The sequence below is a fragment of the Hemitrygon akajei genome, chromosome 10 (genome assembly GCF_048418815.1).
Source record: "Hemitrygon akajei chromosome 10, sHemAka1.3, whole genome shotgun sequence".
NCBI lineage: Eukaryota > Metazoa > Chordata > Chondrichthyes > Myliobatiformes > Dasyatidae > Hemitrygon > Hemitrygon akajei.
In genome coordinates this window covers 40,519,942-40,637,667 of record NC_133133.1, presented here as the reverse complement: position 1 = coordinate 40,637,667, position 117,726 = coordinate 40,519,942, and the positions used below count along the sequence as shown (strand labels likewise).

The following is a 117,726-nucleotide window of genomic DNA, read 5'->3' as shown; positions in this document are numbered from 1 at the left end:
GTGAGCTGCCGACCTGCTTCGGTGCCTCTCCCCGCACTTGGGCCATATCTGAACGCTTTGACGGACAGGCTTCCGCTTAGACGTGCAATTTTGCCCACGCTCACTTCCATTCCTGACTGCAACTCAGTCGCCTCTCTGGCTGTGACAATAATGTTACTACTTCTTGAAGACCACAAGAAATAGGCGTGCAGCGTATCGAATCTGTTCACAAGACATGCTTAAGACAGATGGCCGATGGTCCCGCTTCGGTTATAGTTGCTGTATTTATATCGCCCGCTTCGGTTATAGTTGCTGTATTTATATCGCCCTTTTGCTCCCGTGAAAGACGGTTTAGCAACGCAGATGTCTTCAGACTGCCGGGGGAGAATATAGTTTGAAAGGATGAAAAACTCAGAAGGAGAACAATTTCAGAACATAATTTCTGTTCTTGGTTCGGGGCGTATCAGAGTTGCACCGAAAAGAAGCCCAATGTCCACAGGGAAAGGTAACCCTAATTAATCCGTAGAAACCACCGATCGAACTTTTCACGGTATCAGCGAAGAAAGCGCTCGACATGGATGCGGCACTGTCCTGACGGAATGCAAAGATTGTCCCAATTCTGGGCGAGTTTGCAGCTGACAGCGGCAGAACAACGGGAAACTCACAGGACTGGTAGCGGGAAGAGACTTTTCAAATGAAATGAGACTCTCCAGTCCAAGTGATCTCGGCATTTTGGGTTGGGATGGGAATGTCAGGTAGAAAGTTTTCGTCCGCTTAATCGTTGTACATTTAAAAGTAGGTGAATCTGGGTGCAGACTGCGGAATAGACTGCTATGCCCAGCACTGCCGAATTCTCATATCTGAGCTCGGACGCCAGTGGCCCCCGGAGTACTCGGTACAGCACAGCACGGTCAAGAAATTAAAATCGCAGAGAAAACCACGCGCCCACTCGCGGAAAATCAGTGAGCAGCTCAGAATGTGAAATGTGAAAACAGAGGCTCTGCTATTTTTAATGGCTGTTAAGAAGGTTTTTGACTGAACGCCGCCTCCCAGGAACAGAGCAACCAGCCTGCCTCCTGCCAGTTGTCTCTGCAGGACACTTGATGGGTCCGAGTACGTCTGGCCTGACTATCTTTGGGCAATGCGCACTCCTACCCCTCCTCCTGCCCCGCGTTGCGATTTCTCGTCATTCTTATCTCGCTTCTTAAATTTCCAGTCCGCAGAAGTTGCTTCTGGAACAGTCTGCAGCCATTTAAATACCGCAGAACCGGATCTGACTTGAAATTCCCGGGGAAAGCGCGTAAAGTGAAAGCGATTTGATGTCAGAGCTGTGTTACAACCGAGGTTGCGGACTCCGCTTCGACCCGCACAGTAACACAAGTGGTAAGTCACACACGCTACAATGATTCGGACCTAATCCGGGAGTCGCTTTGTAGCAGGGGTTCCTTTTCTCGCGGCTGTAGGCGATTTATTCTTGTTATTGAACTTTGTCGGTAACCGCCATCACATTTTTTTTAGGCCCCTCAGAAATCTAGTTTGGGACAATTCAGCTCAAAGCTTCGTGGCTGCCGTGGGCGTGAGGGAGGGGGTGGGCCAGCAGCTACCCCTGCTCCGCGATCCCCGTATGTTCCGCTCGTTCATGTTAACACTCGCCACAGTCGGCATTCATATATTCGCTGCCTCTGCGCGCTCTCAACCCCGTTAAGTCCCGGCTGGATCATGCTTTCTGTCCGGGGTTGCCAGCCGACCTTCTTTATGCCATAAACCCGTACCATTAACTGAGGGGTCAGTGGACCCCAGGTTGGGAACCCCTGCTTGTCGTACCGTGCCGTAGCATAATGGGGTTACTTGTTTATGATTTCATGCCTTTGAACGGTTGATAGCAATATACGCAGAGGTCAGTGCCGGATTTGTTTATCCTTGCAAACGTACATCGCTTGACTGATGTCATTAAAGCAAGTTATCTGGTCCTGTCCCTTTGTGGCAGCCGGCTGCACGCAAATCGCCTATCATATTTCCTCAGTACCACAATGACCGACGCTCTACTTCACTGCTGTGAACTATTTTGGGACATCAGAAGGCCCGGGGGGCTCAGTAGAACCGCAGTTGCCTTATATTTGAATACTAGCTTTTCAGGATCCATGAAGGGGGTTATGGAAACAGATTAAACAGTAGATTGTGACATTAAAAAATAAAAAATAATATCTACATAGAACATAAAATAGTACAGCACAGTACAGGCCCTTCGGCCCACAATGTTGTGCCGACATTTAAACCCTGCCTCGCATATACCCCCCCACCTTAAATTCATCCATATACCTGTCTTGTAGGTTCTTAAATTTTAGTAGTGTATCTGCCTCCACCACTGACTCAGGCAGTGCATTCCATGCACCAACCACTCTCTGAGTGAAAAACCTTCCTCTAATATCCCCCTTGAACTTTCCTCCCCTTACCTTAAAGCCATGTCCTCTTGTACTGAGCAGTGGTGCCCTGGGGAAGAGGCGCTGGCTGTCCACTCTTATCTACACAGAAATATAACTTCATATTAATTCAACCACCTATTTGTTGTTGCTTTTACAACCTAAGTAAGCCCCTTTCCTTTGCTGCATGCTATACAACCCCTTTCTAACCATAATTTCCTTATTGGTGTATGCAATTTATGTATTTCTTCCATATGACCCATAATGAATTATGTAAACAAAGAATGCTTAATCAAACAATATATTTACAATATTACTCTAATGTTACTGCAATATTAAATACACTACACACAGGATGACTCTAATCCCTTTTTCTGACTTTTGATATTATGTAGATCTAGCCTTTAGCTCTTTTTCATAACTGAAGTTTATTGTTTATAGCTGCTGACAGTGATAACAAATAAAATATAAAATTATTTCAGATTTCCAGCATCTAGTTTGTTTGATTGCCTAATGAAATTGCCTGATCCATATTGAAAATATATGAACATGAATCCCTTAGAACAGGGGTGTCAAACTCATTTTAGGTCACGGGCCGGATTGAGCAAAATGCAGCTTCATGCGGGCCGGATCAGTCGGACGCGTGCGAACGCAGCTTTCGTTGCCTCCGTTTTTTCAGCCTGCTCTCATGTGTCTCAGTCTCTGCTATAACTACAAAGTGTTTCACTTTACAAATTCCGTTTCTTATGAAGAAGACTGCCGAGCAAGACTGCCGAATAAACACTAAAAACCCTGAAAACCTGGTACCTGAATAAACTCAGCATTAGCCATATCATACGCCATAGGCGCTTCGATTACTGGGGCCAGCTTTAATAGTAATTAGATATTATCTCGCAGGCCAAAGATAATTCCACCGTGGGCCTTGCGTTTGACATATATGCCTTAGAACATTCCCACTATATTTCCTGAAAACCATCTTAACACCATGCCCTATGTCTGCGCTTACAGTATTTTAAACAGTAGCTGTTATGTCTTGTAACTCAAGAACATTAAACTAACTGAAAGGAAAACACAGGAGTGGGGAGTTGCATGTCTACTTCATTTTTTCTTTTAAGCAAAGTGTGCACGTATGATGCGTCGTAGTGACGTATGCTATTCACATACTTTTACATATAGCCCATAATGAATAAACAACAGAAATGCTTAACCAAACAATTTATTTCAATATTACTCAAATATTACTGAAATATTAAATAGATAATGATCCTCCCACCTTAGCTATAAACTCTAACTCGATATAGAATGCACCTCAACTAAGTATATTATGAAATACCACTGCTGTACAGACATCCACAGCATAATAAATTTTAAATTGACCCATTCAGGCCTGAATATTTAATCGCTGTGGAGGATTTCTTACTCTAGTGGAATAAAGTTTTTCCTGACAAGGGAGGTCACTCTGATTGGCAGGTGTGACTTATGGCTGTGAAGCAACCTCAAGTTCTGGGGCCTCCTCAATGGTGGTTGTAGGAGTTGACTCTGGGACTGCAGGAAGTGGTTATGACAGCTCTGAACACCTTTCTTCTGCATGTGTTAGCATCCTGAATGGTACATGGCAAGCTGTGTGGTCTGCTGATCTACTCCAGGCCACCAGACAAAGCTTCAAGACACTACTTTCATTTTGACCTTGCCTAGATGACCGGCATGTAGCTCCTCCAATACTTGTACCATCTCAGCTTGGATGGTACAACAACTCTCAATTACCACATGAGGCAACCTCGATCAAAGACAAGTTCGTCCCCACGCTGATAAAAATGGGGAAACTGGAGTTTCTGCTGCACATTCCAGCCAGTTAGGATTGCCCTGTAGATCTGAGACAGTGTGTGGTCTTATCTGGTTTCCCTTTGGATCATCTCTGCCATAATAGGGAGAATTTCAATTTGTGTTGGGAAGAATATGTCAGGAAAGGTGTCCTTTTTCTAAATTTTCAGGTAGTTTCTTTTCCAAGTGTAAATGGGACAATCCATCAGCACTTCCATGATTAGTTGCCCTCTTGAATTCAATCTTGTAAATGTGTCCTCCAAGAAACAGAGCTTATCTCTGCATTCATGCTGCTGCTGCTTTTGTTAGTGGAATACCCTTCTGTGGATTGCAAATGGACACCAGTGGTTGGTGATCAGAAATGAAGGTAGACTCCATACAAGTACTGGCAGAAATGCTTAACACCACAAACCAAACTCAAGGCTTCTCAGTCAATCTGTGCATAATTTTTCTCTGCAGTGGTAAGGGAACGTGAATGAAAAGCTATGGAGCGCTCACGTCCATCACTCATGACGTGACATGACTGTACCTATAGTATGCCATAAGGCAAGGCATCACAGGCATGCTTGACGGGACGATGAGGATCATAATGTGTGAGTACAGTGCCTGATGTCACCATTTTCCTTGACTTTTGAAAAGCCACTTCACACTGCTTTGTCCACTGTCATTTCTTCCTGATCTGTATTAATAAGTTCGGTGGGGAGGGGGGCGGGGGGAAGCACAGTAGCCACATTTGACAGGAACCTGTTATAGTAAATGGCAAGTCCTAAAAAGCACAGCAACTGTGACACATCCTTTGGCCTTGGGGCATCCACCACTTCTTGAATTTTCTCAGCACACTTGTGTTCTGCTTGTGCATCAATGGTGTAACCACAGTAAGTGATGCTTGGTTTAAAGAATACACATTTGTTGCATCATGCTCTGAGCTCATAGTCTTCTAATCATTTTAACACTGTCTTGAGATTTTGGAGATGTTCTTTTCATCCTTAGCTTGGGTTTGGCATTTTCATTTAACACTATTTTACCCTTGATATGTTTGCATTTTCCAATGTCTCCTTGAGCTCTTCTGTGGCATCATCCATTGCCTTTCTTAATTTGCATTCAGTTCACACTATACCTGGTGATGTCGCATGCAAATAGTGGATAAATCTCCAGTCAAGTTGTAGCTGTCTCAGCCAATCACATCCCCACAATGCTGGCACTCCTGCTTTTAACACATACAAGCCCAAAGTGGCTTGTTGCTTGTTGTATTTCACTGTTATGAATATCATTAAAAGTTCTTAGTTGGATATCTGCAGGCTTTAGTTCAGTATCTTTGAACTAGCATTCAAACGCTTTTTGTGGAATGACTAAAACAGTTGAGCCACTGTTTAATTCAATTTTAATTAATTTGCCTTTCACTTCGGGTAAGCATATGGCTTACTTATTGTTAGCTTTCAAAGTTTACCCAGTCTTGCATCACTCTCATCATTATCAGATTTTTCAACAGCAGCATGCAGATTAGTGCTCTTTTTGAAACTGCAACTTGATCTTTTATCTTTCTCTTTCCTGTGCAGTCCATTTATTTTTTTTTTCTGCCCAACATGCTCTTACTATGTGTCCTACTTTTTTGCAGTTCTGCAAGTTTCACCTTTAAATCTGCATTGGTCTGGTGTATGTGGCCCCTTGCCACAATGGTAACACAATTTGTTCAGCAAGGCAGGTTTCTGTTTAGATGTTCCAGGTTTGTTCACACTCACTTTTCATTCCTGACTGCAATGCACTTGCATCTCTGCCTTTTCCACTCATGCAGCTATTTCAACAGCCATTTTAAATGTTTCAGTTAGGAGCCATTTTTGAATGCTTCCTTGTAAGATTCCACAAACTAAATAATCTCTCAGTGCATCATTAACCCCATGACTGAACTGATAATGCTCAAACAATCTCTTCATTTCAGCCAAGTATGCTGAAATGGACTTCTCTTTCTTTTGATTCTGCTTGTGAAACTTAAAGCATTCTGCAAACAACAATGGTTTTGGTTCTAAATGTCCCTACATCACTTTTACTATATAAGCAAACCTCAGTTCAGCTGGTTTGGTTAGAGCTGTTAATCCTTGAAGCAAACTGTATGCCTTTAAGCACAATTTCCTTCAATGCAACTGGTACTCGCTTTTCATTGGCAATTTCATTTGCTTCAAAATACTGCTCAATTTGCTCAGCATACAATCTCCAGTTATCTCTTGTGCAATCAAATGTGTCACTTTTTCTGATGCAGCCAACCATTTGTGCTTCTTTAAAAAATTTATGATACTGTCACCTAGTACTCACTGTTTATGACTATTAGGACAGTATAAAGCAGGCTTATAAACTAGAACATGTCAACATTGAAGAACATGAGCTGCAATGTTAGAGAACCAGTAGGGTTATGTCTGGGAATTACAGGCCAGTGAGTCTTGCTTCAGTGATCAGAAGATTCTTGAAAAAGATTCTTTGAGATGGGATTTATGAGCATTTGGGAAAGCAAGTTTGATTACAGTTGGTTAGCATGGGTTTGTAAGGAGCAGGTTATGCTTCACGAGCCTGATTGAATTAACTGACAGGATTCAGAGCTGGACTGAGAAGAGGCAGATGAAGTTCAACCTAGAAAAGTGTGAAGAGATTCACTTTGGAAGGTCAAATTTGAAAGCAAAATACCGGGTTAATATCAGGAGGGAGGAACAGAGGGATCTTGGGGTCCATCTCCATATATCCCTCAAACTTGCCACACACATTAATAGGGTTGTTGAACATAAAATATAGAAATCTACAGCACATTACAGGCCCTTCGGCCAACAATGTTGTGCTGACCATGTAATCTACTTTAGAAACTGCCTAGAATTTCCCCAGTGCATGGCTCTCTATTTTTCTAAGCTCCATTTAACTATCTAAGAGGCTCTTAAAAGATCCTATTGTATCCGCTTCTACCACCACGACTGGCAGTGTATTCCATGCACCCACCACTCTCTGTGTGAAAATCTTACCCCTGGCATCCCCTTGGTACCTACTTCCAAACACCTTAAAACTATGCCCCCTCGTGTTAGCCATTTCAGCCCTGGGAAAAAGCCTCTGGCTATCCACACGATCAATGCCCCTCATCATCTTATACACCTCTAGCAAGTCACCTCTCATCCTTCGTCGCTCCAAGGAGAAAAGGCCAAGTTCACTCAATCTATTCTCATAAGGTACACCCTCCAATCCAGGCAACATCCTTGTAAATCTCCTCTGCACTCTCTCTATAGTATCCACATCCTTCCTGTAATGAGGTGACCAGAACTGAACACAGTACTCCAAGTGGGGTCTGACCAGGGTCTTATATAGCTGTAACATTACCTCACAGCTCTTGAACTCAGTCCCATAGTTGATGAAAGCCAACACACCATACACCTTCTGAACACTGTCAACCTGTGCAGCAGCTTTGAATGTCCTGTGGACATGGACTCCAAGATCTCGCTGATTGTCCGTGCAGCTTTGAGTGTCCTATGGACATGGACCCCAAGATTTCTCAGATGCTCCACACTGCAAAGAGTCTTACCATTAATATTATATTCTGTCTTGGAATTTGACCTACCAAACTGAACCACTTCACATGTATCTGGGTTGAAGTCCATCTGCCACTTCTCAGTCCAGTTTTGCATCCTGTCAATGTCCTGCTGTAACCTCTGACAGCCCTCCACACTATCCACAACATCCCCAACCTTTGTGTCATTAGCAAACTTACTAACCCACCCTGCTACTTCTTCATCCAGATCATTTATAAAAATCACAAAGAGGAAGGGTTCCAGAACAGATCCCTGTTGGAACATTACTAGTCACCGACCTCCATGAACCATCTATAACCACCCTTTGCCTTCTGTGGGCAAAGCAAGGTCTCTTTGGATCCCATGCCTCTTTACTTTCTGAAGGAGTCTTGCATGGGGAACCTTATCAAATGTCTTACTGAAATTTATATACACTACATCCACTGTACTACCTTCATAAATGTGTTTTGTTATATCCTCAAAGAATTCAATTGGTTTCGTAAGGCACGACCTACCCTTGACAAAGCCATGCTGACTATCCCTAATCAGATTATGTCTCTCCAAATGCTCATATCCTGTGTCCCATGATCTTCTCCAAAAACTTGCCCACCACTGAAGTCAGACTCACTGGTCTATAAATTCCTGGGTTATCTCTACTCCCTTTCTTGAACAAGGGAACAACATTTACAACCCTCCAATCGTCCGGTACTCCTCCATTCTCAATTGATGGTGCAAAGATCATCGCAAGAGGCTCATTAGAGCTGTGAGGTAATGTAGCTTTATAAAAACCCTGGTTAGACCTTGGAATATTGTGTTCTGTTCCAGTTGCCTCATTACAGGAAGGATGTTGAATCTTTAGAGAGGGTGCAGAGGAGATTTATCACAATACTGTCTGGATTAGAGACCGTGTCTTATGAGGATAGGTTCAGTGAGCTGGTACTTTTCTCTTTGGAACAAAGGAGGATGAGAGGGAACTTGATACAGTTGTACAAGCTGGTAAAAGGCTTCGATCAAGTGGACAGCCAGAGACTTTTCCCGGGATGGAAATGGCATCATTTTAAGAGGATTGGAGGAAAGCACAGGGAGGGATGTCAGAGGTAGTTTTTGTTTACACAGTGGGTGCATGGAACCTGCTGCCAGGGGTGGTGATAGAGTCAGATACATTCTGGGCATTTAAGAGTCTCTTAGAGGGGCAGATAGAAAGATGACGTGCTATGTGCAAGGGAGAGGTCGGATTGATCATAGACTAGGTTAAGAAGTCAGTACAACATCACGGTCTTGGGATCTCCTCTGTGCTGTAATGTTCTATGTTCCAATATTGTGGTTTCTGACTGTTCAAAAGAAATCCCATCATTGTTTGGTGCTCACATGGTGTACTCGTGAGGACAGGGACTTGGATTACAGTGAACAAAAGTTCATTTCTGAGCTTCCTGACCTCTGACAATTTTAAAGTACTGCAGATCAGCTGAAATGCAAGCAGACACTAGATGTACTTTAAGCTCTTTGTACCTGGTGCCCCAAGACAACCCAAGGCCTATGAAGTTCTGCCTGAACTGTTTCGATGTAGCAGCTTATTTGCTCACATCAAGCACCTATAAACTGCAACATGATCTTCTGTTTTACTGACGTTGATTAAGGAGGAAAATATCCCTGTTGCTCGTCAGAATTATCATTTGGATCTTTCACATCGGAACTAGTGAACAGGGGGAACTTTAATTAATTTCTAAATGATGGATGTTGCATCAATTAAGATTATTCCCACTTCCCTGCCCTTTTCTCACAATGCATTTTCTTCTGGCAACCCATTCCATATTTTAGTAATTGCACAACCATACCTCTATTAATCTCTCTGAATTCAAATTAAAAATTGAAATACAAATTCCACAACATAATCTCTACAGCAGGGTTTCCCAACCTGGGCTCCACAAACCCCCTGGATAATAGTAAGACTCCGTGGCATAAGAAAGGTCGGGAACCCCTGCTCCAGAGGAAACAGCTTTTCCTACTGACCATAAACACAAGAGATCCTGCAGATGCTGGAAAACCAGAGGAACGTACACAAATTCTGGAGGGACACAGCAGGCATGGCAGCAGCTGTGGAGGAAAGTAATCGATGTTTCAAGCTGAGACCCTTCATCAGGACTGGAAAGGAAGGGGGAAGAAACCAGAATAACAAGTTGGGGAGGGCAGTGGAGAATGAGTACAAGTTGACAGGTGATAGGGGAAACCAGGGGAGGGGCTAGGTGGGTGGGGGAGGGGAAATTAAGGAAGAAGCTGGGAAATGATAGGTGGAAGAGGTAAAAGGGCTGATAAAGAAGGAAATTGATAGGAGAGGACAACAGACAATGAGAAAAAGGCCAGGAGGTGATGGGCAGGTGATCTCCTCAGAGGGGTACCAAAATGAGGAATGAAAAAAGAGAAAAGTGGAGGGAGGTGGAGAGAGATTATCAAAAGTTAGACAAATAGATGTTCAAGCTATCGGGTTGGAGGTTAAGCAAATGGAATATGAGGTGTTGCTTCTCCTACATGAGTGTGGCCTCAAAGTCACAGTGGAGGATGCCTTGGAACGAAATGTCAGAATAGGAATGGGAAGTAGAATCAAAATGGGTGGCCTCTGGAAAATCTCACCTTTTGTGGCAAATGGAGCGAATATGCTCAGCAAAGCAGTCCCCCAATCTCCCTCAGGTCCCACCAATGTAGAGTAGGCTACGCCGGGAGCACCAGATCCAGGAGATGACTCAGACAAACTCACTGGCAAAGTGTTGCCTCCTGCAAGGACTGTTCACAGCCCTGAATGGTAGTGACAGAGGATGTGCAGGGACAGGTTGTCCCACTTGTAAGTTTAAGGAGGGAGATCAGTGGGGAGGACAACGGAGTCATATAGAGTGTGATCCTGTGGGAAGTGGAGAGTAATCCTGCGGAGAGTGGGAAAGGGGAGAGGTATGATCCCCATTGTAGGTGGTGGAGGTTATGGAAAATGGTGTCCTGGATACAGAGGCTCGTGGGGTGGTGGGTAGTACAAGGGGTACTCTATCCTTGTTATGGCGACAGGAAGATGGGATGTTGACAGAGACACAGGAAATGGTGAAGGCAGCGACAGAGGTAGTGGAAAGGAAGCTCTGCTCTTTGAAAAAGGGGGACATTTCATATGTTCCGGAAAGGAAAGGCAGATACAGTGGAGACAGAGGAACTAAGAGAAGAGAATAGCATTTTTACAAGTGGTAGACTGGGCAGATGAATGGACACGATAGTTGTGAGATTCAGTCGGCTTATAAAAGTTGTCAGTAGATAGTCTATCCCCAGAGATGGAGACAGAGAGATCGAGAAAAAGGAAAGAGATGTCAGAGGAGGACCAAATAAATTTGAGAGCCGAGTCAAAGTTGGAAGCAAAGTTGATGAAACTGACAAACTCAGCATGGGTGCAGGAAGCGGCTCTAATGCAGATGCCGATGTAGAGATCAACGTGGCTGCGGCAAGCAGCACTGATTTCAGTCTCTGCATGAGACGTCAGTAGTGTATTCCTCTCTGCAGAGATTACCTGACCAGCAGCACTTTGTGTGTGTTTCCTCCTTGCCTTATCAAAATCTTCCATTGTTCTAAACATATTTATTAAATGTCTTTCCATACCACTGTGGAACTACTGTTATCTGGCTTCATTTTCTCATTCCTAGCATATCCTCTGATATTTCATCCAATTAGTGCCTTGTAAAAATTTGTTTTTGCTTTGCTGCTGCATTCTTTGCCCTGTTTATAAGAAGCTGTTGGCCTTATTATGGCTATAAATCCTCTTGCATTTTCTCCTCATCCACACTATACAGTGCCTTCTTTTTAGTTGACTTCTCTCACTTTGTGGTTTTCCTTCTAAAATATATTACTTTGTACATTTCTGCATTGTTAAGTATCTCATCTCTTTATCTCAGAGGACTGCCTTTCACAGGGAAAGCAAAGCACAGTGATGTACTGTACCCAGTGTTGATATTCCAGTCTGCAGAATGCCGTAATGCAACATTTTGCTTTCTCAGCACATAAACGCTTCAATTAAGAAATCTGTTTGAAGGCCATTGCAAACCATGTCAACTTTGGTAAGAACGTGGAGATTGTCTGAAGGAAGGGCGTTTTCAGGTGTTTCAGATAAGAGTAATATGGAGTTGAATTGTCGATTGTATCTTAATTTTATGCTGGGTTAGGAACAATAGGATAAAGAGGATTACAGTTTATTTCCTCCTCCACCTCCTCCTCGTGCAGTTCCTTGGTGATTAAGAGTGACTTTCAATAAAGTTGGTGAAGAGACCTTGAGCTATCAGTAATTGCTGTCTCTTGTTCACCTTTTTTTAAAAAATATGAATTTTTCTCCAACAGATGCTTGCTGTTACCATCCTGGGGTTCCCATATTTCATGATGCACTCAAGGTAGGTTCAGAAGTACAGACTATTTCTAGACACAATTGAATATATTGCCCAAAGCTTGAAATGGGTATGGCCTCTGGGTGCAGCTTCACCATACATGTTTAAAGAAACACCCTCTACAGTAGTCCCATATCTTTCATGTATGTAGCCTTGTGATTTTGCAATCGAAACCCAGTGGTAATCTAGTGATGGTAAGGATGCGGCATAGCTGCTTCGCAACAGAGGGACAAGTGTGAGCAGTATCTGCCTTCATTCCACATCCAGGGTCAACCAGCTCTCACCTCCCTTGGTCTTTGGAGTTCCCAGTGTGATTACTCCATCGAGGACATTTATAGCAGCAGGTGCAAAAAGGAGGCTGGGAGATCATCGGGGACACCCGTCACCCCAACCGTAAACTGTTTCAGCTGCTTCCGTCTGGCAAATGGTATCGCAGCATTAAGGCCAGGACCAACAGGCTACAGGACAGTTTCTTTCTACAAGCCATTAGACTTTCAAATTCACATGTCTGTACATAGCAATGGAGTTATAACGCAAAGGTTTTTACTCCTGCACATTGTGGGATGGATGTAAGATTTAAATATATTCTAAATTCTAAAAGGGCAGATTTCACACTACTTCAGCTGAATATCATCATAATTTACTGGGAATTACATGTTCAGATGCCTCCTGAGTAATTTTTCATGTGAAGGTAGATGAATTCTTGATGGGTAGGGTGTGAAAGGGCTTGGGAAGGAATGCAGAAGTGAGCTGCAATCAGACGAGTGGCATGCTGATTAAATGGTGGAGGAGGCGCAAGGGGCTGTCGCTTATTTTTGCTTCTTATTCATGCGCTCAAAGGTGTGTAGTACAGTTGAATTAGATTATACCTCGTCATTTCCTTGTACAAGTCATTGGAGAAGGAAGTGAGTTTTTATTCTTCCCAGCTTACTGAGGTCATGTGACACGCTGCTGTCAGGAACTTACAAGGACTGCGAGGTTGAGTACCACCGATCTGTAAAGGGACTACACGTTCTTTTTAGTTCTGTGTAATGTGTGCTTGATCTGTCGACAGGAAACTCTTCAGCAACACACAAACATGCTGGAGGAACTCAGCATGTCAGGCAGCACCTATGGAAATGAAAAAATAGTTGACGTTTTGGGCCAAGACCCTTCTTCAGGACTCTTCAGACACTTTCTTCCAGATTTGAATTTAGCACTAGGGTTATCCTATGAAATATGGTTGATTTTGTCTCCATAGAACTTACTCGCACTCCAATGTTTGGAAATAGATCTTTAATCACGGGTGTAAATGGCTGCTTCAGGTTTAACTACCCATTGCAATTCCTTCCTGTTATTTAACTTCATTTAAGTCAATAGCAGCCAAAGGAATTTTTCCTGCCAAAGATTTTCCTTCCACACCAGCTTGTGTCCTGCCGCATTCCCAGCTCTCACTCTCTGATCTGTAACTCTCTGCAAGCCCTTGTGTGCCTCAGGTCTGCAGTTAGAAAGCTCAGCTACTGCACTCATACATCATTACTACAGCCCTGGGTTGAAAGGGGTTAATTCAAGCCGATAAGTAATGTAGGGAATGAAATCTAACAGGTGGCCATGAACTTGGCTGATAAGCTAACCCAAGAGTGAAATTGAAGAATACTCCATAAGAACTAAGTAAGAATAATGTAATCAAGGTTAGCTTCTGTTTGTGAGTGGCCCACAGTTTACTTAAAGCAATACACACATTTCTGAACTTGTGAATATATTACAGTTATACAATTAATCTTTTTTTAAGCATTTTCCACCTCCTCTCCTAAGCCAGAGAGAGACAAGTCTGCCCATACGTCTATGGAATGTGGGAGGAAACCAGAGCACCTGGAGGAAACTCACACCGTCATGAGGGGAGCATACAAACTCTTTACAGACAGTGGCAGGAATTGAAAGTGTAAAGTGTTTCAATAACCGCAAGCAATAGGCTAATCACACTCAACCACTGAGAAATGAACTGCCTAACCAAAAATTTGACGGTCAGCTAAAAACATTCAATATTATGGTCCAAGCACTGGGATTTTTTTGTTTGGAGAGCTGGAAGTTATGCTGTCCAACCTCAAGGGCAGCTATTTCTGGTCTGCTTATCGGAAAATGTGAGGATCTTTGTAAGGGGTCATGCAACTGAAAGACGTCCAAGACAAGAGGTTCACCTTAACGAGGCAATAATCTTATTTATCGTACCACTCTGGCATTAAGTGTTTACACTTGCCTTTAAGATCAGTTCATTCAAAACACTTCTGCCTGCTCAACTTCTCAAAGAACAGGATATCTTCCTAGTGCTTAAAATTACTGAACAAGTTGTAGCCTTGTTGCGCTTTATAGGACCCAACATAATGTAATTAATCTGCTTTCTCTGCAACACAATCATGAATATTTTAATGTAGTATGTAACTGGCAGAAAGTAAGTTGGTGAAACGGTGAGGTAAGTATAACTTACTTTCTTCTGTGAAAGAGGAAAGCTGGTAAAAAAGCCAGAGAGAGTCTTTAGCTATTATTTTCATTACCTACACATTTATACATGGCCTCCAGCATTTCCTTTCCCAGCATAGGGAAATTCAGGAATCCATTCCTTGTGAATTTACTGGGAGCAATAATATGGTGCTATAATAAATAAAAATAGAAAATGCTGGAAACACTCAGCAGGTCAGACAATAGCTGTGGAAAAACAAATGTTTCAGATTGAAGACTCTTTGACTGAACTGAGAAAGTTGGGAAACAAGTTGGTCATCACACCTGCAGAACTAATGCTCATCAGAGTGGGCAGGTCAGAACAGAAAGGGAGAATGATTATATTTTCATGTTTCACTAGGGATGGTCATGCTGCACAAAGAAGACAACAGACTTTTCTGAATTTCTGGCAATCCCGGTAGGTAGACCTTGCTGTTCTCATAAAAATATAAACTCAATTGAAGTCTGAGTTAAATATTAGCTACTTTTTAAAAAGAATTAATGGGCCACTTTTCCTTCCTCACCAAGTATGTGGACTCTGTGCAATGGGTCATGTGTCCAGCAGGGTACTGATTTTGGTAGTATCCAATTTGTTATAGCCTGGCAATGTGAAAATCTAGTAAATGCTCCACAGAATGCTGGAGGAACTCAGCGAGTCAGGCGGCATCTACGGAGGGGATAACAGTCAGCACTTCGGGCCAAGACTCTTCATCAGGACTGGAAAGGAAGGGGGAAGAAGCCAGAATAAGAAGTTGGGGGGAAGAGAAAGGAATAGAAACTTGTAGGTGATAGGTGAAACCAGTTGAGGGAGAAGTTGGGCCAGTGGGAGAAGAGGTGGGATATAAGAAAAAGAAGCTGGGAGGTGATAGGTGGAAGAGGTAAAAGGCTGAAGAAGCAGGAATCTAATAGAAGAGGAGAGTGGACCATGGAAGAAAGGGAAGGAAGAGGGGAACCAGAGGGAGGTGAAGAGAAGGGATGAGAGGGGGAACCAGAATAGTGAATGGAGAAAGAGAAAAGAAAGGATGTGGGAGAAATTACCAGAAGTTGGAGAAATCAATGTTCCTTCAATCAGATTGGCGGCTACCCGGACAGAATGTGAATAGTAGAGGGGGCCATGGACAGACTTGTCAGTATGGGAAGTTGAACTGAAATGAGTAGCCACCGGGAGATCCTGCCTTTTGCAGCAGTTAGAGTGGAGAGTAATTTCGACTCCCTTGTTTAGGTTGTTAACAAGACAGCTACCCAGTCTAATTTATTACCAACCACCCTGTGAGCTCTTATTTTATATATCAATCTAAGTGGAACCTATCAATTTTCTTTCAAAAGTCTAGATACAGTATCCTACATCCACTGTTTCCCTTTACTTACCATGCTGGTTATGAGCCCTGAAAGCTCTGTAAGACTTACAAAACACGGCTTTCCCTTCACTGAATTTTAATCATATTACATATATACAAACATTTTCTAAGGACTGTACAACAGGATTTTGATAGGTTGAGGGCCTGGTAAAAAATGGAGTTGATTAAAAGCAAAGTGTGAGGTCATTTTGGTCACATTTTGTGCTCCATGCATGGAATTCAACAAGGTAGCATGCAGGTGAAATAAGTAATAAATGTGACATGTGGCTTGTTGGCTCTTATTGCTTGGGGGTTGGAATTTAACATTTGCGAATTATTGTTACAGTGGTAAGGTCATTGTGTACTCTTTTGAATCTCTTCTGTAAGAAAGGATATAGTACTAGCATTCAAGAAGAGATCCACTAGGCTAATTCTTGGGATGAGAAGGTTGTCCTGTCAAAACCAGCCAAAAAGTGAGAACTTCCTCCTTTGGAGTTTATAAAAATGAGGGGGAATGTTACTGAAGCAGATAAGATTGTACAAGGACATAACAAAATGGACTGGAAACATAGAGGTTGTCGAGGCAATCTGCTGGAATAGCTCAGCAGATGTTGAGATGTTTCTACCAGTGGAAAAGTTTTGAATGAGGGTACATAATTACAAGAAAAGGGAATGTATTTAAAACTGAGATACAAAGACTTTTGTAATCATCCATTTCTGCTACATTTGTTGTGTTTTCTACCATGACGATGAATACAAAAAATGATTAAATACCACTCTTTTAAAAAAATTTACAACTAATAATATTTCTGCCTTTGCCTTCATGGAGTGTTATTTATTTCTGTATTTATTGTCCTCTATTGACGCCTGCTTTTTAGCATGCATGTTTAAATTTACTGCTTAGAATTGTTTTAGTTTTAGAGTGAAATGCTGACTTGCCTTGTTTAATGTAACATTGGCACTGTGCCTTAGGGGTGCGCCAAGGGGAAGCACTGCAACGTGAAGCCGCCAGAGCCCCCAAAACCAGAGGTAACATGTACCAAGGATGAAACAGATAACCTGAAGTCAGGGACTGCCACTGAGTACATCATGAAGGGTCCCAAATCAGCAGAGATGATGAAGAAAGAAAGACCAAGGTAACAGGGGTCCTCTGTCTGCGTAGTATCATCGGTTTGAAGCTCAGAGATGACCAGCACAGTTTGCAAATGCTTGCTTGACTCGTGTTGAAACTCCAACAGCCATGAATAAAGTGATATGCTGAATGGCCCAGACATAGACTCCTCAATCAGAAGATTGCAATTAATTGCCGAGCCCTATTTGGGTATACAGTATTGCTCGTGTTGGCTACTGATTTTGCACTGGATTTGTAATCAAAGTAAATGCTCAAAGTACACATATGCCACCATATACAACCCCGAGATTCCTTTTCTTGTGAGCATACTCAATAAATCTATAGAATAATAACTATATCAGAATCAATGAAACCATCCAACTTGGGCATTCAACAAACTGTGTGAATACAAAAGAAATAATAATAATAATAATAATAATAATAATAATAATAATAATAATAATAAATGAATAAGCAAGAAATACTGAACACATGAGATGAACAGTCCTTGAGAGTCAGCCTACTGGTTGTGGGAACATCTCAATGATGGGCAAGTGAAGTTATCCCCTTTGGTACAGGAGCCTCACTGTTGAGGGGTAATAACTGTTCCTGAGGCTCCTGTACCCTCTTCCTGGTGGCAGCAGTGAGAAGATAGCATATCCTGGGTGGTGGGCGTCCCTGATGATGGGCGCTGCTTTCCTGCAACAGTGTTTCATGTCAATGTGCTCAGTCATGGAGAGGGCTTTAGCCATGATAAACTGGGCTGTATTCATTATTTCTGTCGGATTTTCCATTCAAGGCCATTGGTGTGTCCACACCAGGTTGTGACGCACCAAGTCAACATACTCACCACTACACATCTATGGGAGTTTGTCACAGTTTTAGATGTCATGCTAAATCTGTGCAAACTTCCTAATTGAACTTACACGCTGGGCCCAGTACAGGTTCTCGGAAGTAATAACACTGAGGAATGTAAAGTTGCTGACCCTCTTCACTTCTGATCCTCCAATGAAGACTGGCTCACATACTCTGGTTTCCTTCTCCTGAAGTCAATAATCAGCTCCTTGGTCTTGCTGACATTCAGTAAGCGGCTGTTATGGTACGGCTCAGCCAGATTTCAATCTCCCTCCTGTATGCCATCTTCTTTCTGCTACCATCAGGTAGGAGGTACGGAGGCCTTTGGTTCCACACCACCAGGTACAGGAATTTATTGCCATATAGTCATCAGGCTACTAAACCAGCCTGGACAGCTTCAGTCTCCACTACTCTGAACTGATTCTACGACCTGCAGGCTCACACTCACATTCTCAGTATTATTTTTATTTGCATACTGGTGTTTGTCAATCTTTATCAGTTTGTGCATAGTTTCTTTAGAAAGTTCTATCGTATTTCTTTTTGTCCTGTAAACGCCTGCAAGAAAATGAATCTCGGGTAACTTACCCATACTTTGGTAATAGATTTACTTTGAGCTTTATTCAGTGCATCGATTCAAAAGACCAAATTTCCCATTAGTACAAAAGGGAACTACTGTTTGACATTAATTAAGACATCTTATTGGGGTAGTATGGAGTTCTCTCCTGTAGTTAATTTGTATAAATGGTATTATCTCTAACTGGTTGTGTCTGATGGAGCAGTTGAATTTTCCTCTGTATTGAATCCCTGTACTACCCAGGTTTGGAATTATTCACAGACTCAGAACATCTGACACAATAATTGACCTTAAAAGGTAGAGTAAGGGTGTCTCTGTATCCTTTGGTCCTACACCTGACCTGAAGCTAATTTTGGAAAGGTTGCTCTTTTCCCACTACTGAAATTCATCACTTTGAATACCCCATATTCACATGTTAAACTCATAGATCTGAGCACCTTACCCAATGTTACTCCTATTAATTGTTTCCTTACTGGTAATAGTTCCGACGAGCCAATGGTAAAACTACCTCAGAGAGTCTCCAAGTCACTGCAAGAGTCCTTGGACAAGCTCAGTGAATCAAATCAGAAAACAGATACAAAGAAAGGTAAGTACTTCGAACCAGTGATGAGAGGAGATATAATGATGGAATCTGAATTTTCAGAAGCAGACTGCCTCTCCATACCCAGGCGTAGGTTTAGTGTTATGAAATACACTTTCTTTCTTCAGCCTTTGTTATTCACAGGGGGTCAGTAAGTCAATGAGTTATAGTATGAAGGTGGATGAATATTCTAATATTTTGTTGGATTTTCTTTGGGATCAATAAAATCTTATAATTGTTCCTTCGGGAGAATAAATGGGTCCTGGGTGTTGACTAAATTATGTGTTAATTGGAAGGATTAGAATCAGAAGCCTAAAAGGCCTTTCTTCATTCATCCATTCTTTTGTTCATATTTTTATTGCAAGTTGGTGAATAATAAGTATTTTTATTCAATCAGCATATAACCAAGTTAAATAAAAGTACTGCACTGTTGACATTTATAAAATTACAAGTATTTTATAAATACTTCATAATATTTCATTAGAGTGTAAAGACCAGATCAGCCAATGGTAGAAGTATCTAGGAGCAGGGCTTTAGTATAACTACAACCAGATTTTGCTGACAAGGGATTGAACTGAACATGTACTGCCTTTTTCAGAGGATGACATCAGTAGTGGCGTTAAAGTGGGCACCTTGTGTAAAAACTCTGGCTGTAAGACGGTGAGTCACTAACCTTCTACACAACTTGAGGCCTTTTTCTCCCCTTTGGTAAGGAATTGAATCACAGAATGCCATTGAATCATTTTCACTGTTAAAGTAGAATCATTTACTAATAACCAATGAAAGGCAAAATTAGCTATGTTCAATTCTTTAATTGTAAAATATAAATTACAATCACTCACAACTTTCACCATATCTTACCTGCCAAATCACAGGCAATCAGACTAGTAATTTCCCCCAGTTTTCAGAATACTAGATATGGGGCCTCTCCCTTTTAATGTTGGTTCAAGGGTCTCTGTGCAATCTCAGTTTCTTGTGCTTTTCCAGGAAATGCCAAGGAGTTAATTCCTGTTTCCATGAATTATCCCGTCTTTTCCTTTTGTTCTCCTCCAGTGATATGGTTACATGCCAATAGTCAAAGATCTTAATCTCCATGTGACCAGGCATTATCAGTTCAATATTTCTTTATCTTAACCTAGGCCTCTATTTATCTCTTACTACCAATGTAATGGCTATCAGTGCTCCCTTCCCTCAAGTACCTGGATGTGGTTGAATATGTCTTGGAGTGGACCCATTGTTTCATATCTCACTACAATCTTCTATTCACTTCCCCATTTATTGGGGCTCTGAGAACCTAGGTTGTGCTAGAGTGAGCTAAGACAAGCTGATTCTACAATTTTGAAATGACCGTTTCTGTGCTGACAGGCATTTCAGGGGATAGAGAGCAATCAGGAATTGTGCCACTTTCATCCTGGTATACCCATCTTCCATGAAGGGTGAGTTTTTAAGCATTACGATTCTGTTTATGCCATTCACAGGAATTATCGGTCCTGCAACATCTTGAGTGTGCGTTCCTTGATCTGTAAAGTGTGAGCGTCACCAGATAGGACCACGCAGGAGGGAGTAAAAGCAGGGGTGTAGCTTCTTTCTCTTCTCATAAATATCGCAAAACAAAGGGAAAACGTGACATAATTAAGCTAATGCTCACGTTCATTCTATAACATTAAAGACAAATGCAAGTAAGTCTAAAAGCCGTCAAATCTAAAATCTAAAGCCATGTGTGATCCTCCTCTTCCCTTTGTCTGCACTTACACCTTTCAACAGAACTGGAGAACCATGACAATTTTCATCTTTCTCTCTCCCAGGGATGTCAAAACCTGGCCGTGGAGTTGTTGAGACTACATATAATAAACTCACCACAAACTGGAGATAGAGCTTAGGATCTCCCTGCACGTTGGTGTTTATCACCATGTATTGCAATAGCCAATTAAGCCAATGGCGGTTGTCTTTCCCACAGTTACTTTTCCTCCAATTAGCGTATTTGGGAGACTGTCAATGAATGAATCAAACAAGATTTGAAATCTCAAAGAACAAAACACGGAGGGATCAGAATTAAAGTGTCTAACTGGCCCTGTGGAATTTAGTACTGGTCAGAGTCAATGTGGTAAAGTGAGAGAGAATGCCAGTACTCGTTTTGGAAATAGCTCAGTACAGGGGGCCTGGTTCTACAGAGCTTATCTGTAACACTCAGCACTTTGAATACACTGTTGCACCCGTAGCTGCTTATTTTGGGGACAGCTGTGGCATAACAGGATGCCACATCTTGGAAAAGTAATAAAAAAGAAATGAAAATCGGTGAGGGTCAATGAAATGTGAGAATGAAGGAATATCAGAGAGTCACTGAGGGAAGGGTCCTCAGGATAAATCTTTGCAAGACAGGGATGAGGGTACAAGAAAAATACTGCAAGGAAGGAGGAAGAAGATTCTGGAGGGATCAGAATTCCAGTAATGCAACCTTTGATATCGGGATAAGACTCTCAGAGGGGAGGATTAGGTACTGCTGGGCAACCTCGCTGACCCATTATCAGCACTTTACAGAACAGCACGATGAAATGTGGCAAAGCACGTTATAAAACCTTAAATGGAGAATTCAGAAATGTAAATAAGCCCTAAGCCAAACAAATTTTTATCTCCTGTTTTTAAAAAAAAATATTATGACAGGTTTTCATTGCTCAAACTAAATTTTTCTGTATTTGCATAAATCTGCATAGGAATTAACTTCAAGTACAAGAATGTTCCATAAAATTTTATATCAAGGAATAAAGTTGTTCAATAGATACACTAATTCGTGAAGTTAGCAATTTTAGAGTGTTGTTTGACTTACATTTTAACAGCAATAAATAACCTTGCTGAATTTTTTCCCCCAGATTATTTGTAGGCCTGAGAGATAAATGGATTTGAAAGCATTTTTTTTTTTGTTTTAATTTCCCATAGAATGAAGTACTGGAGCTGCTGTAAGATAAAGACCACTGAATTTGATGAGTTCCTTGAACAGCCTGGCTGTGTCAGAGGCAAGCACCTCTGGACCAAAAAAGAAACTGTAAGAATCAGACCTTTGCAGCAAGATGGGCACATGCTGATTTGACAGACGGTGTTGCATGTTCAGTCTGGTCTATGGAATCATTCAAACTAGCCTGTGAATTTAGTCTGTTAATTGACACAGTATCAGTGAGCTAGTAATCAGAGAGCAAAGAACTACAGATGTGAGAAAGCTGAAATGAAGTTTCAGTGGAAGGTTATTGACTTGAAGCATCGACTCCAGTCCCCTCTTCACAGATGCTGACTGATAAGCTAACTAAAATGGCACAGTGGCATTGGTAATGGTGCTGCTGTCTCACATTGCCAGATACCTGGGTTTAGTGCTCAGTCCTGACCCTGGGTGCTGTCTCTATGGAGTTTGCACATTTTCCCTGTGATTCTGTGGGGACTTCTCCATGTGCTTCAGTTCCTGTCTCATCCCAAAAGTAGATTGTGCCTGGTCAGGTGAGTGGTAGAATAGCTGGTGTTGGAATTGAAGAGAATGTGGGGAGAATAGAAAAGGGAATGGTGCGGAATGGGTGGGAATGGTCAGCATGGACTCAGTCTGAGCTGTCTGATTCTATGTCTAATATTTGCAGCATTTTCAGTTTCTAATCCTTGTGCAAGTCCAATATAGAGGAGTTTCAGAGTGCTGAAATAGGTGATCATTGAAATATAGTCATAAGAATGGTCTTCAGCTGATTAATTTAGGAACAAGCTCTCCAAAATGCTCGGTGAGCTTACGCCAAGCAATGCATTTATCAGTGAGTCTGAAAGAAGCTGCCTCTAGAGTTCTGGCTGCAGGGGCCGGGCTCGGGATATTGATATATTATGTTACACGTTCTGTTGCTTTGTGGGTGACCCTTTCATGCAAACCAGGTAGTATTAGCTAAAATTAAACCAAATATGGAGCACCAAAATTATACATCCTCTGGCACCAACATCCATTTTGTCCACTCCTCACAGATTCTCTGCTTTTGTAAGCCTGCGACATGACTGAATGCAGATCTGACAACCACAATCCATGCCCAAGCTGCATCACATATCACAAGATGGAATCACTGCTGTTTGTTAGTTGCTTTGGAATGGTTTCAAACACCCAAGGCCAATGGGAAGAGGTGACTCCAAATAACAATGGCAGAGTCCAATTCCTGAGTATCGGAGACGATGTTGAAGTTTCTGCACCCACCTTTAACCAAAACCAACAGGTGGATGGTCCATTTTGGCTTCTTCTTGATGTCCCCACTATCTCAGTAGACCATCTACTGTTAAATTGCTCCTAACTGCACCCAATGTCAGGAAATGGCTAAGAGCCCTGAATGCAGCAGAAGTTGCAAATCTTCAGTGGAGTGCTGGGGTGTAGAACCAGCTGTGTCTTAGCCAAGCTGCTTGTCTACAATGTCAGTGTAACTATTATTAGTACAATTATAACATCAGAATCTGCCAGATAAAGTGCAAAAAAATGCCCAGAACAGAACAAATTCTATCTGGATAATTATCGCTCCATCAAATCATGGGCAAAATGATAGAAGAAATAGTGCAACCATCAACAAGCTCACCGATGCTCCGTTACGGTTTTGCCAGAATCACCTGATTCTAGTTTTCATTATGGCCTTGCTCTGCACGAGGACAAAAAGGCTGAACTCCAGAGTTGAAGTTACAGTAACAATCCTTGACATCAAGGCCACACTGACCGATGTGATCAAGAGATGTTGGTTTAACTGAAATCAGAGGAAATCCTTCCAGACGTTATTGCTGTAGCTTGAATAAACCTTTAATTGGCAGTGTTCAATCACTTCACGGCGAAACCTTGGCCCATCAATAATCTTCCCTTCATAATGAGATCGAAAGCGGGAATGTTCGCTGGCAGTGTTATCGGTTACTGTATGCAACAAGTTGAGACAGCATTCGGGTATTGGTTCATTAATGGCAAATAACATTCAGGCCAAGCCACACAATGAACTCTTCCAACAAAAGAGACTGATAACTTACTCTCTGCATCCAGTGACAGTCCCATGTTTCTGATCAAGTTCAACTTCAAGTTTATTGTCATTCAATCATACACATGTATACAGCTGAGCGAAACATCATTCCTCCGGCGACGAGATGCAAGACACAATACATACAGTCACACACAGCACACAGTGTTACAATCCAGCACATACAGTCACAAAATAATATTAACCCATGAGTGTTCAGGTATGGCCAGAAGATTGACAGGAGGACATAAAGTGTGACTGTATATGTAGGACTGTATACTGCTACTGGCACTATTACAATAAAACAAACAGCTGTATAAATATGTGAAGCAGTTCATTGCTCTGCGAGGTTTACTCCCTTCACTGCTGATCTGACTCCATGGCTGTGACCTGTAGCCATCAGGCTCTTAGACCACCATCACTCGCCTCAGTGCTGGACAGGCTCTGTGACTGTAAACTCACTTTCAGGGATGCTGTGGTTAATGTTCTGTGTGTCACAGAACTTGTTTATTTTTTAATTGCTTGCACTATTTGTTCTTTTTTCCATGCATTGGATGTTTGATGGTCCTTGTTGTGGGTATTTTTTAAAAAGGGTTCTATTCTACGTACTTCACGAAGGAACATACCTTAAATGTACTTTGGAAAAATGAAGGGTGACCAGTGCAGGACGAGAGTGCACCTGTGAGTTGGGGTGCTGGGCACTCAGCAGGCTGTTACGATGTCTAACAGCCGGGGGGAAAGAAGCTGTTATCTAGCCTGATGGTTCTGATTCTTCTGCTGAAGTCCCTTCTCCCTGAGAAGGATGGAAGGGGTCTTTGACAATGCTGGCGGTACTGTGAATACACTGCTTCTGATATAGGTCCTGAATGGCCAACACTGTTCTTTCATGATGAGTCTAAGTGACTGTAACATCCTACCAACAGCACTGTGGAACTACTCTGCCTGATTCAATAAGGATTTACTACCACCCACTCAAGGGAAATTGTGGATGGGCAACAATTATTGGCTTTTCCACTATGCCAACGTGCCAAATGAGAATTAAACTCTTGGGGTGGCACAGTAGTGTAGCCGTCAGCATGACTATCACAGCGTCGGTGACCCGGGTTCAGTTCCTCCGCTCTCACTCTGAGGAGTTTGTACATTCTCCCCATGACCACACGGGTTTCCTCCAGGTGCTCTGGATTCCTCTCACATTCCAAAGATGTACGGGTTAGGATCAGTAAGTTATGGGCTTGCTGCTTTGGCACCACGACACTTGCCGGAAGCCAACCTCGAACTCGGTTAATTGGTCACATGGGTGTGATTGGGCAGGGTGGGCTCGCTGAGCCGGCAGGGTCTGTAACTGTGCTACACCTCTAAATCTAAAATCTAAAAAAAATACCCACTCTCTATAGAGATGGAAACTGAACTGGCACTTCATAAAACAAGTATCTTTTTTGTCTCCCCCTCAACAATTCTGCTTAGAAGTCTCTACCTTTCTGTTTTAGGATAAGAAGCTGGTTGGCTGCCGATACGATTGGCATCAGACTGGCAGTACGGTCGTTCTCACAGTTTATGCAAAAACATCCAACCCAGAGCACAGCTATGTAGATGCTAACCAGACAATGGTAAGTGTGGCATCAGTGAAACCGAGGAGTTTTATAACCTCCTGAACAATTTATTTGATATTTGTTTTTCAGACAATTGGATGTAAGATTTTCAATTTAAAACATATTGTAGGGGCATTGGGTGCTGTATTAGGAGGCTCAGTGCAGTTTTTTTACTGCGGGCATATGCTCCCTTTGCTCTGTTTGTCAGAAGTAGTGCAGCTGTATCAGCTGAAGCTTAAGAGATTCAAACATCTTTAGGAACCAACTCAACACTGGTCCTGCTCGTGCATCTGCTACAGGAAGTGAAAGAATTGTGCTTCCCTGTAATACATGTCAGCTTCTTGGATCAGACTGAATAGACATTTGCTTAGAATTATACACAGAACTTGATGTGAAAGCAATTAATTTCTTATTTTAAGGCAGGTATCTACTGACTGCGAGTATCAGAATAATTATAGTTAGACCATACACGTGTATAAAGCGACTGTGTAGTCAAGTCATTATAAGTATAATTCAATAGTACAAGTGATATCAGAAAGGTGTTTTTTTTAAAATCTAGTATTCTTGGTAAGCACACGTTTAATTGGCCATGACTTTTGCATCAACATCAATGCTCATTTTACTATCTTCGCATTGAAATTCAAACTCCTAGACTATTTCTACATTTCAGAAAGGGAAACCTAATTACAATGTTGTATTTTTGTCTTTTACAGTTGACCATCCACATCATGTTTGAAAAGGACAAAGTTTTTCATAAAGTATTAAATCTATGGGGTGTAAGTACTTTCTGAGATTTTTCAGCCTTCCTGCTTGTACTATGTAGCTGAAGCAGGATGTAATCTTTCTGATACAAAGTGAAAAGAGAAAGTGGCATACAAATATTGCTTTCTAACGTCATAAATAATTGTTGCGGGCCCCCAAGAGTGATTAAATCAATAATACGAGTTTGTGGTATCGTTGGAATTCCACGTAGCCAGCAGAGGGCGCTCTCATCACAGGTGGTTTCAACGTACTGGGAAATTCTGATGACCTGGTACCTTTGTCGCCAGCAGGTTTTCCAAACTGTTAAATGTAACTCCAATAACACCCAGACACAGTTTTATTTAACGTTTAATGTGTTACATAATAGGATAATACATTCTCCAGTGAACTGAGTGAATTTAAAGGGGCTGGTAAATACACCTTCAATTACAGCCACACAAACGGCCCATTGTCCCAGCCCTCTGTCCCTGCTTCCTCGACACCAGCTCAATTTATAGACTAAAGAGTGAACTAGTACCAGGCCACGTGGACAATCTGAACCACTGGAAGACAGATTATTTGAGTTTTAACATTTGCTGAAATAACAGCGCAGAGCTAAGACAGCTCGGGGCATTCAGGAGTTTGAAGTTCAATTCCGTAAGGAGGTTTTCTATACTGTGGAATGCTCCAGTTTACTCCCGCAGTCCAGAGACACGCCGGGTAGATTAATTGGTCATTGTAACTTGTCCCGTGATTAGTTTAGGGTAAAATCAGGGTTGTGGGGTTGCTGGGGCGGCGTGGCTTGAAAGGCTGAAAGAGTCTGTCCCGAGGTGTCTCGCTAAATGAATAAAACAAAATACTTGGGAAATCCTTTCATGACAAGGAGGCAACACGGTGTGGCATTTTTGGCAGTCTCTGCTATGATATTCCTTGCGAGTGACCATCAAGCAAGGGGGAATAATCATCCAGGGAAATGAGCGATCTGAACGTGAAATGTTGCTGTTGCTGGAAAATCTCAGTAGGTCAGGCAGCATACATGGAGAAATCAGTAAGGTTTCAGGTTGATTGACTCTCACGAGAAAAGAAATGTCATGGCTCTTGTGTAGGAAAATAAGAGACTAATTCTGATGTAAATCTCCCCCCCCCCCCCCCCCTCTGAACCCCAGGTTGTAGATACAAGTAAAAGCTCGGTCACCATGGGCCCAACCAAAGTGGAAATCAGCCTTCGGAAGATGGATCCTGTGACCTGGGCCAAGCTTGAACTGCCTCCGCATGAAGTTGAGGAGAAGGAAGAAAAGAAAGAGAAGGAAGAAAAGAAAGGAGAAAGCCAAAAAGAAGAGAAAGTAAAGGAGAGTAAACCTATCGCTCGGGAGTTTAACGAAGTGTACCTGGGAGATGAGCCTCCGCCTCTAGAAGATGATGAATCTGATGATAGTTTAGGACTGTCTGATACCGAAGAAGAATTTGATTGATGTTTCATTGGATCCAACAACAAATAGCAAAGTACTGCAATTTTATACAGTTTTGCTTTTCTGATAGTGTGTATGTGATTATCTTATTATGAAACATAGTTTGCAGTGTGGAGTATCCCCTGAAAATTAAAATATTTGCAGAATGTGAAAAACAAATGCAAATAAATGATCATTCAGTGACCATATCCAGAGCATAGTTTGATTTTAAGGTTTCAAAGATGCCATGTTACTTATCTAGAATTCAGCAAAATGTTTCTCCAGCTTAGTGTCCGGAAGATTATAACTTTTGTCTTTAACCTCTACTAAAGGAAGCATTCACTGATTTCATTCCTCTCCCTAGCAATGATCTGAAACTACACCAGACTATTCAATGCCTTGGCATGATTTGTTTTTGCCTGTTTTCTGATAACTTCTGAACTGCTTCTGGTGACTTACTTATCTGCTACCAAACCAGCTATTTCATCTCCAGACTCCTGGTTCAGCTCAGCTCCTCTGAAACCACCTTTGTTACAGGGCTCTGCGGATCGGCCTCCTCTTTCCCACCATCCACATAATATCCGTCCATATGCTTTGTTTGGTATCATCACAGTTTGAAAGTTCATTGCAACACAGACAAAATCCTGGAGGAACTCAGCAGGTCAGGCAGCATCTGCGGAAATGAATAAACAGCTTCAATACCCTCACACATTCACAATGTCTTCATTCTGTGTGCTGCACTGTCATGATCTTCTCATATTATCGAACTCTCATAGAAGTGATAAAAGCAACCGAGTCATTGTTTCAGCATGTCAACAGCGAGCCCTGTCAGTAGAGGTACTGTAGCATAGTGGTGATGTTACAAGACTATTTGCCATTGTCTAAAAACATCCCATCATTCTGGAGAATTTAAATTAAATATATAAAATCTGAAGTTTAAAAGAGATGTTCTTAGTAATGGAAGGCATGAAACTTAACGGAGTTTTGTAGAAAACATATAGATCTGGTTCATCAATGTCCGTCAGGAAGAGATGTACTGTCCGGGCGTGCTCAGGTTGATCGGTGTCTGAAGTGACAATTAGAGCTGGACGATTATGCTGACATGACATAAGCAACCAACCACACTTGAGCTATCAAAATAAATGAATGGGTGAGAAACTCTGCACTGAAGGGGCTTATGGATCTGACTGTGTGGTATGGGTACTGTACGTAGGCCTCTGTTAGTCTCGATAGACCATGGGTTTGCGCCTTGGAAAGTTTCCAGGGCGCAAGCCTGGGCAGGGTTTTTTTTTATGGAAGACTGGCAGTTGCCCAAGCTGCAAGCCTCCCCTCTCCACGCCATCGATGTCCAAGGGAAGGGCATTATGGGAACTATGCCACATGAGGTATGATGCTGCAGGCCACTGGCCTGATGTTTGTTGTACTGCACAATATTTTTCAAATTGCTCCATGAGGTACATTGAGCCAGACATACCCGACTGAAGTCACAGCCCTCAGATCGGAGCTGAGGGGAGCAGAGAGCAAAAGAGGAAAGGGGTGGAATTCCTGTCCAGGATATCCACATCAACTCATCCGAATGCAGCGCATAAGAGCTATGATTCCAGATCCCGGCAGAGCAGCCGACTCACACCCTTCTTGCCCCTCTGTCACAAGAGCGCGCTTGGCCACAATGCAAAAATAAAATCCAGTGTAGATTTTGCAAACCAGTTTTGTCTATCAAAGCTCATCATCCAGTTCTTCAGATCAGTGCACATCAATAAAAAAAAACTACCTTCAAAAGGCTCACAACCCATGAAGAAATGTTCCTGGTCGTGACTCTGAATAGGTGACCCCTATATTGTAGGCATTTTGGCCATGGGATTAAATACACCAGCATCTATCTATCCTGTTAACCACCGAAATGAATCACCGATGTAAAATTCTGCTCTCACTTGCCTCAGAACTTATATCCGTGGGCTCTGGAGAGTTAGAGTTGTAGGTAGGGCAGGAGGACAGTTTGGAGCAGAGGGTACAGACAGAGCATCCATTGATCCAGGGAGCACAAGGTCAACTGGGTAGCACCATACTCGCACCCCTTCCCCGGGTGATGCTGGAATGGCATCATTCCCTGTCAAATTTCCATGGACTAACTTAAAGCCTCTTGAGACCAGTGGGTACCACAGACATAGATGCAACTGCTCCTATCATCAGCTGAGCATCATCTTTACTGGAATGCATTATGTTTTATAGACAATAGGTGCAGGAGTAGGCCATCCGGCCCTTCTGGCCAGCACCACCATTCACTGTGATCATGGCTGATCATCCACAATCAGTACCCCAAATTTACTCAGATTCCAAAGAAGGGCTGAGAACTGAATAGGGGCAACTAGCAACTTCATTCAGATTAAACCATTTCCTCCCCTAGATACCTACCAATCCTCCTCACGTTTATGTGGAAAGTGCAGCTGAAATATAAAGTTATGAAGATGAGACAATCTGCAGATGCTGGAAATCCAAGCAACACATACAAAATCAGCAGGCCTGGCAGCAGAGTAAACAGTCGACGTTTTGGGCTGAGATGAAGGGCCCTGGCCTGAAATGTCGACTGTTTTGTCGTTTCCATGGATGCTGCCTGGCCGACTGAGTTCCTCCAGCATTTTGTGTGTGCTGTTATGTTATGGAAGTCATCATTAAAACCGGAGTTTCAGGCTGTGGAACAGAAAATGAGGTATCAGAAATTGTTTTGAGGATTCAGCAGAAGGGGGTATTAACTAGACCACTCCTTATCTGATCTTGGATTCCCCGCTGGAAAAAAGCTCACCCCGTGATCAATAAATAGAGCACGTGAGAGTGCAGGAACTATAAACTGGATTTCCTCCACTCGAGCGTTCTGTCTTTAATGATCTCACGTGTTTGGCTGCGACCATTAGCGGTGAGATGGCAGGCTGAGGCTCCGCAGTCGGAGGTGGGATGGGCTATACTTCAGACATAAACTAACCTCCGCTATCGGAAGGTTTTTGAGATCGTAGAGTTTTGAAACGCCGAATATTTAAAGAGAAAGGGAGGATGGGAAGATCTTTTAAAAAAAAAATCTAAATAAGTTGAAAGTGTGTGAAGATGCGAGAGACAAAAAGGCAAAGACAGTACATAGAAGTTAGAGCTTAAAAATAAACTATCAGCCCCTTATTGATGACCCACATGGGACTCCTCCCACCATCTCCAACGATTGACGTGTCCTCTTTTCCCGAATATGCTGCTTCATCATCCCTTAAACAGATATTTTCGTCTGCAGCAAGAAAAGGAACTTCAGTTTCCAAAATACTTGAGAAAATAATTTGTGCGAGAGCAAGTATCCCAGTTGGGTTGCACTAACACTTAACAATCAGGGGCTAATAAAAACGGATAAGTGACTGCAGAATCACAAGTGCTCGGACAATTAAACCCCAAAGGCGTTGGTTGGAGATATTTCCCTTTTAATTTCTTCGGAGCGCGAGAAGTGGCGGTGGAAGATGCTTGCTTGATAGAGAGCATGCGCGGTAGCTAATAGCCAGTGAAGTTTCTTTCGGGAGTTTGAAACGGGTTCAAGTATAGAGCGTCTAAAGACAGCGAACAAGGGGGAGGAGTAGCAGGGAGATTGGCTGGAGTATCAATGGAGAAAGCTCAGAAAGAATATCTATTCAAAATATTAGTGATTGGAGATCTGGGTGTTGGAAAGACCAGCATTATTAAGCGGTACGTTCATCAGATCTTCTCGCACCACTACAGAGCCACCATCGGCGTGGACTTCGCTCTGAAAGTGTTGAATTGGGAAGAAGATACAGTGGTAAGACTACAGCTTTGGGACATTGCAGGTAAGAGTGGGTATCGTGGCTGGTTAACTGTCTATTCTCCGTGCGTGAGTCCATACCTAATCGGAGTGGGGTTTTTTTTTTGGCAGAAAATGAGTAGTTTAACAGATATTCTCCCCGAATCAAAATCTTTCCTTTTTTTGGTTGCAATCAGTGGCACAGTCTTACCGCAAGCTAAAACATAGCGTAAGTCATAGTGGCTTGGAACAAGAGTTTGTTGCTTAATCTCTGTACTTTGAGATTAGTCAGAAAGTTGGTGACTGAGATTGGAAGTCGTGATATTCCAGGACTTGTTTATCCATTCTCGCCCTTCCAGCTGACGGCAGGAGCGATGGGTGATTATTTCTGAAGCCGCTTTCTCGACAAATAGCGACATCGAATTTGCAGCTACCCGCGAAAATTCACATCTTTATTTCAGCGTCCGCCGTTTTTCTGCCCCCTCAGGCTGCGAATTAAGACATAGGGAGTAGGCGGTAATTAAATTTAATTTGCTGTCCCGTGGACAGGACATACCTGAGCGATTTTCCACACAGCCAGGTGTTGATATCAGTACGGCTTGGTTAGAGGCGTGGCGAGTTTTGGAGCGCATGCCTTCAGTGTCTGATTTGATAACTAAATGGCATTCTCAAGCTGTTTGTCGAAGTCGTGTACATTTATGATATACTTCAAGTTGATCATATAAGCTTGCATATATTACGTAATGCATTGGCGCCTATGGTCGAGAGGACCTTGCTAGGCTCGAACACTCAGCGGCCCAGGCTGGATGGAGGTGGTGGCAAATGCTTTAGCCTTTCCTTAGCCTTCGTCCCTGCTAGGATGTCCTTGGACCAGCGACTGGCGTCAACTGCTGACCTCTCCCCTCGTACACGCCTAAATGTGGAAGAACTTGATGTGATTGCTGTTGAATTTTTTTTTCCTCTGTTATGTGCACGTTATTTGGAATGTCTTCTGAAGCATTATGAACTTGAAAGGTTGGAAGTATTATGGGAAATGAGAAGCTTAAAATCCATTTGCTTTGTACAATAAGTGTTGTAATATCGGATTGACCCTTGACATTCATGCCCCAAGTATTCTTAGTATGTTTTAGGAGAGGAACTGGAGAATCCATGGATTTTGGTTTTACACTTTAGTCTACTTTGCTTGTGCTGAGGGCAGGAGCTATGAACCTTGAGCTTGATGGTTTGGTGATCAGTAAATCATTTGATCTCTCCCCCCCCCTTCTCCCCCCCCTTCTCCCCCCCCTTCTCCCCCCCCTTCTCCCCCCCCTTCTCCCCCCCCTTCTCCCCCCCCTTCTCCCCCCCCTTCTCCCCCCCCTTCTCCCCCCCCTTCTCCCCCCCCTTCTCCCCCCCCTTCTCCCCCCCCTTCCCCCCCGTTTTGCCTCCTAGAGGAGGTCTGAAGTTAGCAGGTCACTTCCTCTCCAAACCAAAGCTATGAGGTAATTGTCAATTCCTACCAGGCTGGTTGAGCACCTGAACATTCAAGTCTGCATGGCTCAACAGATTTGAGTGTGTGTATTTACTAGGGAAATGCACAAAGGATTTGACTGTAAAATTGATTCTAGTTATATGGACAAGCCTTAAAAGGTATTGTTCGGTACAGTCTGTTCTGATCCTTAAACTCTTACCATGGGATGGGCTTCTTTAATAATGTTAGGTTGGTAATTGTGTAGTATTCAAGGCTTTAGCCTAACACCGGATGTATTTCCTTCGTGTCACGAACATTTGAATGGGTAGGTGATGCTTTAAGAACCACATGGCAGAGATTACACAATGACGATATTGGCATGGGCAAGCTAAATTCAAAATGGTCCCTAAAATTCCAAAAGTTTTATTCTGGCAAGGTTTTATCTGATCTGTAATTCTAGTGATGTGACGGACTGGGTGTTGCCATATACTACGGAATATCTTCCTTTCCATCACTGAGTTATTTGTGTAGAGGGAACAGCATTTTAAATCTATTTTAAAAATAATTTGCAATTCCCGTGTTCTGTTTTGGACTCTAAATCAGTCTTTTATCTTAAGTGGCTATCTCACATTTTGGCTGGGGGTGGGGGGAGGAATCCAGCCAATTCTCTTGAGTGTCACCTGCAGCCACATGAGTGAAGTTAAAGCAAATTTCTATAATGAGATGCGAGCTTTGGAAAAAGCAGCAAATACGCAGAACACTTTTCATGTTGAATGTTCCAATTTGGAGCACCTGTTGGAATTTGGGAATTACTATGCAAATTTACTTTTTTGCATGAATGGCTTATGGACAAATTACATAATGTGGAACTCTGACACTCTAAAAGCTCCAAGAGACAATGTAATTTAAAGGCCATTGTTCCCTTGCCTCTGTTTCAGTTGGCGTTTTGGTTCTAGTTTCAACCAGTTGCTTCCAGAATGAGCTGAAAGACTTGTGGAGTTTTGCATCACCACCCCAAACGCCAGGATTTGCCCTGATTCTGGGTGGCATGTTTCAGGGTGAAAATTGTGTGGGGCAAGAAAAGATTTGAGTTCACATTCTTGATGCCCTGAACAAATTCTGTTTTGAACTGTTCGATTTGTTAAAATGGGAAAATTAAACATGTCTCAAAAGTTTTAGGGATTTTGGTGTTCTAAAATTAAATCCATTTTCTAAATAAGATCTCGTGTGTACAGGAAAATGTCATAAAGGTGTACTGAAGTTCTTGTGATGACATTCTGAAACTGGCACGTGCTTGGTAATCTGTGTAGGCTGACCACCTCATACTCTCAAGTGATTCTTTTCCTTTTCAAACCTTATTTTTCTTAAAGCACCCCTATTTTTCTAAACTAACTTCTGCTTCCCAAACTTTGTTGCTTTATCCTCTAAAATTCCGCCTGCAACTAGGTTCCCTTGCCCATAACTCCAATGTCTTGTCAAATTTTATTATGCATAAACTTTACTCCTTATGTATACCCCAAGATCACCATGGTTTTGCCACCAAATTTTAAAGGCAAATGTTTAAACTCATGTTTATTGGAGATGGTTATAACAGTTAAATGGCAAGTAAACTCGTGCTGCACATCCCATAAGATTTCTGAATCTTAAGATCTCGATGTAGCTGAATCTACAGAGCATTTTCTGCAGATTTGGAAATAAAACAAAGATGTGATCCATTGTCCCAGCAGCAGTTTTCATCACCTGCCCCCCCCCCCCCAATGTTGTCATGGAAGGAAGGTCATTAAAGCAACTGAAGGTGCCCAGGATGGAGCTATTGGAGACACCTAGAGTTGTAAAGGATTTTCTTGCTTTAATGTGAACAGAGTCTGCATCACTAGCAATGACATCTTCCTGCCTATTCATTTGAGTTTGGAATCCCCCAGGTATTATATAGGAAGGGTCCTGCAGCATGCTGGGTTTTAAACCTGCATCTATTTTGAGTTTTTCACTAACTAGATCTATCCGGGATTCAATTTTCAGTGAAGATGCTGGATCCAGAAAATGGTACTTGCAGCATCCTCCATTATCCATCCCAAAGCAGCTTGTAGATAATTACAGCATCACAGTAAATTCCTGTAGATTATGTAATTAGCCAGGATGCAAAGGGAAGGGGGAAAAGTAAATTTCAAATAGGATCGGGATTATTGTGTTAGCTGGAAAGGGGGTGAAGACACTTGGTCTGCAATCTCCTGCCAGCAGTTACTCCTGGAACTACTGGTGTCTCCAGGCTATATCTTTTTGTAACATGATTCTTTAAACAAAAAAAAATTCCGCCCTTTAGATCAATAGAAAGTACTTCAAATGTGTCTCGGGAAGTTAGTCACAATTGAAGTCATTGCAATCCCCTAAAAGGAATTTTAGATTATTACTGATGAGAGGTTTTGCAATGACTGACTTTCAAGCTGCTGAAGAGTGCAAAATAATGGTTGTGTATTGGCAAGTGTTACAGGTCTATATTTTGCTTTGTGTTAGCTGTGAGCATGCTTGATATTCTGGAGCATATGGTAGACTTCTCTTACACCCCCCTTAGGTTGGTTTGCCTGCACTCTAAATTTTTTTAAAAAAAAAGGTAATTGACATTTTTATACAGGAGGAAGTAAAATATCAATACATGTTAGGAGAAAGCGTCACAAAAGCCATGCTCTCTGCTTTCCTCTTACAAATTGTTCCATCAGGTGGCAGTGACAAGGGTAATGGTATCCCAGCCTCTCAGTTGCAGCAAACCCTCTGCTTGCAGCCTGGCACTGGACTCTTTTGAAGAGTTCTTCCTAGGACGGTTGTTGGAAGGAATGTTGTAAGATCAAAGATAATCAGCCTTCAGAATGTCTGTACGTTGGTATTGCAAATATAAGTGGGATTTTTGGGCTTCAATAGTGGTGAGACTGTTTTTTGGATGCAAATCAAACAAATTTTCCTAGATTTTGAAAGTATGGATTAATAATTCGTCGATGTATTTCTGTTCTTTGAGATCTCCAGAATGGGGAGCACTGGGTAGGCTTGTCGGGAAATACTTATTTTTGCATGTGAAAGAAGTTTGGAACCCTATTCTAAAAATTAAGGTTGGGTGAAAAGTCAAGTGGCAAAGGGGCTTCGTTCCATGTTATCAGTATAACCAGATTCAGGTCCACTTTCTTCCCTGCTTCATTCATGTCTCACCCAGTGAAATTGTCCAAACAGTACAAGGGTAGCAGATATCTTCCTCCTGAAGAACATTACCAAATGCACTCGGTTTTTTGCAATGATTTGGTAGTTTCATGATTATTAGAAGTTCCTTTCCAATTTCAAATGTAAACTAAATTGAAATTCCACAGCTGTTAGCGGGATGTGAAATTGAGGGTTGGGGGACAGGGTACAAGGATTGCTATGGAATACGAGTAGCTTATCTGATGCAATACCTGTGATGTAACAACTAGAATTAATACATTAAACCTACAGTTTCCTAAAGCCTGTTCTGAATTGAGGGACTAGGTTAAATTTGGGATTGAACCTTATGAAGTTGCATGGAAAATCTTTCTACTGTCATTGTATATGGCAATGATTGGTGTCAGATGAGCAAGGTGAGAGTAGGAAACTTCAATGACTTGTCTAAAGAGCGGCAACTTTTAACAGTTCAGTGCTGTAACACAGTTTATCTTGGATATTTGTGCTTCTGTAGCTAGCAGTGAATAGTGCAATTATTGTTGAGATGTACTCCACTTTTTGTATTCATTTTTTTAGTGGTCATTATAATGGTAAAAATACTAAGATTTTCTGAAGATGTCCAGAGTGCAAAACTGTAGTTGCAAGTAATTGGGTGCAGAATGCTGCCTTATCCCATCTTTCTGTCTGCTTCACAAACACACAAAAAATCTATCTGCAGATCTTGGAAATCCAAAACAACATGGACGAAATGCTGGAGGAACTCGGCAGGCTGGGCATGCTATGGACAAAGAGGACAGTTGATGTTTTTGGGCTGAGGCCCTTCATCAGGATTGGGAAGGAAGTGAAGTCAGAGTGAGAAGGTTGGAGAAAGTACAAGCTGATAGTGAAACTGGGAGAGAGGATGAAGTAAAGAGCTGGGAAGTTGATTTAGTGAAAGGGTTGGAGAAAGGGGAACCTGACAGAGGACGGTCGACCGTGGAAGAAAGGGAAGGGGGAGGAACACCAGAGGGAGGCGATGGGCAGGTAAGGAGATGAGGTGAGAGGGGGAAACAGAAATGAAGGGGAGGGGGTGTGGGCAGTTACCAGAAGTTTGACAAATCGATGTTCATGTCATCAGGTTGGAGACTACCCAGACCCTCCTTCACCATCTACTCTCTCCTATCAGATCTCCCCCTTCTCTGGCCCTTGTATACCAATCCACTTCCCAGCTTTTTGCTTCATCCCCTCCCCTTCTCCTTGTTTTACCTTTCACCTACCACCTTGTACTTCCTCCCTCCCCCTTCTTACTCTGACTTCTCTTTCTATTCCTGAGGGAAAGGTCTTGACCTGAAACGTCGACTGTTTACTCTTTTCCATTGATGCTGCCTGGCCTGAGTTTCCCCAGCATTTTGTCTGTGTTGCTGTCTGCTTCACACAGTTGTTGAAAGAGTTTGGCAGACCTATCAAGCTTTTCTTAGTGGCTCCTGGAAACATGATCCATGACAAATATTGAACAATATCGATAGAATTACCACTTTAAGATAATGTAATCCTCATTATAACGTGAGCTCTGATAACATCCAAGTTGTTATGTACTTAAAAGATCGTAGATCTCTTTTGTAAATTGGGTGCAGTCTCTTGGAAACCATAAACCTTTAATCCACCCAGGCTGTGTGTGACTGAATGCAAATTTTGTTGATTGCATTACAATTTTGCTTAGATGGTTTAAAATATTTGCTTACAACAGCCACGGCCATATTTGGGTGTTACAACTAGACAGACCTGAAATGTCGGAATAGGTATGAGTTGGAACGGTGAAGTTGCTAGCAAAGCAGATACAGAAAGAATGAAAGTGGTTAGCAGCTCATGTATTTAGCATTAAATCACTTAGGATGTTTCCTTTGGAACTCTACTTTTCTTTGTTTTAACAAAGATGTGTTGGTGGGTTAATTCACCGCTAATTTGCCTAAAATTTGTAGCTAAATTGTAGAATCTTGGGAGTTGATGAGAATTTGGGGGAAATATTAAAAACAAAACCAAAGATTAATGTAGGTTTAGTGAAAATGGGTGATGGATGGTCAGTATACTCCCAATACTCAGGAGTGTGCACACCAGCTCTTTGACGTCTTCACTGACATCATCAGTCCTTACTATTCAGGCAGCTCTACCCACATGCTTCAAATCAGCCACCACCATCCCGGTACCAAAGAACTCTACAGCTTCGGAACAAAATTACTACGGCTTGGCAGTCATTGTGAAGTGCTTTGAACAGCTGGTAATGGCACGCATCAAAATCTCCATTCCTGCCATATCAGACACTCGCCAATGCACGTACTGACAGAACCACTCTATGACAGATGCCACAGTGTCTGTCGTGCACCTGGCCCTGACACCCAGAAACCAAAAATGCTCCACTTGCCTGTGACTGTATAGCCAAATGCCTGGCAATCATTTGCCAAGTTCACTGATATGACGGTGGTGGGGCTCATCACCAACGTTGATGAGAGAGCCAACACAGGAAGTGAAAGAGCCTGTCTGGTACCAGGGAAATAACTTCCTCCTTTGTCTTGTTGACATTGAGGAAGTTGTTATTGGCTTCAATAACACTCCTGAGGGGGCATTTGCACCCCTCTTCACATCAGTGACACAGCAGTGAAAATTGAATGGTTTTAAACATCTTGCCCCAGCTCCCATAGTCCCAGTCACGTTCTCCACAGTTGAGAAAGCTCAGCAATGCCTCTACTTTCTAAGGAGGCTAAAGAGAGCTGTACTATGCACACCAATACTCATGACTGTCTACAGATGCATGGTTGAGAGCATCCTAACCTGTTGCATCACTGTGTGGTACAGAAACAGCATTGTGGTGGACAGGAGGGCTTTACAATGGGTAATTAAAACTGCCCAACACATCACTGGCATCTGCCTACCTAACAACAAGAACGTATACAGAAAGGTATCAGAAAAAGGCCAGCAATATCATGAGGATCTCACCTACCCAGCTTACGGGCTGTTTGTCCTGCTGCCATCAGGGAAGAGGCTATGCAGCATCCGCATCAGGACCACCAGATCCAAACAGTTACTTTCCCCGAGTCCATTAACATACCCCGCCACCGCCACTGCATACACATCACCTAGAGTCACTATATACATACAATCAGTCTATACAAGTTACTTGTACATCGTGCTTTATAGGTTTGCTTTTTTAAAAAACTTTTATTTAACGCTGCATCAGATCAGGAGTAACAATCATTTTGTTCTTTACACCTTTGTGTACTGAAGAATGACAGCAAACAATCTTGAGCAGCACACACAAAACGCTGGAGCAACTCAGCATTCAACAACAATCTTGAATTTGACTGAATGGCCTATTTCTGTAGCGAATCCCTGACCATGTTTGCATGTAATTTTCATTGCTGTGTTACCTATAAATAACTAATCTGAGATGACTGGTTTGGGGGGGGGGGGGGGGGATTGACTTACAGCTGTACTCTAAGTACAGGCTCTTTGTCAATGTGAATGAAATCTTATTGCATCAACTTTGTGGGCAAGGGTGAATCCCAAACAGCATTTGCACAAGGTTAAGCACTCAATGAATCTTCAGTTTGTACGTTTCTACATGGCACATCTACTTGTGCCATAGTTTACTTGAATTTATCTCTCCTTTACAACAACATTTAGATAGGGGACATGACAGGGCTTCAATTTTATTTTTGGCAGGTTGGTAAAAGAGGAAAGAATATTTAACAAGGGTTCATCTGAAATGACACACCATGTGGAGGATGCCGGGCCGTATCTGTGGAGGGGAACAAGCGGTTAACGTTTTGGGCTATTGACCTTGAGGATCTAAGCCCAAAACATTGAATGCTTATTCCCCTCGAGATGCTGCCTGACTTGCTCGGTTTCTCCCGCAGTTTGTGTTGCTCAATGTTTCCAGCTTTTGCAGAACGTCTTGCTTGTGTTGTATGACCTTTTTGAGCTAAATTCAATTTTGATTCCAGTTTCAAAATGAAAATATTACATTAGATTTTGATGGGATAACAGTTGTGTCATCTGATGATGTGGTGACATGATCGTGGACCTTGTGATCAGCTTGAAGAAGCAGCCTTCTTCAATGCATTGTATTTACAAACGTTTGTAGATAAGACTTCGGATGCTGCTATATTATGAGAAGGTCAGTAGCACCAATTGCTTCCTGTGATCGAAACCTACGTCCATCAGAATGCCCAGATTATAAACCAGCAATTGGAACAGAGAATCTTTGTATTCCAATGTTTGAGGGCAAAGCTATTCTTCTGTACTTGGGAGCACTTTAGATTTGTTGTTGGTCTTCTAAAGTGTGTGTTGACTGGATGCAGATGTTACAAAAGCAATTTCCTGGTCTGTATCTGTTTCTCTTCTTGCATGCCCCCCCAACCCCCAAACACCAATATAGAGGAGACCATGTCGTGAAGACTTAAGTCTTGATGAAAGTCAACTATTCACTCTTTTTCACAGATACTGCCTGGCCTGCTGTGTTCCTCCAGAATTTTGTTACCTGAATGCAGTATACTGGATTAAAAGATTAAAATGAATTATTCTTCATCTAGTAGAAAGGCTCCCAAATATGAAGGAAGAGGTGAAAGGATGTGTGTTGCATCACCTGAAGTTGGAGGTGGGTAGTGGGGATGGAAAAATGGACCAAAGAGTCGTAAAGTGAAAGATTCATGCCATGTGTTTAAAAGGGAGGAGCAGGGAATGATGTGTCTGATGGTGACACCTCTTTGAATATGGCAATAATTGCAGAGAAGGTTGAGGATGGGAGGCGTTGACTGCCGTGCTGCCCCTGCCCCGAGGAGAAGGTCTGAGAGCAGAGCCGCAGGAAATGGATGACGTGTAATGAAGAGGAGAAACCATAGTTCAGGAAGAATTTTGGAGGTTCCTGTACAAAAATTCTCATCAGAGTAATTAAAAACAGAAATGGGGAGAATAGAATTCTTCTGACAGAAAGCATGGTAAGATGAAGGGTAGTTAGGGAATTGTTAGTGTTGGAAGTCTATTAGCTATCCATACCATCATCTGTCCTGTGATGGAAACAAATGCACAAAGCAAGCACAGAGTCGGAGACAAGATGAAACGGATGGCAGGGGTAGGAAATGGGAGCAGAAGTAATGAAACTGTGTTCTGCAGGAGGCAAGTACGAATGCGTGCCTGTACTTGTACTGCATTTCCCTGTTCATCCTATCTCAAACTTGTGACCAGGTCTTGAAAACCAAAGATGGTTCAACTACTTCTGTTCCTTTTCCTTTAGGGAAACTCCAGGTTTTGCTAGTTTTACTTTAATGTATGGTGGAAATGTGAACTTTTAGCAAATGTCTGATGGTGTAGGGTTCACTGTCTGCAAAATTTTGAATTAAAAAATGAGATTTTAAGCCCTATCCAATGTAGGTATCCAAGGGTACCCTAATCATAGTGAGGTTCTGCTCTATCAACTTGGGCTTGAAAGATGAGCTCTTTCTCCCGTCTAGTTTCTGTGGTGAAGTCTAGCTGCCAATGCCCACTCTTTGGTGGGATCCCCTTCCCTCCCAAGGAGGAGATACTTCCAGCTAATGAAGCAGGTTAAACACAATTTATTTTATTTTTAATGATGTGTGCTTTAATTTGGACAAATAGTTCTTGACATGCATTTAAAACTGAGAGGATTACTACTGGATAAGATTTCCAAATTGCAAAGGATTTATAAACAAAGGATTTCAGAACATGGGTACCTAGCAACCAGTCGCAGATAAACAAATCATCTTCAGCAGAAACCGACAGCTAAGGAATGAATTCCAGTTCTCCTTTCTGTCTCTGTAATTCCTGACAATCCCAATGCTTTCCGACAGTTATACTGTTTTGTGACTAGTTCACACTGTCAGGTACCTTTATCAGGCCTGATGAATGCAATGTCTCATTAGATTAATGTGTACCCCATTGTTTCTCTTGAATAATCATTGACCTACAAGGCCATTGTTTATAACTAGTAGTAAACAAGGAATATTGGATTGGAGTTTAACTTTGTACCAAACACCTCTAACCCTTTGGGATATGCTGCTATGCTAGAACGTTGAGGTCTGTAATAAGCCTCTCAGCCCCTGGAAAGTGAATTTGTATCACAAAAGATGCTACTTCCTTGACATTAATTCCTAATTGGACCAGATAATTTCAATTATTGTTGCCTCTGGTAATCAGTGCAAATGAAGTTCCTTTGTTTACTAGTGTAATTGAGAAAATGCAAGAAATTACCAGAAGATTTGAAATGAGCAAGATCTGTAATGATACAGTGCTTATTGTCCACTTCACAATATACCCAGGTTGTGTTGCAAAATGAGGGACAGAACATTATTGCAAGCCCATGTACAGCTCTTGTGGTTATAGATGAGTACATAATAAAAGTAATTGTAACACCTGTGTTGTGCTCATCTTATCATGTGACCGGTTGCCCCACTCTTTGAGAAAATCAAATTACATAGTACTACATGAGGTACTAGTAGAAGCCCCAGGCATCAGAAAGAGGCAGTGAATAGGAAACACTTCTAGAGCCAAGTTTCTTTATAGAAAAAGTATATGTGTGTAAACACACTGCTTAACTACTTTCACAATAAATTCTCCAACATCACTTTTAAACAAGGTAATTATTATTTGGCACCTTATCAAAGCCTTTACAAATATAATCATTTCTTCCAGAAAATCAAATTCACGTCCTTTGAATGAAAACTAAACGTGTACATCTAACCATGTTAAATCCTCTGTCTTGAAACATTTCATTCCCACACTGGTTCTTTGATCTTGGGTGGCTCAACATCTTGTTTCTTGGTTCATTGGATGAAATGTTGGGTCATTCATGTAAAGTTGATTCACAGTACCTGCACAAAAAACACCTGACCAAATCCCTTGGTATGATTTAACAGAACTAATTCCCGGTTACACCGTAGATACCTTGAGTACTACTTTCTGCCAATATCGTCTTGCTATAGCTGATGCTCATTATAGCTATCACTTCAATAAATCTTTTATTGACACTCTTCCAGGGGATTCGCCCCGAGGATTTCCAGTAAGTAGGGTGGAAATGCTAGCTACTAATTTCTCTTCAGTTTCTATAGTTCACTACGTTTTCTGTCACCTGTCCACACCCGTGTCAGCCATGCCTCATTCTCCCATAGCTTTTTTTAAAAATTCCAGGTTCTTTCATTTTCTTTTAATTTGGTAAACCTCGTTTTAATTCCTGCACAGACAGACAGCTTTCTAACATCTTTGGGTTTAATTAACCTAGATTGCATAATGCTACAAGCACAAAGATATTATATAATTTGAACAAGCCAAATTAGTATAAATTATAAATCACACATTGCAGAGTATGTAAGAGATGATTCCTCCAATTCACTGGTCAAGAGAACAGGCTATTTTGGATCTGACATTTAAAAATGTGAATTAACTAGTTTAAAAATCTGGTGGCTTCAGCACCTTTCGGGGAACTGATTGTTTTTTTAAATATAAGAATTGAAAGTGATTTGCTTGAAACCGAAATCTTGAATCTGAATAAAACTATAAAGATGAGATGGGAATTGGCTCTGCTAGATTGGTGAAACTGCATTGAAGGATGTCAATAAAGAAGAAATGGCTAATATTTTAAAGTTTACATGTAATATTAAGGTGATGGAGGGAGGTGTAAAAGGTTCATCAGATGTGGCATAAAGTTAAATAATATTGAATCCAAGCTTAAGGAGTTGTAGTATTGCTAATAATGTAGTAAGCATGAGAACTGAGAATTCCTGAACTTGGCAGAGGACTAAGCCTGTTTGGCAAAAGGAAGATAGTGTACAGGAATAGTCCAGCAAAGTACATAAACATTGACTGTAAAAAGCTTCTACAGACAGTCATCAAAAAAAGTGTCAATTCCTTGCAGTTGAGATGGGAAATGTCAGAAACATTTAAGTCATAGAAAAATATAGCTCAGAGACAGGCCCTTCAGCCCAGCTAGTCTGTGCTGAACCATTTTAACTGCCTAGTCCCATCAGCCTGCACTTTGACTATAGCCCTACAGACTTCTCCCATCGATGTACCTATCCAAACTTCTCTTAAACACGTGCACCACTTGCGTTGGCAGCTCGTTCTCCACTCTCACTCTGAGTGAAAAAGTTCCCCCTTATACATTCCCCTTGAACATTTCACAATTTACCCTTAGCCCATGATCTCCAGTTGTGGTCCCACTCAACCTCAGTGGAAAAAACCTGCTTGCATAATCTTGGAATCTTTAAGAAATGCTGAAGATGTATAAATTTATATCTTCATAGTGAATAAGGACCAAAGACATCAGCACTAGGTTTTTTTCTAAACAATTTAATGGGGGTGAAAGATGGTTAAGCTCTCAGGACCTGGTGGTTAGATTCCTTGCAGGGGCAACTCCAGAGCCAACAGATGCATTGATAGTGATCTTCAAAATTCCACAGACTTTAGATGCAAATTGAAAAACAATTTGTGGAAAAGGGGAGGGTAATCTGGGAACACATCAATTGGCGTGACAGTTGTACTGAAAGGCTTGAATCTATTAAAGCAGTAGCATGTGCTTAAAGCAGGATTGGACAAGATCCACAAGGAATTGGGCTGAACAAATCTGAAGTTGTAGCTAGCAGAATAATAGAAACAGATCTGTTATGTGCATGTAATCCCCTCATACATGAAGGAAATTAAATTGCACCCCTCCCAGCATCCCAACTAAATGGTACGACTACCTTGTCCAATAACTGATCTTTCCCCCAATGCCAGTACATTATATTGATATATAAATAAACTTGCTGTTGATTTTAAAGGTGGCCGGCAATGTGCTCTGTGAAGATTAAGTAAATGGGTGAAGCAAGCAGGTAGAGGATGATGTGGAAAATGAAAGATCCATTACTTTGCCAGAATATTTGAAGTTTTAAATGGCGAGATTGAAAAGTGTTGGTCTTTATAGGGACATAAATCTCTGAAAAGTAATATTGTCATCTACAAGTCTCTTGAATATTGAGTATGAGTTTTTTTGTCTGTTCTAGTGATAGAGAGTGTATAACAAATAGTTTCAAATAATTCCTGGGATAGGGTTTGTCTTAATGAAGAGGGATTTGGCAGACTAGATAATACTTAGAAGCCAACACTAGAAGCTCAGCATATTGGGCATCTGAGAATTTAATGTTTCAGGCTAAAGACTTTAGAGCTGAGGAAGTTAAGAAAATGACTTAGTTTCTTTAAACAAAAATCAAGGTGTTATTAAATGGTCTTATTGAAATGTGCAAAATTCTTTGGTTTATCTGGTGAAACTGGGTGTTGGTGTAGGGACGTTTTCTTGGCTATTGTGTGGAGGCAAGAAGTTGGTCATTTAGAACAGATGGGATGTAACTTCTGGTGATACTGCTCCAAATCTAGCCTGTTTTCTCACCAAGCTGTTCATTTTACTGTACCAGTACCCTCAGAATACTCTTTACACCAGGCAATAACTCAAGAACATGACACACCCAACACCAAAGCTGCCTCTGAATAAAGTTCTAAAGTAGCCATTTCAATTCTGCCCATTTTATACATTCAAGACTAAAGTGGTTTGTAAGTTGCTAAATTGAACATTCAAGATGACTCATGAATTCTTTTTTAATATTATTTATTTATTGAATTTTAGAAATTACAAGAATAAATGTGATAATAAAATAGTAAGAAAAGTGATATTAACCCTCCCCCTCCCCTTAACCCTCCCCCCCTTAACCCTTATCTAAAGAAAAAGAAAAAAAAAGAAAGAAAAGAGAAGAAAGATTGCCTGGATATCGGAGGATCCCCACATGTTCCATGGAGTTCAAAATAATTTTGATATTTATTTTCACTTTCCCCAATTACTATAATTTTATCTTCAAAGGACCTATGTATCTAATCCTATCTTTCGTAAGTATGGTGACCAAATTTTCAAAAATATCTCATATTCATTTCTTAAATTATACGTAATTTTTTCAAATGGAATACAACTGTGTATTTCATTATTCCAACGATCCATAGTTAAATTTAAATCAGATTTCCAAGTAACTGCGATAACTTTTTTGGCTACTGCCAAAGCAATTTTTATAAATTTTTTCTGATACTTATTCAATTTAAATTTCGTTATTGTCCCTTCAATGTCTCCTAATAAAAATAGCAATGGACTATGTGACTTATGAATCCTGAAAAGAATGTGACATAACTTAGTAGTGTTTAGAAAATAATTTATAAATATTTTAACTGAATGTAGCCAAATGATAGTAGCTAAATGTCTAATGGCCTAGAGCTATTTAAAATGACATCAGCTCAACACTCAAGTGCCACTGTTTCCCAGAAATCTGGAATTGGCCACTGGTTTGCCAATCTGTCAATGCTGCTTTGATATTGAACTATAGTGTAATCTGTCTGACAAACCTGTACCAGCTTGAACTTTTAAATGACTGTGAACTTAGCAAGCATGAACTGAACTTGATTCTTTTAGTCTTTTTTTTTATTTCTTTGGATGTCCTGATAGTCGAAATCTTGACCAATATAACAGCTGGTTAAGCCTAAGGGTGTGTCCTCACCAGCTTTTTTTTTGTTTTGGGACAAGGTTTGCTTTCAGTGACACACCTTCCCTAACAAAATCTGTAAATCCAAAAGCAGTTGGCTTGTGTAGATAAGCCAACTAGAGGAGAGGCTGTACTTGAACTGGTATTGGGAAATGAACACGGTCAGGTGTCAGATCTATTGGTGGGAGAGCACTTTGGAGGTAGTGATCACAACTCTCATCTCCTTCACCATAGTGCTGGAGAGGGATAGGAGCAGAAGATTTGGGAAAACATTGAATTGGGGTGGGAGAAACATGATGCTATTAGACTGGAACTTGGGAATATAAATTGGGAGCAGATGTTCTTAGGGAAAAGCACAGAAGAAATGTGGCAAATGTTCATGGAACATGTGCATGGTGCTCTGCATAGGTATGTTCCATTGAGGCAGGGAAAGGATGGTAGGGTTAATGAACCATGGTGCACAAAGAATGTAGAAAATCTAGTTAAGAAGAAAAGAAAAGCTTACGAAAGGTTCAAGAAACTAGGTACTATTAGAGCTCTAGAAAATTACAAGGGTCCCAGGAAGGAGCTTAAGAATGAAATTAGGAGTGCTAGAAGGGGCCATGAAAAGGCCTTGGCGAACAGGATGTAGGAAAACCCCAAGGCATTCTACAAGTACGTGAAGAACAAGAGGATGAGAGTAGGACCAATCGGGAGTGAGAGTAAATACTCATTATTACTACAGATTGGGGCATTAGAGTTGAGAGTTCAATTCTGATGTCATCTGTAAGGAGTCCGTCATCCTCCCCGAAGAATGCCTGGGTTTTCTCCAGGTGCTCCAGTTATCTCTCGCAGTCCAAAGACAGACCAGCTACCAGTTACTAATTTAGACTTGATCATTCTAAGTTATCCCATGATTAGACGAGGGTTAAGCAAGAGTTGCTGGCCAGTACAGCTTGAAGGGTCTGTACTGTGCTGAATAATTAATAATAAATTGGAAGAACAAACCCATGGGAGCTCTTAACTATTGCTCTTTTGTTAATTTAATGCATTACGCAGGTGTGAAACAAAGGATCAATATGTTCTCTCCCCCTCCCCCTCCCCCTCCCCCTCCGTCGTGGAGCCGGAGGAGGTAGCGGATCTACTTTATGTATACTTTGCTTCAGAATTCACCAGTGAAAAGGATCTTGGCAATTGTGGGGATGACTTAAAGCAGACTGAAACGCTTGAGTGTATAGATGTTAAGAAAGAGGATGTGCTCGAGCTTTTGAAAGGTATTAAGTTAGGTAAGTCATTGGGACTGGATGAGATGTACCCCAAGCGACTGTGGGAGGTGAGGGAGGAGATTGCTGAGCCTCTGGCAATGATCTTTGTGTCATCAATAGGGTTGGGAGGAGTACCGGAGTTGTTCCCTTATTCAAGAAAGGGAGTAGAGATAACCCAGGAAATTGTAGACCAGTGAGCCTTACTTCAGTGTGGGCAAGTTGTTGAAGATCCTGAGAGGCAGTATTTATGAGCATTTAGAGAGACATAATCTGATTAGGATTGTCAGCATGGCTTTGTCAAGGGCAGGTCATGCCTTATGAGTGTGATTGAATTTTTTTGAGGACGGTAGAGCAGTGGATGTAGTGTATATGGATTTCAGTGAGGCATTTGATAAGGTTCCCCATGCAAGGTTCGTTCAGAAAGTAAGAAAGGCCTTGTTTTGTGGATCCAGAATTGGCTTGACCACAGAAGGCAAAGGGTTGTTATGGATGGTTTGTATTCTGCATGCAGGATGGTGACCAGTGGTGGTCCGCAAGGATTGTTCTGGGACCCAGATAAGTGAAGTGGTTCATTTCGGTAGGTCAGATTTGAAGACAGAATATATTAATGGTACGACTCTTGGCAGTGTGGAGGATCAGCGAGATCTTGGGGTCCGTGTCCATAGGACACTCAAAGCTGCTGCGCAGGTTGACAGTGTTGTTAAGAAGGCGTATGGTGTGATGGCCTTCATCAACTGTGGGATTGAGTTCAAGAGCCGAGAGGTAATGTTAAAGCTATACAAGTCCTTAGTTAGACCCTGCTTGGAGTACTGTGTTCAGTTCTGGTCACCTCACTACAGGAAGGAGGTGGATTCTATAGGGAGTGCAGAGGAGATTTAAAAGGATGTGGCCTGGATTGGAGTACGTACCTAATGAGAATAGGTTGAGTGAACTTGGCCTTTTCTCCTTGGAGTGGGGAGGATGAGGGGTGACCTGATAGAGGTGTATAAGATGAGGGGCTTTGATCGTGTTGATAGTCAGGGGCTTTTTCCCAAGGCTGAAATGGCTAACACAAAGGGGCATAGTTTTAAGGTGCTTGGACGTAGGTACAGAGGGGATGTCAAAGATAAGTTTTTCAGAGTGGAGTGAAATGCAGTGACAATGGTGGAGACAGATATGATGGCATCTTTTAAGAGACTCTTAGATTGGTACATGGCACTTAGAAAAATGGCGATGCAGTGTGGAAATTCTAGGCAGCTTCTAGAGTAGGTCACATGTTTGGCACAATATTGTGGGCCAAAAGGCCTGTTATATGCTGTATATTTTCTATATTCACACTGTTGCCTAGTTTTGTGACAGCCCTTGAGAGTCTCAAGGCAAGTCTGTAATTGTAGGTCTTCCTGTGAAAACATGTAGAGCACTGGTTTAGCAGTTCTAGCTCACGCACCCAAATGGCTAATTTGAAAAGTAATAAGACACAAGAGAAAGTGCACTCCCAACAGAACACTACTTCAGCTGAAAGCTGTGGAATATATTAGTAACTCCCGTAATTCATTCCTGTGAATCTGTGTTCAGTTTGTTTCTTCGTAGACCATGGTCTGGATCTGAACTCCAGTTGGTGACTGTAACATGTACTAATCTAATGATTTGTCACACTCTGTTGCTTCAGAGCAACTGGTAAAACTGTCCATAGGAAAAATCTCAAAATGCCAAGGGAAATCACGGCTCAGGCAGCATCCATGGAAAAGAGCAGTCGATATTTTTGGCCGAGACCCATCTTAGGATGTTATCACCATATTGTTTGACAGTAAGTTAAAGTTCTAGCATATCTGAAAGGATTGTAATTTATTCTAGGAACAGCTTTGATTTGGCTGCAGAACTATATGCTAAGCAGTTTCAGTTAGCGGTTTTAAAGCTACTTCAAGATTTTTTCCAGAATAAAGACTGTATGACCAACTTTAAATCAAAAATGGAGAATTCTTCTGTGTTTAAAAGCTTTTTCTTTGTCTTTGTTCCATTCATCTTCAGTTGCAGAATTTTACAGTTGCTTTCTTGTAGCATGCCTTGTGTTCTATGGAGTAGAATCAGTTAATCTCGTTTAGATCTTGGTCCCATGATCTGGAATCCTATGATGACACTGCTGACTGTTTCATTGGAGAACAGCTGTATTGCTACAAATCGGACAATTAAAAGGGCAATAACTACAAATAGTGCGTGCAAATCTCGATAGCTACTCAGTTCTTTTAAATCGTTGATAATCTAAATGATAACGAATCTAGATTGGCTGTCCTGTATTCTCAAAACTTTAGCTCTTGCTGAGCTATACTTTTCTTGCTCAGTGCATCTCTACAGCAAACTTTATCTTTATATTAATCTTAATTGATAGATGGGCTGCATATCTGCAAACTAACAGCAGATTTCTGAATACTTTGTTCTGATTTAGCTGTGCATTTTGCTTAATTGTGATGTCGTCAGGCGGCATTGGGACACAGATGTATTCCAAATTTAATGTTAGGAAGGCACACTGTTTGCATACAGGGCCTTCAAGCAAATTGGATGCTTAAAGCTGTTTGTAAAACTGTTGCACTGAAGCAGGCGGCAGACCACATGATCCTTGGAAATATCATGTGATAAGAAAGCAGCATTTCTGTGCCCAAACGTCTGTCTTGCAAGCATCTGGCTCGTAGAACTTGTGTTTGTATTCAATTCTGTGACATTAACTCCAATCAAGCAGCAGGAGGGTGCGTTTGATGGTGGTGTGGAGAAAAAGGGAGAGAACGATACTAGTGAAATTCTGATTTGTCTTTTTTTTGCTTGATACTTTGTAGTACTCAAAAGAAATCAACTAGAATAACAAGGGGAAAGGACAAACTTGAGAGCGACAGTGGTATCTGTGGAGAGAAAGGAACAGTCAGTGTTCTGTCTTGACCATTTGTCTGGACTGGGGGACAGAGGGGATATAGCAGGTATACTAATGTAAAGGGAAGGGGGTGGAAGAAGAGCTGGTAGATGATAGGTGGGTCCAGACAAGGTGTAATTGGCATATGGGTCCTCATCACACCAATACCCCGTCTGGGTCTCTTTCTGCCGTGCCCACCCTACCTAATTCTATTTCATTATTCACCTTCCTCTCCTATCAGACGTCATCTGAAGCCTTTTGCCTCCACTTAACACCTCCCACCGTCTTGTATTTCTACCTTTCCCACATCCATCTGCCAATCGCCCTTCAGCTGAATTCTCCCCTTGTCCCTCGCCCCCTCTGTTATCTCACCAGATGAAGAGTCTCATCCGGCATGGTCCATGGCTACATGAAATACTTCTATTTACCCTTTTCCACACCTGGAATTACGACAAAATAAATCCTAAGCTTATAACTACTGCTGAGGTGGATCAACATACCATCAGCTGGTGGGAGGTGATGTTTGGGCTTGCTTAGCGATGCAGCTAGCAGCCTGTGTGAATGCCATAGCTCAGATAACTGCCCAGATCTCTGCCCGAGGTGGTGGCGGCATTCTTGAAATTTTGTCCATTGGTCTCCAGAAATGTTGATTTGAGCTTGCCATGATGCACCAAACACTTTGGCTGTTTTGACTTCCTGCAGTTTCTCCATATCATTGTTAATCCTGAATTGACGCTGGCTTCTCCTTCCTGTTGTGTTCAACTGATTTAATGCTCTCAATAGCTAATTTTTTATAATTGCACCAACAGACAAATTGAATAAGGATCCAAAATCCAAAGGATTGCTTGCAGTTCTATTAGTAACATAACTTGATACTGTTGTTGGGTGTTGGTTAGTGATTTTGATGAAAACAAAAAGTAATTTTTTAAAACTTCTTTCCAGGGCAGGAGCGGTTTGGTAACATGACTAGAGTTTACTACCGGGAAGCAGTGGGAGCATTTATCGTCTTTGATGTATCCAGAGCATCAACGTTTGAGGCGGTTTCAAAATGGAAAAGTGATCTTGACTCTAAAGTGAGGCTGCAGAACGGAAGGCCAGTGCCTGCAGTCTTACTGGCAAACAAATGTGACCAGGCTAAAGAGGGACTGACCAGCGCTTTGCCCAAACTGGATCAGTTCTGTAAAGAGAATGGCTTCATTGCCTGGTTTGAGACATCAGCAAAAGTAAGAAAATTTAATTTTGTTGGAGGGTGGGGTGGGTGTTGGTGTTTGGCATTTAAATATGGACCCTCAGCTCCTTGTTAATGTAGCACAGGAAGACCCTTTGCCCCAGGATATCTGTGCACTATACTATCTCTTCTGCCTGTTCACGATCCACCTGTCTGTTCCCTGCATATTCATATGTCTAATAGCCTCTTAAATGCCATTTATGATGGCTGCTTCCACCACAGTTCCAGGAACCTGTCGCTCTGTTTTAAAAATGACACACATCTCCTCAAACTTGCTCCTCTCATCTTAATTACAGTCTAGTCCTTGGCACTATGTCCCACCAAATAATAATAAGACACTGACTGTCTACACTATTTGTGCCTCTCAGTTAATATTAGTTAATGTTCCACTGTTTGAGAAAGGCATAAAAATCAGGAACTTGTAGGCCAGTCAGTGGTGGGAATGTTATTGGAAGGACCAGATATGAGTATTTGGATAGACGGGGATTAATTGGGGATAGTCAAGAAGGCTTTGTACGTGGTGGGTAGTGTCTACCCTATCTAATAGGTTTTTTTTTGGAGGAAGTTACCAGGGAGGTTCAAGGCAAGGCAGTGAATGTTGTTTACATGAACTTTAGCAAGGCATTTGATAAGGCCCTGCATGGGAAAATTGATCAGGAAGGTTCAGCTGCTTGGCATTTAAGATGAGGTAGTAAATTGGATTAGGCACTGACTTTGTGGGAGAAGGCAGAGAGTAGTAATAGACGGTTGCCTCTCTGACCTGAGGTCAGTGACTAGTGGAGTGCTGCTGGGACTGGTGCTGGGTCTGTTGTTTGTCATCCATATCAATGATCTGGATCATAACATTAACTGGATCAGCAAATTTGCAGATGACATCTAGACTGAGGATGTAGTGGACAGTGAGGCAGACCATCAGAGCTTGTCTGGAAAAATGGACAAAGATGACAGATGGAATTTAATTCAGTCAAGAGTGAGGTGTTGCACTTCGGTTGGACCAGCAGGGTAGGTCTTACACAGTGAACGGTGGGCACTGAGGAGCGTGGTAGGGCAAAGGAATCTGGGAATGCAGGTGGATAATTGAAAGTGCATTCACAAGTAGACAAGATAATGAAGAAAACATTTTGCACATTTGCTTCATAAATCAGTGTACTGACCATAGGAAATGAGATGTTATGTTGAAATAGTATAAGATGTTGATGAGGCCCTATCTGAAATATTATGTGCAGATTTAGCCACTTCCTACTGGAAAGGTGTAGATGAGGTTGAAAAAGTACAGAGAAAATTTGAGGATGTTGCTGGGATTGGAGGACCTAAGTCATGAGGAAAGATGGAGTAGGTTAGGACTTTATTCCTTGGAACAAAGGTTGAGGGGAGAATAGAGGTATACAGAATTATAAGGGGGTATAGATAGGGTAAATGAAGGCTTTTTCCACTGAGGCTGGGTGGGACTATAACTAGGTAATGGGTTAAGGGTGAAAAAATGACAAGTTTAAGAGGGCCATGAGGGGTAACCGCACAGAGGGTTGCGAGTGTGGAATGATCTGCAAGCACAAGTGGTGCATGCAGACTCAATGTTCTACTCGAGTTTGGATAGGTACGTAGTAGGGTATGGTTGACTGTTCTGGGTGCAAGTCGATGGGGCTAGGCAGTCTAAATGGTTCAGCAGGGACTATATCAGGGTTCCCAACTTTTTCTTATGCCAAGGACCCCTACCATTAACTGCTGTTTGGAGCCCCTGGACTAGATGAACAAAAGGGCCTGTTTTTGTACTTTCCTATGATTCTCCACTCTAACACTCCATTTGTTAAAAAAGCAATTTTATCCATCTGTGCTAGTGGTCACCAACCTTTTGAAGCCCAAGATCCCCTACCTCAGCCTTAGTGAAAGGCGAGATTGACTCCAAATCGATTAGTTACACGCATGCGCACCGGGCAGAGAAGACCGGAAGTAAAACCCCCCAACCCTTAAGTAGAAATAATGTATGAACACCAGGGGTACCCACCCTTTTTTTCTTGCACCGCGGACCGGTTTAATATTGACAATATTCTTATGGACCGGCTGACTGGGGGGGGGGGGCGGGGGCGGGGGGGGGGGGGGGGGGTTGGTGTCTTAAATGTGACCGGAATACAGCGATACTCAAAGCAGGTTCCTTATGTCCAGTCTATTCCGCAATTTAGTTTACGTGGCTCTCAGCTGCTGCCCCGCTTGCTCATGTTTTTTCCGCTGGAAAAATAACTCAACCGGTTTGTCTTTAAGTGCAGAGTGCTTGGACTCAGGGTACCGAAGCAGTTTTGAGGGCTTCATTGCCTCATTAGACAGCCTCCGGGCCCGAACTCCAGCCTCCCGCCCGTCCGCCGCCGGATGCCAATGCCAGGTGCGGTTGTTCCCGTGCCGGGGCCGCGGCGGTTACAGTCCGGAGAGAGCGACCGACCGAGTGAGGAGTGCGACAGGGCGCACGTACACCCCCCCCCCCCCCCCGTAGGATCTATCGGCCGACAAAAGTTTGTTTCAGTAGGTCGCAGTGAGGTAGCTGCTCTGATACTTACCAAACCCTGAGCCCGAATTAGGTCGTCTGCAAATATTTTAGCAGCGGGTTCCCACGAACATTCGGTGTGCTAAACAACTTTAGAGGCTGCGCCTGTCTGTCCGCGCTCCAGGCCAGTGGCAACGGCACTTCTCGTCAGCTGCACAAAGCGGCTGGTTACCCAAGGCCAACCAGTGATCCCTGACGCGCTTGGGTAATGACCTCACGTGTATTCAAGTTCAACAGTGGGCCTGACAGGGAATAAGGGAAGGTGTAGTTGACTCATATCGTTTCCTCGCAGCCCGGTGGTTGGGGACCACTTAAATACACTGTGTAGTCAAGCGTGTGGCGGGGGAGCTACACGCATGCGCACTGGGCAGAAAGAACAGAACTAAAACCCCGCAACCCGGAAACAATCTCTCAACACTATTTGTGTATTTATTTTTCATTTTTTTCGGGATCTACTGGGAAAGTCTCAAAGATCGCCGGGTTGGCGACCAGTACTCTATACATTCTAGGCAAAATGGATTCTGCAGGTGCTGGAAATGCAGAGTAACATATTCAAAATGCTGGAGGAACTCAGGAGGTCAAGCAGCATCTATGGAGATGAATAAAAGTTGACATTTTGTCCTGAGATGCTTCATCGGGTCTCGAAAGGAAGGAGGAAGCAGCCAGAATGAAAGTGAGGGAGGGGAGGAATGTCAAGCTGGAAGCTGAAGGGGAAGGGGGGGGGGTGATGAAGTGAGAAGCTGGGGCAAGTAGAGGATTGAAGAAATGATAGATTAGATCACGGAGAAAGTAGTGAAAGATGGGCACCAGTGGGAGGTGATGGGCAGGTGAGGAGGAGTGGAGCTAGAACAGAAATGGAAAAGGGGAGAAATCCAAGCCAAGTCACTTTTTATTGTCATTTCGACCATAACTGCTGGTACAGTACACAGTAAAAACGAGACAATGTTTTTCAGGACCATGGTGCTACATGAACAATACAAAAACTACACTGAACTACGTAAACCAACACAAAAACTACACTAGATTACAGACCTATCCAGAACTGCATAAAGAATACAGAACAGTGCAGGCATTACAATAAATAATAAACAAGACAATAGGCACAGCAGAGGTCAGTAGGTTGGTAGTCTGATGGCTTGGGGGAAAATCTGTTATATAAATAAACAGCCAAAGGATTCTGTCTGTTTCTGTACTCCTGCTGAGTATTTTGTTGCCACAGATGTAGTCCAATTTAATGTCCATTGGAGAGCAGAATGGACGGGAGGGCCGGCCGGCTAGGGCTTATTTTTTTCCTGGCACGGACTCCTGCCCACTCACCTCACTTCCGCTTCCTCGCACACTGCTTACGACATCCCCAGCTCCGGCCACCGGCATCAGGCGACTCCCAGGACTGCAGGCCCGATTCCCTTAGCAAGCCAAGGTCGCGCAATCTAGCCAGCAGATTTTCATGAAGGTTTGTTTTTGGGTGATCTCTGTGTTGTAGCAGTATCTGGCGATGGTAGATATTCGCTCTGTTATCCATTGCCCTGAACCCTAATTGTACCTTAAAATTAAATTAAAAAGACTAAGTTAAAGTAGCACCAGATCTGAAAGGCCGCTGCTGCCATGTGCTGCGCCAACTTCTCTCCTTGAAGTTGGAGAAATTGATGTTCATGTTGTCAGGTTGGAGGCTACCAAACATGAGGTTTTGTTCCTTCAAACTGAGGGTGGCCTCCTCATGGCCATTGATGAGTTGGAATGTGGAGTGGCATTAAAATGGTTGGCCACCGGCAAATCCTCTGTTATGGATGGAGAGATGTTTGACAAAGTGGTCTCCCAATCTATATCGGGTCTCACCATTGTCATAGAACACCACCGTACAGAAACAGACCCTTTTGTCTAACCATTAATCTGCCTAACCCCTCGATCTGTACTCTCATCATAGCCGGCTATGACCCTGTCATCCACGTATATATCCAAATTTCTCTCAAATGCTGAAATTGATCCCGCAACTACCATTTGCACATTCCACACTTTCACCACCTTCCACACTTTCACCACCTTCAGAGTGAAGAAGTTTCCCCCTCATGTTCCCCTAAACATTTTATTTTTTGCCTTTAACCTATGACTTCAAATTGTAGTCTCACCCAATCTCAAGTGGAGAAAAAGAAAAGCCTGCTTGCATTTACCTCTAACCTTGTATATCAAATCTCTTCTCAATCTTCTACATTCTAGGGAATAAAGTCTTGTTCAACTTTTCCTATAACTTGGATCCTAGCAACATCCACGTCAAGTTTCTCTGCTCATTTTGAACTTATTTACATCTTTCCAAAAAGATGGGTGACCAAAATTACATACAGTACTCCAAAGTGGGTCTCAGCAATGTCAACATTTCAACATGACATCCAACTTGTATACTCAAAGCATCAATTTATAAAGGCCAATGTGCCAAACTGTTCTTTATGACCTTAACTACATGTGGCAAAGCTTCCAAGAAGCTATGGTTCTGTGTTCCCAGAGCCCTCCGTTCTACTACATTCCTCAGTGCCTTGCTGCTCACTCTGCCAGCCCTACCCTGGTTGGTCCTCCTACATCTCAACACCTCGTACTTGGTCTGCATTAAATTCCAACTGCTATTTTTTTTAACCCATTTTTCCAGCTGGTCCAAATACCACTGCAAGCTTTGGTCTTCCTTGCTATCTACTAAACCTCAAGGTTATTGTTGTCTGCTGATCCATTTAACCACTTTATCAACCACATCATACATTGATTTTATAGATGACAAACAGCAACAGACTCAGCATTGATCCGTGCACTGCTTCCCAAAGAGACCAGAGTGGGGAATAGAAGAGGGGAGGGATACTGTTTTAAACTAAAATGAGAAATGCCGTCAGGTTGAAGGATACCCACGTAGAACTTTGGCTGCTTGCTGGGAGGGAGACTAGTGGGGAGGAATGAAGGGGCAAGGGAATCATGAAGGAAGAGATTCTCTGTGGAGAATTGGGGGTGGGGGAGGTTAAGATGTGTTTAGTAGGATCCCTTTGAGGATGGTGGAAGTTGTGTTGAATGCAAAGTTTCATGGGGTGGTAGGTAAGGACGAGAATCTCCTTTTACTGTTAAGGCAGCAGGCAGACAGGGTGAGTGCTGATGTTTGGGAAATGGAGGCGATGTGGGTGATGGTGGAGGAAGGGAAACCCTATTCATTGAAGGAGAACATCTGATTTCCTGGAAAGGAGAGCCTCATCCTGGGAACAGATGCAGCAGAGACAAAGGAACTGAAAAGAGGGAGTAGCATTTTTTTTTTTTAAAGAGGAGACAGGGTGGGAGGTGTGTAGTCAAGATAGCCATGGGACTCCAACCTGGAATCTATTTGCCCAGGAGGTGGTGGTGGGTCAGCTGATCTCAACAGCTTGTGTTGGAGGCAATGTAAGGACAGTTCAGTGGGCCCATTTCCCCCCACAGTAGATGCAGTGGTTTTCCAAACTCTACCAGGCACTGGAGTGGAGCTCAGTTGATCAATGATGAGTTGTCTTGGCCATACATAAATTCTTCAACTCGTGAGGTGGGGGTTCAGGGTTCTTTCTGTCTTCTAACATCTCTCGTGATGTCTTAAATCATGTGTTGGTTGCCTTAATTTCCCTTGAATCAATGAACTATTCAGAATCTATCCTCTCCTCTGACTGTAATCGTACTTTTTTTTTAAAAACCCTCAGACTTGCACTTATGAGATTAATGAAATAATCTGAAGTTGATTTGCCTTGGATTGTTTAAAAAGGCCTTCACTTTGTTTTTGGGGTTCAGACCACCTGACTAAACTCAACAAGCAAACTTGAGGTCCTAAACTTTTCTGTGGCTAAATGTGGAAATGGGGTATTTTTAAAAAATAACTTACTGAATTGATGTATCTTTGTTCCAGAAATAGCTGAAGAACACTGCATTTGGCTCTCAAGACGTTCATGCAGCTGAAATGTTCCACAGCTGTGACCTTCAGCCAGAGGGTCTGATTGGGGCTTTTAAGTTTTAATGGTTAGGTCACGTTGAGTTTGACGTCATGTTAGGTCGTGCTTCCTGTCACGAGCTTTACTTTAGTCTACCCTGAGGAAATGTGGAAAGAATCCTATTGTTTGTTAAAGAACGAGTCCTTGCAGGTTAGATGCCTGGGTTTTTAGGAATGTGGTGGTGCTGATGTGAGGCATGCTCTCTGCATGTCCCAGCAATTCCACGATCTTGCTGGTCTAACAGGAGAGAGATCTAGTATAGTAACATTCTACTTTGTAGTTCACTTTTTTTTCTGGTTTAAGGGAAGAGACCAGGTTATTTGCTTGTCAGGGGTGGGGGTGGGGGGGGGTGATGAATGTCGGGTTGTATTGGTGTTGCTCGGAGATGGTCCTGATTTTTCGTTCACTATTATATTGTGCTGAGAGTTTGCTATTGGAAAATGACATGGAGTAAATGCACCTCTATGTCCTTAAACATGGAACAGTACTTGGGCCCACGATCTTGTGTTGACCTTTTAACTTTACAGGACTAATCATAACTCTTCCCTCCCACATAGCCCTCTATTTTTCTTTCATCTGTGTGCCTATTGAAGCAATGTCCCTAATGTATCATCCTCTACCACCAACCCTGACAATGCATTCCATGCACCCACCACTCTCTGTACACGCATGTTTTTAAAAAATATCCTACTGATATTCCACCTCCATACTTTCTTTCATTCACCTTAAAATTGTGCTTTCTTTTATTGGCCATTTCTGCCCTGGGGAAAAGTTGGTGGCTGTCCACTAACTATTCCTTTCAAACACCTCATTTGACATGGTCCCTAATCCAGGCAACATCCAGGTAAATCTCCTCCTTGGTGAAAAGCCTCTTTATCATTGACTGTGGCATCATTGATCCTTTTGTTTTCTAAGTGTGAACTTGTACGTACATCCAAGGCTTTAATTAAACAACTTCAGCATAAAACCCAAACTCCAGGAAAGATCATCGACCTCCGATCTGTGAACTTCCCATTAGCTGTTTGATGCAAAGTTTTCCTGCCATTGATACTTTAATGTCACTAACCACTATCAACTTATCTTTTATTGCACCTTTTTATTATAAATGTCCAAGAGTATTATCAAATACCTGACAAGCTCTCAGAATCTGGAATGAGTAACCGACCTCTAAAGTTTATCTTGTGGGAGGAGTGGTTTATGACCTTTGCAGCTTGATAGTCAGTGGTCAACTGATTCAGGAGTAATTGGCATTTAGAATTTGAACTTGCCCATTGTTTTGAAATTTGATTTCTGAAATCTTTGCTCTGTTAATGGACAAAAATGATTGCATTATCACCTTTGACCTAATTACAAATCTTACTGATTGAAATAGTTAAAATGTTTTGCACAGTGAGTAGTTCATGAAGTCACGAGATGGTGCTCCAGTTAAGTACTATTGGATCACAAAATAAACCAATCCATGCATAAATTAACACTCAGTGAGAAAGAAAAGCAGCATAACTTGTCTTGGTTGTGATGCTCATGGGTTCCTCTGCATCCATTTCTGCTTTACCAAACTGTAAACCGCGTGCACGATTTCAACATAGTGAGTATTCCTTCAGTACTTCAACGATTCCTCTGTAGTACAGACTAGGCCATTTCTTAAATGTCAGTACAGTTCTTCACCCCCTCTTCTCTTTTTTACCCCCTCCCCCCCTCCCAAACCACACAACCTAGTTCCTTTATTTAGTGTTTGGTCAATTGCCTCTGAAGATGACCCTCCACAAAAGGAAGCCCAAATGTATAAATAATCTTTATACTTGGGATGGCTGGTGTATTTATTTACATTAATTTTTTTACCAAGATTTGCCACTCCCCATCTGGGAACCCTGGGGAATTGTAGGATCTTGTATGGTTTTTTTATGGTTAGTGCAGTAACTAAACTTAATGGAAATGCTTTAAATGATGAACTCGGGGGGCAGTGGGGGAGAGTGTGAAATTAGTCTGTCATTGGAAACTGTATCATTGTGAATGGCGCCCTTTTATTCAAAATAGTACCTCCAGATCACCTGCAGTAGCCTTGGTTCTCCACAGGAATTGAAAGGCTGATTCGAAGGATTGCAGATGGATGTGGGGTTTTTTTGGAGGGGGGAAGGGGTTAATTTGTTAAGCATTTTCTAACTGCTTGAGTTTTTTAATGTTTACTCTGAAATGTTTGCACTTTGTTTTTGAGGACAACATCCACATTGAAGAATCTGCTCGGCTCCTGGTGGAAAACATTATTAATGCGGAAAGTGATGCACCTCCTGCAGATCCTGAAATCATTTCATCACAACAGCTCTCACAGAGTAACAACACTGGCTGTTCCGCTTGCTCAAAATAAGGTTGGGTCACTGCCGTGGGGGAGGGCAGGGGCTGGTGGAGCAATGATGGACTTCGGAGAATTCGATGTAGAGCTTCAGTGGAAAGCATCTTACTTGGTGAGGCACTGGAGAGTGGCCACTACACGTAGTTAATGCCTTGTACCAGCTACAAGAACATTTGGGTTGGGCTTTTTTACCTCCATAAGCAAGTCTATATTGATCATATCCCCATTCTATTAATGTCATCTGGACCACTTAATTGATGCCTCAGCTAAATGTCTTTTTTCCTGCTTGATTGGGATTGACAGTAACACCAGGTCAGAAGATGGAAGGCAGTATGAGTTTTTGTTTTCAAATTGAATCTAGACACTTTACTGAATCAGGGTTCTGGGTACTGATTTTATTGGAGGAAAATCTATTTTAAATGATCTGCACTTCCCTTCGATCCTTTTCTCCACTTGCTCTCCTCCCCAGTCTACCAGATCTATTCTTATGACATGTATATTGCTGCTTTTTTGTTTTTGGCTGCCTACCTTTTTCCCCTTGAGCAAGTGTAAGTGTCAGAACTACCTTTGGCACTCATGCACTACTAGAAAAGAAACTATTTCAATTTCTGGTCTACTTATCCTAATTCTTTGCAAATGAAGTACTCTTGCCATTGTTGTGAATTTGAGCTACGGTCATTCAGCTTCACATGTTGATTGCATCTTGGTTTTTATACACTGCTTCTGTAGCATCGTGTTGCTTTTTCAGTCACGTACAATAAGAAATGGTGCTTTTTTGGAAAGTAAGAAGTCTGCTTTTTCTTTCCCAAAGTTTTTCTGAAAATAACTACTCCTCTGCCAGATTCGCATTTTTGTGCTGTGACCAAACTACAGCTTTCCTATTTTCGTTAGCTTGTGATCAGTTGGCGGTTTCAGAAATAGTACATACACTTTATTATGTCCATTGCCTACATCCCAATTTGTTCTTGCTCATGAAGTGGAAGAGAGGGGTGAACAGCAATGGCAATCCAGTGCAATTTTGCAAAGGATGTTTGCGCCTGTACTGACGACACTCAAATAGAATTTGAAGTTCAGTGGTTATGAATTCACACCCAATAGTGAAAACTGAACACTGATTTTCTTTATGGTTCACTGGTCCTGCTGCTTCTCTGCACACTTTAATAATTGGTTGTGTTGAAGTATAATCACTATTTATTATAGATGAGGGTCTAGACAAGTGTTCCTGTTTTTTCCTGTCACTCCTGCCCACTCTTCACTGTCAAGTTAACTGCTGGTATCGAATTGCATGTGAAAGGTCCAATTTCTCCACTGAGCTGTCATTGGCATATCCTAATGTGGATCATTTGGGACTTTGTAATGTCTCTGTTTTGTTACCTACCACACTGTCCTGATTTGATATTTCAGGAAACTGACTGTATTAGTACAACTTATTTATTAATAAACTTGCTCTGGTTAAACCTGTAGAGTCGATTCCACTTCTGATGTGCTAAGCATTAGTTTTAATTTTCAATACAATACATCAACAAATGCAAGTTTAAGGTGTGGGAGCATTGGACTGGCAACCAGATTAAAGCAGTACATCATCGCCATTATCGGCTGGGTGCAAAGCCGTGCGGTCCTGTTAACAATTAAGAATGCTGCTGGGCATTTGAACAATGAACAGGAGGATATGGACTGACCATATTCTCAGGCCTGAGTGAAGAGCTTCACGCTACAGAGTTTGCAACAATCTTTAATTAGAAGAGCTGTCTGGTTTTTTTTTTTTTTTTGGTCCACTTTTAGTCTTGTGGTCCCAACCATCTCAAGCAGACAACTAATTTCATTCAATGATGTCAGGAAAGAGCAATACATTGGCCACAGCAAGAACACCAGGATTTGGCCTTGCTCTAAACATTACAAAGAAATGATGCAAAAAAATAAAACCTGCTGGAGCAATGAGGCAGCAGCTTGACTAGTTGTGTCGAGTGCTGTCTGTGATTAAAGTTTCATAATGAACAATTCCACGCTCAAGGCCTGAGGTAATGTTTTTCAACTATTAGCGTTCATAGCTCTTGAGTTATGGCATTGTCTGAACTTGCACCAGCCTGGCTGACGGAAATTATTAACCAACATTGTAAAACATCTTTTCAGTGACTCTGCTAATGCTGAGCATTGCTGGCCCTGTTGCAAATCATTTGGGAGTAAAGCAACACACAGAAACTGCTGAAAGAACTCAACAGACTAGGCAGCATCTATGGGGGAGGGGAGGGGGAATACAGCCAATGTTTCAGGCTGAGATCCTTTGGCAGGACTGGGTAGCCTATTTGATGGGTAGACTGTCACTTATCAAAATTAATTCCCCTTCAATTGATGCATCATAGCTGAACGTTTACAAATGAAGTCATCTTTGGGAGCTCCTACCTCTTCTTTCATCCCTGGAGGCCTAGGAATGTGACCATCTCTCCTATATAGGATATTATACATGGCCAATATTTATTACTCCCTTCACTCAATTAGTATCCATGTCCATTTAGGCTGGTGATCTGCTCCAATCTTGCTATTGACTCTGTGTGAAATTTTGTCAATCCCTTGAAATACTTTAGGACATTCCTGTGTCTAAAATGATCTATAATCAAGTTGGTTTTGGAGCAGATTTTGGTCTTTTGCCCTGTCATTTCTATTTCTAGTATGGAGACAAAGTTGATGTAGAATTTAGCTGTAATTCATTGGGGAGTTTTTTTTGACTTGAAAAAAAATTGTTCTATAACCAAAAGATGTCAGATAAAAGGCTTCTGTTAAAACTTTTACATTTCCTGTAGTATAATAATATCAGTGCCTCATGATACTATAGTTGACTCTTAGCCAATCCAAGATATGAAGGCTGCTTTCCAGCAATGCTGCCATCCTGACTGATTTTAAACTCTTAAATCTATTTTAACTAATAGGAAAAAACATTATTTTTGTTGCCAAATGTGTACTTAACTCTAGAAATGTGCAAGAACATCCTATCTCAATATCTTCAAGCACATAACAGCATAGTCATTTCTGGATTGCTGCCCGTGCCATTCAGTGAGGGTAGAAACGGGATGATCTGGCAGATTAATGAATGGCTGAGAAGCTGGTTCAGGGGAAGGGTTCTTGAATCATTGGGATCTCTTCCAGGGGTGGTATGACCTGTACAAAAGGGATGGGTTGCATCTGAACCCGAGGTTGGTTGGAGCTGTTGGGGAGGATTTAAATTTGGGAACTGGGTGAAGGGACTCGGTATAAGAAAGATGGCATGCAGTCAGTCAGGAAAGGCAGGCAAATAATGGGACAAAATTGCAGCCAGCAGGGTGAGCATCAGTGCATTTAGGGAAGCAGAATCAAAAAGGGGAGCAAATACAGTGTATCTCAGTGCATGGAGTATTTAAAAAAAAAAGATGGATGATCTTGTGTGTTTACCGATCGTCATGTATGATGTTGTGGCCATCACTGAATCATGGCTGAAGGATGGTTCAAGTTGGGAGCTGAATGTCCAAGATTACACATGGTATTGGAGGGTTAGGAAGGTGGGCGGGGGGCATGGCGTTGCTCTGCTGGTAAGGGATGGCATCAAATCAGTAGAAAGATGTGACATAGGATCGGAAGATGTTGAATCCTTGTGGGTTGAGTTCAGAAACTGCAAGGGTAAAAGGACCTCTGGCAGTTGTATACTGGCCTCCCAACAGTGGCTGGGATGTGGACCACAAATTACAATGGAATATAGAGGTGTCAAAAAGGCAATGTTATGATGGTCATGGAGATTTCAACATGCAGGTCAATTGAGAAAAATCGAGTTGGTAATGGATTTCAAGAGTGAGTTTGTTGAATGCCTACCAGCCTGCTTTCAGAGCAGTTTGTAATTGAGCCTACTAGGGGATCAGTTATACTTGGTGTTATGTAAAGAACTGGAAGTGGGAGCTGGGAGCTTAAGGTAAAAGAACCCTTAGGAGGCAGTGATCACAATGTGATTCAGTTCAACTTGAATTTTGATAGGGAGAAAGTAAAGTCTAATATAGCAGTATTTCAGTCGAGTAAAGGAAATTACAGTGGGTTGAGAGAGAGTTCACCAAAGTAAATTGGAAAGAGATGCTAGCAGGAATGACAGCAGAGCAGCAATGATGTGAGTTTCTGGGGGAAAAAAATGAGGAAGGTGTAGGGTAGGTGTGTTCCAAAAAAGAAGAAATACTCGAATGGCAAAATAGTACAACCATGGCTGACAAGGGAAGTCAAAGCTATTGTAAAATCCAAAGAGGGGGCATACACCAAAGCAAAAAATAGTGGGAAGATAGAGAATTGAGAAGCTTTTGAAAACTGAAAACGCAACTAAAAGAATCATTAGGAGGGAAAAGATGAAATATGAAAAAAACCTAGCAAACAATATCAAAGTGGATAGTAAAGATTTTTCAAGAAAGTAAAATAAATAGTTATATGCATGGAATGGGCTACTGGCGATAGTGGTGGAGGCGGATATGATAGGGTCTTTTAAGAGACTCCTGGAGAGGTACATTAAGCTCAGAAGAATAGAGGCCTATGGGTAACCCTAGGTAATTTCTGAGGTAAGGACATGTTTGGCACAGCTTTGTGGGCTGAAGGGCCTGTATTGTGCTGTAGGTTTTCTGTTTCTATTATTAGCACTATAGTGGATACAGGACTGCTAGAAAATGAAGCCAGGGAAATAATAATGGGAGACAAGGAGATGAACTAAATGAGTATTTTGCATTAGTCTTCACTGTGAAGACACTAGCAGTGTGCCAGATGTTGAATGGTGTGAGGGAAGAGAAGTGAACGCAGTTACTATTACAAAGGGAAAATGGCCCATAAAGCTGAAAGACCTAAAGGTACAGAAGTCACCTGGACCCAGATGAACAGCACCCTAGGGTTATGAAAGAGGCAGCAGTAGAGATTGTGGAAGCATTTGTAAACTTTCAAAAGTCATTCGACTTTGGCATGGTGCCATGGGACTGGGAAATTGCAAATGTCACTCCACTCTTGAAGAAAGGAGGAAGGCAGCAGAAAGAAATTGTAGACCTGTTAGCCTGACCCCAATGGTTGGGAAGATGATGGAGTCAATTGTTAAGGATGAGGTTATGGAGGCATAGGACAAAGTCCACATGGTCTTGAGGGAAATGCCGAACCTGTTGGAATTCTTTGAGAAGATTACAAATAGGATAGAGGACGCAGTAGATATTGTATATTTGGACTTTCAGAAGGCCTTTGACAAGGTGCCTCACATGAGGTTGCTTACCAAGTTAAGAGCCTGTGGTATTACAGGAGAGTTACTGGCATGGTTAGAGTATTGTCTGATTGCTAGGAGGCAGCGAGTGGGAATAAAAGGATCATTTTCTTGTTGGCTGTCAGTGACAAGTGTTCTGCAGGGGTCGGTGTTGGGACTACTTTTTATGCTGTATATCAATGATTTAGATGATGGAATAGATGGCTTTGTTGCCATGTTTGCTGATGATATGGAGATTGGTGGAGGGGCAGGTAGTGTTGAGGAAGTAGGGAGGCTGCAGAAGGACATGGACAGATTAGGGGAATGGGCAAGAGAGTAGCTGTGCAAACTATTTTCTAAATGGAGGATAAGGTCACCACCTGTCCAGCCTCCTTATCTTTCAAACCTTCCAGTCCCAATGACATTCGCATGACATCCTTCCTATAGGGGTGATCAGAACTGAGCTCCCTACTCCAAGTGTAATTTTGCCAATGACTGGCACTGTTGCAACATTATGTCCCAACTGAATAAGGCAAATGTGCCAAATGCCACTGTCACCACCCCTGGCTACCTATATTGCCACTTTCACGGAGCTGTGTACCTATGCCCTGGGGTCTCTGTCCCAAACACTTGGCCATTTGCTGTGCAAGCCCTGCTTTGGTTTAACTTGCCAAAATGTTGCACCTCACAGCTGCCTCGTAATTCACAGGCCTGAACTTGCAGCCCTTCCTAAATAAAGATACCATATTGGTCATCTTCTAGAACCTCACCTGTAGCTAAACAGGATGGAAGGTCCCTTGCACTTTCTTCTCCTGCTTCCTGCAATACATTAGATCAAGTCCTGGAAATTTATCCACATTATTCTGCTTTAAGAATGCCACCACCCTCCTTGTTAACATAGAAAACCTACAGCACAATACAGGCCCTTTGGTCCACAAAGCTGTGCCGAACATGCCCTTACCTCAGAAATTACCTAGGGTTACCCATAGCCTTCTATTTTTCTAAGCTCCATGTACCTGTCCAGGAGTCTCTTAAAAGACCCCATTGTATCCACCTCCACCGCTGTCACTGGCAGCCCATTCCACACACTCACCACTCTCTGCGTTTATTTAAAAAAAAACACTTAACCCTGACATCTCCTCTGTACCTATTTCCAAGCACCTTGAAACTGTGACCTCTCGTGCTAGCCATTTCAGCCCTGGGGACAAAAGCCTCTCCCTATCCACATGATCAAGGCCTCTCATCATCTTATACACCTCTATCAGGTCACCTCTCATCCTCTGTCACTCCAAGGAGAAAAGGCCAAGTTCACTCAACCTATTCTCATAAGGCATGCTCCCCAATCCAGGCAACGTCCTTGTAAATCTGCTCTGCACCCTTTCTATGGCTTCCACATCCTTCCTTTTGTGAGGTGACCAGAATTGAGCACAGTACTCCAAGTGGGGTCTGACCAGTATCCTATATAGCTGCTACATTACCTCTCTGCTCTTAAACTCAATACCAAGATTGATGAAGGCCGATGCATCATATGCTTTCTTAATCACAGAGTCAACCTGCACAGCAGCTTTGAGTGTCCTATGGACTCGGACCCCAAGATCCCTCTGATCCTCCACACTGCCAAGAGTCTTACTATTAATACTATATTCTGCCATCGTATTTGACCTACCAAAATTAACACCTCACACTTATTTGTATTGAATGCCATCTGCCACTTCTCAGCCCAGTTTTGCATCGTATTGATGTCCCGCTGTAACCTCTGACAGCCTTCCACACTATCCACAACACCCCCAACCTTTGTGTCATCAGCAAATTTACTAACCCATCTCTCCACTTCCTCATCCAGGTCATTTATAAAAATCATGAAGAGTAGGGGTCCCAGATCAGATCCCTGAGGCACACCATTGGTGGCCTACCTCCGTGCAGAACATGACCCATCTATAACTACTCTTTGCCTTCTGTGGGCGAGCCATTCTGGATCCACAAAGCAATGTCTCCTTGGATCCCATGCAGCCTCACTTTCTCAATAAGCCTTGCATGGGGTACTTTGTCAGATGCCTTGCTGAAATCCATATACACTACATCTACTGCTCTACCTTCATCAATGTGTTTAGTCACATCCTCAAAAAATTCACTCAGGCTTGTAAGGCATGACCTGACTTTCACAAAGCCATGCTGTCTATTCCTAATCATATGAATATTTGGAGAGGCATAATAAATCCTGCCTTTCAGGATCTTTTCCATCAACTTACCAACCACTGAAATAAGACTCACTGGTCTATAATTTCCTGGCTATCTCTACTCCCTTTCTTGAATAATGGAACAACATCCACAACCCTCCAATCCTCTGGAACCTCTCCCATCCCCTTTGATGCTGCAAAGATTATCGCCAGAGGTTCAGCAATCTCCTCCTTTGCCTCCCACAGTAGCCTGTTGTCAGTATGTTCTAATATATCTTTATTTATTTTGCTGAATTCCTTACTTTCCATAGCCACCTCACAGTAAATATAGATGAGAAATATTCATTTGTTAGCTTACCCATCCTCTGTGGTGCCAGACAGATATTTTGGGCAACAAACTTCCAAATTCGTCAGCACATTGTGAAAATGGTTAGCTTACGCTTACAAAGCTTGCCTAGAATTGAAAAGATGGTTCGGGGATGTACGTGAAACGAGTTGAGCAGTTAACACTCTGCTAATGTAAATGCACAGTCCAAAAATGATATTGACTTCAGGTGAAAGCTGAGCTACTTTGGTAGAGCAAGAATGTGAATATCTGGATGCAGAAATCAGTTTCTGTTTATTGATGGAATGAAGAAAGACATGGGAGTAACTCGGGTTGCAAATATTTTCAATGTGACAATTATATTACAACAAAGTCATTTAATCTGTAGATATCCCTGGTGAATGTATGGATAATGGTTTAACTTAGTGTTTCTTTAGCACTGTGATACTCTGTAATTCAGCGGCATAGAATGTAAGGATGTGAGTTAGCATATGGTTCCTTCCACAGGAAGCATGTCAACGTGGTGCATGGCATCACAGCTCCCCATCATCCTTCAAAGATTCCTTGGCAGCGGAAATCAGTCATAACTGTGGCTCTTGTGTGTACTAGTATTGACGGCATTGTTTGTCAACACCTCTGGAAGTTCCCATTGAAAATCCTATTAGACATACAATGTGATTTAACAAACATACCATGATCAGACACATACATTAGGATTGTATCGACATCTGCAGCTCCCATAATCTTGTTATTAGTAACACTAGGCATTGGATTGTCATATGTCCTGGTACCAAGGCTGGAAGAAGGGATTTGAATGTTAAAGAGCTATATTTTCTAATGCCAGGCCCTGGTGGGGGATTAGATAATATTTAAAAAAAATTTTTGTCATGCCTTCTGAGATTTTAATGTGTTTCTGTTCTTGAATCACTTTGTACTTATAAAGGGGTTTTTAGCTGAATCTCTGGGAGCATTGTCAAGGATTGAGCAACAGCAGAACTTCTTTGGAACTTGGTAAATTATCACAATAACCCTGAGACTGGAAATAGTCCATTTCTGGATGGAGAAATCTGATGCACAATTTGTACCCTCCTGTTTCAGAAGAGTTTTACACCCAGGTGTTGTAATTGCAGCTTCTACTTTATCCAGCACCTCCTCGTTCTCCTCTTATCGTCCAAAGCCATACCATTGGAGCTGATTATTTTACATACAGTGTATAAGCTAAGATCATGTGGGGTAATGTAGGAAATTTACTCCAATTTTGTATGAATGTCTTTTAGCATTAGTTTCTCCTGATATTTCTCTTCAGGATTTTAATCAGAGAAGTGGTACAATTAGTTTAAATTGCTTTGTACAAAGCTGTTTATTCAGGACATCTAATGTTTGTCACTTGCACTTGGGAACAATGTTTTTTTTTAAAAATTGGATAAGATGGAAGATTTAAAATGATCATTATTACTATGATCATTCTTTATACTGACAATTTACACCCATTCTTGAATCTTGATCATAGTCACCACGCTCTTCCATATCTCTATCCTGGACTCACTAACAATCGATTGTTAGCGTCAGTACCTTGTAATTATACACTTCCCAGATAAGAACTAAAGTATCAAGCAAAGCTTTCCAAATACTAATTTAGTCAATTTGTAGTTCTGGACTGCATTCTCCAGTAAACCCTCAGCAGAAAACTAAGGATGGTGTGCCTAAGGTGCCAAGGAAGAGCCCACACAATACGTCAAAATCCCCTTGCCAATTTGTTGGTGCTCATATTTTAATGGGCAGCCTAGGGCCCGATCCCATCCCTGGGACTTTGTGTTGGGATGAACCGAGCAGAAATACTTTTCTTATCCACAAGGAATGCTCTGAAGAAATTTGCCTTCTCTGTGGAGCTAATTCTACTTCAGTACCAGTCACAGATTAGAAAGCAGGTTAACTCTCTGGCCAGCACCATTAAAATATTTAATAGCATCCTTGGATTTGATTAATTTTCTATTTCAGTGGTGGGCAAAGGTGGGTTGAGTGTTTATATTTCTAAAATATTTACATCTGTCCAAAACGTGAGATCTTGTTTGTTGTGCTAACAATTAAACAGAATTTTAATAAGCCTCATTCTGCCTGGAAAATAAATTGAAAATTTAAATCACTACCAAAGTTCAAGGCAATGAAAATCGAAAGTCATGGAAAAAATGCACAGTAGAAAGAATGCTAAACTTTTGCAATAATCTGCCGTTCTTGATCAGAACTTGTTTTGATAATTTTGAATATCAGTTGCTTGTTTTGATGATTTTTGAATCCTGGAGTTCAGTCTACATTTTGTGTACAGTTCCTGGTTCATTTTTGTGTTGATGAGTTTCTTTTGACTTCAAGAAATATAAATTCACATGCTGCTTTTCCATGATCAAAACTGTTGTCACCCTTTAATGAAAGCTGCATTTACAATATTTACTTTCCAAAGTTTCTGTTCCAGAGAAAAACTGGAATGTTAAAAGGAAGCTTCTTGAAAATACAGCACACCATTTCAACAAAATGACCTCCACAACATGAAGTTGAAGGAAAACCAAGTTATTGATCGAGTCAGTTTAGCTTATAAGTGAACTTTTATCTTGTAACTTGCAACACCTTTGAGGCATTATTGTCTTTTAGTTTTGAGACGACAGTAGCAAACTAGAAAGCACGTAGTCACAGAAAGAATATGAAAGTATACAAACAAAATATTAAATAATTCAAACAGTTCTGTGGAAAAATACCAAGCACTACAGTACATGCTGTGCAAAATTTTGGAGAAGTGATATTTTTTTCCTTTAGTCTAACTTTAGTATTTGAAGTAAGTTTGGAATGCTCAGCTGTTTCACTTCATCTCAGACAAAACAGTTTTAACAAGTTCATGATAAATCAAGTGAAAAGCAGGCCAAATAATTGAAGAAAATATACTTTAATTATCAATATTTCTAAATTAGCTGACATGTTCCATAGTATTGAAAGTAAGTGATTAAGCTAGCACCCATCTTGACAATGAATTTTCTATTTCTCTGAAGTGGAGGTTGTTAAATGGGAATAGGTTTCAGGTGAGCAAGGTCATCTATTCCTAACCATAAAACATAGGAGCAGAATTAGGCCATTTGGCCCATCAAGTCTGCTCTGCCACTCAATCATGGCTGATCATTTTCTCCCCATTCAGAGCCCCATTCTCCGACCTTCTCCCCATAACCTTTGACACCATGTCCAATCAAGAACCTATCAAGCTCTGCCTTAAATACACCCGGCTATCTGACCACCACAGCTGCCTTTGGTAATAAATTCCACAAGTTCACCACCCTCTGGCTAAAGAAATTTCTCTGCATCTCCATTTTAAATGGATGCCCCTCTATCCTGGGGCTGTGTCCTGTTGTCCTAGACTCCCCCACCATGGGAAACATCCTCTCTACATCTACTCTAGCTAGGCTTTTCAAAATTTGAAAGGTTTCAGTACGATTCTTCCCCTTCCATCCTTCTAAGTTCCAGTGAGTACAGGCCCAAAGCCATCAAACGTTTCTCGTATTATAACCTTTTCACTTCCAGAATCATCCTTGTGAACCTCCTCTGAACCCTCTCCAATGACTGCACATCGTTTTTTAGATGAGGAGCCCAAAACTGTTCACAATACTCAAGGTGAGGTCTCACCAGTGCATTATGAAGCCTCAGCATCACATCCCTTACTATTCTCTTCTATGTGGCATTGTTTCCTCCCACCAGCTACCTGCTAAAACTGAGTCCGCAGATCAACTTCTGACAGACAAATTTTAGGCAGCCCTTTAGTCACCTACTAACACTTCATAGTTAGGGCATCATAGTCATGGTTTTGATGTCATTGCAAATAGAAACCTAGGTAGGAAAGGGCCTTTTTTCTTTTTGGTTGACAAGGACTTAAAATGGCCTATTTTGGGAGGTGATCTTGTTTGCTGGGTGGGTACAATATTCTTAACCAGTAAATTTTAGGGCTTAAGTGAGCCCTAGGAGCTAAAAAGAATTTGACCACAAAGCACAGGCACAGATTAAGGCATTCAGCCCATCAAGTCTGCTGCACCACTTGACATGGCTGATTTATCTTTTCCTCTCAAATGCATTCACCTGCCTTCTCATAATCTTTGATATCCCTGTTAATCAGGAACCTAGCAAATTCCACTTTAAAAATACCCAATAATTTGGCCTCTGCATCCACCTGTAGCATTAAATTTCACAAATTCACCACCCTCTGGTTAAAGAAATTTCTCTTTCTCTGTTCTAAAGGGAGGTCTTTTTATTCTGAGGGTGTGCCCTCTGGACCTAGACTCTCCCACCATCGGAAGCATCCTCTCAATGTCCACTCTATCGAGATCTTCCAATATTCAGTAGATTTCAATAAGATCCTCCTCATCCTTCTAAACACTGTGCAGGCCCAGAACCATTAAACATTCACATAGATTAAACCTTTCACCCTGGGATCATTCTTGTAAACCTCCTTTGGACCCTTTCTAATGCCAATATATCTTTCCTTGAGTATGGGGCCCAAAACTGCACACAATGCTCCAAATGTGGTCTGACAAAATGTCTTATAAATTCTTAGCATTACATCCTTACTTTTATATTCTAGTTCTCTCGAAATGATGCATTTCCCTTCCTTTCTCAACATTTAATTAACACTTAAGGAATCCTGCGCTAGGACTCCTAATTTTCTTTCTGTTCCAACTCTGAATTCTCTCCCTATCGTTACAATATCTATTACTAAAGAGGTAGTGCTGAGCAAACTTGTGGACCTGAAAATAGACAAGTCCCCTGATCCTGATGGGACGCATCCCAGGGTACTAAAAGAAATGGCAGAGGTTATTGTAGAGGCTTTGGTGATGATTTACCAAAATTCTCTGGACTCTGGGCATGTCCCAGTTAGGAAAATGCTTGAAGCAACCATTAAAGAGGAAATAGTGAGGCATCTGAAAGAAATGGATCCATCAGGTAGGTGCAGCATGGATTCAGCAAAGGTAGGTCCTGTTTGACAAACTTAATGGATTTGTTTGAGGATATCATGAGCACAGTGGACAGAGGAGAACAAATGAACGTTATTTACTTACAGTTCCTGATGGTGTTTGATAAGGCGCACATAAAAGATTTATCCATCAGGTAAGGATGCATAGAGTTGAGGCTAATCTATTAGCATGGATAGAGGATTGGTTAACTAATAGAAAGCAGAGCATTGGGATACATGGGGTTACTCTGATTGGCAATCAGTGGTGTGTGATGTGCCGCAGGGGTCGGTGCTGGGCTCTCAGCTGTTCACGATATTCATTAACAATTTGGAAGAGGGGACCGAGTGTGGTTGTACCTAAGTTTGCTGATGATACTAAATTGAGCGAAAAAACAAATTGTGCAGAGGATATGGAGAGTCTGCAGAGAGACGTAGATAGGTGAAGTGAGTGGGCAAGCGTCTGGCAGATGGAGTGCAATGTTCATAAATGTGAGGTCATTCACTTAGAGGAAAAATGAAAGAGCAGATTATCATTTAATTGGTAAAAATTTGCAGCATGCTGCTGTGCAGAGGGACTTGGGAGTGCTTGTGCATGAATCACAAAAGGTTGGTTTGCATGTGCAGCAGGCTATCAAGAAGGCAAATGGAATATTGGCCTTCATTGCTAGAGTGATTGAATTTAAGAGCAGGGAGGTTATGCTACAACTGTACAGGGTACTGGTGAGACCGCACTTGCAGTCTGGTCTCCATACTTGAGGAAGGATATACTGGCTTTGGAGGCAGTGCAGAGGAGGTTCACCAGGTTGATTCCAGAGATGAGGGGGTTTGAGTATGAGGAGAGATTGAGTCACCTGGGAATGTACTCGCTGGAATTCAGAACCATGAGAGGATATCTTATAGAAACATATAGAATTATAAAAGGGATAGATTAGATAGAGGCAGGAAAGTTGTTTCCACTGGTAGGTGAGATAAAACTAGGGGACATAGTCTCCAGATTTGGGGACTAGATTTAGGACAGAAATGAGGAGGAACTTCTTTTTCCAAAGAGTGGTGAATCTGTGAAATTCTCCGCCCAATGAAGCAGTGGAGGCTGCCTCAGTAAATATATTTAAGACAAGGTTGGATAGATTTTCTCATCGTACGGGAATTAAGGGTTTATGGGGAAGAGGCAGGGAGGTGGAGATGAGTCCATGGCCAGATCGGCCATGATCATTGAATGGTGGAGCAGGCTCGATGGGCCAGATGGCCGACTCCTGCTCCTTTTTCTGATGTTCTTATTTAGATAAGTGTCTATGCCTTTATTCCTTCTGCCAATGTGCATGACCATGCACTTCCCTTTGCTATATTCCATCTTCACCCATTTTTGCAAACTCTTTCTGCAGACTCCCCACTTCCTCAACACTACATACCCTTTCACCTATCCCTGTATCATCCACAAACTTGGCCACAAAGCCATCAATTACATCATACAAATCATTAACATATAATGTGAAATGTAGCAGACCCAACACTGACCTCTGTGACAGCCAGTCAGAAAAGGCCTCCTTGATTCCCAATCTTTGCTTTCTGCCAGATAGCCAATGTTCTGTCCGTGCGAGTGCCTTTCCTTATGTGCGGCAACTTGTCAAAGGCCTTCTGAAAACCCAGGTACGCAACATCCACTGCTTTTCGCTTGTCTATCCTGCCTGTTACTTTTAACAGATTTGTCAAACAAGATTTTCCCTGGAGGAAACTGTACTAACTTAAATCCTCATCCTTAATAATGGACTCTAAAATTTTACCAACCACTCAAGTCAGGCACACTGTCCCATAACTTTGTCTTTTGCAATTTTCCAGTCCTTTAGAACCATTCCTGTCTCCAGTTATTGTTGAGATATCATAGCTAATAATTCCACAATCTCTTCAGATAACTCTTTTAGAACCCTGTGGTGGAGTCTGCCCAATCCAGGTAACTTAGTAAACTTAAGACTTCAACTTTTCCAAGATCTTGTCTTTAGTAATAATGACTGCACTCAGATCTGCCCCCTCCCCACCCCATCGCGTATCTCCAGAATTTCTGGTGTTTCCCGTAGCGAAGACTGACATAAATGTTGGAGATCTAGAACAAGGCACACAAAATGCTGGAGGAACCTAGCAGGTCAGGCGTTTCAGCTCTGGACCTTCATCAGGACCACAGCCCAAAACATCGACCGTTTATTCATTTCCACTGATGTTGCCTGACTTGCTCGATTCCTCCGGCATTTTGTGTGTGTTGCACAAAACACTTACTCAGTTTGTCTGCTGTTTTCCAGCAGTCCAATGTTCGCTCTTACCTCCCTTTTACTCTTCATATGTCTGAAAAAGCTTTTGGTAATCTCTTTGACATTATTGATAGCTTGCCTTCATAGTTCATCTATTCTCCCCTCGCTGCTTTTTTCCGTTGCCTTTTTATTTTCGAGACATGGCATGGTGACAGACCCTTCTGGCCCAATGTGTCCTTGCTGCCTAATAACACCCATGTGACCAATTGACCTACAAACCCATATGTCCTTTGAATGTGGGAGGAAGCCCACGCAGTGACAGGGAAAACGTAAAACTCCATACAGACTGTAGAGGGAGTTGAATCTGGGTCATTGGTTCTCTAACTTCCATTAACATTCCCCCTCCCCCTTTCCCACAACTTCCATTCCCCACTCTTGCTCTTCTCTTCTCCTCACCTGCCTATTACCTCCCCCGGTGCCCTCCTCCTTCTTTCTCCCATTGCTCCACTCTCTCCTCCTATCAGAATACTTCTTCAGACCTTTATCCTTTTCACCTATCACCTTCCAGCTTCTTACTTCATTCCCCCACCACCCTTCATCACCTTATAGCTTGTACTCCTACCCCTCCCTCCACCTGCTTATTCTAGCCTTCCTTTCCAGTCCTGATGAAGGTTCTCAAGCTGACTGTTTATTCCTTTCCACAGATGCTTCCTGAGCTGCCAAGTTCCTGCAGGAGCACCTTGTGTGTGTTGCTCTGAGTCACTGGTGCAGTCACAGCATTACACTAACCACTACCCTTTTGCCCAACCGCTTTTGTGGGTGTTTAAAAGTCCTCTAGCTTCCTGCTAATTTGCAGACAAAAAGTAAGATGTTTTATCCAAAGTAGGAGTTGAGGAACTACTGAAGGAATGTGCTTTTAAAAGAAAAAATGTCCTTGTAATATCCTGCTTAATGACTTGACTCTCTGTTTGGCACCACCTAGTCTCAAAGTAAGTAATAAGGTTTAGTCTGTTATACTATGTTGAACACCAATAATAAATACCCAAAAATATGTCCAATTATTATGAAGAGACTACATTTTAGAATGTCGAATCCTTGAATTAAGATTAATTAAAAACAGTAGCCCTGTTAGTTGAAATCTAGTTTTCTAATTTCTCCTTTCCCCTTCTCTGACAATATACTACAACGTACCAGGTTCAGTAATAGTTATTACCTGTCAGCCATCAGGCTCCTGAACCAGTACAGGTAACTTCACTCACCTCAACACTGAACTGATCACGGGACACAACCTATGGACTCACTTTCGATAACTCTGCAATACACGTTCTCAGTGTTAATTATTAATTATTATTATTTGTTTTTATTTGTATTTGCACAGTTTGTCTTTTGCAAATTGGTTGTTTGTCAGACTTTGTGTGCAGTTTTTCATTGATTCTATTGAATTTCTTTGTTCTATGAAAATGTCCATTTACTCTGAACTTTGAATATATGGGTTAAACAAAAACTGTTATGCAGTAGCTATTGATGAGCAGAAAATCCTATTCATTATGTTTTGCAAGACTTAGCCTTCCCTCTGTAGGTAAAGTGAAGAGGAAATTCAGATGGTGTCTCTGTGGCCCTCTTCCACACTGTGAGTGAGTATTAGAGTGGCTCACTTTCTCTGGGCATTGTACAGCGAGGGTTCAGGCTGTCCTGAATCTTGCATTTGAGTTTGCATGTGGGAAAATGAGAGCACCAAAGAAATTCAGTTGCCTCTGTACAGCTTCTTCACTGCAGTGTTGGTAGAGTAGAGATGTGTTTGCTCAGAATCAGTGAGAATTGCCGGGTCAGACAACCTAATAAGATACTCATAATCTTACATCATCAGGGATGCAAATAGTAATCCATTAAGTAGAGTCACAGTCAGCCATTGTTGTCTGAAAAAAACTTGAGATAATTAGAAGACCTTTTTTCAACAAGGCCACTCAGCCAATAGCAGACATCTCTCACAACTTGCTGCTGGAGGAATCTGGCCTTTAGGGATCTGACGGACCCTGTTCAGATGATAGTAAGTGCCTATGGGAAGCAGGTAGGACCACTGAAAATTTCAGGTAGCACCAGTTTGCTATTGCTGCTTGTTTCCATGATCTTAATTTTTAGAATTTCAAAAGAGTCAAATACAGAAATCACCCCTTTCCTTCCTCCCGACAATACCTTCACCTTGTGGATTTCAGTACATCTCTGAAGTTCTGCTTTCAACTGTTGTTACTCGAAGTTCTACAGTATATCATCCTGTATTGCCTGAAGGTTTGGAAACTCTAACTATTAACACTATCAAAGCAACTTTTAAAAACTAATGGGGATTTTGACCAAATTGATGCAGGTTCTCTTTTCAGCTACAATATTGTCAACTTTGATAGTTTTCTCTTGTTACCCCATAGAATAGTTGGAAAATGACAATTTCTTTTAAGGGAATTGGAAGAGGTAAAAGGGGAATTGGCTTAATGAATGGCATTGGAGAAAATGGTCTTGGAAGTGAGCTGGTGGTGCATTTTCTAAAAAACACCTGTATACATTTTCCTTCATGTATTTTCCTTTTTTCCATCTCCTTGTGGATTTACTTCATAAAGTCTGTGCAAATTAGAAAAAGAGAAGTTCTCTGTAACCAGCCCCCACCAGTGTATGAACTATTGGGGATGGGGGGGGGGGTGTGAAAAAGATAACTTCAGCAAAACAGTTTTCTATGACAACGGTTGCTATTAATTAGACTCTTTAACCAGACAACCTTGGTTACTCTAGAAAACGTTTTTAAAGATTTTCAAATATTTGTTTTAAAAACTCACCACTAACAAATGTTTGAAATTTAAAAAGAATTTCACTTAATTAGTATTTATTACATAACATCAGTTTTCAATATATTGCTGTTACCAACTGGAAATACAATGAGAACTTGACTGTGGATTTTCTTCCATCCCAAGCTGCTAATTTTTAAACTTGGCAACCTTCCCCTGGACATACCAAGATTTGTAAAATTCCCCAACCTCAGCTGCAACCTCCATTACTGAGGAATGAATTCAGGGTAGGCCCAACCCTCTGTATTCTTGTACTCTTTAACAAGCCAATGTGTAGGGAATGAAACTGTTTAAAATGAGAGAGGCATTTTCTTTTCCTTGCAATGCTGTTTGAAAGGTTTCAATTGGAGTAGCATTCGCTGTAATTCCCTTTGATCCAATAACAGATTTGTGCATACTTCAGCGGTGTGATTCGGACTGCCACGTTGTAATCTTGCTGCACCCCGTTGAGGTCCACCCACTGGTGGCCCGAAAATATTCCAACGATTTTCCTTTCCCATTCGTGTTTCTCTGGCAACCACAACTTGGCGTACACACCAGAACCACTAGAACCCGGTTGGGCATCACAGTGCTGGTAAATAAGATGAGGTGTCTCATTGATTATGGAGCAAAATCGATACACCAGTTGCCCAGGTCTGTCACTATCAAATCCAGAAAAGTGAATTCTCTTGCCAGCCACTTGGGCTGAAGATGGCATAACTGTAAACTCCATGTATGGCTTATTATGTGGCCTCTTCAGTTCCAACAACGCATAGTCATAGTCCATACTGAGTTCATTCTGAGATCGTATCCAGCCCCTTGGAACCTGTGTGCGCTTGACCCGTGACCACCTCGTCAAGAGTTTTGGTGGAAGCTTAGAGCTTTTTGGCAACTGGGCTTTCAGATTCTCTATTAAAAACCCAACCTTTAACTTTTTTGCTCCTTTGACATAATCCTTCCCGTCGTGGATGCAATGTGCTGCGGTTAACACGTGTCTCTCTGACACCAGGATACCCGTGCACCCTGTGGAGATCTTCACTGTTGTAGAAAATGGGAAGTTGAGCAGGAACTTCTTCCCACGAATATCGAACCTGCCATCCGCCCCGAAGATCTGCCGCTTGCGCCGGGACCGTGACTGCCGCGGGGGGTGCGTTTCTGAGAGCAGGGAGTTGGAGCCAAAGCCAGAGATGGCTACCTTGGTAAGGGTTCGAGTGCCATTGGTGTAAATTGTTTCAAAAGAGAGATTTTCCTTCAAGTCCTCTAAGGATGGGTGAGCTTCTCTCCACAGGCACTCTGCATTGCAGTGGGTTATCAGGTCCGGTTTGGCTTTGGCAGAAAATCGCGGCTTGCCTAGTTTCACTGTTTCTTGAGGAAGGAGTATTGGGATCCTCTGTCTGTTCCAGGTTGTATTAGAGTATGTGTTAGATACCCGGGAGTGGTTGGCGAAACACAGCATAACCAGTAGAATCCTTAATTGCCCCATTGTGAAGACTGGTGTCCTGCTCAAACACAAGAAAGATAGCTCTCGTCAATACTGAAAATGAAAACGTATTTTTGGTTTCAAGAAAATCAAAGGATCACAGTTTACAATAAAGGTGGCAGACTTACTTTCAGGTCAGTTAATAACATGCAGTTTCTATACATGATTGGAACATTTGCAAGTAAATTCTCAACTTTCTTTGTGAAGCAGAGGGGAAAAACCCAACTGATTTCTTATCAAAAATCAGGTCCAAAAAGCAGTATATAATGCAACCCTGGAAGCAGGTTTTCATTATGATTATGGCTATGTTATCAAGTGGATTAACTGCAATCACATTGTCATGACAAGTTGTATAATCCACAACTTCACATTTAGCCACACTTACAAAATGGGTGACCACAAATAATTGATACGGCACCTTTAACAATTTATTTTGTAACTACCCGTACTCTGCTAAAATCGGTTGTTGCTAGTGCTTGTATTATGACACATTACGATCTGCCACTGAGATCACTATAAAAAGCATGTTTACTATGGGAACTGACATCTGGTTTAATTACACCTTACTGGTTTTCTTGAAGTTTAACAATCAAAGTAAAAATATTTTTAACTGGATTCTCGTTGTAACTTGCTCTTTGATAGTATTTTTCCTGCCTTTCTTCGTTGCCTCAAAATGCTTAAATAAATAGATTTGTAAGTTGGCAAGAAAATTCACTGTTGCAAGAAGAAAAACTGAGCAAACTGGTCGTCTGAAAGATGTTGAAAGACACATACTGTACGTGGCATTTGTCACAAAATAAATTGTGCTAATGAACATTTGATGAGTTCACAGCCATGTAATGGTGGAGTGACTCAGTTGTTTGAATCGGACCAATAAACCAGAGCAGAGCTCATTTTCAATGGTCTGTCGAAATGGAATTTGAATCGAAGACCTGGTGACCTGTAATGTGCTCGCTTTCCTGTAGGAGGGAGTAGAGTTCTGGGAGTGAAGCTGAAAACGGACCCGGCAAAGGCAGCCCGTTATGAAACAAAATGAAATATTTCCCTGTTATGAAGCCTAATTATTTTTGCCTTCAGGTACTTGGCTGCTGCTTGTAAGAGATTAGAGTGAAACTAAACTTAATACTTTTGTAGAGCCTGACCAAGTAAACTTTCTTTGTAACTAACAGAGCCAATGGGGGGCACTGGTGGTGGGGTTGGGGGGGGGGGGGGGTATTGAACACTTATTTTGCCCGTCACCCCCTATTGTTTTAAATGACTGTCCAGAGCCAAAATAGTGGCAAATGTATAGTCTAAGAAGTATAAGAATTTATTTATTTTCTTGAAGTGAGTTATGCAACAGCAACGAGATCTTTGCCACCACTCTCTTGGCTGCTGTGCCATTGGAAGTGTCCTAACACACCAACAGGACGTTAGTCAGGCTAAAGACGATGACAAAGAGGAGCAATTTCCAGATGTTCTTAGGTGCCCACTGTGAGGCCACTTGGAAGGATGGTAAGAAAAATGGAGGAAGCTTGGAGAACAGCCACAACCCCGGTGGAGCTGCCTTGGAGATAATGCAGTTTCACTTGGGCATGGTTCTGATGTACAAGTAGGAAGTGAGCTGTCTATTTAGCTAGGGCCCTTAGTTGTGCATCAGCCATGGTGTGCATAGATTGGATAGAATCACTTGGTCTGAAGAACTTTGCCGCTTTGTTTTTATAAGAGAATTGTAGATATAATAAGATTAATAGACAGCAGAGGCATTCTTGCTTTGGGTAATACTGGCCCACCCAGTGTGGAGAACTTGTCACGTGGACTTGAGGTCTACCTGGAAATCTCCAGCAAGTGTAATCCTGACCTGCCAGGGTCTACGTTCCAGATCCAACGAAATGTTTATGGAACATGGCTATTTTACAGCCCTGAGAGAAGGTACCTGGCTGTGAATGTATGTAGCTCACACCACGAGGGCAGGTGTACATTGGAACCAAGTTTAACGACAATCCATCTGATGAAGCATCTGAAGCTTGGACTGAAAGAAGAGCGAAGTAGTTAAGTACAAGGACTATCAGAAGAAAGTAAAGTAGCATTTAGGCTAGAATGTATTGTAGATGTTGGAACTAGAACGTTTTAATTGTCACATGTACCATGATAGATTGAGAAGCTTGTGCACCATTCATGCAGACGGAACCATTACTTGGGGCATTGAGGTAGTACCAATTCAAACAATCATGGAATGCAGAATAATAACCATATAACAATTACAGCTCAATTAGTGTGTAAAAGCTAGAGAGAAGTACAGTTCAGGCAAACAGTAAGGTGCAAGATCATTGTAAGGTAGAATGTGAGGTCAAGACTCCATCTTATTCTACTAGGGAACCATTTAATAGTATTATAACAGCATGGTAAAAGACTATTAAATGGATCCTAGTTGTATACTAGAAAGATTAAGAAAGTAATCATGCAGTCATAAAGCCAAGTGTCATGGTAAACTACATTAGTATAAAAGTGAATGTGACATCCTGGTTGTGACTTTCCAATGAGAATGATCTATGGCGTAAAGAATACAGCTTCCTGACAATTGGAACATTGAGGGCATCCTTCGAGAGACAGAAAATTGCAGTGTTAACTGTTCAATCATATGCCAGAGAAAGTTGGACAAAAGTATTTCAAACACAAAATGCTGGAGGAACTCAGCAGGTCAAGCAGCATCTATGGAAAAGAGTAAACAGTTGATATTTCAGGCTGAGCCCCTATGTCAGGACACTTCAGGACACAAGTCCTGAAGAAGGGTCTCGGCCTGAAATGTCGACTATTTACGCTTTTCTGTAGATGCTGCCTGACTTGATGAGTTCCTCCAGCATTTTGTGTGTGTTGCTTTGGATTTCCAGCATCTTCAGATTTCAAATGTAAGGCAGCAAGTGGGATATGTCAGATGCATCACAATTGCAATAAAATACTAGAGCAGACCGTGTTGTTACAGAGGCACTTGTGAAAGCCACCTCGAAGCCAAAAAGAGGACCTGCAAAACACTTGAGAGAATTAAGCCAAGATTATGTTCTGAGAGAGGAAGATGTGTTTAGCTATTGGCAGGCAACTAGAAACTGTGCAGTTACTTCAATCTAATTCGCCTCCCTTGTTAAAGATGGTCAAAATTACAGCATTTTTGAGATTCCCTGGAATGTCCTCCTTGTCCTCCCAGATGTGGGAGATCAGATTGCAAATACGTATTTGAAATTTTGCTCTGCCATATTTCAGAACATCAGCAGAGATGCTATGTGTTACAAAAGTAGATATTGAGCTGACTTCAATACTTTTCAACATGTCAGTCAGAGCTGGTAATAAGGTGTCGATAGATTGATTTTGGAATGGCAACAAGAATATTTGTGTGCAGGACAGAGTCATGGATAAAGATTTCTTCAAAGTGTTTCTTTCAGCAGCCCTAACTGGCCTTGATATCTTTGCCTCCATTCTTGAATTTAGTGGAGTGAGTCTTGGAGCGTTTGAAGCTGAGAAGACCTTGATAACATTGAAGAATCTCAGTGAGGTACTGAACAGTCTTTAAGTATGTGTTGTAGTTCCCTATTCAAGATTGCCTTGCATTTGCAGTTAACTAGCTTTTGGCCATCGTGGTCATTCTTGTCAAACCACTGGGTGTTTTCTGGCAGAGAATCCAAGGGTCTCTTTATAGTGCACATGCTATTGATTCTCCACAGCTCCCTTTCTCTAGGGGTCATCAGGCTATGTGAGAAGAGTTCATCTTTGCAGAGTCTTCATGACCATCAACATTCAGTTTGTTGCAGCAGCTTTTATTGTTATTGTTGTTCTTCGGCTGGTCTGCGTAAGTTCAGTATATTGGCCTGGCTATTAAAGAATTCACAGAGTGAAAGAAAGGCTCAGTACTGGTTCTGCGGTGAGGTAATCACATTTGATACAATATTGATGGAGGACATGAGGTTGCTTTAGTTCAGGGGAGAGGTCTACAAGGTTGTTTATTTACAGAATTACAGAATCCCCCGATTCAGGCACAGATTGGATTGTATATTTCAGAGAAGACCACAGTGCAATGTGGAAGCAGTTCTGAAGATCTTATGGGAGATGGTACAGTAGGCATGGACTTACTAAATTTGGCTTGGTCATAGTGCAACAAGGAATGCTGCAAGCAATCATGCTGGAATTGTAAGCTTTGGAAGCATTCCAAAGAGAGCAAGTCAGAAAAAAAAACTTTAGAACTTTAAAGCAAGTAACAGGAAAAGTTCCTTATCGGGTTTAATATCACCGGCATATGTCATGAAATCTGTTGCCGTTGCGGCAGCAGTACATTGCAATACATGATGATAGAGAGGGAAAACAGTGGCAGAGTAGGAGCCAGAATGCAGGGTAGAGGAAATGCAGTGTCACGAAGTTGGACAACCCAAAGACGCAGGTGTTGTAATTGAGTCTGTAATATTAAGTACCAAATACAATATAGAATTACTGTAGAGATACTGTAGGAGTTACTAACCCTGTGTTAAGTTTTTAAGAACTATTTGAAGTTTAATTGGTGCAGCAGAAAGACGGTGTTTAAAAATGTGTAATACAATGCATTCAGAGTAATGAAGACAATTATGTTGAAGGAACCATTGTAGATCAAGATGTGAGATGTTCTATGTTGAAGTGTGTCTGGGGAGTCACTGAAATAACTAATTCATCTGTGGACATTTCAGTTGGCTAGCAACAAGCTCTACAACTTGTTGTGTAGACCAAGTAACTGAATGGACATAGTTTCAGTTGAGTATGTAGTGATAATTATTTGAAGTTACTCCAAAGGGAAAAAGTGCTGTGTATGTAAGTGTCTTATTAAGAACTGTGTGTCAGATTACGTGGCTTTAGATACATAGTAGTATCTAACATTACTGTTAATTGAGAATTTCCTGTTGGTAATTTTACTTTTCGTTATTTGCCACTCTCAGCAGTTCTAAAGAACTAAGAGATGGCACAAATATGCCCACTTTTGAGGCTTAAAAGTACAGTTTATGGCCCCAAGTTGTTTAACAGTGAATAATCACTGAAAAGGTCATAGATGAGGCAACCCTAATATACACTAACTATCTGTTGTTCAGTCATTAAGTTGAGTCCAACTCTTCGTGACCTCATGGACTCCTGTACACCAAGCCTTCCTGTTGGAAACTGCCTCTCTAAGATCCCCAAGGTCATACACATTGTCTGAGTGATATTATCTACCCATCGTAGCCTCTGTCATCCTCCTCCTTTTACCTCCTGTTTTTACCTAACATGAGAAAATTCTCCAAGGAATCTTGATTTCTCATGATGTGGCCAAAATATTTCAGCTTTTGTCTCATCATCAAGCCTCCTAGTGAGCAGTCTGGCCGTACTTCTTCAAGGACTGACTTTTTGGATTGTCTTGCTGTCCAACAAACTCTTAACGCTTTCCTCCAGTATCCAAGTTCAAAGGCACTGATTCTTATGTATTCAGCCTTACTAATAGTCCAGCTCTCACAGCCGTACATCACAACTGGAAATACCACAGACTGGACTAAACAGATCTTCCTAACTATACGTAGACTTTCTGATCAAGACACCTTCTGCTGAATAGCTCACACTTAGTGAAATTACATTCTGATCCATGTTTCATCTCCCATTAGTGTCCCTGCATTAAGAAGGCTCTTTGCTCTTTGGAAGCTTGTCTTGGAACAACATGGCATACTGAGGAAAATGCAGCTGCTGAGTAACTTGATGAATGTACAACATGTTTATTGTTGCGTGTTGGAGGGCAGACATTCACATTGGATTGCTAATTTGCTTTTATGTCCTGCAATATTAACATTTGACTCACCATTGATATGCTGACTGTGGGAGATCTGGGTGAGTAACTGGATTGAGGGATTTATATAAAGTAACTATAAACAGCCTTTTAAGAAGTAGACATTAAATCCGTAGACAAACCACTTCAGCCGGCAAGTAAACAAAGAGTGTCTGAGAGAGAGTGCTGGATGAGGAACTCAGGGCAATGTCCTTACAGCCTGTTTAAGTCTATGTGCATGTTAGTTGCCATTATCCTGGGGAGAAACACACCTTATCTTATCAAAATACCTGCTGATTATGGTGATTGTGTTGTTAGTTCCGGATGACCATTAACATGTACAAAGGTTCTGTGGTTGTGGGTGGGCAGCCGCTGGGGGCGGGTGGAGGTGAATCAGTCCAAGACAAATAAAAGATATTTTCCATTGGGAGGCACTTGTACTGATGTTGGCTTATTTTAAAAGGAAGCCTCATCAGACAGCTTGATACAAATAATCCCTCTGGCTAATTAAATGAAATTAGAAAAATAAGAAAGTTATTTGAACATGGCATCAAGATTCAATTACCAGTCTTACTGAAGGGATATTTGAAAACTCCTCTTAGAAAAAGTAGATACTTTAATACCCTGTTTCCAGGGATGGGTAGATAGTAAGTGCCAAATTGGCATAAACACTTGGAAAGATAGTCTGGACATTTGCAAATGTCATTTTGGTATAATTGCAAGCTGTCAAGCAATTCTTTTGACTTTGCAAAACCTAACAAAAAGCTTACAATGGGAATGAAATAGATGGAAATCTAGTATTACAGATCATTCTGCTAGTTTTCTAAATATTGATGCTTGACAAAGTTAATCACAAACAACCAATGAAACAGTTGATTCTCTTTTCATTGTGTCTCCAGTAGAGCCACCCTTCACTAAGCCAAAATAATTGTCTGCCATGCAAGACAACGTGTGGAGAGTTGACGTGAATGGGATAAAATAAATCCAGCAGTTTTGAATTGTGGCAAATGTTCTCCTGTGGTTGCTGGCCTACAGAGAACTGGTTTCACATCACTCATGCTTGTTTCACTTGGGACTTGGAATCATTAGAACCAGACACAAGGATATCCTTCATCTCATCAATCAGAGGATAGATTTGGAACCATGTCAAGCATTATTTGTTTTATTAACTTGAATTATCCAGTTTCAAACATGTGGGAAAAATTCACTTTCTAGTTTCCATCCTTTAATTTTCATACAGTCTTTGATCTTGCTATACATTTTTCAGTTTACACGAATTAAAGACTGCTTTTGAGTCTGAGAGGGTGTACAGTGCAATGGAAATAATTTGCCACCTCTTTGCTTCTCTGGGTGGTTTTACTTCAGCTAGTTGAAGAATTCCATCTGGCCAATTGTCAGCAAGATGGAGTGAGGAACAACTTACTATGGTTGTGTTCTTCTTTCTCTGGAAAAAAGGTATTAAAGTTATTGTTCAACTCGTATATATATAAATGAACTATTGTCTGTTAATTTTTCCAGCAAGCAAAACAAGTTACAAATGACCTCAGAATAATCATTTTAAATGGGAGACACAGTTCTCCTGTACTCCTGTAGTGTTCTAGTAAGAAAAGTTTGAGATACTGTAGATCATACTCAACAATCCCTCTTTTTTTTTACACAGCTTCATGGACCAACCATTCCTCAGAGCGGGAGATTTTTATATGGCCTAAAAACGCACAGCACTTAATGTTTTTTGTTATATGCATCCTATGAATATTGACCACATGGTGTTGCCATTCAGCGGGCAGGCAGTTTCTTAATAATGAGCTATTGACTTCCATTCTGTGTTTATTGTTACAAGTGTTGTAATCTGAAACACTGACAATGTAAATGCTTCGAAGTTCTAAAATGTTTCAAAGTAAAGGTTGGGATATGTTAATTATTTATGGATTATATTCATTATCACATAATTACTGGGTATGTCATAATTATATTAACATAAATTTCAAAATTATATTAACATTATATAAAAGAAAATTCAGCTGCTGAACAACAAAAGCTATGTGCTTAGGAGCTTTTCAGTTACTGCATGGCTGCACACCAGTGAAGCTTAGAGGGCATAGCGATCATATTTACAATGCTATGATCTTGACTACAATCTTAAAACCAAATCAATACTTTAATTGATGCACTAACTGAGGAATGTTTCCTCTTGATTAGCTTTGCAATAAAAATGATTATAGTTTATGATGGAAATTTCTTAATTTGACGTGATTGAAGAATTGAACTGAGCTAAGACAGTGATGTGAATAATGTTTGTAAGCAGGATATGTGTTTCAGCTGGATAATGGACACAGATTTTATTTTATTTTACAGTCTTATAATATGTTATAACCATAAACCATATGTCTTAACCATAAAATGTTGTAGTAAATTTTACCATTTGGGCAAAGTCTCTGACAATTGAAGTGAATGTCTGCTGTACTGGGAATGGCTTTGCCACCAACTGAAGATGGCTAAAGTTTGCATTATTAGGAGAACTAATGATAAGCAGGCTTTCCTGTGATCTTTCCACACAGTGTACACTCAGTTGCCGCTTTATTAGGTATCTCATATACATAATAAGGTGACCACTGAGTATATGTTCATGGTCTTCTGCTGCTGTTGCCCGTCTAGTTCAAGGTTTGAAGTGTTGTGTATTCAGAAATGCTCTTCTGCACACGACTGTTATAACGTGTGGTTATCTGAGTTATTGTCATCTTCCTGTCAGCTTGAACCAGTCTGGCCATTCTCCTCTGGTCTCTCTCATTAACAAGGCATTTTCACCCAGAGAGCTGCTGCCCACTGGATGTTTTTTTGTTTGTCACATCATTTTCTAAACTCTAGAGACTGTTGTGCAGTTTTTGGGATATTCATACCACCTCATCTAGCATCAACAATCACTCCACAGTCAAAGTCACTTAGGTCACATTTCTTCCCCATTCTGATGTTTGGTCTGAACAACAACTGAACTTCTTGACCATGTTGGCATGCTTTTATGCATTGAGTTACTGTCACGTGACTGGCTGATCAAATATTTACGTTAATGGGTTGATGTCCGGGTGTACCTAATAAAGTGGCTACTGAGTGTATACCCAATGACTTGGCCTCCATAGCCATCTGGCAATGATTTCCACAGATTCACCACCCTCTGGCTGAAGAAATTCTTCTTCATCTCTATTCTAAAGGGATGCCCTTGTACTCTGAGGCTGTGTCCTCTGGTCCTAGACTCCCCAGTATAGGAAATGTCCTCTCCACATCCATTCTACTTAGGTCTTTCAATATTCAGTAGCCTTCAATGAGATACTCCCTCATTCTTCTAAACACTAATGAGTACAAGCTCAGAACCATCAAACACTCCTCGTACATTAACCCTTTCATTCCTGGGATCATTCTCGTGAAACTGTGTGGACCCTTTCTTAGATAAGGGGCCAAAAACTGCTCACACTCCTCCAGGTGTGGTCAATGCCTTATAAAGCAGCAACACAAAACATCAGCAGGAAATCAGGGAGGGAAAAGAATGATTTTTATTGAATAATTTGAACATCTTCTACAACTCTATAATTATATAAATTTATAGAAAAAAATTAAGTTAAAAGCAGAAACGTCAAAATCTTTAAAATTATAGAACTTAATCACTTGTGCTTAATAATATTTACCTGGGATATGTAATCATATTGTTAAACTTATGCTAGAAGCTAGAAGCATTTGCTAATAAATAACTGTGGCTCTGTGCCTTTAAAATCTTACTTAACCCTCATGGAAAACAACGCACACTGTACCCTGTGTTACGCTAGTCGATAAGTATTTTAAGTTCTTGTCAATTCATTGTTTTTCCTTGATGGTGACAGATGAGGCTGTAAAACAGGGGGCGCTCACTCACTGATAGCAGCTCTTTAACAATTCATGTATAGAACCCCTGAAGTTGCTGTTAATTTCATAAAGTAATGTAATCAAATACTAACTGTTTCATTTTCATTACAATTAATTAGCCAAATAATACAAATGTAATTGTAGCAATATGAATTGGCACAGTCAGTTCCTATCATAACTTAGAATACAGTTAATTAGCATTTTAAAATAACCTGATTAGAATGACAAAAATTATGCACTAGGTAAACACAAATGGAACATGGTAAATCAGTAAGTGCATACTCAAAAATGCTTTTACAACAAAATTATGGGTATTTAAATTGTTGTTAATGCATCAGACTCGATTTAACATTTTATGCTAAGATATTAAATGAACCATCAAAGCATGAAAGAAACAAAAGGTATTCCAGATCAGTAGTGGAATGGAAATTTAGGATTGGTATTGTAACATTTCTTCTGAAATACCAGTCTAGAAAAAGTCTTCAATGGAAGCAGATTTCATGGAACAGATTATCTTTTCTCACTCTGGTGTTAATATCCCTGCATTTGAAACTAAGGAAAGATAAAGATGTAAAAAGAAGTCCAATGTGGAAATGGCCTTTGGAAGATATGGGAGGAAAAAAAGTTTATAAAGAGCAAGAAGCAAGAATTCAGAAAGTTGTGTGCGAATAAACAATTTAACTTGCAACATGGCAACTTGCTTGTTAAGTTATTTCTCAACAAACTCAGTCCCTACACTTTCGGGCCTTTGAAAGTGTAGGCACTGAGCTTGTTGAGGAGCCATTCGAGCCTGTATATTAAAGATGAAATCATTCAAAATATTATTGCTTCATTTCCTTCAGTGTCAGGAAATTTTCAGTCCCCTTTCTATGGGTTGGATTTGTTAAACATTTGTCTCTTTTTAGACAATTCTTACTTCCTTAGTATGTTTCTGGATGAAGTAAGCGTTTGTTATGCACTTTATAACAATCTTGAAATTATTCTGTGGGAGGACATACACTCTGCAGTGTATAAAAACTGCAAATTAGGCAATGTTTTGCCAAAAGCCTTAAGTTAAAATAGGCATCATAGATTTTCTGAAATATAATCATTACTTATTAAGCTGTTGTGACAGCTATTTTGACAATCTTGCATATTATTATTCTTATTGATTTTTCAACACAAGTGGCTTATTATTGGTTTATTATTGTCACATGTACCACGGTACAGTGTGAAGCTTCTCCTGTACACCATTCATTCAGATCACATCATTACACAGGCCATTGAGGCAGCTGAAGGTAGAACAATAACCGACTGTAGAATAAAGTATAAAAGCTATAGAGGAAGTGCAGTGCAGGTAGACAAAGTGCAAGACCATACAGGTGAAGTCTACTTTATAATACTAGGGATCTTTTAATTGTCTTGTAAGAGCAAGGTAGAAGCTGTCCTTGAGCTTGGTGGGACATGCTTTCAGGCTTTTGAATTTTCTGTCCAATGGGTGAGGGAGAAGAGATGGTGTCAGGGTGGTTGGGGACTTTGATTCTGGGGGCTGCTTTACTGAGGCAGCAAGTATAGACATGGAGTGAAGGCTGTTTTCCGTGATGTGCTGAGCTGTGTCCAAAACCCTCTGCAGTCTCTTGTGGTCACAGTTGCAGAACAGTTGCCATACCAAGCTATTCTGCATCCATATAGGATGCTATCGATGATACATCAGATAAAAACTGGTAAAGGTCGGTGGGGGATACCAAATTTCTTTCATGTCTTGAGGAATTAGAGGCATTGATGAGCTTTTTTGGGCAGGACAGGTTGTTTGTGATGTTCATTACTAGGAGCTTGAAGTTCTCAAACCTCTCAATCGCGACACTGTTGATGTACACTGGAGCATTTGCATCACCCTCCTTCCTGAAGTCTATGTCTAGCTGTTTTGTTTTGTGAACATTGAGGAAAAGGCTGTTGTTATGACACCACGTTACTAAGCTCTCTATCTTCTTCCTGTACTCCAATTCATTATTATTTGAGATCCAGCCCACCATGGTGGTCTAATCTGCAAACCTGTAGATGCAGTTCGACCAGACGCTGGCCACTCAGTTGTGAATGTACAGGGAAAACATTCATCAGCTGGAATAAGATCAAAAATAATAAACCTTGTACTTCTTGTACAAAGACAAATTAATTGGAAACTTATTCTTTCTCAAATTTCTAACAAATATCGAAACACACAAATTATTATAGAACTTGAAATATATCATATTTCAAAGCTCTGATTTTGTTTTAGTTTCTATATGTTCTAACAATTAATCTTGGGAATCTTTCTGAATGTTTAATTTGCAATTGCATTTTAAGCGGACTTCTTTGTCATACAGTGAATAAAAAATTTACAATCATTGTTTCAAGAGAATAAAAGGTGAAGTAGGAAATGAAATGGTACTTCCCACGATTGTATTTGTACAAAAAGCTATCACAGGATTCCTGGGCTCTGTGCTTTATGTGGGCATGAAATATTCTTTCCTTGATTAGTTTGCCTCCTACAGAGTTGCCCTCATTAGTGACACAATTATCTTTTTATTTTAATTGTTAATTTATCATATAAACTGTGCTATCTCATCGTTTGGATTGAAATTATCTTGGGAAAAAAGTCAAAAATTCTGTCATGATGGAACTGGAACTGGAACTATTAGGAACTGGATCGGAATCAACTTTTGCAATTGGTATTAAGCATTTTCTCTATACACATCTGAAGATGATTTTTAGCTGCTTTGCTGGAGGGAGTGTTGAGAGAATTTTCTTCTCAATCTATTACATTGGATAATCAAAAGTGGGTTTGGCTGACGTAGCATTTAGGAACTTTGTACAACAGCTATTTCATGCTAACTTGATCTGGCTGTGATTAATGCTGATACGTTTGGAATTTCTACCCCAGGGAGCTATGGATGATTATTTGCTAAGTATATTTAAGACTGAGATCAATAACTATTTGGGCTTTAGGGAAATCAAAGGATGTGAGGATTAGATTAAAAAGTAGAGTTGAAATAGATCAGTGAAAAGTGAAGTAGGCTGCACAGTAAATGAGCCATTGAAATTTTTACCATCAATGCAAATGGAGGGTTGTCCAAATGTCAGTCAAGTCAAGCCACTCCGAACCATCTGGTGATGCAGAATGAATCTGCAATCCCATCATAATTGTGCTGGGTGCTTTATGAACTAAACATTGCCAGCTGGGATAGCAGGGCCTCTAGTTTCACTTTCTGTTTTTGGTTCAGTGTACTAGCATTGTGTCGAAGAAGTACCACTACAGTTCCACAGTGCTGTGTTTCATATGAAATATTAAATAAAGGTCCCTTCTACAACGATAATATTCCATGACATTTCCTGAAGAACAGGAAAATGATCCCAGTCCTAATGTTCATTTTCAAAAATTGCCAAAATATGTCTGATATATGTACATAGATCTATAATTGTGGCTTTACACTGCCCATTCTAGCAGCTGCTAGGGTCGTACAACATCTCTCATTATTCAACCTAAGCTGTACTGTAGCACATTCTTATAAATCCCAGGTCTCTATATAACATGCCATACAGATTACTAATAGGTACAATATACCTCACTAGCTTCTATAGCACACACTATATTAGGTTTAGAAAAGAAAATACTTACTGTTGTACAATATTACTAATACGCTCTTTCCTGATGAAGTGCTTTGAGAGGTTGGTCATGAAACATATCAACTTCTGCCTAAGAAGTGACTTGGATCCACTCCTATGATTACAACAGGACCACAGCAGGTGCCATTTCATTGGCTCTTCACTCAACCCTGCAACATCTGGACAGCAAAGACATCAGGATGCTCTTCATTGTCTACAGCTCTGAATTCAACACTATCATCCCCTCAAAGCTAATCAGTAAGCCTCAAGTCCTAGGCATCTGTGGCTCCTTGTGCAACTACATACTCAATTTCCTTACTTGCAATATCCCATTCAGATCAGATTGGCATCAACATCTCCTCCACAATCTCCATCAGCACAGGCGTGCCACAAGACTGTGTGCTTAGCCCCCTGCTCTACTCACTTTATACCAATGACAGTGAGGCTAAGCACAGCTCCAACACCATATTCAAGTTTGCTGATGACACCATTGTCATTAGCTGAAGCAAAGGTGTTGATGAATCAGCATATAGGAGATAGATTGAAAATCTGGCTGAGTGGTACCATAACAACAACCTCTCACTCAATGTCATCAAGACCAAGGAGCTGATTATTGACTTCAGGAGGAGGAGATCAGAGGCCCACGAGACAGTTCTCAATGGTGCTCAGAGGTGGAGAGGGTCAGCAACTTTAGCTCCTCAGTGTTATTGTTTCAGAGGTTTTGTCGTGGGTCCAGCACATAAATGCTTCCATGCCTCTACTTTCTTAATAGTTTGTGAAGATTCGACATCTAAAACTTCATAGATATGTAGCAGAGAGAATATTGACAGCTTGCATCAGGGCCTGGTATGGAAATACCAATGCCCCTGAATGGAGAGCCTACTAAAAACAGTGGATATGGCCCAGTTCACCACGGGTAAAGCCCTCCCCACCATTGAGCACATCTACACGGAGTGCTGTTGCATGAAAGCAGCGTCCATCACCAAGGACCCCCACCATCCAGGCCATGCTCTCTTCTCACTGCTGTCATCAGGAAGAAGGCACAGGAGCTTTAGGGTGCACACCACCAGGTTCAGGAACAATTATTACCCCTCAGTCATCCAGCTTTAAAACCAGAGGGGTTAACTTCACTTGCCTCCTTACTGACTGTTCCCAGAATCTATGGACTCACTTTCAAGGAGTCTTTATATGATATTTTCAATATGTATTGCTTATTTACTACTAATTATTATTATTATTATTTCCTTTCTTTTCTTTTTGGATTTGGACAGATTTTCTGTCTTTTTCACGCTGATTGCTTGCCCCTCCTGTTGGGGGTGGTCTTTCACTGATTCTATTGTGTTTCTTGTACTTACTGTGCGTGTCCAAAGAAAATGAATCTCAGTGTTGTATGTGGTGACATATATGTACTCAGATAATAAATTTACATTGAACTTTGAACATTAAATGCACCAATTTTGAGCAAAATTGCACAGGTACTGCCAGCTCTCCAGAACTCCTCTGAGTGGCAATCTGTCTGCTACAAAATTAAGTAAATCACATACAGGTCGAACTAGTGAATAATTTAGCTAACACTCAAGAATCATCACCGTCTCTGTCTATCTGTCACTGAGTACCACACCCTCCTTTTCTTTGTAGTAGCAATAGAACAGAAACCCAGACATGGATTGCTGAGGTCAATTGCTTTATACCCAGTGTCAATCTAGTAAGTCGTCTAAGTGCTTTCTTAATTCTTTGATAATTTAAAAGATTTGATTTTGGCTTTGTGCTGGATAAATGATGTGCATTATAAGTTGTGCTACCAAACGCCAGGAAGGATCTAGAAGAAATTCTAAATATCCTTCAAGACAAATGCTTGCATTGGAATTATTTGTCATATTGTAATGATTATGCATTTAGACCATAAGACCACAAGACATAGGGGCATAATTAGACCATCTGGCCCATCGAGTCTGCTCCACCATTCAATCATGGATGATTCTTTTTTTTCCCTCCTCAACCACAGTCCCTGGACTTCTCCCCAGAACCTTTAATGCTGTGTCCAATCAAGAACCCATCAAGCTCTGCCTTAAATACACTCAATGACCTGGCCTCCACAGCTGCCTGTGGTAATAAATTCCACAAATGCACCACCCTCGGGCTAAAGAAATTTCTCTGCACCTCTGTTCTAAATGCATACCCCTCTATCCTGAGGCTGTGCCCTCTTGTCCTAGACTCACCCACCATGGGAAACATCCTTTCCACATCTACTCTGTCGAGGCCTTTCAACATTTGACAGGTTTCAATGAGATTCCTTCTCATCCTTCTGAATCCCAGCAACTACAGATCCAGAGCTATCAAATGTTCCTCATATGATAACCCCTTCATTCCCAGAATCATCCTTGTGAACTTCCTCTGAACCCTCTTCAATGCCAGCACATCTTTTCTTAGATGAGGAGCCCAAAACTGTTCACAATACTCAAGGTGAGATCTCACCAGTGCATTATAAAGCCTCAGCATCATATCCCTGCTCTTGTATTCTAGACCCCTTGAAATGAATGCTAACATTGCATTTGCCTTCCTCACCACTGACTCTACCAGCAGATTAACTTTTAGTGTGTCTTGCACAAGGACTACCAAGTCCCTCTGAGTCTGATTTTTGGATTTTTTTCCCCATTTAGAAAATAGTTTGCACACTTATTTCTTCTACCAAATGCCTAACCATGCATTTTTCAACATTATACACACACAAAATGCTGGTGGAACGCAGCAGGCCAGGCAGCATCTATAGGGAGAAGCACTATCAATGTTTCAGGCCGAGACCCTTCATCAGGACTAACTGAAAGGAAAGATAGTAAGAGATTTGAAAGTAGGAGGGGGAGGGGAAAATGCGAAATGATATTGGAAGACCGGAGGGAGTGGGGTGAAGCTGAGAGCCAGACAGGTGATTGGCAAAAGGGATACAGAGCTGGAGAAGGGAAAGGATCATGGGACAGGAGGCCTAGGGAGAAAGAAAGGGGAGGGGAGCACCAGAGTGAGATGGAGAACAGGCAGAGTGATGGGCAGAAAGAGAGGGGAAAAAAGGGGGGGGAAACTAAATATATCAGGGATCAGGTAAGAAGAGGAGGAGGGGCATTAACGGAAGTTAGAGAAGTCAATGTTCATGCCATCAGGTTGGAGGCTATCCAGCCGGTATATAAGTTGTTGTTCCTCCAACCTGAGTGCGGCTTCATCTTGACAGTAGAGGAGGCCATGGATAGACATATCAGAATGGGAATGGGACGTGGAATTAAAATGTGTGGCCACTGGGAGATCCTGCTTTCTCTGGCGGACAGAGCATAGGTGTTCAGCGAAATGGTCTCCCAGTCTGCGTCGGGACTCACCAATATATAAAAGGCCACACCGGGAGCACCGGACGCAGTATACCACACCAGCTGACTCACAGGTGAAGTGTCGCCTCACCTGGAAGGACTGTCTGGGGCCCTGAATGATGGTGAGGGAGGGAGTGTAAGGGCAGGTGTAGCACTTGTTCCGCTTGCAAGGATAAGTGCCAGGAGGGAGATCGGTGGGAAGGGATGGGGGGGATGAATGGACAAGCGAGTCGCCTAGGGAGCGATCCCTGTGGAAAGCAGAAAGGGGTGGGGGGGGGGGGGGGAGGGAAAAATGTGCTTGGTAGTGGGATCCCGTTGGAGGTGGTAGAAGTTACGGAGAATTATACGTTGGATCCGGAGGCTGGTGGGGTGGTAGGTGAGGACAAGGGGAACCCTATCCCGAGTGGGGTGGTGGGCAGATGGGGTGAGGGCAGATGTGTGGGAAATGAGAGAGATGTGTTTGAGAGCAGTGTTGATGGTGGAAGAAGGGAAGCCCCTTTGTTTAAAAAAGGAAAACATCTCCTTCATCCTGGAATGAAACGCCTCATCCTGAGAGCAGATGCGGCGGAGACGGAGGAATTGTGAGAAGGGGATAGCATTTTTGCAAGAGACAGGGTGGGAAGATGAATAGTCCAGGTAACTGTGAGAGTCTGTAGGCTTATAGTAGATATCAGTCGATAGGCCGTCTCCAGAGATGGAGACAGAAAGATCAAGATTCCCTATGCGACTCCCTTGTCCATTCATCCACCCCATCCCTTCCCACTGATCTCCCTCCTGGAACTTATCCTTTTAAGCCGAACAAGTGCTACAACTGCCCTTACACTTCCTCCCTCACCACCATTCAGGGCCTTGAAAAAACTTTTACTGTCCACTTTGACATTGTCTGCTAGCTTGCTTTCACATTTCATCTTTTCCCACATAATGATTATTTTAGTTTCTCTCTGCAGGGTTTTAAAAGCTTCCCAATTCTCTACCTTCCAGATAATTTTTGCTTTGTTGTATGCTCTCTCTTTTGCTTTTATATCAGCTTTGACTTCCCTTGTCAGCCACACTTGTACTATTTTGCCATTTGAGTACTTCTTTGTTTTTGTAATCCTTCATCTTCCTCATTTTTCCCAGAAACTTACACCATTCTGCTCCGCTGTCATCCCTGCCAGCATCTCCTGCCAATTTACTTTGGCCAACGCCACTCTCTCATACCACTAAATTTCCTTTACTCCACAGAAATACTTCTATATCAGGCTTTACTTTCTCCCTATCAAATTTCAAGTTGAACTCAAACATATTGTAGTCACTGCCTCCAAAAGGGTTCTTTTACCTTAAGCTCCCTAATCACCTCTGGTTAATTACATAATACCCAACACCATATAGCTGATCCCCTCGTGAGCTCAAAGGCAAATTTCTGCGAAGGCTGAGGAAAGTCCATCTCCCACCCCCCATCCTCATCACATTCTACAGGGGTTGTATTGAGAGCATCCTGAGCAGCTGCATCACTGCCTGGTTCGGAAATTGCACTATCTCGGATTGCAAGACCCTACAGCGGATAGTCAGCTGAGAAGATCATCGGGGTTTCTCTTATGGACATTTACACTACACACTGCATCTGCAAAGCAAACAGCATTATGAAGGACCCCACGCACCCTCATACAAACTCTTCTCCCTCCTGCTGTCTGGGAAAAGGCACTGAAGCATTTGGGCTCTCACGACCAGACTATGTAACAGTTTCTTCCCCCAAGCTATCAGACTCCTCAATACCCAGAGCCTGGACTGACACCTTACTGCCCTATTGTCTTGTTTATTATTTATTGTAATGCCTGCACTGTTTTGTGCACTTTATGCAGTCCTGGGTAGGTCTGTAGTCTAGTGTAGTTTTTTTTCTGTGTTGTTTTTTACGTAGTTCAGTCTAGTTTTTCTACAGTGTCATGTAACACCATGGTCCTGAAAAAATGTTGTCTCATTTTTACTATGTACTGTACCAGCAGTTATGGTCAAAATGACAATAAAAGTGACAACTTGACTTGATAAAACAGCTCTCAAAAGCCATCTCATAGGCAGTCAACAAACTCACTCTCTTGAGATCTATTACCAACCTAATTTTCCCAATCGACCCACATATTGAAATCTCCCATAACTATCATAACATCCCCCTTTTGACACGTCTTTCCTACTTCCCATTGTAATCTGTCGTCCACATCCTAGCTACTATTTGGAGGCTTTTATATAAGGGTCCCTTTACTCTTATAGTTTCTTTACTCAACCCACAAGGATTCAACATCTTCCGATTCTGTGTCACGTCTTTCTACTGACTTTTTGCCATTCTTTACCAGCAGAGCCATGCCACCCCCTCTGCCTACCTTCCTATCCCTCTGATACAATGTGTAACCTTGGACATTCAGCTCCCAACTACAACCATCCTTCAGCCACAATTCAGTGATGGGCATGACATCATACCTGACAATCTGTAATAGTGCAACAAGATCATCCACCTAATTTTTTAACACTCTGTGCATTAAGACATAACACTTTGAGTACTGAATTTGCTATCCTTTTTAATTCTGCATCCCTAATGCACTGAATCTCACCCTGCTGGCTGAAATTTTGTCCTATCATCTGCCTACCCTTCCTGACAGTCTGACTGCGCGCTATCTTTGCTTTTATACCATTTGTCCTGTCCTGAGTCCCTTCACTCCATTTCCCACGTCCCTGCCAAGTTAATTTAAACTCTCCCCCTAACAGCTCTAACAAACCTGCCCATGAGAATATTGGTCTCCCTCGGGTTCAGGTGCAACCCATCGCTTTTGTACTGGTTATACCTCCTCTAGAAGAGATCCCAATGCTCCCAGAATCTGAAGCCTTGACCCCTGAACCAGCTTCTCAGCCATGCATTAATTTGCCAGATCATCCTGTTTCTACCCTCACTGGTGCATGGCACAGGCAGCAATCCAAAAATTATTTACCTAGAGGACCTGCTTCTCAGCTTTCTACCTAGCTTTCTAAATACTCTTTTCAGGACCTCTTTGCTTTTCCTTCCTCTGTCTTTGGTACCAATATGTACCAAGAGATCTGACTGTTCTCTCTCCCTCTCCAAAATGCTATGGATGCGATCTGAGACGCCCTTGACTCTGGCACCATTTTCCAGTATGTAACTGACTATTCTGTCTTCCTATGGAAACTTGTGAAGAAAAAATTCCACAGAAGTTAAACCCGTTCATTTCAACCAGAAACACTGCTCAAAGTTATGTGTATTATAAGAATTTTTTTTTAGTTCCCAGTTTCTCTCAGTTCTCGTATATTCCAGAGTCTGACATGTGGCTAAGTAGTTATATAGCTGACTTTTGACTAGCTGATATCGTTGCAATAATATACATTTCCCAACAAATCTTGAGACAGAAGGGAGACAAACTGCAGTTACTACTGCAGTATGAGAAGTGAGGAATTTTGTGCATTAGGTATCTCACTACCTATACTTTGTATTGTCAATCACTCATGTGACATTAAGCTGGCAGTTACCAGAACAAATATTAATGCAGCCAGTGTTCGTAGGTATTGCTCAATGAGCTATTTGATCCTCAGAGCTAGTGTCAGTGTGGCTGTCACCTTCAGAGGTTTTCACTCTCATCCTGAACACACATTCTTTTATCATGCCCTTCAGTATGATTTCATCCTCTGCCTGAGTTAGATTCAATTTGTTGTAGTATTGCAAACTGTATTTAATAATCTTTTATACGAAAAATTCCTTCCATGCCTCAATTGTTGCAAAGCTATTCCTTACATTATAAAGACCAGTATTTATAATCTCAACTTAACTTTTGGACATTTGCTGATCTTTTCATCTGACCCTAACTTATTGTTATAGCAGCACAAGTGGATATCACCGTGTCGGGAAGTGACTGAAGAGTGGTAATGGTTTATTGACTCTTCAAAAATTCTTCACTCGAAACAAAACATGCAAGAACATATGAAATGGAAACAGGAGAAGGCCATTTGGCCCCTCCTGCTTACTCTCCCATTCAAACCAACTCTTTAACCTCAGGCCCACTTTCTTACAATTATACCATTTTCCTTGATTGGTTTAATATCTAAAAACATCTTTCTTCCTCTGCCTGAGTATGACAGTGATGACTCACTGTCCTTTTGTGATGAAATTTCTTAACTGAATTCATATGGGAAGCCGTTGTTAATTGTATTCAGGGAATATTTCAACTTTGAAAGAGGGGAGTATTTGATGAAATTTTTAAAAGGATGTAGACGGTGAGCCTTCTATTGTACGTCTGTATTCCAGAGCAGCTAGTAAATATTTTTTCCCATCCTCGACATTCCTAAACTGATATCTGAGCTGTCTGGCAAGGCCTCTAATCTTCGCAAAAGCTATGCCTGTGGCACATACGTGCAAACAAAAGGTTTTTTTATTTCATTGTTTTCTATTGTTTGATGGGAAAATGATTTTCTGTATGACTTCTGTTAACCCTGAGGTTATGACTGGCTCAATGATAGTTAGATAAATGATAATGATTGCTTTGATTGTTGTGCCTGAGGATTTAAAACCTACCGATGAACAGAAACAGCTTTATCTTCTATGTGAGCTGTAGCCCTGGCAGGGTGGCATAACCCCAGCACCACCCTCTACTTAACAAAGGTAATAACTAGCCTAAAGGTTGATAAGATTGTACAGATACTCAGAGTGTTGGAGAACCCTGAAATACACTGGAATTTAGAAGGATGAGAGGGGATCTGATTGAAACATATAAGATTATTAAGGGATCGGACACGCTAGAGGCAGGAAACATGTTCCCGATGTTGGGAGAGTCCAGAGTCAGAGGCCACAGTTTAAGAATAAGTTGTAGGCCATTTAAAACGGAATTGAGGAAAAACTTCTTCACCCAGAGAGTTGTGGAACTATGGAATGCTCTGCCTCAGAAGGCAGTAGAGGCCAATGCTCTGGATACTTTCAAGAAAGAGTTAGATAGAGCTCTTAAAGATAGCGGAGTCAAGGGATATGAGGAGAAGGCAGGAACAGGGTACTGATTGTGGATGATCAGCCATGATCACATTCAATGGCGGTGATGGCTCGAAGGGCCAAATGGCCTACTCCTGCACCTATTGTCTATTGAAAGCAGGGTTGGTGGAGGAACAAAGAATTACAAAATCAACAATGTCTCAAGTTAATTCCCTTTCATCAAAACTGGTTGTAACTAGGCTATTGACTTGAAATGGTAATCTGTTTCTCTCTCCATAAATACTAGCTGACCTGTTGGGTATTTTCAGCATTTGGCTTTTATTTCCGATCTCAGTATTTTATCACTATAAATTCATTCAGTCAACCATGATTTCATATTAGTAATTTGATCTGAAATTATTTTTGGTAGTGTGTATCCAGACAACTGTTACTTGTTAGAGGCAGGTGTACAAATGTATAAATTATTTTTATTATTTATTATTTATGTTTTTATGCATTTATTATTATGTTTTACACTTTAAATGTCAGTGACCCCAGTGTGCTCGGGTTTCAGGGTAATGATGAGTTGTGCAACAGAGGATAATTGTAAGCCAATCTCTTTTCAAAAATAAAAATTTGCAGAAGAATTGTTGCCCAGCAAAACATGCAGTAATGTCAGGCTGAGGGATGGAGGAAGACGAGGAGCTGGAATGAGTTACCCACACATAATATGTTCTGCATTCTTATTTTGCCCAGTTATAATCAACATTTACTACTGAATCATCAGCAGGCAGAGAATGGTTGATAGATAGTAATTCAATTTTCTTCTCCAGTTCTGACCTGAATTCATGAGGCTCTAATGTGAAGCATAGGGAAATATGGACCCTGACAATATTTCCAGTTGCCTGAACTCTGCTGGGTGTATCCTGCCAGTGGAAGTAGACATACTTGGAAATGGCAATGACAGAGTAAACATGTGTGTGTCTGTAGAGAGGTGCTCTACAGAGAAGAGATAGCGAGACAGTTCTTACTCTGCAATTACTCTCAAGATTGTAGGGAGGAATAACTTGCACGGTCCACTTGGCCAGATGTGCTTTAGAACATAGAACAGTACAGCACATTACAGGTCCTTCGGCCCATGATGTTATGCCAAATTTTAACCCACTCCAAGATCAATCTAACCCTTTTCTCTCACGTAGCGGTCTATTTTTCCTAAATGCTTTGTTGTGATCTCCTCTAATAGGTTGAAGCCAACTAGCTGTTTTATTAGTTTGAAATGTTGCTTTTTAATAGATTAAAGATGATTTCAAGAGTAGTCATCCTGCTTTTCAATGAATCATACGATACAAAGATCAGGTTGGTGAAGGCAGTAATCTGCTGTCATTGATTGTTAGTAATTTTGAGGTTCTTCTGACATTCTGATATTTCAGGATCACTTTTCCAGATATCGTTCCAGATTTTCTATCTGAATTAACATTGTCATATTTCCACAATAAAATTAACTCCATCATCTAAGGGACAAATTCGACAGGATGGCCAGAATGCTATCATAGCCAAAGGGCATTTGCAATGCAACTCCGTCCCAGAAGGTACGATCTATATCAAAGCAACCCAACGTTTGTATTGAAATGGCCAGTGGCTCAAATGGGAAGTTTTAATCAATCAACAGAGTGCTCTGTTGAAGGTAGCAGCAGCTGGACTCTTGATTCAAGTAGGGTAGCAAGAAATAGTACACGAGCGCAATTTTAAAGTAAACCCAATGACTTGAACTACTCACTGTGAAAACACTACTAGGTACAGTTACTATTTAAAAATCCTTATGGTAAATGAAATCTCAGGTTTCAACAAGATGAAATCCAAAATTAAATCCTCTTAGGATATTTCCACTTCCTTCTGGTTCTACCTGTAAGTTTTGTTGCCACTTTTGACATTTCTTTATTAATCTGTATGTTAAAATGACAATGATGGTGTGGTAACTCACAGTCTAATTTGACATCCAAGAATATTTGCAGAGACACAAGAGAATGTAGAATCCAAGAGGATCTGGAACAAAGAAAGCAAACTGCAATAGAAATTCGCAGGTCAGGAGCATCCGTGGAGGCTGAAGGATGGTCAACATTCCTCTACCTCCACCAGGATCTTGACCTGAAACATGAGCATCCTTCTATCTTCACAGATGCTGCCTGACCCACTGGTTTCCCCTGGCAGTTCATTATTTTGCTTGGGAATATTAATAATAGCATGATCACATTCATATGTATTTGATGCTTAAAGGGAATCAGCCTATGTTGAAATTACCCGGGTGCCTAAGAAGAACATGATAACCTTATGTCCAGTATCTCTTACATCCATCATGATGAAATGCTTTGAGAGGTTGGTGATGAAACATCAACTCCTGGCAGGCAAGTGACTTGGATCTGCTTCAGTTTGCCTACCGTCACAACAGGACTACAGCAGATGCCATCTCATTGGTTCACCACTCAACCTGGAGCATCTGGACATCGAAAGTGCATACATCAGGATGCTCTTCGTTGACTACAGCTGAGCATTCCCTCAAAACCAATCAATAAGCTTCAAGACCTAGGCCTCTATAGATCCTTATCAAATAGATCCACTATTTCCTCACTTGCATATCTCATTTGGTTTGGATTGTCAACAACATCTCCTCCACAATCTCCATTGAATCTGCACAATCCTTAGTCCATTGTGGACGAAGGCTGTGTGTTTAGTCCCCTGCTATACTCACTTTACACTGATGACTGTGAGGCTGACACTAAGCACAGTTCCAATGCCATATTTAAGTTTGCTGATGACACCACTGTCACTGAGAGAATCAAATGCGGTGACGAATCAGCATATCAGAGGGAGATTAAAAATCTGGTGGAAGGGTCAGCAACTTTAAACTATTCGGTGTTATTCTATCATGACACAGCACATAATGAGGATCTGTTCCTGCGACCAGCGCCTAAATGCTATTATGAAGAAAACACTGCAGTGCCTCTACATCTTTAGAGGCTTGTGAAGATGACATCTAAATCTTTGAAAAACTTCTATAGTTCTGTGGTGGAGAGTATAATGACTGGTTGCTTCATGGCCTGATATGGAATCACCAATGCCCTTGAATGGAAAAGACTACATAAAGTAATAGCTATGGCCCATTCCATCATGGGTAAAGCCCTCCCCACCATTGCACACATCTACATTGAGCACTGGCAGAAGAAACCAACATCTATTATCAAGGACTCCCACTATCCAGGCCAAGCTCCCTTCTCACCACTGCCATCATGAAAAAGGTACAGGAGCCTCAGGACTCACACCATCAGGTACAGTAATAGTTATTACCCCTCAATCATCAGGTTTTTGAAGCAGAAGGGATAACTTCCCTCAGCTTCACTTGCCCCATCACTGAACTGTTCCCACAACCTGTGGACTTACTTTCAAGACCCTTCATCTCATATTCTCGATATTTATTGCTTATTTATTTATTTCACCTGTATTTGCACAGTTTGTTGTCTTTTGCACATTGGTTGTTTGTCCATCCTATTTAGTGTGGTCTTTCACTGATTCTATTGTGTTCTTTGGATTTACTGTATATGCCTGCAAGAAAATTAATTTCAGGGTTGTATATGGTGACATATATGTACTCTGATAATAAATTTACTTTAAACCTGGTTGTTATGCTGTCAGATAACAGAGTCATGTGTTTATAATCAAGCTGGAGGATATCAGTGCACACCAGGCCCTATCCCAGCAGGCGAGAGGAAGTAGATTGGTCAGAGTTGTCTCTAGGCTGTAACTGCTCACATCCAAACAGCTCTGCAGAGGAGCCTCAACAGAGCTCCAGTACAAGACATCCTCCTGCATCCTCAGCTGCAGTTACCATGTTGCACATGAAAATCAGAGGCCAGAGAGAAATCCAGGAAATAATACTTGGAAAGCAATGATCAACAACTGATGTCTCAGTAGGTCAAAGCATCACCGGATACTGAGTCATGTTGTACAGAAATGCTTTCAGTCTCCACTGAATCAGTTGATATTGGTTTGGAGAAGCACTAGGAAGCTATGACCCGAGCTCAATGTACCTGCGCTGAGAAGAGGTCTACCTGTGTTGTCAGTTCAGGTCGCCTTCAAGTGACTCTGCCTGAATAGTGCGTGATTGTGGCTGTCGGATGATATAAACTATATTGCATTCCATTGCCAACAGCTCACCATTGCTTATTATTTAGGCTTATACACAAAGAATGGAAATTTGGGCATCGTTATATTGCTATTGGCATCAGTGTAATCAGAAGGGAGGGGAGAATAATGAACAGGAGATAGAATCAGCAGCCTCATCCTGCATGCCCACCCAGCCAGCCCTGTTCTCAGTCACAAGCAAGCATATGGATAGTGCCAACATGGCTATGTTACACTCTGAAGTTTCAGGATATTCTGGTACTAAATAGTCTGGAAACTTGAAATTTCCCACATATAAACTCCTTCCTCTCAAGTTCAACCACGAGTCAACAGTTTTCCTGTAATGTGAAGAGCAGCCTCCTCACGGAGAAGGGGCCAACAACCTTCTTAATGCGAAGAGGAAAGGTCAGAGTTACTACTTGTCAGTTTTTGCAAAAGCTGAACAACCGTGACTCCAAGTGATCAAAAAAATGTTTACCAAGTAGTTTTCTTTAACGGGAGAATTAACTTCTTTTTATTTCTTTAGTCAGAAAGAAATAATAGTAGCATTCAGTATAAGCTAATTGGACAGAATGTTATCAATCAATTCTCTTGTAAGCTAACACAGAAAAACTGGGAGATGCGCACCATTATCATTTTAGATTGTGCTCAGCAGTGGAATTTGTGATGAAGTTTTGAACGAGTTAATCCAGTTTTTTTTTCAGATGCAGATGTGCATTTCCTTTCTCAGAATTTTTTTTTAATCAGAGAAAGTAGAACTTGCAAGGTAACAAAAAAAAAGTCTCTCACAATATTGATTCATAAGTAAAAGAATGAAGGTAAGAGCCACAAAACCAGCACCCTTCATGGAGAGTAATGATTATTGGCATGAACTGTAAGCAATATGACATTCATTACAACCACAAATATTATCTGGAGATTAAGGCAATTCATTTTACATTCATTTGTATTGTGTGGATTTTGATGGATCAAAGCTCTAAATCTCTCATTTGGTTCCAAATTCAAATGGATCAAATTCCTAACCAAACTATTAAAAGAAAATAAAAGTATTATCTTGGTATTCAACTATCAGTCAGCTTTTTTTTCATTTACATAACTGAAACATGTTTGATCCATATAGAATGACATCTGGAGTCAACAATACAATTTAGAAAATCAGTAATTTTATGTTTAGAAAATGTTCATTCCTCTTCAGTCGATATTTTCCTCAATATTATTTATATTTTTTGCAATCTAAAAGCAACTTCAGTTATCATCTTCTGTTCTACATATTTAGTTATCATAGATACCTTCCTCAATGGACTGTGGTTATTCACCTGATCTTTTCAAGTGGATAATTTTGTCTTCATTAATGGTTTCATGTTAGCATACCTTAATAATTCCCAGGAACAAAAAGTGGAAATTTCTTCCTCAACTTTTAAATTAATCTGAATACTATTGCCATTTTCTTTTAGTAAATAGTTTTTGATTGTTCTCAGAATTCAGCTGTGTTAAGCATTAACAACAGATGTTGCAAACGAGTGACTGTGATCCATATTTTGATCCTCAATGCATGCACTGCATTTAACAGCACACCAAATCAAAATTCCTTACCTCAAACTTAAAGGGAACAGAATCACTGTTCTTTGCTTAAGTCCAGTTTGTGTGTGATAAGATTTAAATTCAAAACAATTTCCATTTCACAAATCAAATTTCTCCTGTCTTAAAGCCAATACTGCTTGCGGTGAAGACATCCGGAAAAGACCTCTGCCTCTGGAGCTAGATGTGGCGTACTGTGCCGGGTCCGGACTGCTGGAATCTCTCTACTTCTGTGCTCGTGAACTCTAGCTTTGTTGGAATACTTGATCCTTGCTAGCTGTGTGGGAGTTTGCATTTGAAATCACAGTTTCCCTAAAATGGGCTTGAAAGGATTCCCCTATGGTCCTAGTGCCTGAATGTTCTGTTTGAATTACAAATACAGCTTCAACTGGGGATCCCTCATTCTGCATTGTTACAGTTATCCAAACTTTGCTATATTCCATATGTTTTAATAGGCACTTGAAATCCCATTAAATAGACTATATAATTGTGGGCAGTTTCGTAAGTGATTTAATTTACTTTTGTATTTCTATTATTGTGTTTGAGGTTTCTTCCTTTGAAAAAGTCCAAACGTGTGCGCGTGGATGTCATCCAGGTGCTCTGGTTTCCTCCGGCAGTCCAAAGACATACCAGTTAGTAGGCTAATTGGTCATTGTAAGTTGTCCCATGATTAAAGTAGAGTTAATTTACTGGGTTGCTGGGCAGCGTGACTGTTCTGTGTTGTATCACTAAATTTAAAAAACTAAATTAAAGCATGTTTCAACTATCCTTTCATTTTGAAAAGAACAATTTTGTTTTATGTGCTTTGTCACTCCATGCCCCACCAATTCTGAGGAAACTTTTTCCCTGAAATAGTCTAATTTACTTCAGAGCTCCCTAGGGCAGGGAAATAAATTGTTGTCCCTGAAGTGACGTTTGAAGACAAAGAAAATGGCGAAAAGATGGAAGCATTGAGGAATCGTTGATAAAATATTTGGCACATTGAAGGAGCAGAGATGATATGCTCAGCAGTTCTATTTATTTCAGTCAACAAAAATAAACTGAAATCTGACCTCAAGACAGATGTCAAGAGAAATATTGCACCTTTTCAATGGCTTTCTACTTCTGCCATAATCAATTGATCTGGTCTCACTACTGTATTGGAATATTCCTGTGGAACACCTCCCACTCTCTGTGTAAAAAGCCAACCTCTGATATTCCCCTTACACGTTCCTGCAAGCACCTTACAACTATAGAACATAGAACATGTAACAGGACTGCACAGGAATAGGCTGTTTGGCCCATCATGTTGTGCCGAACTACATAAATTAATAATCAAATGGCCAACTAAACTAATCCCTTACACCTACACAATGTCCACATTCTTCCATTTTCCACACATTCACATGCCTGTCGAAACATCCCTTAAAAGTCCCTGATGAATCTACCATCATGTATTATGCCCTCTTGTATGAGACATTTCTACCCTCTGAATGTCGTTGGCTGTCCACTCTGTCTATGCCTCTTATCATCTCATATACCTTTATCAAGTCACTGCTCATCCTCCGTCACTCCAAAGAGAAAAGCCCCAGCCCGCTCAAACTGCCCTCATAAGACGTGCTCTCTAATGCAAGAAGTATCCTGGTAAATCTCCTCTGCACCATCTCTATAGCTTCCACATTCTTCCTATAATAAGGGACCAGAATTGAACATAATACTTCAAGCGTAGTCTAAGCTGCAACATTACCTCACAGCTCTTGAACTCAGTGCCCTGACTAATGAGGACCAACACACCAGACACCTTCTTAAACACTCTGCCAACTTGTGTGGCAACTTTGAGGAATCTATGGACAAGGGCTCCAAGATTCCTGCCCTCCGCCCATTGCTATAAGAATCCTGTCATTAACCCTGTGCCCTGCCATCAAGTTCAGCCTTCCAAAATGATAATGTCACACTTTTGCAGATTGAACTCACCTGCCATTTCTCTGCCTAGTTCTGCATCCTATCATTGTTCTGTAGTAACCTACAATAAGCTTGTGTATTATCCACAAAACCATCAACCTTTGTGTCATCTGCAAACTAACTAAGTTACCCTTCCACTAGTCATTTATAAACATCACAAAGATCAGGGGTCTCAGAACAGATTCCTGCGGAACACCACTGGTCACGACCTCCAGGCAGAAAACACTCCGCCTATTACCCCCTCTGCTTTCTATGGGCAAGCCAATTCTGAATCCACACAGCCAAATTTCCCTGAATCCCATGCCTCCTCACTTTCTGAATGAGCCCACCATTCAGCTTTGTCAAATATCTTATTAAAAGCCATGTATGCCACATATAGTTGATGATTGTGCTGCCTTTCTTGGTTTCATGACCATCCGGAGAAGAAGAATTTCAGAGTTGTATACTTTGATAATAAATTAATCTTTGAGCCTTTTTTAAAACTTTGATCCACTGATCTACTTTCATCGATTAGTTTTGTTAGTTCCTCAAAAAAAAAATCAGTCAGGGCTGTGAGGCATGACCCTCCCCTCACAAAGCCATGCTGACTGTCCCTAATCAGAGTATGCTTCTCCAAATGTTCATAAATCCTGTCTCTAATGTGAAAAGAAAAAGTTTGGTCAAGACAAATGTAGGTCCCTTACAGTCAGAAACAGGTGAATTGATCATAGGGAACAAAGACATGGCAGCCCAACTGAATAACTACTTTGCTTCTGTCTTCACTAAGGAGGACATAAATAATCTTCTGGAAATAGTAAGGGACCGAGGGTCTAGTGAGATGGAGGAACTGAGGGAAATACATGTTAGTAGGGAAGTGGTGTTAGGTAAATTGAAGGGATTAAAGGCAGATAAATCCCCAGGGCCAGATGGTCTGCATCCCAGAGTGCTTAAGGAAGTAGCCCAAGAAATAGTGGATGCATTAGCGATAATTTTTCAAAACTCCTTAGATTCTGGATTAGTTCCTGAGGATTGGAGGGTGGCTAATGTAAGCCCACTTTTTAAAAAAGGAGGGAGAGAAAAACCGGGGAATTATAGACCGGTTAATCTGACATCGGTGGTGGGGAAAATGCTAGAGTCAGTTATCAAAGATGTGATAACAGCATATTTGGAAAGAGGTGAAATCATCGGACAAAGTCAGCATGGATTTGTGAAAGGAAAATCATGTCTGACGAATCTTATAGAATTTTTTGAAGATGTAACTAGTAGAGTGGATAGGGGAGAGCCAGTGGATGTGGTATATTTAGATTTTCAAAAGGCTTTTGACAAGGTCCCACACAGGAGATTAGTGTGCAAACTTAAAGCACACGGTATTGGGGGTATGGTATTGATGTGGATAGAGAATTGGTTGGCAGACAGGAAGCAAAGAGTGGGAGTAAACGGGACCTTTTCAGAATGGCAGGCAGTGACTAGTGGGGTACCGCAAGGCTCAGTGCTGGGACCCCAGTTGTTTACAATATATATTAATGATTTAGACGAGGGAATTAAATGCAGCATCTCCAAGTTTGCGGATGACACGAAGCTGGGCGGCAGTGTTAGCTGTGAGGAGGATGCTAAGAGGATGCAGGGTGACTTGGATAGGTTTCGTGAGTGGGCAAGTTCATGGCAGATGCAATTTAATGAGCATAAATGTGAGGTTATCCACTTTGGTTGTAAGAACAGGAAAACAGATTATTATCTGAATGGTGGCCGATTAGGAAAAGGGGAGGTGCAATGAGGCCTGGGTGTCATTGTACACCAGTCATTGAAGGTGGGCATGCATGTACAGCAGGCGGTGAAGAAGGCAAATGGTATGTTGGCATTCATAGCAGAAGGATTTGAGTACAGGAGCAGGGAGGTTCTACTGCAGTTGTACAAGGCCTTTGGTGAGACCGCGCCTAGAGTATTGTGTGCAGTTTTGGTCCCCTAATCTGAGGAAAGACATTCTTGCCATAGAGGGAGTACAAAGAAGGTTCACCAGATTGATTCTTGGGATGGCAGGACTTTCATATGAAGAAAGACTGGATCGACTAGGCTTATACTGTTACGTACCCCGTAACTGGGTCACTTACCAGCAAAGATAGAGAGGTCCGTTGAAGTCTGATGGTACTATTTTTAACAGTATTTATTAGTAAAAATACACAAAAATAATATCAATGCAAACATACAGATAATATACGTCATCAATACTAAATCCAAAAGTGCGGGTATAATAATAATCAATAAGAAATAAGCTCTATCGTTGTCTAGGGGATAATGTATTGTCCGATGGAAATATAAAACTCACTCAAGTTCATTCAGGCTGCAGCCTTTGGTTGGAGTCAAGAGAGAGTTTTTAAAAACTTGCCAGCTTTTCCTTTTTTATGATGTCGATCCTTCCAGAGTTCCGTTGGTGTTGGTTTCTCCTTTAGCTAAAGCCGTTCTTCCGTGGTAAGGCCCCAATCCCGGCAAAGGGAAAGGACACACGCGAGCCCCCCACCGGCTGTCACGGGATTTCTAGCGTTTCTCCTGGTGTGTCTAAAGGGGTTGTTCCCCAGACCCTCTTTTATCCTTACTCACAGGGTCTCAGATGTCAATCAGGTTGGGATGATGCAATCCCTCAACCAGCCCACTCTGGTCATTCCCTGAGGGCTTCAATGAATAGTACAGTACTCAATACACAATTCCGTCTCCAAGAGACAATAGTCGTTATCAATGGTTCCGCCTTTCTGGGGGCCAGGACACATTCCAAACCCTTGTGGATTCTGCGTGTCTTTCTCTCATTTCCTGGGTCCCAGACCTGAATTAATAGCGATCTTGCGATCCTCAAAAAGGAGGGGGCTACTTTGTACCCTTCGGCCCCTCAGAGTTGCGGCACATTCGTAACAATACTCACTGGAATTTAGAAGATTGAGGGGGGGATCTTATTGAAACGTATAAAATTCTAAAGGGATTGAACAGGCTAGAGGCAGGAAGATTTTTTCTGATGTTGGGGAAGTCCAGAACGCGGGGTCACAGTTTAAGGATAAAGGGGAAGCCTTTTAGGACTGAGATGAGGAAAAACTTCTTCACACAGAAAGTGGTGAATCTGTGGAATTCTCTGCCACAGGAAACAGTTGAGGCCGGTTCATTGGCTATATTTAAGAGGAAGTTAGATATGGCCCTTGTGGCTAAAGGGATCGGGGGTATGGAGAGAAAGCAGGTACAGGGTTCTGAGTTGGATGATCAGCCATGATCATACTGAATGGTGGTGCAGGCTTGAAGGGCCAAATGGCCTACTCCTGCACCTATTTTCTATGTTTCTATGTTTCTCTGTTTCTAAGAATCCTCTCCAACAGTTTTCCCAGCACTGATGTAAGACTCTCTGATTAAGGAGTCTATAATTCCTGTACTATTCTATGTTCAATGGGTTATATGGGAGGCAGGGTTTGAGGGTCGCCACAACATTGTGGGCTGAAGGGCCTGTAATGTGCTGTACTATTCTATGTTAATTCCCAGGATTATCCCTACTACCTTTCTTGAAGCAAGGAATATCATTTGCCATTCTTCAATCCTCTGGGACAACTCCTGTAGCCAATGAGGACACAAAGATCATTGCCAAAGGCACCACAATCTCTTTTTTATCGCTTCCTATGGAACCCATGTCCCTTCTGGCCCTGGGGACTTACTTGTCCTAATGCTTTTCAAAAGTTCCAGCACATCCTCCAGCCTTTCAGCCTGCTTTATACCATCCTCACGTTCATTATGTTCCCTCTCATTGGTGAATACTGAAGCAAAATATTCATTAAGGACCTCTGCTACCTCCCCCAACTCCGGCCTCACGTTTCCTCTTTTATCCTTGATAGCTCCTACGCTCACTCTAGTCAAATATTATTGACGCATACTTAGAATGTTTCTGAAGGAACATAAAAGTTAATAAGGGAAACAGCGTCTTTGAAATGAACAAGGTTCTTGTTCTGGCAGATTACACCAGATCTAGGTAATGCCTGAACAGCCTCCAGATTAAGACATTTAAAATAATAATTGCCGTTGCAGCTGTCCCATAATGAGAGCAGATACTATCATGAGATAAGAATTTTTATTGAGTTAAAACGTGACAGTAAGCAAAGCGTGAAGAGATACTGTATGTGCAACTTGATTTAAAAAGGTAACACTCAAGTGTACCTATTGTTTGGGATTGCTGTTGAAGAAATATTTTCCTGTATGAAATCTATGACTGATATGAGCAGTATTTTGGCTAGAAATGACCAAACTCATTAGAAAATGGAAAAATAACTTTTGAGCAGGGCTGTGAATCATTAATGAAAATGTTTTCGATTTATTATGGTAGAGATCTCAGAAGAACAAAATAGCTCTGGAGGGATGGCTTTTGAATTATTTTTCCTATATGTATATTCTATGTTGGGAGGCATCTTACCCTTTCTAGTGCTATTGTGAAGCTTATAGGAAACCTCATTCATTATTCTCTAGTTGTAACATTAAGTTTCTCTACCCTTGGGCAAAACTATATTCTGATTTCTGAATGCAGATCTGGTTACCAGTAGGTATAGGTAAATGTTTAATCAGTGTTTAGACTTCCCTCATCTTACCCCTCAGCATCACATATTAGTCCTGTGAGAGGTTGGGATTTGGGAAACATGCCTTATCACTTCTATTCTGTTTTGAATTCTTCGAAAACAAGAATTGCTTTCACTCCAGCACAATGCATTCATTACAGGCTGTTTGGATTCAATGAGACTGAAGAGTACTTAATATCAGAATTACAGGGGTTTTTATCGTAGTTGCTTCAACATAAAGAAACCCCTTCCAAAATGTTTTGCATTTCTAGTCTAAGTGAATAATTGCTCCACCAAAAAGCTGGCACTCCCTCCAAATGTTACTTTTATGTAGTGTCTGACCTTACTGCAGCAACAAACTGAAACATTGAGAATTGTTTTGTTCATAATTGACGTGCCAAATTTAAAGTCAGATTCTTCTTAAGTTAAAAGCTCTGTGTGTTTGTGTGAGAAGGAGAAAGAGTTCATCCCCATGTGCTTTCTGTCCTGTTAGTGTTTGGCTTTGTTGTGTCTTATTTACTTAACATGCAAAATGTGCTTGATTAAAAAGAAATACTTATTCAAGTCAATGGTGCACAGCTTCAGTCCTATTGTCAACTTCTGTGCAAATTTGGAGCATGTGTCACCCAGCTGAGACTGCTACTGAATTCCACAGGGCCAAATATTTCCAGTCACCTGCTTTGATATTGAAATCAACAGAGTAGAAGCAGAATCTTTGAAATTTGGACTTCATTTGTAGGCAATCTCACGAAAGATTACAGTTTCAGTCAGTATTTCTGGCCTATGTAAAATGTGCCTTAATTTGTATTCAATACGAGATCTGTATTAACCTGCATACTGAAACTCAGTGTTTTAGGAACAGCTTCTTCCCCACCACCATCAGATATCTGACTCTATATATATATGTTTGTGTGGTTGTACTTTACTGATAACCTATATTGTTTGCTATCTTGTACGTGCAAAGACAAGGCCTCAAGCTGCAGTGTCACCTGCTTACAGCTGCAAGCATCGGAGAGAGGCGTCAGAGCTGGCAATCACCACCGGGGGCAGTGTGGCACAGCGTCCAGGCTGGACTCGGTGCTGCCCCCAGTGATTACTCGGCAGAAGACAAGCTCTATTGTGGTCGACTACAGATTTCTGAGGATCGAGTCTAGACTTTCTTATTGTGTGGCTGTATCTTACTGATACCTTCACGTGCTTGCTATTTTGTACGTGCTATGTGTGCTTTGTGCAGTGTCACTATCGGTACATGTGTTCTGCACCTTGGCTCCAGAGGAATGCTATCTCATGGGCTGTATTGGTGGGTGTTCATGCATGGTTGAATAGCAATTAAACTTGAATTGAATTGAATGAACTAACACATAAACACTGCTTCTCTATTTTTGCATTACTTTGCATATATATAAATCAAATATTTCTTATTGTAATTTATAGTATATGTATTGCACTGTACTCTGCTGTAAAACAACAAATATCACAATGTCAGTGATATTGAATCTGATTCTAAATCTGATTCTGAACCCCACAGTGTTAGAAGAGTGCAGCATGTGTGTATGTCTTGGCCCCACCTCTACACTTAAAACGTGCTTTGAATAAAAAGGGAACAATTTAACTTCAATGCAAAGTCTTTTAATGTGTGTCACATTTCAGAATTTCAGGGTCTAGCTCCCTCAGAGTGAAGTTGCATTAAAATGTGTTCAAAAGCACATTCAGCTCCCAATTAAAATAGAAAATTTGCACAGCTTACAGATGTAAATTATACTTTGGACATATTAATTAAAGTTTTTGTTGCAGACATTAAGAGAAGTTCGGTATCCAAGTGATCATACAGTTTTGGATTTGCTGCATCAACTCTTCATTTGAATTCAGCAGAGCTGATTACCAAGCTAAATTGGGAATAAAGCTTTTGAAATGGGTGTGCTGGACAGCTTTACTAAAATCTGGGTCAGATTCCTGGCTTTTTCAAAAGGGAGAGCTGTAAATGCATTGAATAAGGTTCATTCAGAGAACTGTCTTTTTCTGATTTAAAACTGAGGCAATAGAGTCAGGTCATAAATAACAACAAAATACTGAAACTCTACCTATAGTATGCCTGGAATAAAAGGAAATATTTAAACTTACCGCCAACAATTTAAAGGTTTAGGTTCAACCGGCTGCGTAGGGGAATGCTTTAAAACAGTGTAATAAATTCAATGTTAATAAATTAAATAGTTTGCAATGTAAATTATATTTTAGAGCATCTATGATGATGTCTAATGCATAATGAGAGCAGTTTGGTGTTCAAAGGATCATTTAATCTTGCAGCATCCATTCTCTTAATTTGAATTTAACAGGCCTGTTATGCTGTTATTCACTGTGTCTTGAATGAGTTTAATGATTTGTTACAAGTCTTAATGCCTTTAGAATGATTCACAAAAGATATGGTTCCAGTCTAGATCACAAGAAGGGTTGCATGTTGTATTGCAGAAGTAAAAGATCTAAGTCTACAGGGCTCAAGGTAAGTCACATTTCATCAAAGTAAATTTGAAGGTTACAACACTTCAGAAAATATCAGTGACAGATTGAACTCATCCCTATATGATGCTATTTAAATCTGTGTGCATGCTAATACACCAAGTGGCCACTTTATTAGATGCCTCCTGTACCTAATGAAGTAGCCAATGAGTATATTTCTGTATGTTCATTGTCTTTTGCTGCTGTAGCCCACCCACTTCAAGGTTCAAGGTGTTGTGCATTCAGAGATGCTCTCCTGCTCACCATCGTGGCAATGCATGTTTTTCTGAGTTACTGTCGCCTTCCTGTCAGCTGGAACCAGTCTGGCCATTCTCCTCTAAACTCTCTCATCAACAAGGCGTTTTCACCCACAGAACTGCTGCTCACTGGATTTTTTTTTTGTTTTTTTTCACACCATTCTCTGTAAACTCTAGAGACTGTTATGAGTAAAAATCCCAGGAAATTAGCTGTTTCTGAGATACTCAAACCACCCCATCTGGTGCCAACAATCGTTTCACAAAGTCACTTCGATCACATTTCCTCCCCATTATGAGGCATTATCTGAACAACAACTGAATCTCTTGACCATATCTGCATGCTTTTATGTATTGATTTGCAGCCAATGATTTGATATTTGCATTAACGAGCTGGTGTACAGGTGTACCTAATGAAGTGGCCACCGACTGTAGGTGTGAATAGGCACAAGTGGTTATGTCATTCTACCTGCTACAACTATGTACATGAGAAATTGATAAATATCAGAATGGGATTACATCTCCCCTTTACCCTTTGCTTCCCCTTTCAGTGGACAATCAGATGGTTCATAAAAACATGGGAACACGAAATAGAAGCAAGTTCAGCTCAATTTGCACTTGTGTGCAATTTTGTTCATCACATTACAGCAAGGATGTAAGACTCCAAACAGAAAAAATCAATGAAGATGGTTCCCAGGCTGTGATTAGGATAGACTAGAGAATCTGAATTGTTTTCTTCAGAGAAGGCTGAGGAGTGGCTTCGTAAAATAGTGTAAAATTATGAGGGGTCTGGAGGCTGTTCTCTTGGTGGAGGGGTAGAGGCCTGAGGGTCATAAATATAGATTGAAGGTGAAGAGAATTAAGCAAAAAATAATTTTGCAAAACACATTGTTGAAAAATGCCT

The 117,726-nt window shown here is 41.4% G+C and overlaps 3 protein-coding genes across 6 annotated transcripts; 2 read left to right on the top strand and 1 right to left on the bottom strand.

The window, feature by feature from the left end:
• The first annotated feature begins 940 nt into the window (after positions 1 to 940).
• LOC140734316 (cysteine and histidine-rich domain-containing protein 1) lies at positions 941 to 28,075 on the top strand. Of its 2 annotated transcripts, XM_073058112.1 has the most exons (12): positions 946 to 1,362; positions 4,680 to 4,813; positions 12,116 to 12,165; positions 14,996 to 15,052; positions 16,944 to 17,107; positions 18,994 to 19,097; positions 19,690 to 19,751; positions 20,457 to 20,527; positions 22,026 to 22,131; positions 25,576 to 25,695; positions 26,391 to 26,453; positions 27,585 to 28,075. In XM_073058112.1, exons 2-12 carry the CDS (start codon positions 4,783 to 4,785, stop codon positions 27,888 to 27,890), a joined length of 1,134 nt encoding a protein of 377 aa, XP_072914213.1. In that variant the 5' UTR covers positions 946 to 1,362; positions 4,680 to 4,782; the 3' UTR covers positions 27,891 to 28,075. The 2 variants fall into 2 exon arrangements, with proteins under 2 accessions (XP_072914212.1, XP_072914213.1); XM_073058111.1 differs by lacking the exon at positions 4,680 to 4,813 and having other exon boundaries at positions 941 to 1,362.
• A 3,212-nt stretch (positions 28,076 to 31,287) lies between these two features.
• Positions 31,288 to 62,488, top strand: LOC140734317 (ras-related protein Rab-38-like). Its single transcript, XM_073058114.1, has 3 exons — positions 31,288 to 31,696; positions 51,883 to 52,163; positions 60,891 to 62,488. The coding sequence occupies exons 1-3, from the start codon at positions 31,495 to 31,497 to the stop codon at positions 61,038 to 61,040; spliced, it is 633 nt and encodes a 210-aa protein (XP_072914215.1). The 5' UTR covers positions 31,288 to 31,494; the 3' UTR covers positions 61,041 to 62,488.
• Positions 62,489 to 71,127: 8,639 nt separating this feature from the next.
• Positions 71,128 to 107,802, bottom strand: LOC140734315 (serine protease 23-like). 3 transcript variants are annotated; one of them, XM_073058109.1, is made up of 2 exons: positions 107,600 to 107,802; positions 71,128 to 80,269 (listed from the first exon to the last, which is right to left on the bottom strand). In XM_073058109.1, exon 2 carries the CDS (start codon positions 80,251 to 80,253, stop codon positions 79,132 to 79,134), a length of 1,122 nt encoding a protein of 373 aa, XP_072914210.1. In that variant the 5' UTR covers positions 80,254 to 80,269; positions 107,600 to 107,802; the 3' UTR covers positions 71,128 to 79,131. The 3 variants fall into 3 exon arrangements, 2 of the variants coding, with proteins under 2 accessions (XP_072914210.1, XP_072914211.1); XM_073058110.1 differs by lacking the exon at positions 107,600 to 107,802 and adding an exon at positions 82,166 to 82,244; XR_012100516.1 differs by lacking the exon at positions 71,128 to 80,269 and adding an exon at positions 87,241 to 87,476.
• Positions 107,803 to 117,726: the final 9,924 nt, after the last annotated feature.

Coding starts and splice junctions, on each gene's coding strand:
- LOC140734316 (XM_073058111.1), top strand. CDS start 1,299: ATGTCAGAGCTGTGTTACAACCGAGGTTGCGGACTCCGCTTCGACCCG. Junction 17,108..18,993: donor ATGAAGAAAGAAAGACCAAG/GTAACAGGGGTC, acceptor TACTGGTAATAG/TTCCGACGAGCCAATGGTAA. Junction 19,752..20,456: donor AAAACTCTGGCTGTAAGACG/GTGAGTCACTAA, acceptor CTGTGCTGACAG/GCATTTCAGGGGATAGAGAG.
- LOC140734315 (XM_073058109.1), bottom strand. CDS start 80,253: ATGGGGCAATTAAGGATTCTACTGGTTATGCTGTGTTTCGCCAACCAC.
- LOC140734317 (XM_073058114.1), top strand. CDS start 31,495: ATGGAGAAAGCTCAGAAAGAATATCTATTCAAAATATTAGTGATTGGA. Junction 31,697..51,882: donor ACAGCTTTGGGACATTGCAG/GTAAGAGTGGGT, acceptor ACTTCTTTCCAG/GGCAGGAGCGGTTTGGTAAC. Junction 52,164..60,890: donor GGTTTGAGACATCAGCAAAA/GTAAGAAAATTT, acceptor TTTGTTTTTGAG/GACAACATCCACATTGAAGA.